This window comes from Leuciscus leuciscus, assembly GCF_965113295.1.
Source record: "Leuciscus leuciscus genome assembly, chromosome: 1".
In the NCBI taxonomy this organism is placed as follows: Eukaryota; Metazoa; Chordata; class Actinopteri; order Cypriniformes; family Leuciscidae; genus Leuciscus; species Leuciscus leuciscus.
Genome location: NC_138725.1, coordinates 71,124,702 through 71,252,166, shown reverse-complemented (window position 1 = coordinate 71,252,166; position 127,465 = coordinate 71,124,702). Strand labels below are relative to the sequence as shown.

Genomic DNA, 127,465 nt, shown 5'->3' with positions numbered 1-127,465 from the left:
AATGAACTCCTTGCGGGCGGGTAGCGGATGAAAAATGTGTGCAATATTTGTATGTCTAAATTGCCATTACACACTCGCAAGTATGTGTTTTGGGCATCCTTAAAAATATTCTTGTTTGCCGTTACCCGACCGATCCTGTCAATTTAGGACCGACCCAATTCATTTTTTTCCCCTTTTAGTCCGACCGACTGGCCGGTTGTAAACTTGCGTTAAGATCGACCGTTTTTTTTTTTTTTACTCTTCAAACTACTAATACAAATGCAATAAAATAATATTAATTATATTTTAGTAGGCCTAAGTATTGTGTAGGCTACGCTTTTTCTTTGAAATAAAAACCCGTCAATCAAGCAAAATAATATTCAGTGATTGTAGGGCAGGCTAATAAGCCTATGTGTTGTAGCCCAGTCATTAAAAAACTATTTAGTTTCATATTCATGTTTAAATAAAATAATATATATATTTGTTTAAAATTGCATGTTGATTATATGAAAAGTGAAAAAAGCATGAATAAGATGATCCCGAATATCGGGAGACAAATGGAGTGGGCAGACATGATTTTGACCACTTTATTAAGTTTGTTTTTGTAGAAAGACTTTCTTTAAAGTGAATTTCGTTTTGTATTAATTGTATCTTAATTTTAACCAATGTTTAATCAACCATTTTCCTTCGATTTAATAAATAAGAGCTAAATATAGCAGGCAATAATCAGGATACGGAGAGGCGCCCGCGCGTGAACTGGAGGTAGCCTAGGCTACTTGAATGGCCCAAAACAAAGCACACTTTAGCGCTCATTAGCCCATTCATGAGGCTATTGTGATGTTGAGAGAGGTGCGAGATAAAAAATAAAGCACTTTAAATGGAATGATTTTAGCTTGTGTGCGATTTATCGCGGGCACGGGTCAGATCTGGTGCTGAACTTTGCGGGTACGGGTGGGGGCGGGTCTCCAAAAATGGACCCGTGCAGGACTCTGCACTATTACAACTTGTGCAATATTGAACATTTGTTGGTAGATGGGGCGATCCATTTTGTCTAGCAAAACTTTGTTCGCAAATGTTTGCTTGAATGTTGTGCGATTCAGTGCGAAAATGAATGGAAACACCTTAAAATGTCTCAAATCAATTCGATATACCAATTTGATCGCAAAACAGCATGTGACGTCATTACGCACAGGTTTTTATTCGCTTTAAAGCCGTTTGATGGAAACACACTTTCACGAGCTTTATTCGCATGATTTTTTTTACCGAACTTCAGATAATTCGATTGACAAGTTGATGGAAACATAGCTTGTGTTAAATAACTGTCGAAAAGTTCGATTAATGTGTCATTTGAACTGCGCATGTATATGATTTGTTACTGAAATGTTGAATCAAAAATGAATTATTGTACGTTTGCCTTGTGTTTTCCAAGGCTGCGTTTTCTTGTTCTGTTTTTTTTCCTATGTGAACGTGGTCGGCAAGTGTATCCTGTTTTGTGCCATAAATAATCCTGTGGAGGTGAATCGCCTGCCTATTGAATACAATTAAATGTGCACAAATGGCTAGCTGACCAGTGCCCATGGACCGGTTTCCACTTTGAACCATAATTTGAAACCATCAACTGGTAAGATAATTACAATTTTCTTTAGTTTTTCGAACTCACAGGACTTTGATTTGTGAAATTGATTTATTTATTTTTTTACATCTGAAATGGAGACTTGAACTGATCGAGAGAAGTCTGAACAACTCTTTAAACTGAATCATTTGATTCACGAACTCTGGTCAGCTGCGTCGTTATTCATATTGTTGAACATACTATTTTACTATACAAAGATAAGGTGGTTAATTGGAAGGAATGATGAATCACATTGTCTTTTGAGTCAGATCTGATAACTAGTATTTCTTTCGTCAACAAAAATATAACTAAATATTGTCGTCAACGAACCACGTGACGAAAACGAGACGCAACGTAAATGCTGGTCATGTGACGATAACTATAATTAAATGTATAATGCCATATTGTTGACGAATAAAAACGAGACTAAATGTGGTTTACAAAATAAAAACTATGCTAAAATGTCTCTTCATTTTCGTTGACCAAAACGAGATGAAATGTTATGACGCTATTTCGTCTTGTTTAGTCACATTATTATTATTATTTTGCAGGATTTCTGTTTCCCATGTCTCACTTCAGGGGCTGCATCAGGGCGCACTGCGCAGACGACGTCACTTCCTCAAGCCCCACTCGCGGCATTATTTAGAAGATGCAGCTGCGGTGAGTTAACGTAAACGACAACAAACAAAGTTAAGTCTGATGCCCGATTCACACATAGGGCCCTATTTTAACGATCTGAAACGCAAGTATCAAGCGCGAAACGCAAGTAACTTTGTGGGCGGGTCTCGGGCGCTGTTGCTATTATACCGGCGGGATAAATGACTCTTGCGCTCGATGCAAATCTAAAATGGGTTGGTCTTCATTATAAGTAGCTTCATTATTCATAGGTGTGGTTTGGGCGTAATGTGAAATAAACCAATCAGAGTGTCATCTCACATTCCCTTTAAGAGCAGACGTGCGTATTCTATAGCGGATTCCTATTATAACGGTGGATTTGCCAGGCGCGCGCCAGCAGCGGTTCACAGCCGAGGAGACCGACGTTCTTGTCACGGCCGTAAAACACAGAAGTGACATTGGGGATGGGAGAAACACACCCAAATTAACTTCGGTTAAACAGGCGTATGATAATTTGGGTAAATGTGTAAGCTAGATGTATGCTTTTATAATTATCTATCTATCTATCTATTGTAATAATGTATGATTTGCAAAAATGAAATGGCTGCTTCTGTGTGAGAATCAAAGTGGATGCGCGTTGTGCACACGCTACATTGATTATGGCCAAGCATGCACCCTTAAAATAGCATATGAATAACATGCGCAACGCGCCACTGACTTTAAACTAGATTTTTCCGGTTAGTGGCGGAATTGTTTTCTAAACGTGCAAAATCGCATGAGGGAACGTTTGCGCCGGAACACGCCGTCTCTTTGCGCTGAACCGCCCCTGGGAGCGCAAGTGTATTTCTTAGTTAACCGACGTGCGTCTGTGGAGGGAAAAGTCTGCTGTGCGCGGGTGCAAAATAGGAATGATACATGCGTCGCTGTACAAAGTCAATTGCGCTGGATGCAAGATAGGGCCCATACTCTGTGTGCAGTGCATATGCGGTGCAGGAGCAGCACGCGCTATAGTGCTTTCACATATGCTGCGTTTGCAGTGCGTAACTGATCCACGGCTGAACCACAAACACATACTCACTATTTTTTATTTCAAATCCAATTTGTGGAGATGGTGGTCTAGTGGGTTAAACCACTGAACTGGTAAATCGAAGGTTGCTGGTTCGATCCCAGCAGTCACCACCAGTGTGTCCTTGAGCAAGACACTTTACTCCACGTTGCTCCAGGGGATTGTCCCTGTAATAAGTGCACTGTAAGTCGCTTTGGATAAATGTAAATGTGAATCCAGAAGTTATCAAATACTTTTATTTAAAAAAAGTTGTCAGCATTACGATTCTCTTTGTACACACACTCTTTAATGGTCGTAATTCACTTTTAAGCACAATTTAAACAATGTATTCAATGCACCACTTCTATCTAGATTTATTAGCAAGTGGTAAAATATTTAGCCATATAGTTATATTAAAATAGCAAACATTTTAAATTAAAACTTAAAATTGACAAAAACAGCCGACTCTCATGCCTTTTCTTTTGCATTTAAATTAATACAGTAAATCTTGGATGTCAGAAAGAACTTATTTTCAACCTCTACGAATGAGACGAGTGTTACTTTTCTGTTCACTATTTTCGCTATTTTTTATTTATTTTTTTCATAGTGATACACTATATTGACTGGGTTAAATAGAATTGCATTTCTAAAAAGAGACTAAAATACAATTTATTGACTAAAACTAGACTAAGGGCGCTTGGTTCGATTGCCTGTTCCTAACCCGAGTTCGATTGCTCCCCCCCTGCCCCCGATGGACTGTGTTCACATATTATTTGTATCCGAACCGCGGTACGCTTGTGTCATCAAGTTGCAGCTGGTGCGTAATCGTGTTGCTTGGTAACCGCTATGAATGAAAAGGCGTCAAAATGGATAGAATTGCTCGCTTCACATTTGTTCTTTTTTTTAACCTTTGGTTTTGTTTTCAAAGAAAAGATCCAGAAAGAGAAACAAATTTGTGTTTGTCTGCCGCAAAAGTACTAAAATCGTTCCAAAGACAGCGGGCTGTCCGCCGAAGAAATTTTTTGCGGAGGCAGCCAGAAATCATCTCTCTGCTTGCAGTGCGTCAATCCCACTTTTCATCAAGTTAAGTGTATACATGACGAGAATAATTCCTGTTAGTGATCCAGAGCGCGATCCATTTAGACGCCGACAAACTTTATTGCTGCGGATAAAACAATAAACCGCCGCAGAAGCATTCCAGAGGTACTCCGCGAGGAACTCTCAATGCCTCCCGACAGCCGCCATCTTTTTGTGAGACGCACTTCATCCAGATAAACGTAAAGGGGCTAGACTAAAGACGTCGCCATCTTAATTCGGCACTTAATCTTATGATGACTGTGTAGATTAATATAATGAACAACAATGTTTTATATATGAGTGGATAATGATCTCAAATTTATTTTACACATGAATGACTGATAAATGCAGAACAAATAAACACTTCATTTCAATGTATTTACTTATTTCTTGATGACATCACAACACGCACGCACGCACGACATTATACGTCATCAATAGCGGTTCACTTCCGCGATTGCGTTCATATCAGCAGTGAACCGTACTGGAGTTCACATGAACCGTACCCCAGACCCCCCTTTTTAAGCGGACTCGAGCACGGTTTGCGGGTGCGCACCCGAGTTCAAAAGACAGCGTTCACATCATTCAAACGAACCGAACTCTGACGTCATTCAAACCCTGGTCCGCACCAAAAGTGCTTGTGTGAAAGCGCCCTAAATGTCATCAGTTTTGATTGACTAAAACTAGACGAAAATAGTCATGGATAATTCTGACTAAAATAAGACTAAAATGCTCAGACTTTTAATCGACTGAAACTTGACCAGACTAAAAACAGTATGAACGTGACTAAAACTAATAAAAACTAAAATGACAGCTTGACATATCCAGACTACTGATTACATTTCTTTTTGTACATTTGGGTTATATAATGTAGAGCTGTCTCGTGAAGGAATTTCCCATGCGGTAATTTTGAGTGGCTCAATAGCGCGACTTGCAGTATTATCACCATTTATATATTTGGACTTATTTATATTTATGTGTTGCTATATAAATAAGTGTTACGATGTGTTTAGCGTGCACAAAAATCAAGGACATTTTCTATAACGAATGTAACCGAAACTAAACAGCGTTTAGTTATTTAGTTTACTAAACGTAGCGTCTAAAATAGCGTTTAGTTTACTAAACAGCTATTCATATAGCAACACATAAATATAAATAAGTCCAAATATATAAATGGTGATAATACTGCATGTCGCGCTATTGAGCCACTCAAAATTACTCTGCGCATTGAAAGGTTGTCACTCACTGCACAGTTACATTGTTACAGCAACGGATTGTCTTTGAGTCATTAAACCGTACATGTACAAACACGTTCAAAAACAGATTCATTAAAAGATAGATGTAATGAAACTAGGTGTTAATTATTTTTAACTTTAAGCTCAGCTGACCAGCAATGCGGCGCATGGGTAACGCTGAAGCTGATGCTTCACGTAATAGAGACCAAAACTTAACAACTTTTGATGCTTTTGTGCTTAAAGGCCTTAACTGCTTGAACCCCGATAAATGCTGCTTGCAGCTTTAATTCTTTTTATTATTAATGTTGAGAGGATTTGTGCTGCTTCATATTTCTGTTGAAATACACTCTGGGGACATCAAAGACTTCTTTTACATCTTGTGAAAAGGGCATTATAACACCCCTTTAACTAATGTTAACTAATAAACCTTATTGTAAAGTGTTACCAGCAAGGGAAGTTATTAACGGTGTTCTGTGGTGATAGACCTACTGTTACGAACTGCTCCGAGACGCGGGTTGAGATCCAAACGCAGCTTTATTTGAGGGCAATCCAGAGGTGTAATCCAGTGTACAGGCAAGGGTCATATACAGATAGGCAGTCCAAACAAAGAAACAAACGAAACAGGCAGGGACCAGAGGCAAAAGAGTAATCCAGGGAACAGGGCAAGAAATCCAAAAACCAAAATACATGAAACCAGGGAAAACACTCAGAGATGCAGTGTAACACTTAAACAAGACTTCACAGTGAGTGAATGAATGAACATGGTATAAATAGACTGAGACTAACAGGATGATGAGACACAGGTGAATGCAATCAGTGAATGAGGTACAGGTGAATGTGATCAGTGATAAGTGATGATGAGTCCGGGCAGTGAGTTATGGGAAATGTAGTTTGTGAGTGATAATAGTCTTATGTGGAGTGCCCTCTGGTGGCTCTCAAGGGCACTCCAGCTGGTGACCTTTACACCTACAGTGTAGTGGAGGTACCATGGTTCTGTATACACTTCTAGTTCACAGTAACAGTTAGTAGTTTTTGTAAGTTTCCTCCTGTCTCTTACCTTGTCGCTGAGCGCCGTGTTGGAGGAGCCCATGAGCTCGGAGGCGGTGGAAAGAGCCTTCAGTGCCAGCAGCTGCTCCTCCAAATCCCGCACTCTCTGCTCCAGCGCCCCATTCGGGCTCGACGCCTCCGGCAGGGAAGCTTTGCTCTGTGCTGGGCTGTCAAGGTCCTTGACCGCCTCTTTCGATTCAGTTTTGACCCTCTCGGTCTTCAGGTGTTCCAGGATGGCGTGTAGCAAACTGTGCAGTGCGCTGAAATTGACCGCTCCGACATCAGACGTCCCGATGGAGAGCTCCAGCAGCCTATACTGGCTGTCTGTCGACATGGTCTAAGCAAATACGATGCTGTCAAAATCGACAATCACAGATATGCTCGTTTGAATGACTTCTCTCTGAACAAGTTCGCAAGGCCCGATTTAGTCTGTTTTCGAACTTAATCACTTGATTATATCGGTTTAAACTGTTTTCTCGTGTTTGTGAGGAAGGTAACGTTAGAGTTATACTATATCAGTTTCTTGTGGTGCCTCCGGCAAGGAAGCTTTGCTCTGTGCTGGGCTGTCAAGGTCCTTGACCACCTCTTTCGATTCAGTTTTGACCCTCTCGGTCTTCAGGTGTTCCAGGATGGCGTGTAGCAAAGTGTGCAGTGCGCTGAAATTGACCGCTCCGACATCAGACGTCCCGATGGAGAGCTCCAGCAGCCTATACTGGCTGTCTGTCGACATGGTCTAAGCAAATACGATGCTGTCAAAATCGACAATCACAGATATGCTCGTTTGAATGACTTCTCTCTGAACAAGTTCGCAAGGCCCGATTTAGTCTGTTTTCGAACTTAATCACTTGATTATATCGGTTTAAACTGTTTTCTCGTGTTTGTGAGGAAGGTAACGTTAGAGTTATACTATATCAGTTTCTTGTGGTGCCTCCGGCAAGGAAGCTTTGCTCTGTGCTGGGCTGTCAAGGTCCTTGACCGCCTCTTTCGATTCAGTTTTGACCCTCTCGGTCTTCAGGTGTTCCAGGATGGCGTGTAGCAAAGTGTGCAGTGCGCTGAAATTGACCGCTCCGACATCAGACGTCCCGATGGAGAGCTCCAGCAGCCTATATAGGCTGTCTGTCGACATGGTCTAAGCAAATACGATGCTGTCAAAATCGACAATCACAGATATGCTCGTTTGAATGACTTCTCTCTGAACAAGTTCGCAAGGCCCGATTTAGTCTGTTTTCGAACTTAATCACTTGATTATATCGGTTTAAACTGTTTTCTCGTGTTTGTGAGGAAGGTAACGTTAGAGTTATACTATATCAGTTTCTTGTGGTGCCTCCGGCAGGGAAGCTTTGCTCTGTGCTGGGCTGTCAAGGTCCTTGACCGCCTCTTTCGATTCAGTTTTGACCCTCTCGGTCTTCAGGTGTTCCAGGATGGCGTGTAGCAAAGTGTGCAGTGCGCTGAAATTGACCGCTCCGACATCAGACGTCCCGATGGAGAGCTCCAGCAGCCTATACAGGCTGTCTGTCGACATGGTCTAAGCAAATACGATGCTGTCAAAATCGACAATCACAGATATGCTCGTTTGAATGACTTCTCTCTGAACAAGTTCGCAAGGCCCGATTTAGTCTGTTTTCGAACTTAATCACTTGATTATATCGGTTTAAACTGTTTTCTCGTGTTTGTGAGGAAGGTAACGTTAGAGTTATACTATATCAGTTTCTTGTGGTGCCTCCGGCAGGGAAGCTTTGCTCTGTGCTGGGCTGTCAAGGTCCTTGACCGCCTCTTTCGATTCAGTTTTGACCCTCTCGGTCTTCAGGTGTTCCAGGATGGCGTGTAGCAAAGTGTGCAGTGCGCTGAAATTGACCGCTCCGACATCAGACGTCCCGATGGAGAGCTCCAGCAGCCTATACAGGCTGTCTGTCGACATTGTCGATTTTGACAGCATCGTATTTGCTTAGACCATCACAGATATGCTCGTTTGAATGACTTCTCTCTGAACAAGTTCGCAAGGCCCGATTTAGTCTGTTTTCGAACTTAATCACTTGATTATATCGGTTTAAACTGTTTTCTCGTGTTTGTGAGGAAGGTAACGTTAGAGTTATACTATATCAGTTTCCTGTGGTGCCTCCGGCAAGGAAGCTTTGCTCTGTGCTGGGCTGTCAAGGTCCTTGACCGCCTCTTTCGATTCAGTTTTGACCCTCTCGGTCTTCAGGTGTTCCAGGATGGCGTGTAGCAAAGTGTGCAGTGCGCTGAAATTGACCGCTCCGACATCAGACGTCCCGATGGAGAGCTCCAGCAGCCTATACAGGCTGTCTGTCGACATGGTCTAAGCAAATACGATGCTGTCAAAATCGACAATCACAGATATGCTCGTTTGAATGACTTCTCTCTGAACAAGTTCGCAAGGCCCGATTTAGTCTGTTTTCGAACTTAATCACTTGATTATATCGGTTTAAACTGTTTTCTCGTGTTTGTGAGGAAGGTAACGTTAGAGTTATACTATATCAGTTTCTTGTGGTGCCTCCGGCAGGGAAGCTTTGCTCTGTGCTGGGCTGTCAAGGTCCTTGACCGCCTCTTTCGATTCAGTTTTGACCCTCTCGGTCTTCAGGTGTTCCAGGATGGCGTGTAGCAAAGTGTGCAGTGCGCTGAAATTGACCGCTCCGACATCAGACGTCCCAATGGAGAGCTCCAGCAGCCTATACAGGCTGTCTGTCGACATTGTCGATTTTGACAGCATCGTATTTGCTTAGACCATCACAGATATGCTCGTTTGAATGACTTCTCTCTGAACAAGTTCGCAAGGCCCGATTTAGTCTGTTTTCGAACTTAATCACTTGATTATATCGGTTTAAACTGTTTTCTCGTGTTTGTGAGGAAGGTAACGTTAGAGTTATACTATATCAGTTTCTTGTGGTGCCTCCGGCAAGGAAGCTTTGCTCTGTGCTGGGCTGTCAAGGTCCTTGACCGCCTCTTTCGATTCAGTTTTGACCCTCTCGGTCTTCAGGTGTTCCAGGATGGCGTGTAGCAAAGTGTGCAGTGCGCTGAAATTGACCGCTCCGACATCAGACGTCCCGATGGAGAGCTCCAGCAGCCTATACAGGCTGTCTGTCGACATGGTCTAAGCAAATACGATGCTGTCAAAATCGACAATCACAGATATGCTCGTTTGAATGACTTCTCTCTGAACAAGTTCGCAAGGCCCGATTTAGTCTGTTTTCGAACTTAATCACTTGATTATATCGGTTTAAACTGTTTTCTCGTGTTTGTGAGGAAGGTAACGTTAGAGTTATACTATATCAGTTTCTTGTGGTGCCTCCGGCAGGGAAGCTTTGCTCTGTGCTGGGCTGTCAAGGTCCTTGACCGCCTCTTTCGATTCAGTTTTGACCCTCTCGGTCTTCAGGTGTTCCAGGATGGCGTGTAGCAAAGTGTGCAGTGCGCTGAAATTGACCGCTCCGACATCAGACGTCCCGATGGAGAGCTCCAGCAGCCTATACAGGCTGTCTGTCGACATGGTCTAAGCAAATACGATGCTGTCAAAATCGACAATCACAGATATGCTCGTTTGAATGACTTCTCTCTGAACAAGTTCGCAAGGCCCGATTTAGTCTGTTTTCGAACTTAATCACTTGATTATATCGGTTTAAACTGTTTTCTCGTGTTTGTGAGGAAGGTAACGTTAGAGTTATACTATATCAGTTTCTTGTGGTGCCTCCGGCAGGGAAGCTTTGCTCTGTGCTGGGCTGTCAAGGTCCTTGACCGCCTCTTTCGATTCAGTTTTGACCCTCTCGGTCTTCAGGTGTTCCAGGATGGCGTGTAGCAAAGTGTGCAGTGCGCTGAAATTGACCGCTCCGACATCAGACGTCCCGATGGAGAGCTCCAGCAGCCTATACAGGCTGTCTGTCGACATTGTCGATTTTGACAGCATCGTATTTGCTTAGACCATCACAGATATGCTCGTTTGAATGACTTCTCTCTGAACAAGTTCGCAAGGCCCGATTTAGTCTGTTTTCGAACTTAATCACTTGATTATATCGGTTTAAACTGTTTTCTCGTGTTTGTGAGGAAGGTAACGTTAGAGTTATACTATATCAGTTTCCTGTGGTGCCTCCGGCAAGGAAGCTTTGCTCTGTGCTGGGCTGTCAAGGTCCTTGACCGCCTCTTTCGATTCAGTTTTGACCCTCTCGGTCTTCAGGTGTTCCAGGATGGCGTGTAGCAAAGTGTGCAGTGCGCTGAAATTGACCGCTCCGACATCAGACGTCCCGATGGAGAGCTCCAGCAGCCTATACTGGCTGTCTGTCGACATGGTCTAAGCAAATACGATGCTGTCAAAATCGACCATCACAGATATGCTCGTTTGAATGACTTCTCTCTGAACAAGTTCGCAAGGCCCGATTTAGTCTGTTTTCGAACTTAATCACTTGATTATATCGGTTTAAACTGTTTTCTCGTGTTTGTGAGGAAGGTAACGTTAGAGTTATACTATATCAGTTTCTTGTGGTGCCTCCGGCAGGGAAGCTTTGCTCTGTGCTGGGCTGTCAAGGTCCTTGACCGCCTCTTTCGATTCAGTTTTGACCCTCTCGGTCTTCAGGTGTTCCAGGATGGCGTGTAGCAAAGTGTGCAGTGCGCTGAAATTGACCGCTCCGACATCAGACGTCCCGATGGAGAGCTCCAGCAGCCTATACAGGCTGTCTGTCGACATGGTCTAAGCAAATACGATGCTGTCAAAATCGACAATCACAGATATGCTCGTTTGAATGACTTCTCTCTGAACAAGTTCGCAAGGCCCGATTTAGTCTGTTTTCGAACTTAATCACTTGATTATATCGGTTTAAACTGTTTTCTCGTGTTTGTGAGGAAGGTAACGTTAGAGTTATACTATATCAGTTTCTTGTGGTGCCTCCGGCAGGGAAGCTTTGCTCTGTGCTGGGCTGTCAAGGTCCTTGACCGCCTCTTTCGATTCAGTTTTGACCCTCTCGGTCTTCAGGTGTTCCAGGATGGCGTGTAGCAAAGTGTGCAGTGCGCTGAAATTGACCGCTCCGACATCAGACGTCCCGATGGAGAGCTCCAGCAGCCTATACAGGCTGTCTGTCGACATTGTCGATTTTGACAGCATCGTATTTGCTTAGACCATCACAGATATGCTCGTTTGAATGACTTCTCTCTGAACAAGTTCGCAAGGCCCGATTTAGTCTGTTTTCGAACTTAATCACTTGATTATATCGGTTTAAACTGTTTTCTCGTGTTTGTGAGGAAGGTAACGTTAGAGTTATACTATATCAGTTTCTTGTGGTGCCTCCGGCAAGGAAGCTTTGCTCTGTGCTGGGCTGTCAAGGTCCTTGACCGCCTCTTTCGATTCAGTTTTGACCCTCTCGGTCTTCAGGTGTTCCAGGATGGCGTGTAGCAAAGTGTGCAGTGCGCTGAAATTGACCGCTCCGACATCAGACGTCCCGATGGAGAGCTCCAGCAGCCTATACAGGCTGTCTGTCGACATGGTCTAAGCAAATACGATGCTGTCAAAATCGACAATCACAGATATGCTCGTTTGAATGACTTCTCTCTGAACAAGTTCGCAAGGCCCGATTTAGTCTGTTTTCGAACTTAATCACTTGATTATATCGGTTTAAACTGTTTTCTCGTGTTTGTGAGGAAGGTAACGTTAGAGTTATACTATATCAGTTTCTTGTGGTGCCTCCGGCAGGGAAGCTTTGCAAAAGGTTGTTGTAGTCGTGTTCAGCATGTAGAACTGTGAACAGACAGTAGTTTGTTGGATGGAAAAGAAGCAGATAAAAGAGAACAGAGTCGATACAGAAGGAACTGGCATGTAGGGAAGAGAGAATGTTTTTCCTGATGGAAATTACAAACAGTGAATTGTTGGATTGAACAGATACAGAAGGAACTGGCATGTAGGGGAAGGAACTGGCATGTAGGGGAAGATAAAATTCATATTTATGAACGCCTGATTAAGTCAAATTAAGTTGAAATGGTATGAAAAGTGAGTTTTAGATAAAAATAAGGCATTGAGTATGATTAACAGGGATTAACATGATATAAAGATAAGGAATGTTTCATTAAGCAGAACGGGAAAAATTCAATATTTTAGAGATAAAATAATTATTGAAATGATGTTTATTTTGACAACCATTGTCTTTTGAACCTAAAGGGTCCAGCTATGCTGGGAGTATAGCAACAGCGCTTGCTTGTTCAACCCAGCTTCTGGATGTTAAATGTATATTTGTGTATATTTGTTTTTGTAATCAGTGTTGTTGATGATAATACCAAATTAGAAATATCCAAAGATTGTATATTTTGTGGATATTAAGCCATTTAAGGAAAATATATTGTTTTATAAAGAAAATTATGGGTTGGAGATAATTTCCCTAGACACGTGTGACTAAAGTTAATCAGAAACTTTGTGAAACCCGCTTAGAATATTTAGATTTTCCGTGTTGCTTATGAAAATGAATGTTCTGCCAATAATAATGATGTGAATGTGCTTTATTGTATTAATGTTATGAAAACAAGAGTATTGAAGAATAGATTGCCATATTTTTGTAACAAGAGTTGAAGGTGCAAGCGGTTAGGATAGCTGTCTGTGTAATTTAGAGACTGAGAACAAGATTTGAGGAATTTTGTGATTTCTGTGGAACAGTAGAGATAAGTGGGACTGAGGAATAATGAAAATATTAAGTTGAATCTGCAACCTAACCGTTTGATAGAAGAATAAGCTATCAAACCAGTGTTAATGAAATTGATGACATGCTGAATTTCTTTATACTGTATGAAGAGTAACTGAATAGTCCTGATACAAAAGAGAGCAAATGCTGTAAGCAGCTCTGCTCTGAAGCTCTCAGTTTAAAGAGATTTGCAGATTATGTTTTTGTAAAAGTTTGATTCTGATTGGAAAGATAAACAGTAACTTGACTGGCTCCAAACAAAGAAAGTGCCAAAATAACACAAATTTTAAAGAAAAGTCTGTGTTAATATGGGTTAGAAAGTAGATCAGTGTTAATATGATGAAGATTATGATTCGGCTATTGTAATTGAATTTGCAGCTGGGACAGTGGGGGAAAATGCAGAGAACTTATCAGTGGCTCTGTTTGCATTTCCTGAATAAAACACACTGTCTCAGGGGTGTGAAGTAGGGTGGAGATGTTAGAAAGATCACAGTGATAAGACTGTAGGCAGAATAACAGAGAGTGTTTTATTGCGGTCAGTGGGGTCAATGACTATAAATGCCCACTGTATGACTGTAAAAGTAAATGAGGGAGAAAAGAAAGTTGATAGATGGAACTTTTGAAAGTTGTAAAGAAGATTGAAAGATATTAAGTGTAAGGAATTCCTTTTGAAAGGAAAGAACTATAAAAAGTACCGGTTGACGTAAAGTTACAGATAAGACTAAATGAGTTGCAAAATATTTTAAAAGTACCGGTCACTAAAAGGATGATTGTGTTTTGAATGAAACGCTTTGATAAGGTTTTAGATGATATAGAGAGACAAATCTAACGAATGATTTATAGTGATAATCATAAAATGTATGACAAGCAGAGAGCGCAGCCTCAAAAGTTAGTATGAACCATAGAAGCAGACTGATAAACTCCTAGAGAAAACATTGAAGTCGGGGATTAAATTATGGTAATTGAAAACCTGACAACTAAAATTGAAATGAAATTTGAAACATTATTAAGAACTAGAATAATTATTATTATTTCTTTAAGATAAAATAAGCAGAAGCAGTGTTACAGGATTAACAGTTGCAAAATGTAAAATGTGTAAAAGGCATTTGATTAAACAAAAGCTTGTTGTTGACTATGAAAAGAGCTAACAGCTGATGTTTTGGGTTCAAAAGAAGATTGTGATTTGGCCAAAACAGGTTTGCTTATCTGAATCTGGCATGTGCTGTGACTGAAACTGCCACAGTTTCAGTGCAACAGAGACTCATTCTGAGTGGAAATTTGTAATGTCTAAATTACAATACATGTAATTTATGGAAAAGATGCCTTAAGATGGGCTAGAGTAGATAAAAGATGGTAGATAAAGTCTGAAGTTAAAAGTTTATGAGAATGCAGTGTATCAGTCCTGAATGCCTCAAGAGTCTCTCTCTCATTCAATGTCAGCTGAAAGCTGTTGTCTGAGCCTGTGTAAAGCACAGTGTTTCAGTTGTCAGGAAATCATTGCCATTCAAAGGGCAATTTGTACTTAAAATGTTTTAAAAGTAAAACTGAATGACTTTAAAGAAGTCATTAAAATAATACTGTTTGGAACTTGTTTATGTTAGGACCAGTGACTTCGTCTCATTTTAGCCTCCACCATGAAACAGGGCCGATGGCTCCGGCTACAGAAGTAACAGTACACTGAATGTCAATATTGAATGTTCCAAGTGGATATGATGGTTCTTGGTTACCTCGTATAAAAAAATAAAATAAAATAAATACATTTCATTATCACAAACTATGATAATTTTGCTCAAGTGAAGTAGAGCCATAACTCAGTGTGCAGGAGGCGTAGATCCCGAAGACGGGTAAGATTCTCTGATGGCCATAGATGGGAACAACCTAAGCCAGGGCTACGCCGCCACTGGGGCACCATGCCCACCAGGTTTCGGGAGGTGTTATCTACGAAAAGGGAGTGGTTGTGATGCTACTTGGGGCCAAGAGCATCAAAGAGGGGTCTATAAGCGGTTCCCTACAACTTCCACTCCAATATATATATATCAAAATGTTCCTTCACTTAAAAGAGCTTAATTATCATATAGAGACAATTACATCCAATCTCAGTAATATGTAAATAGTATCACAGAGCGCAACCAACAACCATCTTGATTACAGGGACTTCGAATAGCTTGTCACCTTAAACATTTGACCGTTCTGTTTTAACAGAAGATCAAAGATGTGACATAAGGAACAATGATGTTGGTTGCCTTATGGGCAAGGAACATTTTTTGATATTGAACTAGTTTTAACTCCTGAAGGTCGTTAGACATGGTGGTGGCTAAAAGATGAGAACAGCTTGTGATGAGTCAAGAGAAATTTCTGTAAAAAGAAGGTTAAGTGAATTGAGTATTTAAACTAAAGATAACCTTAGAAAAGATCATAGCATAATGTATTTTAGATTGTTGTAATGGTTCTAATTTGAGTCAAACATTTGTATTTTGACATTTGTGAACCATTAAGGGTTGACTATGTCTATGATTATTTTAGTTACAGTCCTAGGAGGCTGTTGAAAAGATTATTTGCTTATAGTGAGAGAGAAAGAGAATGTTTGAGTGGAGGAAGGGCTGGTACTCTATCTGTCTTTCTGTTATCAGTCAGCCAAAGAAAGCTGAAGCAAAGTAAGATAATGAACCAAAACAATCCAGCTGACTTTTCTAAAATCAAATGAATAATGAACAGACATGCTTTGAAACTGGTTAAGAGGCCATAAATAAAAACATTAGATAAAAGATACAGGAAAATGTAAGGTTAAAATGTCATTTAAAAATTTAAATCTTTTTAGAGAAAGGATATGAATAAGAAATATGAGCGGTTCATAGTCGGGGGTGAGTGTTAATTCATGTTTTGTACGGTATGTGTTAGTTAAGGACAACTATCCTGTCTGAATAGTGTGTATAAATGTGTCATTAACCTCTGGAAAGAGTGTTTTAGCATTATAGATGGGTTAAGGCAAATGACAAATTTGAAAGTAAGCTGAGGATTGTGAGTCAATCTGATGAGAAGACAACACAGAATATAGGACGAGCTTTAAGTTGATTGATCATCGAGCTCTGTCTGTTAATTATTATTTTGGTCATTTATGATGTGCAGTTGATTTGAATTACTTTCTGGACAGGTTTAAGTATTGATGTGTAAATTAGAATTGTGAAGTCGTAGATAGCCATCAGTCATGTGTTGAGAAAATGTTATAGATTTGACAGCAACAAACACGTAGGCTAAGTAAATATCAGACTATCCAGAGAGCCCTTAACAGTTATGTATTGTAAAAAGGGGGAGATTGTTATTCGACTGACGTTGACAAAGTGTGGAAACCACAACCTGACCAATTGATGACCTGGAGAATGTTTGTAGATGACTGAATTGCGAGACCAACGACAGGCCTGAAAAGCAGGATACGCTGTGAGACTCGGGGCCGCTGCCCTTTTAAAACAATTTGATAAGATGATGAAATTGTGGCTTTAAGTAATATTTTTGTTTCAGAGGCAGAGAAAGATGTCTAAAGGAAATTTGGCTGAAGGACAATGTTTGGGTTAGCAAACTTTATCCAAACAAATGTTACCAAATAAATATTAACAAATATTGCAGATTTCCTGTAGCTCAAACATTAGAGTTTGACACCTGTAACGCCAAGGTCATGGGTTTGATTTCCGAGGGAAAGCAAGAACTGATAAGAATGTAAATATGTATCTTGAAATGTAAGTCGCTTTGGATAAAAGCGTCTGATAAATGTAAGAGAATCTTATTATGTTAAATTGATGCACAAGATGAGATCTCATGCATCAAGAGGAGGATGATAACAGTTGCCAAATATGGTTTACTAAGGGGTTCACATTTGCTGAAAGCCATCGCACAGGTGGGAAGATAAATGTTGGAAGGACACTGGGTTTAATTGGGTAAAAGCCCTGCAAGAAGCCATTCTTCCCCCTAACAAAATTGCTGTGTGCATTGTTTGTATTTTTAAGTGTGCTAATAACAAGAATTGTTTCGACAGGAAACGCCAGGGCAGATGCGGCAGCACAGCAGACAAAAGAAAACTATGTGACAATAACCTCAACATTTGTTTTTCTTTACAGAAGATGCAGACTTTTGCGCACATGGCATGAGCAAAGACACACACACACACACATGAACAAATGGTCAGATAAGAGCCTTTCAACTCTTCAGAGGGGTCAGAAGGACAGGAAAGCCCAGGGGGTCAAAAGGACCATTTGCATTTAGGAAAGCCCCAGGGGGTTAGAAGGACCTTTTGTCTAAAACCAGCTGATCTTGTCATACAGGAGTGAACGGGCAGGGCAGACTGTGCCCAGTGAAAACTATGGCTATAGATGAATTTGACTAGTAATCCTGGCCTGGGTCATTATTGTGGCAGAAAGATGCCACACCTTGCGCAGCGCATAACTTAACATTTTTATTTTTCAGGATGTCAGAACGGATTGCATCAAACAGAACTGATTCTGTTCCAAACGTATACATATTGTCTGGCTAACATGAGCAAAGTGAAGAAAGAGTGCCTAACACTGTGCAATGCCTAACTTAAAATTTTCATTTTGCAGGATGTCAGGATGTTTTGAACCAAACAGAACTGATTCTGTATTGTTTTGTTAACATGAGCAACGTGGTTTGAGTGTTTTTCAGGGGAAAAGGACCCTGAGTGCTATTCAGTGAGAAAGAAATTATCCAGTGATATGTTTCAGGTTGAAAATTCCACAGGTCAGACCAAAAGGGACGACAAGACAAGCGGTCACTAACAAAATCACTTAAGGTCTGCATTCACAGGTGACAGCAGACAGTAAAAGACTCATTCCAGTGGGGGTGCGATCATGATCTAAGGGGAAACCTTGTAAGGATTTGAAAATCAACCAACCAACATCAGCAACCCCACACGCCAACGCGAAAAATAAAGCGAGAGATCAAGGATATGTGCTAGAAACATTCCTCTCTTGCCCACGCTGGAAAGACCATTTCAACGATGCGCAAAGTGTCAAAATGGTGAAGATGGAACGTCCATGGGGCAACGAGATGATCAACACATCTGGAGAAAGATGTGGACCAACTGATGGTTTAAGTTTAGCAGAAGAATATGTTTCGTGATGATTTTGATGATTGTATTTGATTGAATCAAACTAGGTATTGATTTGTTTGGTGCAAATGTAGAAAATCTATTAAATTATTTCAATTTAATTTTATAACTTAATTTATACAGAATCTTGTATGAAAATGTCAATTCAAAAAGACATACATAAGAATACATATGTTTTACAACACCCACGGGCAGAAATTAAGAAAAAAGTGTACCTATTCTAAGCTAGGCTTCAAAAAACCGCCCTTTTCCAGAGAACGCGTCATATGACGTAACGACAGGCAAACAAAGGCGGGGGCGCTGCTGCCCTGGTTCTCAGTGTGGGTTTACGTAGTCTGAGAGGTGGTAACAGAAAAGAGAGCTTGTCGTTATCGTTATTATATAGTACGTTTGAGTTGTCACAATGGTGAATTCTTGTGTTTGTTTTGGATGCAACAACTCCAACTTGTCTGGCCATCGGGTCCACCGATTTCCAAACAAGAAACACAAAGATTTCCGTGCTTGGATACGTTTCGTCCAGGCAAAGAGAAGCAATTTCGCTGCCTCCTCGGTGACAAGACACACAGTGGTATGTGAAAAACACTTCACACCGGACAACTACAACCAAGGAGATCTTATGGAATTTCGCATGGGATTTCGACGAAGAGAGTGGGTTAAGCTGGCAAATGGAGCTGTCCCATCGGTGCATGCAAGTCCACCAGCAAAATCTGGCGGGAGTGAAGAGTCCGTTAGCGAAAACGGGAGCTTTGCACAGTAAGTCTTATAATACTTTATACAAATTGTTGCATCGAAATGTAATTTCTGCAAATGTATTTTTCTTGATGTTATAATGGATTAGTCTTGGCATGACTTAGTTTGAAAAGTTAACGTTAGCACCATGAAGGAGGCAAGGCACAAAAGCCCGCCTAGCTGCTAACGTTAGCTGCCGTCAGCTTACTCTTGTTACACCCCGTGAGGCTGCACATGAGCCTCCTGACACTTATTTTATTGAACTAATAAGAGAGGGTTCCAGACTGCGACCATTTTCTGCATTTGTGCGAGTGCATGCAGGTTCATGTAACGTTAGCCTACTACTCGGTTAAATTGACGCATGAATTTTCCTGCATTGAACTTGGTTTAGCGCCCGCCAAAGTGAATTTTTGTCCCGCCAAAGCTTTATTTGATCGGTGAGTAACGTTAATAGATGAACTGCTGCGCTTGTGACACTGTGCATGTGTAACGAACAGAGAGAGAGAGAGAGCCCCTGTCGCGCGCGCGCACTCTCTTTCTTCGGAGCAAAAAGTGTAAAGATTTCACCATCTCCAAAACGCATCCAAGTAATGTTTTACACTTTCGCCTGGCATCCGAAGAGAGAGAGTGCGCACGCGCGACCGGGGCTCTCTCTCTCTGTGAAGCTGGTATCAACAGGGCACATGCGAGGGAATGCAGCTCGGGACTACTTTGAAAAGATTTTGAAAAGATCAGCAGTCTTTTAAATAATGCATGAATGGGGGATTTTCATGAAAGGACTACATTTTTTAAAGTTCAAAGTTGTGATTTTGTTTTCAGATTTTGGGAGAGAGTGCTGCCAGCAAAGACGGGGCGGGGGCAACTGCCACTTCAGATCCTGAAGATGATGGAGATGGAGACATCTCTACAACGGACCCTGAGCCAGTAGTGGTCCATCGTGGATCACAGTGCAACATAAGATGTTTACATCATTCATTAGGTAGTTAGCTTATATCTAGCATTCACCATACATGCCATATACAATCACAAATAAGGATTACATGTCAAAAATGTTCATGATCTCCATGGTTACTATTTTGTAATTTACACTTTTCAGACAGTAAACATAAATGATTAACTTCATAATGTTAGAAAAATATATTTTGTACTGGGATGCATTAGTGCATGTGTTGTTGCCAATGAATGTACAATGGTGAACAATTATTAAGATGAATCTCTTTCATCTAAGCTGTACAGGTAAAGCCTCAGATGGTGGATGTGGGGACTCAAACTGAAAGGTTTGAGCATCACAGATCAACTCCACTGGCCAGTCCTGAACAAAGTGATGATGAATGGTCATTTTCTGATATCATCAACCATTCTGGTGATATGTCATGGAGTCCAGGGGAGGAGATGTTGAGCGAGTCCTCTGAGGAGGAACCAGAAGAGCTGGAATCTCTGTGACCCAAAGTAAAAACCTTTTTTATTAATGGAAACTCTTTCTGATTGTGTATCAAAAAATGTCATAGTCAGAATTAATGTGTTTTTTCCTTTTCTTGTTTTCAGTACTGTTGACAAGTTCATTGTTTGCCAGAGGCAGTTGCTGTCTTTGTTCACGGTTTGTCCTGCATGCTGTGGGGAAACCCAGGGACACATAATGCACCCGGAAGGAACCTTCATAAAAGTCAAGCAGGTAATGTCTTATTTGTCAACTGTCTGTGAGGAGCTGAATTATAGTCTGTGAATGTACAGTATGTATATTAATTATTTGTGTCTTAACTATACAGGTATTTCACTGCCTCATCTTAAAGCTGCTTGAGTCTTGAATCTTCTCTCATCTTTCAGGCCAGCGGAACTTGTGGTTATGAGCGTTACTGGCAAAACCAAGAGAAGGTGCATCGAAACATGCCTGCCTGCAACCTTTTACTCAGCGGTGCCATCCACTTCTCAGGTTGCATGGCTACTCAGACAATCAGGATGCTGAAGCTGTTTGGACTGCAGTGCATAAGTCCCGGCACTTTTTTCCGCCATCAGCGCTATTACACACTATCCCTACCATCGTGCAGGCCTGGAGGAATGAGCAGACTCATGGATGAGGAGACTGGGGGTGGATTGATCCTGGGGGTGGGGGTGGACTGGGGGTGGATTGATCCTGTCTGGTGACTGCAGGTAGAATGGTCCAGCTCACGTCACTGATGTAGAACAGGTCAGTGTGTTTTTGCATTAACCTCTAAATGTAACTGTTTTTGACGTTCTTAGATCAGATTCTCCTGGACACTGTGCCAAATATGGTAGCTACTCCTTGATTGAGGATCGAATTAACAAAGTTTTGGATGTTCAACTTGTCCAAGTAAGTTGATGTCACATAGAAATCCTGCGTCTGATTTAGTTACTGATATTACTGTTACTGTTCAGTAATAATCCGTTGGTTTTACAGAGCTCAGAAGTCCCAAGCAGCTCTTGGTGGGAGCTAGAGGGTCTAAAGCGGAGTATGCAGTTCCTGATGGACCAAGACATGCAAGTGTCTGCTCTGATAACAGACAGAAATCGGCAGGTAATGATGCTAGGAGAGATCTAAAGCTGAACAGCATTGACATGCACAGTATCACTCAAAATAAGTTCTAAATTCTATAAAATCAATTTGTGTCTTCTTTGTTTTAGGTGGCCAAGTGGGTACGTGAGAAAATGTGTTCAGAAGGAACAAGGCATTTCTTTGATGTCTGGCATATTGGGAAAAGTATGTATTGTGATGTTGGTAGTTCTATATAATAGGCTTGTTTTTTGTAGTTAAATTCACTTTCCTAATAATTAGTTTGCTCTGTTTGTCTGCTCTGGAACAGGTGTACAGAAAGCACTGGATGCTGCTGCAAAAGAGAGGGACTGTGAGGATCTGAAACTGTGGAGGCCAGCCATTATCAACCATCTGTACTGGACCGTAGCTTCCACTCCTACAGGAGATCCTGATGAGATGCAGGCAAAATGGCAGAGTATGATAAATCATGTACAGGACATACATGAACACAGCACTCCTGCATTTACCAGCTGCGCACATCCACCGTTGGAAGGAGAGGCAAGAAACAAGGAGTGGCTGGAACCAGGTACAACATAGACTACTATGTTAAAAGATGTGAAATGTTTTGAGGCTAAACTTTTTTCAGTGCTTGTCAAGTTTAGTTTGGTTTTATCAATGCGTAACCCCATGTGTACTAATAATTACTTGTGTTATGAAATATGACAGACTATATGACAGAATATGTTTTATTCAGGATCACCAGCAGCCACTAAACTGGAGAGTGTAGCTGCCAGGAAAGCACTGGTAAAGGATATTCGACAATTGTCACCTCAGCATCAGGCATTTTCCCTGGAGGCCTACCATTCCCTCATTCTGCACTTTGCTCCCAAACACACTGGCTTTTCTTTTCTTGGGATGTACAGCAGGTAGTGTTATCACTTAAAAGTATCAATACTAATAAAATTAGGCATTTATTTTCATTGCAATACTTTTGTAGCAGGTAAATGATGACAGAATAAATATGGCTAAAAACTAATGCAGTCTTGTTGTATAGCAGACCAAAATATTATTGATTGATAACAGCATTACATATTGTTTGCAAAAAAAAAAATTGCAAAGATGAGTCATTGTCTTAGACCCATTTGAACTGAAAACATTAATGTCATGTATTTGTGTTGCATTTCACTGCATTGGGTTAGCTTTGGAGGCCTAATGTTCTATCTTCTATCTACTTATCTCCTACAGACTTCTCTTGGCGGCCCTACATTACAATAGTAATGGCAACAGAGATGTAGCTTGAACCAGTGAGGGTGAGGCACGCTACGCCGTTCGCTACCCGCGGTTTCGGAAAGGTGGCTGGGTAGTCCACCCCATCAAGGAGAAACCATCTTACGGTTAGTAGATTCACTTAGTTTTTCAATATCTTTTTTATGTGGGTCAACCATGTTACTAAATGTGTTCTAAACATTTCTCTCCTCAAGGATACGCAGCAAATCTTATGGTCTCTCTGGTAGAGGAATACTCTAAGTCACCACAGGCCCTACAAGAAAGCAGTGCTGTCTTGTCCTCTGCTGCCCCGCCCCCCCTCACCACTTTCCTCCAGAAGGTTGCCATGGATGAGGCAGTCAGCCTCCATCTCACACGACACTCACGCTTTAACATCTAATAAAAGATCAATTTTACCAGTACAGTTTGTTTCACTATGGATTTATTAATCGTCTTCCAAGCGGGGCCACTGGAAACCTTTGTATGTTTGTCCCTCCTCTGCAAACTGCCTCCTTATTGCTGACACAACACACGAAGGTATGGCTTTCCTAATGTCCCTGCCTAGTATTCCGTACGGCCAGCGGACAACCTGCCTGTATGCTGTGTATCGGAACTGCCTGTGGTGGAGATTGGGACATAATTACATTTTGATCATACCATGTTTTCATAGTAAACAATTCCAATAGTAAATATTGCATGTCCTGTTGGCTGATATTCTACTGTACTACACAAAATTGTTTTTATAGTAAGTATATGGAAACCACTGAGTTTAAAAACCTGCTTAACAGGATTTACTATTTTGGTGTAGAAAAGCTGGTTCTTTAAATTGCAGTGTGAAATAATTTTTGTTCAAAACATACTCTGCTCTGCTGGCTTGGAGAGGGCCATGCTCCTGTCTGAAGTTCATGTATGCTATCTGCAGCACAAAAGGATTCAGACAGGATGCTTCAAACCCTGGATGGAGTGTGAGGCAGGTAATGTCTTCTGGGGGATCTAGGGTTTGGACAAGGGACCAATAGGCGTCGACCTCCCTACAGCACACACTCTCCACTGCTGATGGCATAGCCTCACATCTACCACACAAGCACCTGTTAAACAAAATGTGCTAAGATAAACTCACTCTCCTTCCCTCCTTGTAGCTCTAGTGGTTGGTGTAAGACCTTGTAAGAAACGACATGTAGACTACCTACTTACTTCCTAAAGCTTATGTAAATATGCACTGTAAAAAGACGACCCCCCCTTACATTTATGCACAGTATAGGCTGTCAATTAGATGCATTTATCTGCATGCCTTACACCCAGTATCCCTCCACGTGACAATAAAATAAACTTGTAACAATGACTATATGTACATGAACAGCATATTCCCGTCCTAACCGGAACACTAACTGCTTTCATACACGTACTACGCAGTACATGCGAGCTCATTTACATAATGTCCGTCAGAAATACTAGGAGGGGAGTAGTATAACAGCCGGCTAAGTTCGGAATTCCAGCTGGCCGGTTATGTTGTTCAGATATACGGCCCAAACGCTTGACATCTGCAGAAGCAGAACATGCGGACACCTAGGTCTGAAAGCAGCTACTGATTAAAAATCAGCTAGCAATTTCTACAAAAATTTCACGGTAAACTATGTTGTGCAGAAATGCACAGCTTTTCCATCCCTGTCCAGACTAGCTGACCGTCACAGATGTAAGCTTACGTTATAGCCTACAGCATTCATTTAGAATCTGGGATCTAAATTCAATATTTTAAGGCACGTTGCATATGGTGACAATCTACATGGATGCTTGAAAAACAACAAAGTCGACAGCAATATTGCTAAATATGATTTATTAAAGATACTGCAATGTGATAAACAGAGACAACGTTAGCCACAATTAGCTATAGCCAGGGCTGGACTGGGACAAAAAATCGGCCCGGGCATTTTGGCCCAGACCGGCCCACTATATGATCATAAACACCACCCATCTTTGCACGCCCCTTAATTATATGCATACCAACTCCTATTCGTTAAAACCACTAATGCCATGTAATGAGTGAGTGAGAGTTAACAGATGAAATAAGTAAAAAATTGACATTTATTAATACAGTTGAACTATACTCCACAGTGGTGAATCTTAAAATAAGCTATAAGCTGCATTGGCATAGCAATACAAGTGTTTCTTACAGGATTTTTAGTAAAACTGTGGTGGGTGGACCTCGGTCCTTCTAGGGGGACGATTGACAAAATGAGAAAATTTTGTGCATTTTAATGTTAAATTCATCAATCTGGTGCACTTTGAGAGTTCAAAATTAAAAGCTCCAACCCATATTCAGTGTGCAAATTAAACAAAGAAAAATTCAAACCTCTTTTAGTTACAGTGTCTATTTACATTACACCTACTACATAATAATAGTTATAATATTAATCCAATGACAGTAATAGCCATATTTTGTAAAACAAATGCACAAAAAAATAAAGGAAACTTTCATAATTAGTTCTGTACCTATTTATAAGCACATGATCTTTTATTTTGACGCAAACTGCATCAAGCTTTTATTTTGGCGGAAAACATGGTTTACAAACGCCTCTCATTAAATTTCTAGTGAATTGCGTAATCGTCAACTATGCAGATGTGGAAATAATCTGTAACTGGGTTATGGATTCCTACACTCATGACATAGCCTAAAGGCCAATTTATACTTCTGCGTCGAGTGTACGCCGTAGTGTACGTCGTAGGGTACGCACGTAGGCGACGCCGTCGTGAGCATTTATACTTCTGCGAATGTCTGTGTTGCTCTGCAGTTACACCGCCGAAACGCTAGTTGGCGCGGGTGGGTTTTAATGTTCCAGTTCCACTGTGTTTACATTCCTCGCGGCTATTTTGAGTTTAGGTTTCTACGAGCAATGGCGACTGAAGGAGTCATACAGATGGCTGTATTTCCGCACTTCTTCAAGCAATCTCTCGGTCACTTGGTCTATTTCCATGGCTCTTCACTGATCTTTGGAATTTAAAAATGGCGGGCGAGTGGTGCAGAGTGCAGAAGATCATTCCGGAAATGCGTAGGAGGAAACGCGATGCTATCCAGCCGACCAATCACAGATCTTGCGGTCCGCGTCGCCGCGACGCGTAGTTACATTTTTGAGGAGGTGCGCGTCAGGGTACGGCGAAGGGTACGACGTATGGTACACGTCAATGCGTATGCTACGCCGTACCTTCTACGCGCACCCGACGCAGAAGTATAAATTGGCCTTAAGTGTTTTGAAAGTAGTTCTGCTTACCGTAGGCTCTACACTTTCTCATCTCTCTCCCCTGATCCTCCTCACTATCATCATCTGCCACAGGAGCTGATGAAGGGCAGAAAACATATATTTTGACACATAAAGCGTCTGCTTTAAGGGCCTGGTTCTATTTTTTCACGCTATTTCTCTGCACATTCCTTGCATTTCTTCTCCATCTCGCTGACTATTTTGACAGATACACACTGACATTGCTGCACTCTCGCTCACTCGTTTAAAGTTGTTATTGGGCCAGCCCAGTGTCAATCAAGAAAAGAACCAATGGGCCGCTGATCTACGTGTTTCATGGGCTGGTCTGTCAGAAAAAAAATAACTAACACGGACTTTTTTTGACCAATGCATTACACCGGCACAAACCCAGCGCCGCCAATTAAGCAAAACAAAACAAAACGAATGGGCCGCCGATGTACAAATTTTATGGGCCGTTAAAAAAAAATATATATATAATAATAATAATAATAAAAATTATGTATGAGTATGAGATTTATCGGCCCAAAAAGCACGTCGGCCCACCGGGAAAATGCCCGGTATGCCCAATGGCCAGTCCCGCCATGGCTATAGCCTGTGGTCACTCACCAAGACACCTGCCCAATTCTCCACCGATTCTCCTCACACCACAACTCTATCTCTCTCCTCTGTCCATTTACCCTTCCCCTTAACTCTGCCTGACCCCTCTCTTGCCTAGGCGGCTCATAATTATATGGCAATGGCCCATCGTAAGAGTTGACATTAGCCCCTACTGCAACCTCTTCACTGTCTGACTCCATTACGAAGAGATGAGATTTACCGGCCGTTGCGTCACTTCCGATCAGAGCGTTTTTGACAGCGGAAGTAATTTTACTCACACTTTCTTTTAAAAAACTTTTTTAATGCACATTTATGATTAATTTCTTCACGCAAATCGAGTTCCTACACTATTTATCTACACGTTCATTCACAGCGATCTTCAACTTGAAAGATGGGCTTTAACTGATGTGTAATAAGCTATGAAAGACAGTCCATAATGGAAGTATTAGAGTTAATTTTGAACAACTACATTGGTTAGAAGGATGCAGGGTTTGAAATGAGGGATTTTTATTCTACTTTTAATCTTTGAATTTTAGTGGTAAACATTTTTATTCAAATCAACCAGGGGTGTTAAATTGATATGGTTTTCTTAGTATGACAATCTATACTATTTCTTGTTTATACTGGAGTGACTGAGGGTCCGATTTATCGGGAAATACGGTAACAGTGCTTATCCATTTAGCCCGGCTTCAGATAAAATGTTTACTTGCTTGCTCCAAAGTTTTTATTTTTATTTAATTTTTCTTATTTCTTTCAAGGTTCAAGTAGAGTGATCAGGTATATGAAAATCAGATATGAAAGGTAACATGTGATGTAAAGACTTGAAACAACTCATCATTTATGGGTTTGATATAGAATTAGAAACAAGCGTGTTTTTAAGTTGTTATAATCAAAACTAATGTTAATGAAACCAAATCGTTTATCAGAGAATGATAAAGAGGAGGACTTGTTATGGAAATATTTATATTTTATTTGTATTTTATTTTCAATGATTTAACAAATGAAATGCCATACATTTACTTGGCTGTATTTTGAGTTTCTTTTATGATATTGGTACAGCTGCAAGGGTGTGTGTGTGACTCAGAGGTGAGAAGATTAGGGGGTTAGGGGAGCCACAGGGGTTCCTCTGTGTCTTTTGTTTAGTGGGGGCTGTAAGAGATAGCTTTTGAAAAAGAACACTATAAAGAAGCTGGCCCACCTCTGCTCTGAGTCTCACTCCGCCTGCAGCTGGTCTGTGGATGGATTGGGAACATTTCTTGCAAGAAATAAATATCTTTTAAAGGGATACTCCACTTTTTTTGGAAATAGGCTCATTTTACAACTCCCCCAGAGTTAAACAGTTGAGTTTTACCGTTTTCGAATCCATTCAGCCGATCTCCGGGTCTGGGGGTCTCACTTTTAGCATAGCTTAGCATAATGAATTGAACCGGACAAGACCATTAGCATCTCTCTCAAAAAAATTTACAAAGAGTTTCGATATTTTTCCTATTTAAAACTTGACTCTTCTGTAGTTGCATCGTGTACTAAGACCGACGGAAAATGAAAAATTGCGATTTTCTAGGCTGATATGGCTAGGAACTATACTCTCATTCCTGCGTAATAATCAAGAAACTTTGCTTCAGTACCATGAGTCCAGCAGGTGTAATGATATGACGCAGCACCTGATAATAGTCCCCAGTTTAGTAGCCTATTATCAGGCGGCATGCGCTGCGTCATATCATTACGCCTGCTGGACTCATGGTACGGCAGCAAAGTTTCTTGATTATTACGCAGGAATGAGAGTATAGTTCCTAGCCATATCAGCCTAGAAAATCGCAACTTTTCATTTTCCGTCGGTCTTAGTACACGATGCAACTACAGAAGAGTCAAGTTTTAAATAGGAAAAATATCGAAACTCTTTGTTAATTTTTTTTAAAAGAGATGCTAATGGTCTTGTCCGGTTCAATTCATTATGCTAAGCTATGCTAAAAGTGAGACCCCCAGACCCGGAGATCGGCTGAATGGATTCGAAAACGGTAAAACTCAACTGTTTAACTCTGGGGGAGTTGTAAAATGAGCCTATTTCCAAAAAAAGTGGAGTATCCCTTTAAGGACAATTTGATCCTGATGTCTCTTATGCTGTGATGCTGTTATTGTTAATTATTGTTTTGCTTTTACAATACCGAATAACAATGGAGCTTTGTGTGATCTCAGAGTAATAGGCCTATGCATTTGTAAGGAAAAACTATAGGATCTCCAACATTATTGGGTATTACAGATAATAGTAGGCTAATAAGAATAAAGATAAGCATGTATCAGACAATGATAATATTTTATACAAAACGAAACCATCAACACAGTCCAGCATCAGACAACAGCAGCGCAGAAGAATGTTGACATGGGTGTCGACGCTTGATAAGGCAGAACATTCTGCCAGACCCAGGCGGTCCAACATCGTACTGGTTCTATCACCTGCAGGCATGTAATAATCTTCGGAAATACTACCATTTCTCTGTCCACGCTTCACTTCATCTGCAAGTGAATGTAACGCTCGTATCAGCGCGCCACCGCCGTGTTTCCTTCCAACACCTCAAAATACGCACCAAAGCCTATACAGGTCCTTCTCAATAAATTAGCATATTGTGATAAAGTTCATTATTTTCCATAATGTAATGATACAAATTAAACTTTCATATATTTTAGATTCATTGCACACCAACTGAAATATTTCAGGTCTTTTATTGTTTTAATACTGATGATTTTGGCATACAGCTCATGAAAACCCAAAATTCCTGTCTCAATAAATTAGCATATCATGAAAAGGTTCTCTAAAGGAGCTATTAACCTAATCATCTGAATTCACGAATGAACTCTAAACACCTGCAAAAGATTCCTGAGGCTTTTAAAAACTCCCAGCCTGGTTCATTACTCAAAACCGCAATCATGGGTAAGACTGCTGACCAGAAGGCCATCATTGACACCCTCAAGCAAGAGGGTAAGACACAGAAAGAAATTTCTGAACGAATAGGCTGTTCCCAGAGTGCTGTATCAAGGCACCTCAGTGGGAAGTCTGTGGGAAGGAAAAAGTGTGGCAAAAAACGCTGCACAACGAGAAGAGGTGACCGGACCATGAGGAAGATTGTGGAGAAGGACCGATTCCAGACCTTGGGGGACCTGCGGAAGCAGTGGACTGAGTCTGGAGTAGAAACATCCAGAGCCACCGTGCACAGGCGTGTGCAGGAAATGGGCTACAGGTGCCGCATTCCCAAGGTCAAGCCACTTTTGAACCAGAAACAGCGGCAGAAGCGCCTGACCTGGGCTACAGAGAAGCAGCACTGGACTGTTGCTCAGTGGTTGCTCAAATTTTGCATGTCATTCGGAAATTAAGGTGCCAGAGTCTGGAGGAAGACTGGGTAGAAGGAAATGCCAAAATGCCTGAAGTCCAGTGTCAAGTACCCACAGTCAGTGATGGTCTGGGGTGCCATGTCAGCTGCTGGTGTTGGTCCACTGTGTTTTATCAAGGGCAGGGTCAATGCAGCTAGCTATCAGGAGATTTTGGAGCACTCCATGCTTCCATCTGCTGAAAAGCTTTATGGAGATGAAGATTTCATTCTTCAGCATGACCTGGCACCTGCTCACAGTGCCAAAACCACTGGTAAATGGTTTACTGACCATGGTATTACTGTGCTCAATTGGCCTGCCAACTCTTCTGACCTGAACCCCATAGAGAATCTGTGGGATATTGTGAAGAGAAAGTTGAGAGACGCAAGACCCAACACTCTGGATGAGCTTAAGGCCGCTATCGAAGCATCCTGGGCCTCCATAACACCTCAGCAGTGCCACAGGCTGATTGCCTCCATGCCACGCCGCATTGAAGCAGTCATTTCTGCAAAAAGGATTCCCGACCAAGTATTGAGTGCATAACTGAACATAATTATTTGAAGGTTGACTTTTTTTGTATTAAAAACACTTTTCTTTTATTGGTCGGATGAAATATGCTAATTTATTGAGACAGGAATTTTGGGTTTTCATGAGCTGTATGCCAAAATCATCAGTATTAAAACAATAAAAGACCTGAAATATTTCAGTTGGTGTGCAATGAATCTAAAATATATGAAAGTTTAATTTTTATCATTACATTAGGGAAAATAATGAACTTTATCACAATATGCTAATTTATTGAGAAGGACCTGTAGCTGTGTCCCAATGTGAAGTCTGCATCCTCCGACGAAGGCCGTATTTGAAGGCCGATTGCGTCACAGCGGCGCGTCGAAACGTCACAGCGGAGCGACGAAGGATGTCCCAATTCAAAGGCTGCACACTTCGGAGGTCGCATTTGAAGGCCGATTGCGTCACCGCGGCGCGATGAAGGCTGTCCCAATTCAATTCTGCATCCTCCGAAGTCCGTATTCGAAGGCCGGTTGCGTCATCGCGGCGCGACGAAGGCTAAAGCGACGCCAAATGCACCCTTCGTTTCCAGGGGGGCAGGGTTTCATATTATTTTGAAGTAGCCCCGGGCGCCGCCATTGGCTAGCGGACCATCACCTGCTGTTAGCATCCCATTGACTCCCATTCATTTTGGCGTCACTTTGACAGCGAATAACTTTACATCTGAGGCGTTTAAAGACTCCATTTGTCCATTATTTATTTCTAAAGAAACACGAAAATGTATAAAAGGCTCCATTACCTTGTATCTTACGTTATGGCCCCGTAGAAGCAGTTTTTGTAAAAATAGGCTAACGATTGCGTCATAACCACTCGACTCTCTGTCGCACAGTAGAGAGATTACCGTATGGACAGGAGGAGAAGCTCGCGCGCAATCGGGGGGACGTGGAGGCAAAATGACAAAGTAATTAATCAGAATACTTGGCAAAAGTTTCTCCTGCTTCTAGCTCATGGACACCTCCTACTCACACTCTCCGTCTCTGCAAGTTTCGGAAGGGAATTATTCAGATTTCTCTCGGCACAGCTACTAGTAGATAGACGGGTTGCTCACGTCACATCTATGTCGTCAAGCTCAGTTTGAGTCTGCGCAGTACGCTCGACCATCAGGAAGTTGGTGCTTCTATTTGACTTCACTTGTCTCCGTTGAATCCAATGGGGTCGCTGTGTCCAGTTTATATACTGTCTATGTTCGTTTCCCCGTGAAAGGAAGGATACATAGGCTGCGTTCCAGTCCAAAATTGTCATGCCCTTCACTCGCTAACTTCCCTCCGTCTCGTTCACTCGGATGTACGTCATTGCGAGTGCTCACTACTGGCGGAAACTGCAATGGGCTGAAATGGAACGTCCTAAGCCCTTGATCACTTGGAATCAGCTGTGGAGTTGATTTATTATTTACATTTTGTTTCCCTTTAAGAATTTGTTTAATGCAGCATCCAAATGTATATAGGTGTGTTTGGGTTGTTTTAAATTAAAAATATATATTATTAATATATCATAGAGTTGTCTGTTGTGGTGGTGATTAGACGAGATATGTGGTGACGTCACAATCGTACTGCATTGTGGGACATATAGGTGCCTGAAGTGTACATTGAAGCAGACTCGCTCCCTCGGTCAAAATCGAGGGAACGAGGGTCTGTCCATATAAACTTCCCTCGTCCACTTCACGAAGTGGAACGCACTTCAAAATGGCGGCAGGGATTCCCCCAAGGGGAAGTGCTTAGGGAAGTTCGCAAGTGCGTGTCTAAAAGTGGACTGGAACGCAGCCATAAATGGACACTTATGCTGCGTTCCAGTCCACTTTTAGACATGCACTTGCGAACTTCCCTAAGCACTTCCCCTCGGGGGAATCCCTGCCTATTTATTTATTAACACACATATAAACATTTGGATGCTGCATTAAACAAAATCTTAAAGGGAAAAAAATGTAAATAATAAATCAACTACATAGCTGATTCCAAGTGATCAAGGGCTTAGGACGTTCCAATTCAGCCCATTGCAGTTTCCGCCAGTAGTGGGCACTCGCAATGACGTACATCTGAGTGAACGAGACGGAGGGAAGTTAGCAAGTGAAGGGCATGACAACTTTGGACTGGAACGCAGCCTTAGCAGACTATCCTACCCCATAAGTCATCGCGCGTCGGTGACGACAGCATTTTTATTTAAAAAAAAAATTGACGGCCGAGAGTTCGCTGGTGGACGGCAAATTCACATTTAAATGTAAGTATTATGTTTTCATTTACTCAAATAGCTAGTGAAACCACAGTTAAAAGCCACAAGTTTTTCTTTCTTATGAACTTCATCTTAACTCCATCACCATTGCGTGGCTTCATTTGTCAGGTGGTCTGAGGCAAAACTTGTGCTAATATTAGTTTAATAATTGTTTCAGGGAGCAAGGAGCAGACAGCTCAATTTATTAAACTGCAATTAAAAAAAAAAAAAAACGAAATAAATTAAATAAAATTTTATTGTAATATATGCACTAGTCTGTCTAACTTGTGTAAATAAGAAATATCACTCACCCTATAAAGCCCACAACAATAAGAAAAGCAGTAGATAAGGCAATGGGGTTTCACTTTTATGTGTTTTTGTAGTGCTGTCATGCAAGCTATGTCTACAAAGGTTTTAACCAAATTTGAGTATTCATGAATATGATTTTAAAAATACAAAGTAAGAAAGTTGAGATCACATCTTTGCTGAAATGTATTGTGCTGTTGTTATTAACAAGCCATGGTTAATTTGCTCTGCCTTAGGATTGCACGTGTCCTGGGACAGGAGAGGGTGTGAGTGGGAAACCCACTGCTGAAACTTGGCCCTGGTTTGTCCTCATGGATGAGATGTTGGGACAGAGGCATTGCACCCTCATTGCCTCAATCCCTGAGGACACACCAGGGCCGAGTTCAGCAGTGTGTGACCAAGAAGAGGAGCATCAGCATCAGCACCAGCACCAGCAGCACCAGCACCACGATGAAGGCAAGACAGAGAGGACGAGTTTTTGGACTTGATTAGAGAAGACATGGGACTGCAGAGGCGAGGAGAGCACAAGAGAGAATGGACAGACTGTTTTCTCCTCTTGAAAGAATCATTGAGAAATATGTATATATATATATATATTCTTGTTTAACTTTTTTTCACTTATATTTTTTAAAAGGAAAAAAAAATTATGCAACTTTAAATGTGTAAATAAAAGAGAATTCATTGCTCGGGACATTGTTTATTTTTGTAATGACAGTCATAATTTCTACATGAAACAAATTGTTCTATAACTTTTTTCCCCCAACTATTTACAACATATTTTAAACATATCAAAATCAACATAAACATTTAAATTTACAGTACATAAAATAAGAAAAAATGATGTAGACTTTTATTCAGCTGAGTGGGAGACCCTGGTTTGCTGCTGGACCGGGATGGGCTCCACAATAGAGACCCTGGTAAGGCCTCCTGCTGGTGGGACATCATCTGGGATATTCTCCAGAGTGTTTGACTGCATATTTACACTATCCACGTCTACCAACAGGTTTGCAGGGCTGACTCATGGAATAAATATTGAGATACTTTATTACACTGAAGTACTTTTAATAACCACTAATACCGCTTTGGGGAAAAACTACTAGTCATATATTTCAAACCTTAGTTAAGCAAACTTATCTTGCATACTCTAATGTACTTAAGGTATCAAGAGTAAAAGTAAAGGAATTCTGGAGGAAAAAAAAACTTGTCAGGGTTTTTATGATGGTTCTGCTTTTATATTACTGCATATGTTGCATTTTACTTCTTAATATTTTCAAGGTTGATACATTTAAACTATATACTTTTGTGTAGTTTATTGTAAAACAATGCATCATATTGTAAAATAATTTTGTAGTGTTGTGTCCTGTGTGGGAAAATTACTTCGAGTATTAACGATGTAGTTCCTTACATACCACCACTGGTTATTTTGAAAATTAAACTAACAAAATGTAGGCCTATTGTCACAATATTAACAAATTGTTGCTAACTACAGCACCGTCCCATTTCAAAGGGCGCATCTGAAGCGCTCGGACCGGTCTAGCGGCGGAGGATTGTTCTTGTCGCCTAGCAACAGTGACTGACAGCTGCCGATGACGAGTGGGAGTAACATTCGCACTGGACTTTTTATATTCAACTGAGTTTTATATTCAAATAGGGTTGAAAACCTGTGTAAATATATTTACCATGGTCCATTTATGTGCATAATAAAAAGAATACACTAGCCTACAAAATCGCATCAGGTAATATATAAATGAACATTTGAATCTTCGGCTAAGCCGAAAGTAGGCCTACATGACCTGGTCCTCCAGTAAAATATAAAACATAAAAATTACAATAGCCAATTCTGGCTCCATAGCTGTTTACTTAATTATATCAAATGAATTGTCAGGATGGCAGCATACTCTTGCACCGTTGCTTGGCGCCTGGAGAGGTAATCCGGAACACCTGGCTGCACAATTAGGAAATCCTACGAAGGCTACATGGTGTGTCGTTCGGAGGACGCATAGGCTGCATCGTTTGAAGTCCGCAGCCTTCGAAGGATGCAGTCTTCACATTGGGACACAGCTTACCTGTTGCCGAGCCACGCCTTCACGCAGTGATTGACAGGGTGGGGCGGGCACGTGATCGGCTCAGAATACATTTTCAAATTGCACATTGAATTTCGCTACATTCATTGCGGACACTTAATGGAAATGCAATCGCAAGTGTCTTAATTGTGAGTGTAAATGCAATTAAGAAAAAATTACATTTAAATTACAATTTTGCCACAGTTTTTGCTTGAACGTTTTAAACATATCTAATCATTTCTGTAATACATTTTAATTTTGCAACTTATAAAGCGTTAAAATATGTATTCAATTTACATATTACAACTAGTGTATGAAATGGCAAATGTAAATTATATAAATGAATTTTCATTTTGCACCAAACGTTGCACTAACAGTTATAGTTATGTGTGTTAACCAATTACATAATGCAATGAATAAATATTAAATAACATGTTCAATTGCTTAAATATTTTTGTTTACCCAAAGTAGTCCTGACTGAAAACATTTGAAAAAATTGTATTCAAACACACACATTTGTTTTACTTAAACTTTTACGTCACTTCACTAAACGAAAATATAGTAAAGTAAAAAGTACTTGACAAAACAATCAGTTAAAGGGCTTATGATAATATAAGAACAACTTAAACCAAGAGAGGATCAACAACAGCAAAATTTTGAAGAGGTGAAATTGAAATATTACTCTAACCACGAGGAATTAGTTACAACTTTTATGTATAATCCCAGTGGTATTCCATTCACAATTAGAAAGATAATAGAAATAAAACAGTGCACTGTACAGTAAACTTTTGCCTTGCTGTTCATTATCTGTCAGATTTGCTGCACCAATGCGTACAGGTTCAGTCACTACTGTTAATAATAATGTAGCCCCTATTAATGTACTACAACCTTAAACAAAACAAAAATACAGTATTATATTATTATGTAAAACAGTAGTATTAGGTATTGTCAAAATGTCACGTGTAGTAAGTCAGTCTGGTCACTAGGAAAGCACTACAGCCTTAGGAACATGAAAAAATACTTTAGGGGAATAACAGTAATTTTTTTCATAAACATTTGATTATTGTACGTACAGTAAGGGAGGTATTGTCAAAATGTCACGTGTAGTAAGTCAGTCTGGTCACTAGGAAAGTACTACAACCTTCTGATAGTAAAAAAATCCCTTTGGTGAATTAATGTAATTTTATTCTAAAAATATTTATGTACATTATGTACAGTGAGGCAGGTTTCCTAAATACAATCATTATAATGCACTTTTTATTGTTGCTAAAGTACAATCAATAGCATTAGAACACATAATGTGAGAGAGATTTGCTGGTACATCTGTACTTTGCAAAAATGTAGTTGTCTGTTTGCACACAATGGAAAAAAATTGAACTTTTTAGACGGTCCCTATCTTCTGTACCACACACATTGGACATTCAGTGAACATTCGCAACTTTGTATGCCATTAAAACAATATTTGCCCATTTTGATCGATTGTGGAGAGTGTTGTAGTTCACCATCTTTGTCCTAAAGATCATGTAGCTGCTTTTATTTTGCAAAAAGGTGCTTTATTGCGCTTGTTATTGAGACAGTTTTTAAGCAAAAAAGTGCGAATGTGCGAATATAAAACCAACTTTACCTAAGTTTTCTACGGCACCGAAGCATACCGCTATCGATTTTTAACAAAACAAGTCTACTCAAATATCTAATCTAACCTAACTATTTTCACTCGTTATTGTCTAAAAAACAGAGAGTTATCCAAAGATAGGCTTACTTTGCGCCAGTAGACAGCAGCTTTTTTCTCCCATAAATAAAACCTTGCTACTTGGGGTATTTTACATGCACAGTGCCAACAATAATTTAATGCTGCTATCCAAAATATTTAATTCAATTCAAGTATTATATTAGATACATTTTAATACTTAAATGTACACCGTACACGTATAAGTTAGGGATGGCTGACGCGAAACTGACGTTCCAAAGCTTTTCGAGATCCCGAAGCGCAGATGTTTCGAAACACTGATCCGAAAGCGTGATTCAAAACACCCATGTCACGTGACTACGGCTAAATAAAGCTTCGGGTGGTTCACAAGTGTTTCGACCATAGACAGTATAAGTTTCGACGGGTGGTATGGTCCGCCGAATCAGCGTTTGATTGACAGGGTCGGGAACAGACCACACAATCGCATATCTGTATACAAGTGAAGTCAACAACGCATCTTGACCTCGTGGGTTTTTGTGAGAGGAGTTTGATTTTGAGATAGCGGATTTTTGGTGATATGGTGACATTTATAGTGCGATTTGTTTAGTTATATTTAGGCTTACATTTAAATGTACACATTGACTGATAGGCTAGAGACAGACAGAGTACAGTGACACATTAATAGATGCATAGACAGAAAGATAGAGTGAGACATTGTGGCTTGATTTCTTTTATTAATATTCATTTTTCATGACCAAAATAACATTATGAGCCTACAGGTTACAAGCTTCACATATTAGAAAAACACAATAATAATAAAAACAATGTTTTGAATGGCTCGTTGTCAAGGTTGTTTCAGATCAACACCTGCAAGTGACCACTAGGTGTCACCGTTGAGACGGGTGTCGGATTGTTTCGAAGCCTCGACACAATATGGCACATTTGCTTCAACTGTTTCATTGTTTCACGAAGCCTCGATCTGCCCACCACTAGTATAAGTCTAGTAATAATAATCCTAGTAATAAGTAGACATTTAAAATACATCAATAACTGATATCATAGTTCAACACAGATAAAATCAGAGTTAAGTCTTGCTTTACGTGTTGCTCAATGAGGATTCTTCTTCTTCTTCTTCTTCTTCTTCTTCTTCTTCTTCTTTTTTTTTTATGGCGGTTGGGGAACAACTTTTAAGTGTGCATTACCGCCACCTCCTGATATGGAGTGTGGATCACAATAGCCTTTACTCACTAATCTTTAAATAAATACATAAATAAAATCAATAAATAACTACATAAATATCTAATAACATTATTAATATTAACACATTATCATTCACATCATTACTAAATAACTTTCTAAGACAACTAAACTCATATCCTTCTAATAAGCCCTGTTTTATTTAAAAACACAAATATTGCTCTATACCCTACATGCCCTGAATTCATTTGTAATATTTCCTTCATTTCAAATCTATCAGCTTCATCCTTTCCTCCTTATACCTATGACAATTAATGATTACATGTTCTACTGTTTCATTAATATTACAGACCTCACACATCCCAGTTTCATGTTTCCCTATTATTTTAAGCGTACTATTTAATCCAGTATGCCCAAATCTCATTCTCGAAATAATGTCCTCTTCCTTTTTATTCCTATTATTTTCTCTCATTCCTACTACCCTCTTTTGGATACTGTGTAGTACATTCTTGCTTTTGTTTCCATATTCCACTCCTCTTGCCACTTCTTTCTCATTTCTGCTTTGATTATGCTTTTAACTTCCGCCTTACTATAACTTACTACCATATCCATCTATGTTTTTTTTGGTTGCATTTCTTGCATATTTGTCTGCCAATTAATTTCCATCTCTATTATGGGCTGGATGAATCCAGATGAATTTTACTACAACTCCTACTCTATTAATTCTGAAAACAGTTTGGACTATTTCCAACATAATATCCTGTCTTGCTTCTGATTGCATGTTCTTAATACTGGTTAACGCACTGCTTGAATCTGACCCTATTGACACTTCCATTGGCTTACTATTTTCTACCCACTCGAGAATGACCAACATTTCTCCTGCAAACACTGACAATTTATAATTTACTCTCTTATTTAACATAACATTCATTTCTGGTATAATGAATGCAGCTCCTACTCTATTATCATCTGTTTTTGATGCATCTGTATATATCTTAGTAAACATAGAATAATTCTCCTCTAGGTATCTACTAACCTGACTCCTGTCAATACTATTCTCTTTTTTCCACTCTAAAAGGTGCAAATCTACCTCTAATTCCCCTAATAGCCAAGGTGGAACATTGGATAATGGCACAGTGGGGTCGACGTGGACTTTCTCAATCCTGAGGAGACAAAATGCGAGATGGGTCTGTCTGCGGACATAGACAGTATATACTGTAAACTGGACACAGCGACCCCATAGGTTTCAACGGAGAAAAGTGAAGCAAATTAGAAGCACTCACTTCCTGATGGCTGAGCGTACTGTGCAGACTCAAACTGAGCTTGACGACGTGGATGTGACGTGAGCAGCCTGTCTGACAGTTGTAAGTCTTCTAGTAGCTGTGCCAAGAGAAATCTGAATCATTAGGCTTGTTTGAGATGAGCAAAATCTGCGCAGAACCGATCACCGGTGATCAGCGCGAGATGCATGCCGGTTAGAAATGTGTCCGAGTGCGGTCCGCCTTGCTCCGATGTCATGCTGACGTATGTCAAAAATCTCTCGCGAGCGCAAGGCGGATGTGTCGGATTCTGCAGTCGAGCGCAGTTGCTCTCCACCGACTGCGCTGATCAAAAGCATGATGGGAAACGACTTGCTGACGACACAGCTTAATGCTCATTGGTTTAAACAACCGTGATGTATTGTTCTCTTTTTAAATGTTTGATTTTAAAACTCTAATATCATGTTTTATGTGTATACATTATGTGTGAATATTCCCAAACTATCTGAGAGCGCGATTTCTATGGGTTATGCAATGTAATATATATATATATATAACACATATGTCTGTATTAAAGAAAACTGTCCGTCTTGCCTGCGCTTTTTTCACTCCTCCCCTCACTGCAGCCGCCCACTCTCGCCTACATTTCAGGCGAGGCAAGGTGCATCTCAAACAAGCCTATTCCCTTCCGAATCTTGCAGAGACGGAGCAACTTTATGACTCTCTATGGGCTTCTCCCTTGACTTTATCAGACTTTATGCCTCCACGTCTCCCCGATTGACTGCGAGCTTCTCCTCCTGTCTATACGGTAATTTCCAGAGAGTCGCATGGTGATGACGCAATCGTTAGCCTACTTTTACAAAAACTGCTTCTAAGGGGCCATAACGTAAGATACAAGGTAATGGAGCCTTTTATACATTGTCGTGTTTCTTTAGAAATAAACAATGGACAAATGGAGTCTTTAGACGCCTCAGATGTAAAGTTATTCGCTGTCAAAGTGACGCCAAAATGAATGGGAGTCAATGGGATGCTAACAGCAGGTGAAGGCTTGTTAGCCAATGGCGGCTCCCGGGGGTGGTACGGAATTCAAGCGCTGGATTGACCCCCTGTCTGCGGACTGCAAGAGAGGGGCGTAACAGGAAGTGGGCGTAACTTGAAGTTGTCCAAATCACACAGAACCACGCGACGCGATATGTCAAACTCAAAACGAGATGTTGTCGGCAAGATACCAGCTCGTATAGAGACAACGGTAAGAATATTTTCACGAGATAACCGTGTAAATCGAAGTGTAGGGGAGACCCCGGGGATGGTTGTAACAATTTTGACCTTTCTGTCTGTAGCTTGTAGTACTTTGAAGTCAGTGTGTTCAAAAAGTGATCCAAACTAGTTACAAGTGTCTGCTATTAAATGACATAGCTATTATCTTTGCACCACAAACAGAAAATGCATGGTTTAGTTTCAAACACGAGGAGTGAAATGTTACAATTCACCCCATAGTCTGGGTTAGTTGTAACATACCCTGGGGTGAGATGTAACATTATGATATCCACCGGGGTGATATGTAACATCATGAAATAAGGATTTTGACAAAAAAAATATTTTGAAAGGTTTTTATTCAACACTGACTTTTCAATATAACTAGTCATAGTAATTACCATTATAAATTGAACTTGAACTCAAAAAATTGTTTGTTTGTAAGTGTTAGTATTGGCCATAATAAAATTGAACACTTGAACATTGTGTGTGTGTGTGTGTCTGTTAAAGTAATTGACCATAAGAACTAAATTAATGAACTAAATTAAAGAATTAAACGTTTGTGTGTTACTCTCAGTCATAGTAATTGACCATAATTAAACTTGAACACTTGAACATTGTGTATGTGTAAGTGTAAGCACTTTTCTTGGGGTAGGTTATAACGTTTCATTGTTGTTACAACTAACCCAGAGTCTTGTTGTTACAACTAACCCAGAGTCATGTAGCCATGAACTAGCTCACCTTACAGCTAACAGGCAAAACATTAGCACTAACAACTTGCATGGAAAATATCTACACAGACACACAATAAACATAATAAAAGTTTGAGGAGTTTAACTACAAAGCAGAAATTCCCATAACAAAAACAAAAAAAGTTAAAAAAAGTTACTTTCATACCTCAAATTTGTTTTTTCCACTCTAACATGTGCTGTGTCTCCAACAGGGCTCTACTTTTTCACATGTGGAATAAGAACTAAACTGAGCATGTGCGAAGTGAATCAGGTGATTTGTAACTAGTTCCTGATTGGACATATTGGAGTTGTTACAACTGACCCGTGTTACAACCATCCCCGGTCTCCCCCTATAAGTCATATTGCCGCTTTTTACATTGCAGCAAGGGCAGAGCAAAGCGTTTGGAACTTTGAGCTCGTCAATCTGTCTCGCTGAGTGTCACACAGATGCCAGGTCATTCTACAGAAACGTCCACTTTTGTATGGAAAGATGTTAGATTAACCTTTGACTTTATGAGTACACATAAATTACAGTTAATGATTTTTATTTTTATTTTTTTTGTGCATTTATTTAATATTAATATTGTGCAATATTAAAGGTTTTTATGAAATATTATTTCCATTTTTTTCAGCACATGTAGTCAGTTACAGAAAAATAATAATAATAATGCAACAAATAAGGAGATTGTTATATTTATTTTAATCAGGTTTGTTAAAAGTGTGCTTGAAAGTTAATTTGCGCAACCACGTATTTGCTATAATGATGAAAATATTTGAAAACCAGTTAAAATCAAGTAATGATGCAATCCTTTAAATCTTAACATTTGAGTGTAAGCAGAATTAAATGGATGTAAAATTATCATCATGTCACATGTGATATTTTATTTAATGTGACATGTACTGTATGTCATTGGTGATTCATTGTGTCACTGGTGTTACTGTCTTTTTTTTTCAAAGACCAAAGATCATTATTCTTCAACTATAATTAAGTAGATGAGACTAAATTGTTACATCTGGCATACAATCTAAATTAATAGCTTTGAATAAAGTTCATCTATACTGGAGATCGCGCTGAAGAAGTCTCGTTCCGAACACATCGCGATATTACTCCTCGATCCTCGACTCCTCGCGGTGCAATTAGAGAATTGAGATGTCCTTCAAGATGGCTGTGCTCGATCGGTTTCCGGGTCATAGGACGGAGGAGAGAGGAGACGAGGAGGGATATTGAGAAGTTTTTTTAATTTTTTTTAATTTTTTTTTATTGAAGTGTCAAATTTACAACAATAACTGGCTTAGTCATAATTTACAAAAATATCATTGCAAACAGGGAACGGAGCACGTATAATGAAAAAAAAATATATATAAACAAAAATAATAAATGACAAATAATAAAATAAGACAGTAGTTAAGGGGCTTCAGTTAATTTTAAAGCATCAATAAAATTAAGCAATTTACTTGCTGTTTTCTTCTTCATAAACAACAGGGACTTATAGTACAATGCAAATTATCTCTTGAAGACAGAAAAAAGAGGCTGTGTCTTTATCCATTTACATTTGTGGATGAAAAATTTACCAGAAATAATTAAAGTGTTTAAAAGCAGATCATGGTTTTTGTCCTTCATTATAATTCCAAATGTAATGTTATCTCTGGTGAAACTAGAGAGAGACTGGAGATAAGGCTCCAACCAATCATACATGTCACACCAGAATGTGTTACTGTAAGGGCAGAAGAAAAACAAATGATCCGTGGTCTCTATTTCTTCATCACAGAATATACAGTTGGTTAGATCAAATTTAAATCTACGTGAGAGGAGGTCACTTGAAGGATAAATGTCATTCATGACTTTGAAGTGAAGCTCTTTAGCTTTTGGTGATATAGGTAATTTAAAAAAGTCTGTGCGCAGTTTTTTCAGAGAAGAATGATTGAAGATAAGATGCATTTCGGCTATATTGCATTGGGTATAAGGTCAAAGTAAAGAGATCACGGAACACTTTGTTTTGCAGAGTCCTACTACAGAACTGGTGACCAGCAATCATCAGTGAAGGCAGAAGAGGAGGGTTGAGCAAATGAGGTAGTGCATTTTTTGCCATCAAAAGGAAGGCAGAAGGGATGCTTTGGATAACCATATCATAATGTTTACGATTGCACTGAAAATTTAATTTTGTACCAAAATCTTCAAAAGATACAATATTGCCATAACTGTCCAGTAAATGTGTGAGAGACCAAATGTTGTTTTCCATCCATTCATTAAAATACAGGGACTTATTTCTAAAGAGAATAAATCTGCAATTCCAGATGGGAACATGAGTGAAATTGTGTTTGTACAATAGTTTCCAATATAACAAAACTTGTGAATGAAATGCAGACAGTTTTACAGGAAGTTTTGGAACATCAAAATCACAGCGCAAAAACAAATCAATGCCTCCCATTTTTTTAAACAATTCCCTGGAGACACAATACCAGAAGCTGGGATATTGAGAAGTACCCCCCGTCTCTCTCTTGAAACCAACACGGAAGTGAGTTAAACTGCAATTCATTAACTGGCCGCTTGGCCTGGCTGCAGAAGTGAGTCAAATCTGTATCTCCCTCATGTTAAAATTACCAACTTTACAGCAGAAAAAAACATGTTTACAGCCTGGATCTCTATGTGGCTTTGGTCTATACAGCTAATTTTGCCCTTCATAACAACTGTGAGGGGGGTGAATTTTTTTATAACTCATCCGTTTAGTTGATTAATATTTAAATGTAAGGGTGTGGCCACTTGAGTGACAGATGGATTGCCGCTGTCAATGCTAGGCCGTTTGTCTGCTGTTACTAGCCGTCACTTCACCTCAGCAAATGTTAGCTGCTGAACTTGCCTTCTCTGCAGTGTTTGTGCTTTTTTTCGGGATTATTTCCTAAAATGTAATACTTGGGTACAAAGCCCACGTCTTTGGATTCCGTCGTTATCGTTTGAGAGAACAACCAGCGCTGTATTTCAGTTGTTTTCCTCTGTGAACATGGATGGATGTCAGACAATTTCTTTGCTTTTTGGGGTTTTCAAATTTAAAACGTCAATAAAGTCTCGTTCGTTCTGCTATCATGGAACAGATGGATTATAATATGCTTATGTACTGTCAGATGAAATCATGCAGGCGTCGGCGCTTTCTCCGTCCGTGCATTAAATGCACTTGAATGAGCGCGGATTTTCTAGCGCATTTACTTGCACTTCAAAGGCAATATATCTATGGTTTAACGGTTTGACCAATTTGAGAGGGGGCCAAAATCAGAATTTAAAATGTGTTGGAAAAAATTCACTCTTACTAGAATGATTATTGACTTTTGTGTATTTCAGTTAACGCTGTCTCTAATGTGAATTTCTTTTTTGGGGTTTTGATGGTGTGACCACTGGGGGAGCTCTAGACATATTTTTGTATTCTGTTAGCTAGCATTGAAGAAGAGCTGTATACGTTTGTCTGAACACGCAGTAAAGGAGGACGCACTTTTTGTTCTGTGCGTTTGACTAAACAATGAGTAGGCTACTCTGAGTCTTTACTAAAAACCAACAGGTTATGGGCCCAGAACTAGAACGCTACAGTGACCCTGCTGAAAGGCTTGTTGAAGAAATTGACCGACTGTGAGTAAAAATGAGCTCGGATTCCAAGACGGTGACAAATGTTTCATTAAACGGAGCAAACTACCCCACGTGGAAAGTGCAATGTCGGATGGCATTGATGAGAGATGGACTATGGGACTTGGTAAATGGTACAGAGACTGCCTGTACAGGACTTCGCAGACCGAAGCGCCCGCGCCCTCAGATCACTTGGACGTGGCTGTGGTTACAAGAGGTAAAAACGATATAAATACTGTTCGTTTTCTCACTCAAACCGCTCGTTTCGTGTCTTAGGCCATCAATGTGTACTTATGATGGGGAATTGTTTTAATTTGGACTCTGTGCTTGTGTTTTGAGACAGTGACCATAGACCTGCATTATATGACTGACAGACAAGAACGGTTTGACCTAAAAATATAAAAATTGAAACTACTGCGGAAACAAAGACACCTACATCTTGGATGCCCTTGAGGTAAGCTAAAACATATCAAAAATTAATTTCAAAGTGAACTATCCCTTTAAGATATTTGTAATGAAAAACGAGACAAAAATCTCTGTTTTACTTTTGGCAGAAGCACGGCAATGTGTTGCCTCCTGTTTTCTGGTGCATGATTAATCCAGTGGAGGACGGCTTCAAACACCACCTCCTCCTGTCTGACATTCAGCTCATCCTCAATGATCTCCAGCTGCTCCAGGGAGAGCTCCAGGAACTCCTCAGATTCGTCCAGAACCTCCTCAAAGTGCTGCAGGATAAAGTGCTGTGCTTTACCTCGGAGCTTTGAGCAGAAGTAAAAGTCCTCTGTAAACTTGTAGATGCAGTTCTCTGGGCATAAGTGTGTCTCCAGGAACTGACAGCAGGCGTCTACAAGATCTGAGATTAAAGTCATGTCAGCCGCCACTAGTGTTGTCAAAAGACCCGGTACTTCGGTACTAATTTTTTTTTAAACGTCACGGTACCAGGTTTTCTCAAACCCGGTACTTGATGCGCGTGCAGTTGTGTCCTCTTCATAAAATCGCTAATGGCGATCGGCGGTGCTGCTGCTGATGTGGTGCTGATGTTTTTGCGCGTGCAGATTCGTTATTTAAAATGGCGCGCGGCAAGCGCGCTCATAATAGAAGCGGCGCGCTCGCTTTTCCATGTGCGTTCATGGATGCATAGCAACGACAGACGCCACGGGAGTACAAACGCTTGTGCGAACTGCGCTCTCCATGACGACGAGGAAGTGTGACATAGGCCTATTAATTGATTTCTAGCCCTTGCATTAGCTTTACTACTAGATATATTTATGGAGATGAGAAATAAAAAGCCGTCATTAATATCAGTCCGTCAGAAAAGCAGTTCTAGTCTTATTCTTGGCTGGATAACTCTTAGCAGGTTTAAAAAGCCCTTTTAAAGTTAAATATGAATACAGTTTTGGATTAAATAAAAGTATAGTCAAGTCAAATAAAACATATTTTATCTCCTGTATAGTTTGGTAATGCTACAATAAGATACCATTCATTAACATCACTTAATGCGTTATCTAACATAACACATTGAGTGAACAATATATTTTTATAACATTAATTAATGTTTGTGAATGTTATTTAATACAAAACACTTGATTGGTCATGTTTGTTCACTTCATTCATTGTGCATTAAATAATGTTAACAGAAATAATGTTAACTTTTGATTTTAAAAATGTATTTTTAAATTAACCCCTAAAGGAGAATAATTGCGACAGTATATAACTATTGTTTTTTTTGTTAGGTCATTTTATCTAATGTTATCTAACAAATGGAATCTTATTGTAAAGTGTTTTTAATACTACAGTTTCCATCTTTGTGATATACACTTTAATATAATTATGTACATTTAATCTAAATTAAGCTTTGGTACCGAAATTGGTACCGAGAACCGTGGATTTTCACTGGTATCGGTACCGAATACTGAAATTTTGGTACCGTGACAACACTAGCCGCCACCAAGAGCTCCAGCACATTCTCCTGAGTAATGAGCACAGATCTTGTGTACGCATACTGGATAATAAGAGGCATGATGTCTCTGGATATTCCTTGAATTTCACACACATGTTGTGCTGGGCTGCTCCAGTTGTTGGAGAAAAGAGCCCTGTGAACAAATTTGACAATGAAATACAGACATTAATAATGAGCATAAATAAAATAACTTTTCGTTATTTACATTTTAATTTCAGCCAAATTTACTTAGAGAAACAGATTAACGTTAGTTTCCTATATTAAATTTGAAATGCTGGGTAAAACTTCATTCATAGCCACTTCTAGAATCAAATTTCAAGAATGGTTTTTCCTAGATATTATAGTTACATTCATTTTTCTGGCAATACACTCATTCATTTTCATGCATTTATATATTTGGACTTAGGCAGTTTCAACAGTATAATGTTGGCAGTGGAAATTATTTATAATTATAATCATTTCTTGGTAATTTGCGCACAATTGCAGTTCAAATGCTTCTTCTCACCTAGAGTAGGAGCTGCAGCCACACATGATGATCTTGTGCACTTGAAATTCTCTGTCATCTGATATGATAATCATGTCAGTGTGTTCACCCAGTAAACGTGCTTCATCAAACACGGCCAAAGCTGTTCTTATGTTCTCCATGTTCTCTCAGGACTGTAAATGTATTCAGTCTTCTCTCCTCAAACTCTCTTCAGTTTGTGTCTTGGCCACATAATTATTATAGAGTTTTGTTTTATCGATTCCTTTTGACTGAAACATCTTCACAGTAACAAAGATATTAAAATTGATTAAAAAAATTAACAACGATCACGTGTGTTTCGTGTTTATTCGAACACCTTTAGTTACTCTTAAAGCTCACAAATCAGTTTTTTATAACAGTAAACACTCTTTTCATGTCGTATGTTATATTGTGTCATGTTTATCAAATTAAAACTGATTAAAAAACGTATAGACTCCACTTCATTAATAGTAGCAATTATGTTGAACTTTATTCTTGTTCAAACAGACGCTGTATGAAGCAGTACATAAAGTAGGCCTATTGAATGAAAATGTCTCTGAAACATCTGTGTATTATTTGGCCAATATTCATAGGTGTCATTTACACTGGGGACGCTGGGGACATGTCCCCACCACTTTTTGAAATGGCTGATTTTGTCCCCACCACTTTTTGAAAGCATTTGGTTAAAATGTTCTGAAAAATCAAGCGAACCAAGAAATGTTAAAGGTTTATTTGCACAAAATAAAACATGCAATGCAGTTTAGATACAGAAAGAAACAATGTACATTGTCCAAAAAAAGTAACTTAAACAAAATAAACTATTACTGATTCTAAAATGACCCAAAAACATGCATGCGCCGATCAGTAACTTGAACAAATTCTTGACACAGTTTCTTCTTGTCCAAGTTATAAATTCTCTCTCTGTGAACATGACAAACAGCCACACTGTTGAGTCGGGTTTGTGACATTGAAGAGCGCAGCCAGGTCTTCAGGTCTTCGTCATGCATTGACCGTTCTAATCACACAAGTGTGATCGTACGCTCCAGGGACCAGCCTAGACTGATCACACCGGTGTGATCGTACGCTCCAGGGACCAGCCTAGACTGATCACACCGGTGTGATCGTACGTGCGAAAGGGTTAAATGTTTAGCTAGCTAAGTTACTGCATTTTTCTACAATTGATTATCCTGTGCAGTGTTGCCATATTGGGCGTCCAATTGACCCTTCGCAAAACCACGCCCCGAACACGTAGATTGGCTACTGACCAATGTCAGTCTTATACACTCAAAAAAATGAACTAGGAAGGTTGTGCACTTTACATGATATATTTATATTTAGTTTACTTATAATAATTGTGTTTGTTGACTTGAAATGTTTTTTTTTCTATTAAGGTCCACATAATTATGTCTCAACTTAACAGTACAAAATCCTAACGTGTCGTCTAAACACAAACCATTTATGTTAAGTAAATAATTCTTACATCCAGCGGGTGGCAGTATAGTGCGACGCCAACTGCCATTTTGCCCTAACTTAATTTGATTGTGTTCAATCTGCTTAATATGTAAAATTTAAGTTTACTTAATCCGTTTGTGTTGGATTACATGAATGATTTGTGTTGCATTAACTGAAACTGGGCAGTGCTTGTTAGTTCCCAGCATGCTTTGCATATGGTTGAATTAAGAGAGAATAAATGTTCAAATTAAGTGTTATTTTATGTTTTTTTGAGAAAATGAGAAAAGGGGAAGACTTGATAGTGTGTAATTGTGTTTAATGTTCAATTACATTGGAATGATTAGAACCATTTAAATTACAGTGGGTTATCCTTGTGGAGAAGTGTGGAGCATTTTGTTTGGCTGTGGACTGATTTAGTTACTTTTAACTGCTTTGGTTGAAGGAACATGTAAATCTTAGCATTTAAGATGCTAATATGTGCTACTGCTAACAAATAGCTAGCTATAGTCTATCAATTTAATTATGTGTCACTAAAATAAATGAAATATTAATGGATGAATGAAAATAACAAACACATAAGTTGGATGCAAATTAAGTAAATTAGTTGGGTTGACACTATTAAATTAAGCTGTGTCCAACCATAGTAAATAAGTTGAATCAACCTTAATAAATTAAGTTGACCCAACGTAAGTACATTAAATTGGAATAACAGAATTGCATAATGCTGAAATAAAGCAAGTTAATCATGTGGAAATCATTTCCATGATTTTTTTATGTTCATTCAAAGAGTTATTTTTTTGAGTGTATTGAACTCTACGTTTAGCTAGCTACACAGAGGCTGCGTGGTCTGTAAACAACATAAGCCGGTTCTCGGCTTTTTTTTTAAACGTCACGGTACCAGGTTTTCTCAAACCCGGTACTTGATGCGCGTGCAGTTGTGTCCTCTTCATAAAATCGCTAATGGCGATCGGCGGTGCTGCTGCTGATGTGGTGCTGATGTTTTTGCGCGTGCAGATACGTTATTTAAAATGGCGCGCGGCAAGCGCGCTCATAATAGAAGCGGCGCGCTCGCTTTTCCATGTGCGTTCATGGATGCATAGCAACGACAGACGCCACGGGAGTACAAACGCTTGTGCGAACTGCGCTCTCCATGACGACGAGGAAGTGTGACATAGGCCTATTAATTGATTTCTAGCCCTTGCATTAGCTTTACTACTAGATATATTTATGGAGATGAGAAATAAAAAGCCGTCATTAATATCAGTCCGTCAGAAAAGCAGTTCTAGTCTTATTCTTGGCTGGATAACTCTTAGCAGGTTTAAAAAGCCCTTTTAAAGTTAAATATGAATACAGTTTTGGATTAAATAAAAGTATAGTCAAGTCAAATAAAACATATTTTATCTCCTGTATAGTTTGGTAATGCTACAATAAGATACCATTCATTAACATCACTTAATGCGTTACCTAACATAACACATTGAGTGAACAATATATTTTTATAACATTAATTAATGTTTGTGAATGTTATTTAATACAAAACACTTGATTGGTCATGTTTGTTCACTTCATTCATTGTGCATTAAATAATGTTAACAGAAATAATGTTAACTTTTGATTTTAAAAATTTAAATTAACCCCTAAAGGAGAATAATTGCGACAGTATATAACTATTGTTTTTTTTGTTAGGTCATTTTATCTAATGTTATCTAACAAATGGAATCTTATTGTAAAGTGTTTTTAATACTACAGTTTCCATCTTTGTGATATACACTTTAATATAATTATGTACATTTAATCTAAATTAAGCTTTGGTACCGAAATTGGTACCGAGAACCGTGGATTTTCACTGGTATCGGTACCGAATACTGAAATTTTGGTACCGTGACAACACTAGCCGCCACCAAGAGCTCCAGCACATTCTCCTGAGTAATGAGCACAGATCTTGTGTACGCATACTGGATAATAAGAGGCATGATGTCTCTGGATATTCCTTGAATTTCACACACATGTTGTGCTGGGCTGCTCCAGTTGTTGGAGAAAAGAGCCCTGTGAACAAATTTGACAATGAAATACAGACATTAATAATGAGCATAAATAAAATAACTTTTCGTTATTTACATTTTAATTTCAGCCAAATTTACTTAGAGAAACAGATTAACGTTAGTTTCCTATATTAAATTTGAAATGCTGGGTAAAACTTCATTCATAGCCACTTCTAGAATCAAATTTCAAGAATGGTTTTTCCTAGATATTATAGTTACATTCATTTTTCTGGCAATACACTCATTCATTTTCATGCATTTATATATTTGGACTTAGGCAGTTTCAACAGTATAATGTTGGCAGTGGAAATTATTTATAATTATAATCATTTCTTGGTAATTTGCGCACAATTGCAGTTCAAATGCTTCTTCTCACCTAGAGTAGGAGCTGCAGCCACACATGATGATCTTGTGCACTTGAAATTCTCTGTCATCTGATATGATAATCATGTCAGTGTGTTCACCCAGTAAACGTGCTTCATCAAACACGGCCAAAGCTGTTCTTATGTTCTCCATGTTCTCTCAGGACTGTAAATGTATTCAGTCTTCTCTCCTCAAACTCTCTTCAGTTTGTGTCTTGGCCACATAATTATTATAGAGTTTTGTTTTATCGATTCCTTTTGACTGAAACATCTTCACAGTAACAAAGATATTAAAATTGATTAAAAAAATTAACAACGATCACGTGTGTTTCGTGTTTATTCGAACACCTTTAGTTACTCTTAAAGCTCACAAATCAGTTTTTTATAACAGTAAACACTCTTTTCATGTCGTATGTTATATTGTGTCATGTTTATCAAATTAAAACTGATTAAAAAACGTATAGACTCCACTTCATTAATAGTAGCAATTATGTTGAACTTTATTCTTGTTCAAACAGACGCTGTATGAAGCAGTACATAAAGTAGGCCTATTGAATGAAAATGTCTCTGAAACATCTGTGTATTATTTGGCCAATATTCATAGGTGTCATTTACACTGGGGACGCTGGGGACATGTCCCCACCACTTTTTGAAATGGCTGATTTTGTCCCCACCACTTTTTGAAAGCATTTGGTTAAAATGTTCTGAAAAATCAAGCGAACCAAGAAATGTTAAAGGTTTATTTGCACAAAATAAAACATGCAATGCAGTTTAGATACAGAAAGAAACAATGTACATTGTCCAAAAAAAGTAACTTAAACAAAATAAACTATTACTGATTCTAAAATGACCCAAAAACATGCATGCGCCGATCAGTAACTTGAACAAATTCTTGACACAGTTTCTTCTTGTCCAAGTTATAAATTCTCTCTCTGTGAACATGACAAACAGCCACACTGTTGAGTCGGGTTTGTGACATTGAAGAGCGCAGCCAGGTCTTCAGGTCTTCGTCATGCATTGACCGTTCTAATCACACAAGTGTGATCGTACGCTCCAGGGACCAGCCTAGACTGATCACACCGGTGTGATCGTACGCTCCAGGGACCAGCCTAGACTGATCACACCGGTGTGATCGTACGCTCCAGGGACCAGCCTAGACTGATCACACCGGTGTGATCGTACGCTCCAGGGACCAGCCTAGACTGATCACACCGGTGTGATCGTACGTGCGAAAGGGTTAAATGTTTAGCTAGCTAAGTTACTGCATTTTTCTACAATTGATTATCCTGTGCAGTGTTGCCATATTGGGCGTCCAATTGACCCTTCGCAAAACCACGCCCCGAACACGTAGATTGGCTACTGACCAATGTCAGTCTTATACACTCAAAAAAATGAACTAGGAAGGTTGTGCACTTTACATGATATATTTATATTTAGTTTACTTATAATAATTGTGTTTGTTGACTTGAAATGTTTTTTTTCTATTAAGGTCCACATAATTATGTCTCAACTTAACAGTACAAAATCCTAACGTTTCGTCAAAACACAAACCATTTATGTTAAGTAAATAATTCTTACATCCAGCGGGTGGCAGTATAGTGCGACGCCAACTGGCATTTTGCCCTAACTTAATTTGATTGTGTTCAATCTGCTTAATATGTAAAATTTAAGTTTACTTAATCCGTTTGTGTTGCATTAACTGAAACTGGGCAGTGCTTGTTAGTTCCCAGCATGCTTTGCATATGGTTGAATTAAGAGAGAATAAATGTTCAAATTAAGTGTTATTTTATGTTTTTTTGAGAAAATGAGAAAAGGGGAAGACTTGATAGTGTGTAATTGTGTTTAATGTTCAATTACATTGGAATGATTAGAACCATTTAAATTACAGTGGGTTATCCTTGTGGAGAAGTGTGGAGCATTTTGTTTGGCTGTGGACTGATTTAGTTACTTTTAACTGCTTTGGTTGAAGGAACATGTAAATCTTAGCATTTAAGATGCTAATATGTGCTACTGCTAACAAATAGCTAGCTATAGTCTATCAATTTAATTATGTGTCACTAAAATAAATGAAATATTAATGGATGAATGAAAATAACAAACACATAAGTTGGATGCAAATTAAGTAAATTAGTTGGGTTGACACTATTAAATTAAGCTGTGTCCAACCATAGTAAATAAGTTGAATCAACCTTAATAAATTAAGTTGACCCAACGTAAGTACATTAAATTGGAATAACAGAATTGCATAATGCTGAAATAAAGCAAGTTAATCATGTGGAAATCATTTCCATGATTTTTTTATGTTCATTCAAAGAGTTATTTTTTTGAGTGTATTGAACTCTACGTTTAGCTAGCTACACAGAGGCTGCGTGGTCTGTAAACAACATAAGCCGGTTCTCGGCCCTCAAGCTGGAAGTTAGCTAACGTTAGTTCGAAATTCCATGGGACTACCGCTCCTTTCCAGCTTCATGGATTTGCGCTCTGGCCTGAGCAGGAATAGATGGACATGATGCACTATGTTCAAACCTCGAAGTGTTGGGGAGGAGGTTTCATTTATCCATGTATTAGCCCGGCTAACATCGTTAGTTCTTCTTGAAGTTTTAACATTTTTCAACTTTAAGAGAAGATGTTGATCAACAGTACAGGTAGGGGAGTTTTTATATAGCATATATGTGTGATTGATTTTGTTAATTGTAGCCGATTAAGTAATTTACAGATCAATGAAAAAAACTGGCTTTGTGTGTGTGTGTGCGTGCGAGAGAGAGAGGGCCTGTGTGCCATCTTATAGTTTTAAAATAGTTTGAATTTTAGTGTGGGTTTTTTTGTGGCATACATAATGACAGTATTTATCACGGCACTTTATATTGTTTACGCTGCGATGTGCGATGGCAGAGGAGGATTTCACATTTTGTGGATTTGATTCTCTAACTGCACTGCATTCTATGTTGGTTGCAAATCCCACATTGTTTTAATTTTATCAGGTGTTATTTGATGCAGATATGTTGCGTTGTATGCTTGGTGTGTTTTCTTTTACATATGTAATGAATTTCATTGTAATCATTGACTTAACGCGCTGCTGTTTTCTACAGTATGGTGCTTTGGCACTGTTCGGTTGAGCTGGTGTTGCAGGGACTGTTACATGTGCAGTCGACATTGTTGAGGGTTTTATGCTGAGTATTTTCCTGTTGTTGACTGGCCTACGCTATGCCCATTTTTGATGCGCCGTTATTCAATATTTTTCCCGTCCTGCTGTAATGTTTTTATATATATATATATATAATGCACGTGTGTGTTTCTGGGTGTGTGATTGCACCTGACAAATGTATTGTGACACTGTGTACTTTCTCTCTATGGCTCTGCTTTTACCTCAAGGTCATCAAATGATTAGTTCCAAACAAAACTTAAAACAACTGCATTGTAATTCAACACAAGACCTCAATTATGTTTCTGATGAATGTTTAATGAATAGCTTTTTTTATATATATACACGTGTGCAATAATTCACTGCATATAGAAACATGCTTTCAACACTGGTACAACAGTGGGACAGCTTATCACCATAAGCCACTTAAACTGACTTACAGAAGCGCTGGTTTATTACGTTTCAAGAGGTAGATCAGTGCTGAAACAGACATCAATCTATTCCAGATACTTCAAACTGGTTTGAACTGACTGAAAGCACTGGGTCTGATTCAGATCAACACTGCGAGATGGTTAAGAATGGAAAAGCGAGTTACTAATCACATATTATGTATTTGATATAACTTGACGCGTATGCATAAAAAGGTTTATTAAATCTTATTTAGATTGACGTTACAGATGAACACTCTGTACACGAACAGAGCTTGTGTCTCGCCCTGCTGTAAACATTTCATTCAAACAATGGAGCGGCTCCTATTGGAGGAGCTCTACAGTGATGTCACCGGTTCATCTTCTGATTGGTTGAGGTCTTTGTTGCGCTCTGTGGTGTCATGGAATGAGGACTGGAGCGGGACGTCCTGCGACAGGCAGTCCATGGAGGACAGGGGCTGATCCCTCACTGAAATACTGGAAGCTGTGGTAGTGGAGGGCAGAGGTGAAAGGTTAAAGATCACTCAACTGCTTATAAATATAAATAAATAAATTAAATGTACTTTTGTGCAGTAAAGTCACCACCATGACACTATAATGTTTATATTAGAAATTACATTAAAGCACATGTTAGTTTAGTTGACCATAAATGCTTGTCAGTTCATTCAGCAGTAACTTTAACCATATTTCAAAGACAGTAGATGTAATTTTTAAATGACATATAAAGACGTACTTAAGTCAACTAAAGTTTAGATAATTGCATGTAATATATGTAAACTGTAATCCATTTTTATATTGGAATAGACATGCAGTTAAGTGTCCCAAATCACATTCACATTCAGTTCACACTATCATATTATTACTATTATATATATTATTTCCATAATAAATACTCTTTTTAAAAGTATGCTGAATTGTACTTTTTTTTTTTTCGCAAGGGAATAATCATTAACAGTGTGGGTCGAGTCACACAGTGAAGTTTAATTCTCTCTAACTTTAAAAATAAAAAAAACAGTGACAGTGATACTTGCCTTAACAAACACCACTGATCATTTCTAGAATATGTTTTCATGCTTGATTGTTCAAAAAATGCATTATTTTTCACATATTTTACATTATTACAGCACCTCACTCCCCAGTCTGGTTTAACGTGTCGTTTTCGTTGAAGTCCCTCTTTCTGAAATGTGATGTGATTGGTTAACTGGAACAGTGTGTTGTGATTGGCATAGCTTAGCGTGTGTTCGGGAAATGTCACGCCCCGCCATAACCGCGAGCTCTATTCAGATGTAAATATTAACAATGGCGTCAATTTCAAACCATTTCAAGCCCGATTCAGACCCTGACAATGTTAACGAACAAGAGGATCGTGCAGAACGGATTTCAAGCAAGGACTTTCCGAGTACGGATATCACAGGGCGTTTCAGAGTGGTATGTTTTTTTTGTATTTTTCTTATAGATATGATGTTATCCACCATTTAATCATATTTGTTGGAAAACTATAGTAATACAGACAGTAATCGATCAGAAAATCATGGATAATTTTCCTAATGCCGGGGACACTAAAGACTAGCTGAAACATTCTAAGACTGAACTGAACACACTTACAGACTGTTTCCAACGACTGGAGCAGATTCTGAACACCGACTGTGAACGCAACTATTTGTCTCTGACTCGTCGCGTTTGGGCATTATCAGTCGTAAGTATCAAATTACATTCATAATCGGCCTTACAGTTGTTAAGTGTGTCCCCTGCTTAAGGGGTGGTGAACAATCTTACAAAAGCAAGAGCTTACAAAAGCTAAAGTAAACACTACATCAATACTGTAATGTTAGCAAAGATATTGAATAAAACTAGAATAACACAAGATGCGTCACTCGTATTGTTTTGAATGGGAGAAAGTGCAATGCTCAATATGGCGAATAAGTCCCGCCTTCTAAATAAGAGCCAATCGGAGATTGGTAAAGTTATCGTGTCCCTGCAGCTGCTGTTAGAAGCTCCGGTTCCAATAGAAACAATCAGACATTGAAACATCAGACACAGCTTCCACTGTGCATGTACATTAGCTTGATCCAGCCTGAAAAATTTTGTTTTCTGTCATGATTCGAGCGTTTAGAAATAAAATTGTTATAAGAAATAAAATTGAGACAGTTGTTGTTAAAATGTATTGATGTTAGTTAACAGGCTAGCAGAGGCAAAGCTTTGCCCTTCGTTTACATCATAGCTATTATAGCAACTACATAAAACGTATAATTGGAACTGTTAATAGAAAACACAACTACAAATAATAATACAAGTTGTGATCCATAAACAACAGATTGTCCCGACAAAATGGGAACGGCTACTTCTTTCAGGAGAAGCTTTTGTGCGTATAGCCTGCATTGTACTCTCTACTGGAAGCTTTTCTCCGTAAAACGTTCAGCGCACAGACAAACGTTGAGGTTATAATGTTCAGGAACAGTGTTAAAAATACATTTTAACCTCTCTAAGGGCCCTTTCACACCTGAAAGTCCGCACCAAGGTCCGAACCAGAGTTCATGTTTTGATACATTGTATACATTTGGTTAGTTTTGGTTTGGTTTCACATTGCAATTATGCGAGCGCACTAAATAACTTTTCATGACGTACTTGAGTCCTGTCGTCATCATCTATATGGGCTGCATCTTAACATTGATTGGTTTGTAAACGGACGTGTGTCTGACGTCAGCGTGTTGTCAATTCGGCAGGTAACTTTGACAAGGATGAATGAACAGACGCATATCGTTGCCACTATACTGTTATTATTACGGCATTACGACCTGCAGCACCAACTATACTCGAGGCTAGTTCAAATTCGCCAAATGAACGTCCTCATTGTGCAAACATTTTATCATCGCCGGCAAGACAAATGTGTGTGTGTGTGTGTGTGTGTGTGTGTGTGTGTGTGTGTGTGTGTGGAAGAAACGCAGGACTGACAGATCTGCACATAAATATTCTTCTTCAGTTGTTTAGACTACGCGGGAACCACCGGAACTTCCTGTAAATGGTCCGAAAAGTCCGAACCACACAGAAAATGCTTTCACACTAGAAACGAACCAAATCTTTGTTCAGTTTGATCCGGACCGAGACTACCTCTTTTCGTCGGACCAAATTTCGTCTGTTTGGTCCGGGGGAGGTTTCACACCTGTAATTTTGATTCGGACCAAACTGAAAAGTCCGAAAGTCCGGACCAAACAAGGTAGGTGTGAAAGGGCCCTAAGTTTGTCAGTCTTAAGACAAACTTTTACCAGGGTGGAAAAAACAGTGACTCTTCATCTTCTCTAGCACAGCTTAGCCAGGCCTCGCCAACTTTTTTTGCGTATTCCGTGGGCGTAGATTATTATAAAAGTGGATTCTGTTAAATAAAATATCACCCTTTTGGAGTGGACTTTGAGTTTTGTCACCTTGTAGATCTTTTTTATGCTCAAATAGCAACATTACACACTAACTAAAGTTGAAAAAGTGGAAAAGCACAACAGGACCCCTTTAAAGCCGGCTCCTCATAACACACCTGAGTGGCTGCGCTGAGTCTTGGCACTTCCACGGCCAGTATCCACTACACTGGACCTCTGGGACTGCGAGCGGCTCTCCTTGTCTTTGCTCTTCCAGTTTCCTGAAACACCATCAACGATCCACATGTCAGGCATGAGGGCAGTGACAGAAACACTGACCTTTATCAGTCAGCTTTGTTCCTGAAGTCAGTCAGCGGTGTTTCGAAATCTATTAATCTATTAATAGATCTATTAATTCATCCAGAAATACATTACAAATGCAATTCATACATGCAATGACTAAGATACACCTCTTTTATGATGATCATGTTTCAAATTTCTAAATTAAAATTGATTTTAATATTTTTTTTTCTCTTGAACAAACCCAGCAGGTTCCAGATGAATCACATTCCAAACTTGCATCCATTCAGAAAAAAATAAAAGACTTGTGCCCGGTTTCACAGGCAAGGCTTAAAGGGGTTAGTTCACCCAAAAATAAAAATTCTGCCATCATTTACTCACCATCATGTCGTTCCAAACCCGTAAGACTTTCATTCATCTTCTAATTACAAATTAAGAGCTTTTTGATGAAGTCTGAGAGCTTTCTCCTCCATTGACAGCTATGCAACTAACACTTTGATGCTTCAAAAAGTTCATAAAGAGATCGTAAAACTAATCCAAATGAATTGAGCGGTTTAGTCCAAATTTTCTGAAGAGACTATCGCTTTAAATCGCTTTTATTCACAAGTTGCTCATCAACTCCCACATCAGATGTGCTAAACGGAAGCTCAAGCATGTTCACTTGACGTGTGAAAACCAATGAGGTTTGATACTTGCCTTGACAAACACCACTGATCATTTCACACATGCTGCTGCTGGGACTCGGGAGCCGCCCAGAAAAAAACAGTCTGACTTTGTTTACCATTGACTAATTTGACGTCTCCGTTAGTTCAGGCATGGATAAGATATACACACAGCACAGGACATAACCTTGTGAGCCTCAACTTGGGCAGAGACAGGGTATTTAAAGTTCAAAGGTCAAGAACAGCACCTCAGTGTTACCAGCCCTTCAACACCGTTAGCCCTGTAACTAAAATAGCTTGTGCAGTGTTCATTTACAGCCAACTTAAACATCTTCGTTCTTCACTGCTGTGCGTGTGTTTAAAGGGGTCCTATTATCAGGGCCGGCGCTAGCCATTTGGGTGCCCTAAGCACAAATGCTTGGCGGTGCCCCTCCAACCCCCCACCAACCACCCACCAAAGAAATAACAACCATTCAGAATTTCTTAGTTAGGTTCTCTTTACTTCCAAAATAACTGCTGCAAATAAATAATTTTACATTAACAATGGCACCAAACATGAAAAGAAATAAATAATATAAAGGTTAAAATTATAAATACCAAATACCACCACAATTACTAAAAACACAGATTTGGAACTGAACAATGTAAACACAGAAAGTTAAAAGTGCAAAAAAAGTTTAAAGTGCAAATAACAGTATAAGCATGAATTTTAAAGTGCACATTTTAAACTGCAAATAACCATACATAACTGCACAGTAGAATTTACTCAACAGAGGGACTACATCTCTATAAAGAGACATTCTGCTATTCTATAGAACTATATTAAACATTTTCACTACCATCAGTTGTCAGAGGCCCTACAGAGGCACACGCCTACATTTCCTAGCTGCAAAATCATCTATCAGGTCATCATATGACAGTTTCTGAGCCACGTCCCCATTGATGCTGATGAAAGCCAGGCCACTTAAACGTTCCTGCCCCACTGATGAACGCAGGTACGTTTTGATGAGTTTGAGCTAAAGTTCTAAAGTTCACCTTACCAAGAGGCAGATAGACATTGTATTGAAGCGAAGAAATTACAATAGGGAACGTTTTGCACTAATAGCCTATGCACACATCTGTAACGTAATAGCCTACCTAGGGGGAAAATTTGCTTTATTTGTCATTCAAATATGACGATGAGGACCCCAACGATTGGCCTTCCTTTCCTTCTCAAACAAACTAACTGCATCTTTAACAGCCCAAGTTTCAAAATTTCCCGGGGGAGAAACCCCCTGGACCCCCGTTAAAATAAAAGACTCAACATAAAGCCCCGGATCTTTTGCACTACTAGCGACGCCGCGACATGCATACACGCAAGGGCTACAAAACTAACATTTTTATTTAAAACATTGTCTTACCGGCAAGCGACGCGCGAGCATCATCCCGCTGTCTCTTCTTTTTTCTTTTTCGCGCCCCCGACTCTTGGTGCCTTTTCGAAGCCATGTCTGAGGTCGGTGTCTGCCAAATTTGACATTGATTGAGGCATAATCGAACAGACCACTGGGAGGTGGGGAAGGGGGGCACCAGAGGGTGACTGGCACAGGAGATTCACCTTTTTCTCGACTAATTTGGTCTAGGCCTATATTACTTTTGTATTGCTTTTGTATATTAACATGCTTTAGACATATTTTATTTGTTATTTATACTAGTAGCCTATTGTGATGATTTTTCACGACCCAGATTTTTTGGTGCCCCCCCAAGCACTTGGTGCCCTACGCGCAGTGCGTGATGTGCGTGTGCGGAGCGCCGGCCCTGCCTATTATATCCTTTTACGAAGTCTTGATTTTGTTTTTGGGGTGTACTAGAATATGTTTTCATGCTTGATTGTTCAAAAACACATTATTTTTCACATATTTTACATTATTGCAGCTCCTCTCTACCCAGTCTGGTTGAACGTGTCCTTTTCGTTGAAGTCCCTCCTTCCTACATGCGAAATGTGCTGCGATTGGTTAGCTGGAACAGTGCGTGTTGTGATTCGCATAGCTTAGCGTGTGTTCAGGAATTGTCCCGCCCCTCCATAACCGCAAGCTCTACTCAGATGCAAATATTAACGATGGCATCAATTTCAAACCATTTCAAACCCGATTCAGACCCTGACAATGTTAACGAACAAGAAGATCGTGCAGAACGGATTTCAAGCTAGGACTTTCCGAGTACGGATTTCACAGGGTGTTTCAGAGTGGTCTGTTTTTTTGTATTTTTCTTATAGATATGATGTTATCCACCATTTAATCATATTTTTGGGAAAATGTTCTCATGCCAACGAATGGAGCAATTCCAAAATCGATCAAAAAATCATGGATGATTTTCCTAATGCCGGGGACACTTAACGACTGAACGGATGTGCAGAACGGATTTCAAGCACGGACTTTGCAAGCTCAGATTTCACAGGGCGTTTCAGAGTGGTCTGTTTTTTTATTTTCTTATAGAAATCAATGACGTTCATTCTTGTGTTACGCAGCACATCGGTTCGCTGATGTATGTTTAAATGTGAATAAAAGTCTAAATTAAATCTGTTCATCATATAAAGCGATCGAGTCTCTTCAGAAAATTTGGACTAAGCCGCTCAATTCATATGGATTAGTTATGGTTTAACTTTTTGAAGTGTCAAAGTTGTAGTTGCGTAGCTGTCAATGGAGGAACAGAAATCTCTCCAATTTTATCATTTGTGTTCTGAAGATAAACGAAAATCTTACGCGTTTGGAACAACACAAGGGTGAGTAATTAATGACAGAACTTTCATTTTTGGGTGAACTAACCCTTTAAGTCTAGTCCCAGTCTAAACTGAATGTTTGAGCTGTTTTAACTGAAAGCAACTTGCACAAATGAAACTTTGCTCGAAGTATCACCAGGGGCTCTACACATGAACTCGAGCATTGAGAACATTGTTTCATTGTTTGTGTACACAGAGTTTACTAAAAAGAACGATTTTGAACAACTCACTGTAGCTGTTGTTGTTTCCGTCCGCCGGCATTTTGACAGTCAAAAATAGTCGATCTCTGAATGCAACTTAACAGGGAGGAGAGTAAAGATGGAAAGCTCCTCCTAAAGCTTAGTTCCATACAAATTCACAGATAATTTGTTGTTTTGTCGTTAGTGAAAAATCAATATTGACCTTGTATTTGAAATAGGATCCTCATATAAGAAGCAATACTAAAATTCAGAGTCAGTTCATTCACATTTGGAGATCGACTATTTTTGACTGTCAAAATGCCGGCGGACAGAAACAACAACAGCTACAGTGAGTCGTTCAAAACCTTTCTTTTTAGTAAACTCTGCATACACAAACAATGTTCTCAATGCTGGAGTTCATGTGTAGAGCCCCTGGTGATACTTTGAGCAAAGTTTCATGTTGTGTCGAGCCTTCTTAGTGTTTTAAAAATATCCTGCCCCAAGCACTCCCATTCACAAGGCAATGTCACCGAAAACGAAACTACGGTCAAATCATTCCAATTATGCTTTTAAACGAAAGTTCGCCTCGGGTAGATTAACAAAAAGACCCTAGGTTGCATTTTGGCGAGAGTTACCCTTTAAAATGTCCGTGCCATTGTTTTGTCTCAAGATGCACACCAGTAATGTTTTTTTTCTTCCAAGGCACATTTATAAAAGCTATTTAAATGTCCTAATTTAACTAAGGCCTAATCCTGGATTAATCTAAGCCCTGTTTGTGAAACCAGGCCTTGAGGTAGAATAATCTTTTATGAGGAAATGAAATGCTTATCAAATCAAGCACTGATAATCATGTAATTGAATCAGAAACAACGAAACCGAAAAAAAAACCAGAAACCGTTTTTTTTAACCAAAAAAAAAAAAAAACGTTATCAAAAGAAAAGGCGACGGTCAAAGAAGTGGAGACAACGCGAGCATGGACTATACTTTTGTTTTGTTTCCCGGTGCTTCCTCGCCGCCTCGTCACCTCGCTTTCTGATTGGCTACACGCCACAGCCCACAGGCTGCGTGCTCGTTTGTCCCCGGGGGACACCACACACACGAGGAGAAATCGGGCCAAAACAATCCAACATGTTGGATATCCCCGATTTGAGATCGGAGCGGTCCCGACGTCCTTCCGAGCAGACGAGAGCAGCCTTAACACACCACACACGGCAGGAATATCTGATCAGATTATTTTACGATACTCTGAGCATCCTTAAGATTGTCGGAAGGGGTGAATCGGGGCTAAAATCTGCCTAATTATCCTGCCGTGTGAACCAGGCTTTATATATGATTATTCCTCTATGAATCTTCAAGAAAAAGACTTCTGCTTTGTTGGGAAACAGACTTCTGACCTTAAAAACTGGACTCATCTTCTCATAAATCATCTTTACTGCGTGACATGGACAAGCTGCCAAACTTTTGCTCGGTCAAGCATGACATGGCTCATCTGCCAAGCAGGTGTATTTCGTATGACTTTCAACCATCTTTCCTTGATTCAGTGACACAATGAAGAGCAAAGATCTGAGGCTAATTTTCCTCCAGGTCTGTTGTCACTTCCCAATGGTTTCTCATTGCAGCTCTGTATATTAAAACATGATTGCGTATAAGATATACGCAATCTTCTGTATATTTCTGTCTGTTCCCGGGGTGCTCTTCCTCTCCCCCGCATTCTAGACAGTCTTCCATTGCAAGACGAGAATAAAGTGGGCCAAGCGTAGAGATGGGTTCATGTTAAGATGTGTGACGTAACAAGTCGTGAGGTGCAGCATGATCAGGGCCCCCGTATTGAGTCTGCACATTGTCCCGAACACAACAGAAGCTTCTACCATCAATGAACAGTTTCCAACACAAGAATCAATCATTCATGTGCTCAACTGTTCTCATGTCAGTTCCAGATCTAGAAAGCTGGCATAAATGGCCATGGCGATGGGGAAAGAATGAGATGCGAGGAAAACGTAGATTTGTATTAAGTAATAAACTTTAAACTTTACAAAACAAAGTGTTACCCTTTTTGTTTGTAGATTTTTGTAGATGTAATTTGCCTTTTTGCCTAATAATTTGGCAGTTCAAAACCTTCACCAAATGTAGTGTTGTCTTTACCCCTATATAACATATTCCTTATATTTTGATGTTTTAATCGAACTTGAAGGGTCATTAAAAGCAAATATAGTGTAAATATCCCCTCTGGCCACTAGTGTATGTTAAGGCTAGATGTTGCTGTGATTTTGACATGTGATCTTGCCTTCTCGAGGAGAGATGGTGGGTAATCTTGTCTCGGAGAGCCTCACTGCTCTGCTGTTCATTCGGCCCTTATAGACCTGTCCGTTCAAACCCATGATGTTCGCTTCTTCAGCCTGAAGGAACAGAGGTCACGGTTCATACATGCACACAGTTCAGAATGATTGTGTGAGCGTGACGTCTCAGACCTGTGTGGGTAGTCCAGAGGACATGGGCCGACTCTCCTCGTCACTCTGGATCAGATGTGTGATGTGCTGAATGCGGGTGTAGCGGCGGCTGGGATAGGTGAGGGTGTGACTGCCCCCGCAGCTACGGGCCAAGTAACTGTAATCCGCCATTTCTGGGATCCTCTCACTGAATACAACATTCAACTCTTAGACTGTCACACTGTCAGTCCAAATCTGATTAATTGCGTATCCGATCTGAATTATTGACTGTCCACACTGTGTATCACAACATTTCAGATCTGATTTGCTCACGCCACAAGCACTGTGCACGGATTCTAGGTTACGCGTAAAAAAAAAAAATATATATATATATATATATATATATATATCATTTGGGCCTAATGAAGCAAAGGCAGAAATGTAGGAGACTGACATGTGCGGCTTTACTCCGTGCTGCCGTTTCTGCTGAAATAGATTTACAGAAATGTGATTTGAATAGGATATCAAACCACATAAATCTAATTCAGTCATGAAACTCTAGAGGGCGCCGTCTGATCGGTCCTTTACATGCAATCTGCAAGCGATCACATCATTACCGCATGGCACAAGCTGATTGGCCTCTGCTGATCCTGCAGCCAATGAGATTACTTGCTCAACATTCAAATATTCAGGTTCAGTGTTTGCTGTAGTTCCTCTGAACCCCTCCACCTCCCCTTACTTGCTCTGGAGTAGCAGCATGGATATCAGATCTAGTCCACCAAGACCAAATACACGAACATCTCCATTTTCATCAAGATGCTAAAACTATTTCGAGAGTTGTCATATTTCATTTGATTTTTTTTTGTCATTCACACTTGCTAAAAATATGATAATTCCATTCAGATATGCACAAAAATCAGATTTGGACTGACAGCATGAACAAGGCTTTAAAGATAAAGATTCTGAAAAGGGGTTTTCGCAGCAATGCCATAAAATAACCATTTTAAATCTCACAAACAAATCTCACAAACAATCTTTTAGTGAACCATTCTTAAAAAAAATCTTACGAGTAAAGAACATTTTAATTATCTAAAGAATCTTTTTCCACTATAAAGAGTATTTTGTGCAATGGAAGGATTCCATGGCTGTTAAAGGTTCTTCATGGAACCATAGATGCCAATAAAGAACCCTTATTTTCAAGAGTGAAGATACACAGAACATGTACCAGAGTAACTACAGTATCAGCACCTAGTCTGTAAACTGACGTCTACCTATGGAAACTTGTCTCTATGTGTCATGAGTCAGTTAGACTGCTTGCTCAGGGTCTGGCTGCTCCTCTTTCCTGGGCCCGGGGTGGGCCGGAAGCGGGTCCGAGAAAGTTCTGGCAAACCCTGGCTAACCCAGCTTGGGTGTCATTGCTGTAGGAAACTGACTGGGCTCTTGATATATCTGCCTGCACATTAAAACATGTCTGCGCTCATCCTCTCTCAAAACAAGCTGTTCTAAAGTTATCCTGGTTAGTACCTGGTTTCAGGCTGAGACAAATAAACAGCCAGAGTTCTCAATGATCAACTTATTAAGACTTCATCAGTAATCGCAACTGGTCATGTGGCCAGTATTTCATTGCTTAATTTCAATTTTATTTTACACTGGCATGGCAAATACTGGGAGACGTACACTGCACTTAAATATGTCGTTTCATTCAATAACTACAAAATATACCCCTAATAAAAAAAAAAAGTACCCTTCAAGGATATTTTGCTATTATACTTCATATAGTGTGCATACTAATATAAATGTGCTAGTAGTGTACTATTTTAATACTTCTTGAGGAAAAATAGTCTAAGTTTCGTCATTTTTAAACTTGAAATAATAGGTTTGTACTTTTAGTATTTTTTTTTATACTCTACCAGTGGATTGATGCTAATGATTTAGGTATATAAAGAGACTTGATCCTTTTGCTTTCGCTATTTTCCCTAGTGAAAAATAAATATCCTAAAATGTATTTTGAAATACATTTATTTTATGCTAAGTAATATAGTGCAAATATATTTACATATTTATCTACTTAATATAAATACCCTGCAATTGTACTTTTAGTTTACTAAATTGATATACTTAAAGTCTGCTAAATTGGAACATATCATTTTGTGCTTAATGCACTTTAGTTATCCAGAAATAGTTCAACGAAAGATATACTTAAGTATATTTGATCGTGCTTAAGTGGAACTATTGCAAGTATACTTCAGGTACACTTTAAATATCTTTCATTTAAAGACTGATATTATACAGAGATCACACTATCCTTACTAATAGTGATATTAAAACACATTTTAGGCTTAATATTAAGTAATGTGCATTGTGCAATAAAGAAGTGCTCCACATAAAGTTGAATTATAATTACATCAGTAAGTCTCAAGCGATATGTCAGTAAATATGTTAATGGATTTGTAGTATACTTAGTATGACTATGAAGTAAATATATTTTAAATGCATTTTGGTATAGTTTTTTTTTTTTTTTTCACTTGATTCAAAAATATGCTTTTCTTAAATATATCTTGAGCAAAAGATTAAGTACAAGTACAGGCCAAATATACTTAGACTAGTCAAAATAAGTATACTTAAGTACATTTTGTTAAGTACATCTCTGATAAGTACATAAAAAGACTAAAAGTATACTCTTATTTTAAGTTTAAAAAAGTATACTAATAGCACACTCGAATACTTATTGGTTGGGGAAGCTCTGACTAATTTAAAACCTAAGTTTCTGTGAAATGTTTTGCTATAGGAAAGTGTACTTTTGATATTTGATATTTGTTATATTACAGAAACACTTCTAAGTGTGTCCAAATGCTTTCTGTCGTTTCCACAAATAGCGTCCTCTAGAGTACAGGAGGTTGCTCTACAGATCAATGGGGTTCATGCCAGGTTTAGTGTGTGGAATCTGCAGAACACAGTGAAGTTGAGTCCCTCTTGTGGACAGGCAGTGGTAAATGTGTGTGTGTGTGTGTGTGTGTGTGTGTGTGTGTGTGTGTGTGTGTGTGTGTGTGTGTGTGTGTGTGTGTGTGTGTGTGTGTGTGTGTGTGTGTGTGTGTGTGTGTGTTCGAGCGGTCTCACCTCCTGCAGTGCTGGCGCATCTGCTCCAGCTCGTACACAGAGTAGGGCCGGCTGGACCTGTGAGAGGGCAGTCCCGGGGCCAAGGGCAGGGTGGACATGAGCCTGCAAACATTCACAGACACAAAGCAACGACGTCTTGAGAATATGACAAGCAGAAACTTCTTAAATATCTATTTAAAATAACAAGTGACAAGGTCTTAGAAAAGTAAATACTGAATCTCAATCCCAATATCGATTGAATTACTCTAAAAATGTCAATTGATGCAACCATAAAGTAACATCTTGAATATACTTAAATCTTTTTTTTAAGATAATTAAGATAAAATACTTAACACATAGACATATTAATTCTTAATCATGATAATCATTCAGTCTATCATGGGGTTACTTCACTTGACATTGTCAGAATTGTGTCACTTCGGTCTGTTTATTCTTGGTGGGGTGACAGAGCTCTGACACTGCTTGTGTCTTGTCTTGTTGTGAGTGAACATGTGCTATTACTATTTAGGTGTGTTTTGTCTGTTTGGTGCAAGCACATGGCTTCCTGCATGTTTCCCTGTGCCATGTGCTCGGCTGTTTATTGTGTTACACCCATCTTGTTATTGGTTAGTTTTTCCCACCTGCTCTCCCTTGTTACCTGCCTCATTTGCTTCTGGTCAAGTCAAGTCAAGTCATTCCATCTCGGGGTTTTTGTTGTGTTTGTTTTATTTTTTATTATTTAATGAAGAAATTAAACCCTGACCTTCATTTGAGTCCTCGCTCCTACCACCGTACCGTGACAGACATAAATTAAACTTGCAGCTGTATTAAAATATATATATATATACTGAACTTGATAAAGCAACAAATCGTAACCCATGTAGACCCTCAATACTGTTTATGTTGTTGTCACAGTGTTGAGTGTAAGGTATTTTACTGAGTAATTACTGTAATTTATTTACTTTTCCCTTGAAAAAGTAAAGTAAGGGATTACTCCTAATTTTTCTGTAATTTGATTACAGTTACTTCGATGTAATTGCATTAAAAACTGTATAGACTATACAACAACTGTATATAAGACAATAGTAAAATGAACATGTAACGTCTAATGTTAAAATGTATGTTTAATGTAAGCTTCTCCCTTTACACACTTTGGTCAGTGCAAGAATAATTTATGCAATTTTAAATTATTTATTTGAAAGAATGAAAACAGTCTATCCTTTTTTTGTTCAACAGGTTGAGGTTGAAATGGGATTTAGAAAGTAATTAGTTATGCAATACTTTCTAGAAAGAGAGTAATTAGTACAGTAATCTTATTGAAGATGTATCTAGTAATTTATTACTTTAAGTTTACGAGTAACTTACCAACATTGATGTCATAACAACAAAATCCCTGTATTGATTTGATTAATAACTATTTAATAATAACTTTATTCAAGACAATATTAGTTTTATTTATTGATTTATACTTTTATTTGAATACTTTTATTTATTATGACATACTATTTTTAAAATTTATTATGACATATTTTAATTCAGAAAATGAAACAATGTCATTGTAGAAGAAGTGTATTCAAGTCATTGTCCATATGAACAGTTTAATATATATTTTTTAAATAACTAATTCTTAATGAATGAATTTTGACAAAACAAGGTGTGTCATGCGTGTCATGTCAGTTGTCCTGTGTAATAAGTACGTACTGTCCTGGTGTCATCATGTCCACTGGACGATCACAGGAGATGCAGTGAAACCGGGCCACTAATTGTCTATGACGAAGTGAGAAAGACACAAAGACAGTGAGGTTTGTTTCATACAACCATCATCATGTTAGTCATATGACGGTTATTCAGATAGTGACTGACTGAACATTTCAGAAACATACACAAGGATGCAAATGCTTGGTAAATTAATTCCCAGCATGTGGTCCTTTCCTTGCGTTGCATTCCGGTTTGTATTTCCACAGCATGAAGGTAAGATCTTACAGATTTATGAATGAAAACGCTCGTTTTTAAAACTACTGACATTTTCAGTAGACAAAACTGTAAAGATGGCTACGGCGCATAAGGTCTATACGTCTGAGAAAAAGTGAATCTGGTCGCTCACTTCCTGAGTCCAGCGGCGTCGTCCTGCTCGGGGAGCGACTGTGTCTGCAGATTCTTGTGGATGTTCCTCCAGCGATCATCCAGCTGTTTCTTCAGAGGATCCAGCTCAATCCGGTTCAACTAAAGCCCAAATCATACATATTACAGAAAATACTTGTTTCTATCCTACCACTTATGATGGAAGTTCAGGGGGGGGGGGTCTTTAAGATTGGAGAGAACGGAAATGCTAGATTAACCCTCTGGTGACCTTCGCTAATTTGCCATCCTTTTAAAAAAAAAATGTATACGAAACTTGGAGAGGTTTTGGCACTTTGCTGTGCAAACACACAAAGAATTGTGGACATGATTCGAAAAAGTTAAATGGTCCTAAAAAAATAGTCACACTTGTGCTCCTCATGATCAAAGTGACACATTGGAAATGAATGGGAGACGAATTTCATCTAGTGGAAACTTTTGGTACTGCGGCCAAACAAAATCTGACTGAAAGCTCATGTTTGGTAATATCAACCTCAAATTTGGAACACAACTTGTATAGATTTTTGCAGTTTAACAGTTTTTTTTTGTTTTTTGGAGTAAAACACGTTTTATCAAATATACAAATATTTCATATAAATATAAAAAATAGTATTTTTGTCCATTTTCCTAACAATAAACTTAAACTTTTATAACTTTTTAAGTTCGTTTTTTTTTTTTTTTACTTTACAATAATAATCTGCCAAGTGTCGTCTTTGAATAGAGATCAAACTCAAGTCTGTGCTCCAAAGCATTCAAGATTTATCACAGTTTAAGTTAAATATATAAACTTGCCTAAAAATACAAAATATAAAATAAAAACTTTATTGAATAAAAATATAGCATAAAATGGGTAAGACACGTTTTTGACTGCCACACAACGAACCCCAGCGGGTAAAAATTTAAAAATGAATAAATAATGTGCAATTGGTTGAATCTTTCAAAATAAAATAACACAAATTATTTTAAATTATTCATTTACAATATTATTAAAATAGTAGTTAAAGTACATTTCCACCAAATTCTCATTACCTGTTAAAAATCTCATTCTCATTACTGTAATGGGAAAAATTACCATAATAGCACACTTAACTCTGAACTTATAGAAAAAAGCTGTTATATTAATGTAAAATTTAGAACAATCCTATCAGTGAGTAATTTAAAGGAACACGTCGACTTTTGGGGACTTTAGCTTATTCACCATATCCCCCGGAGTTAGATGAGTCCATACATACCCTTCTCATCTCTGTGCGTGACGTAACTCTGTCTGACGCACCCACCGCTAGCCTAGCTTAGCACAAAGACTGGAGGTAAACGGCTCCAGCTAGCATACTGCTCCCAATAAGTGACAAAATAACGCCAACATTTTCCTATTTACATTTTGTGATTTGTATAGTCACAGCGTGTATGAATAACAAGGTCACATGAGACAGCCATCTTCTGACCGTATACATACTGGGAACTATATTCTCAGAAGGCGAAGCACTGCTACTTGGGCGGAGTGATTTGCTCGCAGCGCCTGAGAAGCCCCGTGGTGAGGAGCAGAGAGTTCGCTCAGAGTTGGAGTAAATCACTCCGCAGAAGTAGCAGTGCTTCGCCTTCTGAGAATATAGTTCCCAGTATGTATACGGTTAGAAGATGGCTGTGTCTCATGTACCCTTGTTATTTGTACACGCTGTGACTATACAAATCACAACATTTAAATGTTTTAAATATTTTGTCACTTATTGGGATTAGTATGCTAGCTGGAGCCGTTTACCTCCAGTCTTTGTGCTAAGCTAGGCTAGCGTTGGGTGCGTCAGACAGAGTTACTGCGCGCACAGTGATGAAAAGGGTATGTATGGACTTATCTAACTCTGGGTGATACGGTGAATAAGCTAAAGTTCAAAAAAGTCTGCGTGTTCCTCAAGACGTACAGGTTCCTAACAGTGAAAAAATATTTCTTACACCATAGAGATGTTAAATGACTTTAAGGAAGAATTGTACCAACAGCACTGCTTCTGTCCATCCTTCTCTCACCTTGCAGTCCATCTCAGTGGAGATCTTCTCGATGAGCTTGTTCCAGTCCTTCTCCTGCCCGCTGATCTTCCCGAGCAGCTCCTGTAACATGTTATTGAGCTGCTCGATCATGCTGTCGAACTGCATGCGGCTCACCTTGCTCTCCAGAGCCTGTTTGTCTGCTTTCTGAGGAGAAAAGAGACGACGTCCACTGACTGAGAGTGTCCCATGGGGACCACACAGGGTTGATGGACTTGAAATATTTACGAACGGTATAAAGAAACAACTCACAATTTCAATCTTCATCTCCACCAGTTCCTTGTCCGCTTTCTTTTCATCCAGTTCCTCCAAAACCTTGTACAGACGCTGGAAAAGCCACAACTTAAGTCAATGTGCTTCGTACAGCATCTCACATATATAACTGCTAAAGGTTTCTGTAAGGGGTTGAGTTGGGCAAGGGTGTTATAATTATAACTAGCTTAATTTAAGTACAAATTAAGTCAGCAGGAAGTCCCTGCCATGGCATGTGTCTCAGTGCAAGTAAATTTGACTAGGGATGCACTGATATGAAAACTTTGGCCGATAACCGATAACTCTTTAAATTTGAAAGTTGATAACAGATATATAGGCTGATGAATCTAAGTTCAAATTTGTATACCATTTTTTGAGAGCCTGATTACAAAAACAAAAGTCTCACCATTAAAATCCATGTCCCAAGCACACAATTATAATGATGTTCTCATTACAATTTTATGTAGCCTATATGACAGACTTGCACTGCACATGTTGAACTGAACTGTATTTTCCTTTTTGAAGTGATTTCAATCATATTTCAAGCAATTCAAAACCATCATGGCGAACAAAGCGCATCTGAAGAGTCTCAGGACAGAGGCCTCAACAGCTGATTGAGTGAAAAGGTCCGTAACTGCTGGTCTAGGATCAGTTTTCTCCGTAATAACAGCATATTGGCGAAACAGATTTGGTGTTTGTACTCTTGAGAGCGTCAAAGGTTTCTAATTACAACGTGTTTTTGCAGCGTTGAGCAATGCAGCCAATCACAAACATATCTGTTGATTTCTTGAATGCAGTGGCCAATCAGAGGTGTTTGAGTTAGAATCCACTCACAACTCTAAACACCAGAGTGTTTGTCCAGTGCTGAGTTCTGCTCGCTCGCAAATCCCCTCGTTATAAGTTCATTTACAATAAACAAAGTGTAGACATTATGTAGGCTCAATACGAGATTCATTGTGCAGTCACTTTCATTGATTATAATGGAACTTTGTAACCCAGACAGCAACATAGTGTCGGCCCACATCTGGGCCGTGTGGAATCCATGTGTACCAGATAATTTAATATTACTGAGTACTAGAATCTGTACTGTAAATGCCCCTGTTTCTCGATGAACACAAGCTGTGCTGCTCTCACTCACGTCGATGTGGATCTGTTTCTCGCTGTGTTCCTCCATCAGGCGTCTGGATGTGCTGTGGAGTCTCTCGTTGTCGGCCTGCAGCTGCAGTAAGACTCCCTTCACATCACTCGCCACATCAGTGTTCTGCAGCAAAACACACATTTCACAACATCACATACACACAGAGGACATTTTCACCGATCTGTCGGAGCTCGGGATACTCGGCTTCATTTCAGTTTCAACATAGTGTCGGCCCAGATCCGGCCCACACCCGGGCCGTGTGGAATCCACGAGTACCAGATGTGGGCCGGATCTGGGCTGACATTATGTTGCTGTCTGGGTTGCAACTTTGTCTCAAATGTTTCTTAAAATGTCTTAAGAAGAATAAATATAGACTCTTTTCATCTCTGTTTAATCTCTGTCCCTCTCTGTCATGTACCTTAATCCTGTCCCGGTGTTCCTGGTTCTTGATGTGAGGGGTCTTGTCCTCTGGTGGTTTGTAGTCACTCTTGGGCAACTGACTGATCTCCTGGTTTAGATCGAGACCTTCTTTCTGCTGTTGACCCTGATCCTGACGTGAACTCTCAGGTGAACCTGACCTACTCTGAACCTGACCTGAACTCTGAACCTGATCCTGGCCTGAGCTTTGGACACGTGCCGCTGCTTTGCTGAACTCTACTGCCTCCTGCTGTTGACTTTTCGAGAGTGGAGAGGATGAGGAGGACGTCACATCCTCAATCTCAGAGCTGTTTAACTACAGGTGAACCGTAAAGAAAAAATTATAAAATAATGTTAAGGAAAAATAATAACCCAATGCAAGGGTATTAAATCAACAGGGCTGGGCGATATATCGGTTATTGTGATTTATTAGTTATTTTATAATATTAACTTTTGGTGTTTGAGTTTGATATATGGCCCAGCCCTTTGGAGGGAGGAGTTCTGTCTGTCTGACCTGCTCTTGATTGTGTCTGTCTTGGCTGCTTCTCTCTTCCACTCTGTCACTCTTCTCTCTCATCAGATCCTGCACTTTCTCATCCAGCTTCAGCACTGCAGTCCTGTATGAGTGTGACTGATGTACAAAGGGCTCAAAATGTCAACCAGTGAAAGGAAATTGCACTTGCTTTTCTAATTTAATCAGGTCCAGATTCATGCACTTCTGCAGTGCAAAAAACAAGTGGGATGTGTTTCTCCAGAAAATTGAGGAGAAAATGTATTCTGATATAGCATTATGTCCAGATTCTGCCAGCTATGAGAATGTCCTCACAAAGTGAGAAAGTAAGAAAACATCTAAAAAATTTATAATTGTACAGTGGATATAAAGGGCCCTATTTTAACGATCTGAAACGCAAGAATCAAAAGCGAAACGCAAGTAACTTTGTGGGCGGGTCTTGGGCACTGTTGCTATTATACCGGCGGGATAAATTACTCTTGTGCCCAACGCAAATCTAAAATGGGTTGGTCTGAAGTAGCTTCATTATTCATAGGTGTGGTTTGGGCATAATGTGAAATAAACCAATCAGAGCGTCATCTCACATTCCCTTTAAGAGCAGGCGCGCTTGTTCTATGGCAGATTGCTATTATAACGGCGGATTTGCCAGGCGCATGCCAGGAGCGGTTCAGAGCCGAGGAGACCGACGTTCTCGTCAGGGACGTAAAACACAGAGAAGTGACATTGGGGATGGAGAAACCCACCCAAATTAGCTTCGGTTAAACAGGCGTATGATAATTTGGGTAAATGTGTAAGCTAGATTTATGCTTATTTTTTCACATCTTCATGAACACAACAATGATTTCGTGAGTTAATATTTTTCCTTGTAATAATGTAGCCTATGATTTGCAAAAATGAAAACTGCTGCTTCTGTGTAGATGAGAGAATCAAAGTGTATGCGCGTTGTGCACACGCTACATTATGGCCAAGCATGCGCCCTCAAAATAGCATATGAATAACATGCACAACGCTCCACTGACTTTAGACTAGGTTTTTCCTGGTCAGTGGCGGAATTGTTTTCTAAACCTGCAAAATAGCACCAGGGAACGTTTGCGCCGGAACACGCCTCCTCTTTTCGCTGAAACGCCCCCCGGAGCGCAAGTTAATTCCCTAATTTACCGACGTGCATCTGTGGAGGGAAAAGTCCGCTGTGTGCGGGTGCAAAATAGGAATGATACATGCGTCGCTGTACAAAGTCAATTGCGCTGGGTGCAAGATAGGGCCCAAAAAGTCAACAACAAAAGAATTGGACCTTTAATGTAAAAATAACCTAAGCAATGACATATTTCAGAAAAAATAATAAAAATAATAAACATAAAAAACTAACTAAATGCATAAGTGTACACACCCCTGAACTAATACTTAAGCACCCTTTGATTTGATTTTAGAACCTAGCTGAGCTTATTGCGAGTTTATCAGAGTAACTTCAGGAGAAGACAGATGTGTACCATTTCACATGACCTTGATGATTAGTTCATTCTGAACACAGCCATTTACCCAATTAGAAAAAGGGTGTGCACACTTATGCAGTTAGGTTATTTTAAAGTGCCCCTATTATGCTTTTTCAGAAATATTATATTTCATGTAGTGTGAAATAAAGCTGTTTGTGAATGTAAATGGTCTGCAAAGTTTCAAGGATAAAAGTGCAGATAAATGGAGTTATGGACTCCTAAAAGAAGGAATCGATCCTGAAATGCCTGAAACGAGTTGTCAGTAATTCAGTCACAGCAGACTGGGCCATCTGACCAATCAGAGCAGAGTAGACCAATCACAACAGACTGGGCCATCTGACCAATCAGAGCAGAGTAGACCAATCACAACAGACTGTGCCATCTGACCAATCAGAGCAGAGTAGACTTTGAAACTGCATTTTCAGGCACCCAAAACGTAAACGAACGGCCAAAACGCATAAAAAGTTTTACGTTTTTAGTTGAAAATGGTGGCGTGCAAACAGCTCCTGAGTTTGACCTACATATAATTGATGAAAAATACTTTGCCAGAAGTAAGATAAATCCGACAAAACCATGGGCTGTGTGTCATTCAGAATTGAATTGAGTGAACCATTTAATGAGGTGGAAAACAACAATTCGGAACAGAACTTAAAATTGTCCAAATCATATTTGGAAATGCCATCTATAAAATTTGTTTTCCATTTCCACAACTGAACAAAAGTTTGGGGTTTGGAAATGTTTAAAATTAAATTTCCCACGGAAAAACATTGTGACGGGTCTAAAATATAAACACTTATAATATGTTTCCCAGACAGCAACATAGTGTCGGCCCAGATCCGGCCCACATCTAGTACACATGTATCAGATGTGGCCTGGATCTGGGCCGACACTATGTTGGTGTCAGGGTTACCATAGTGAATCACGGTAAGACAAAAACATGTTTTGGAGGAAGGATTGATGATGTATTGACTCATTATTTAAATGTTGTTACATAGTGTACCTCAAATATATTCTCCTATCCCAGTTAGATTGATTGCGCTGAAAAGTGTACAGTGTGTCATTGTGGCTCAATCAATACATTGCTCTGTTTGTTTGAGCATCTCAACATTGGTTGCTCAGTCACCGGCATTAGTTTAGGCTGGACTATGTTTGACTGACACAAATGACACACTTCACCTTTTACAACAATAGAAGTCTAGGGGAAGTTCTGTTTAGATAATTACATAAACTGTACCGATGAAAACAGCCTTTAGAGGAACTTGACTATCATATAATCTGATAACCCTAAACTGTGTTTTTAAAGAGAGGGTTAGAGGAAAGGTTAGGTTGGATTATTTTCTCTCATACCTTCTCTTTATCTTCTAGAAGACTGTCCACAAGAGTCCTCAGATGATTGAGCTGCTCCGACACATGGTCAGGAATCTGCCGCTCTCCTGCAGACGTCACAAACAAAATGTCAGAAACATACTTACACAAGCATATTAACAAAAAGTAACTTGCCTGTGAATAAAAATTGGGACCCACTTCATATTAAGTGTATTTAACTAGTACTTACTATGCACTTATTGTGTACATTTTTACATTGACCTTGAATTTTTATAAAAATACCTGCATGTAATTACAGCTGTAGTTAATTTCTGTAATCACATCTATAATTACACTGTTAACCTTCTAGCCTGGCTCCGCCCTCCTACGTACTTCCGCTCAATTTTCATTTTCCTTCAGTACTCCGTCTGGGTTTGCGGTATATTTGTGGGTTTTCTCCAGCCAAATTTTTACCGGTCCAATCAGCGAACAGAGGGAGTGGCTGAGAACGATGACGTTAAGGTCGTGCGCTAGTTTGAGTTGTAGGGTTACGTCACGACCAAAGGTTAGCGATTGGTTATGACAGATCCAGAGTGGCTCTGGGCAGATCCAATAGTTTTAAACTTCAACAGAGTACCCGCCTTCAAGGAAGTTAATAGAGAGTTAATGGAGAGTGGCCAGACTCTCTGTACAAATTAAATGTACCTAACAAATATTTTTTGATGCAATTACATAGTAATTAATATAAATGGATGTATTTGATTGATTTGCAGGTGTAAAATGCAGATGAAGGCCCCTGTAATGCCCATTTTATATTAAAGGGGCTTTATATAGAGTTCAGAAACCCTTGTTTCACAGTGACACCGGTGGCTTTTAAGTAAAGTCAATTTTTTTTAAGTTGTTAAAACCACAGATATGACAAAATTATTTTCGTAATTTCTAGCTAGCGAGTCGCCATTTTGAAGTGACGTCACAGCCTACGTAACGGGGTTGGTTGGTTCCGCTGGTGAGCGAAGAGAGTGAAGCGTTACTGGACCGGACTGAAAACTTGTTTTAACATCGGCATCTTTTCAAGCAATAAGCCTCTTTGTGTGGTCACCATGAAATATAAATGTGATTAGAATTATGAATGAATAATAGAAATAACGCAGGATGTTGTCGGTTGAGACCCTGCTGTGTATGTCGTACCCATTGCAGTGAGGAGATCCTGCAGATGTTGAAGCTGGGTCCGATCAGCCTTGTTTGCTTCCAGCTGTCCCACACTGGTCTCCAGACTCTCGTGCCTGTCTCTCAGTCTGCCCACCTCCTTCAGAGCCTCTACGGTCTCCGGGTAGCGCTCGGCACCAACGCTGACCCGGCCCGTCGCAGCGCACAGAGCCTCGTCAGACTGGGACTGATGTGGAGAAGAGAGATCTACACCAGGTGTCCCACCTGTACCTGCTCTGTCATCCTTGATCGGACTACCAAGGTTCAAAGGGAGGACGGGTACGGTGCCTTCAGCGGCGGAGACTGTGCCCTGCAACCCCTGAGAATGCAAGAGGGAATGTCATTTACAAAAGCACAGTTCATGCCACCTGAGGCTGAGATGAATGTCTTCGTTTTTGGCCTCAGTTTCTGTTTGTAGATGTTGGTTATGCATTTACATTTAGCAAATCATTCATTCAGGTCAATGTTTGCCTCAACTGCAGCTGCCGCCTGCTCTGACAAAACAATGACTGCGATAAGAACCTGTGAGATTTAGGATGGTTGTGAAAGGTTACTGGCTTCTGAAAGCTACACGACACACTAAATTGACTTTGAGTGATTACGTCTGGACGTGCCTCCTGGATCTTCTGCCTCTCGCTGATGAGCGCCGCCTGCATCTCGTCCCATGTGACACACTGTGTGAGCTCCTCTGGAACAGGGTACTGGGCCATCTTGTCCTTCAGCTCTTTCTGAGAGAGAAGAAACATGTAATTCGGCGTTTTCTAAATAAACATGACACAATAATTCTCTGATGACATAAAGTCCTTGTTATTGTTTCAGCACAAATCTTGATCATTTTAGATGAACTAAATACTCATAATTTACTCATCCAGACCCATGATGCTTGTTATTGTAGTGCATTGTGGGATTGAATGAGTGCACTCGATAATGTCCACTATGGTTTTGGACAACACTACAAATGGCCGTTCCCTCAAATAGTGCCTTATTTAAAGGGATGGTTCGGAGTAACATCAACCTAGGGTCCTTTGCACCATGACCTCGAGCCAAACACCCACCAGAAGCTGTTTTTCCTTTGGTCGAACATTATTAAAGTTAGAGCTTATTTAGAGATATCAGCCGAATGGCTTAGTGCAGGCGCTAATGGATCCAAGGATGTATCTCGTAAATTACCCCACTAATAATGCCCAGAATGGTACCAAACTTCTACAGTAGTACAAATAGGTTCTGTACTCATAAAAAAAGGTATTGGAAAGTTTGTAAGTACATCAGGAGTTTGTTTAAATAACACTTGCCTGACGGCTCATGCTACCGCTAACCCGGACATCGACGTCACTTCCGTGATTTGGGAAAAGCCCGTAAAAGTCCTGGCAGAAAGCGATGCATTAGGATGTAGTGTAACGACGCCCAGTTCCAGAAATGCACTAATATTGTGTTGGTAGTACCAGTTTGCAACAATTATTAGTTATCACTAAGTTGTCAACACTTCGTAAAAAATTAAATAACAAATGTTGATATACTGGCTTTCTGCCAGGACTTTTACGTGCTTTTCCCTAATCACTGCATGAAGTGACCTCGATGTCCGGGTTAGCGGTAGCATTAGCCATCAGGCAAGTGTTATTTAAATAAACTCCTGATGTACTTACAAACTTTCCAATGCCTCGTTTTATGAGTACAGAACCTATTTGTACTACTGTAGAAGTTTGGTACCATTCTGGGCATTATTAGTGGGGTAATTTACGGGATACAACCTTGGATCCATTAGCGCCTGCACTAAACCATCCGGCTGATATCTCTAAATAAGCTCTAACTTTAATAATGTTCGACCAAAGGAAACACAGCTTCTGGGGGGGGGTGTGTTTGGCTCGAGGTCATGGTGCAAAGGACCCTAGGTTGATTTTACTCCGAACCATCCCCTTAAAGGTATAGGGAACGATTTCGGACACAGCCTAGGTCAGGGAACACATGACAGGGAAACAGAACGAACAAACATATCCTGACAGCACTATTATAATGCAAAATTATGAATTCTTCATGCTTTAGTTATTCATTGTCTGTGTTTTAGTGAGTTGGAAAAGGTATATTCACAACGTGACTTCCACAATCTGACTAGCATGTACACTACTGTTCAAAAGTTTAGGGTCAGTACAATTTTTGAATTAAATTAAAGGGGTGTTTGATTATGATTTCACTTTTTAAACTTTAATGTGTGTAATGTTGCTGTTTGAGCATAAACAACATCTGTAAAGTTACAACCCTCAAAGTTCAAAGCAAAGGGAGATATTTTCTTTTACAGAAATCGCTTTTTATGGCCTACAACAAACGGCTGGTAGGGACTACAATGAGCTTCTTCATGGGTTAGTGACATCACTAACCCTAAAATGTACATAAACCCCGCCCCCGGGAACGCGATTTATAGATTATCAAGACAGAATATGCTAATCAATGACTAGTAGATAGTTAACTCCACATCAGCAACATAAATTCATCAACTAACCATTCAGAAACGTCCTGTTGCATTCTACATGTTGTCACTTCTCCTTGAGTCTCTCCATCTTTGTCTGACTGCGGTTTGAACATAAAAGGCTAAACGTTTTAGAAATGTTCAGTGCGTGTCTGTGTGAGGTAATCGAAGATGCTTACACGGCGGGCTTTTGCTCACCCTCAAAAAGTGACCATTTTAACATGCTATAAAAAATATCTGTGGGGTATTTTGTGCACTCTGGGGACATCAGAGACTTATTTTACATCTTGTGAAAAGGGCATTATAACACCCCTTTAATACTTTTATTTCAAATCGATGTGATCTGGAGATCGTGTGAGGGATGTGAAGTGACTTCTGTGTACAAGAGGCTTCATACATTGGCACACTTTTGACAGGGGACTTTCTTTGTTTGTGAAATTTCATGAGAGTGAATTTGAAAAGTAATTTTTGGTTGAACTATTCCTCACTCACCGTGGTGTTGTCCAGTTCTTGCACTCGGCTGCAATACTGCTCCATAGCCACAATACGATCAGCCAACTCATTCATGTTCAGCTGAGGATGACAACATGTTATCAAGTGCTGAATATATACAGTATGAGCAGAAATGTGAATGATACTGGTGTGTGTGTGTGTGTGTGTGTGTGTGTGTGTGTGTGTGTTCACCTGGCTGAGCTGACCATTCAGCGCATCAACTTCCTGTCTCAGATCATCTCTGGACTCTTTGAGGACCTGGACTTCCTTCAGCAGGTCTTGGATTAAGTCCATACACTGAGGAGGAAACAGTCTTTGAAGATTTACTTGGTTTCATTTCATACCTCATACTGTAACTGGGAAACCAACACACTCTTCAGAGAAAAAGCGCATAATGCCCTTTTGCCTGAACTTTGAAGAGGGATCAAACTCTATAAGAGCACTGCTGAATCAGTTACGCACATCCTCTGTGTCTCTTTCTTTGAAAAGGCAAGTAATATATTTCCCAAGTAATATATATACTTTAACCCCACCAGAGGTTGCCATGACGGCACACAGCCCTGGGAATCAGCCTTGAATCAAACAGGATGTGGCATCGCTGTCCGCCCACTTTCTGAAATGTTTGTGTAACTCCTGATGTCTAACCTGTGTTACTCTTAGTGCTGTTTGCTTCCCTGTGAGGCTGTTTGATGGACAAATTTATCTTGTTTGTAACTTTATTAAACTGAAGGGATGACTAGTGTATAGAGTATGGAAGCTTGATTCCACCACAGAATAAGAAATAAAAAAAAAGGTAATTGTGACACAATTGAGAGTTTAAATCTTGCAACTGCATGATCCAAACTTGCAATTGCGAGTTATAAAGTCAGAATTAAGATTTAACTTTTGCAATTCTAAGAAAAAACATTTTCCATCAGAATTTGACTTTATAACTCACGATTGTGAGTTTATATGCAAGAAAATTGCGAGATAAAAAGTCAAAATTGTGAGAAAAAAAAGTCAGTATTGCGAGTGTAACGAAGATGGCTGAAGTAGATGCAGGATCCAAGTGCAGCAGGTTGTCTTAAAGAAACACAAAAGATAGCAAACTCAGACAGGAACAGGAACAGGAACATACAATGCCAAGAACTCACCAAGACTGAAACAAGACACAGGGCTTAAATACACAGACAGACAAGCTAAACAAGATAACAAGGGTGCGTGGCTAATGAAAAACACCTGGGGAGACTAATCAACATAACGTGGAACTGCTAAACATAGGATGAGACAGGGGAACACAGACATGAATCGTGACAGCGAGATATAAACCCGCATTAGCGAGAATACTGACTTTATATCTCGCTATTCTGACTTTATAACTTGCAATTGCGAGTTTATTTCTCACAATTGTGAGGGGAAAAAAGTCAGAATTGTGAGATAAAAAGTCGCAAAATATCTCCTGAATTGTTTTATTCTGTGGAGGAAGTGTAGATGTGTAGATGACAAACATGAATTAGATTATTATACTGACTATCAAGACAGTTACTGACTGTTCAATCCTTCCTTGTCAATGAAAATAAAACTCTAGCAAAAAGAACAAGCTATTAACATGTTTTTGGACAAAGACAAAGAGTTATACAGTGTTTGTGGACACATAGCATGAAAATATGATGTTTTAGATGGTTATATCATGTTTTTGAGCATGTGCCATGGTAATATATACATAATATTGTTATATGGGAATTTTTTTAGACGTGCTTTAAGGTAATACCCTTTTTATTTATTTATTGATCTATGTTGGTTGTGTTGGGACATATAACAATGGAAATACTATGGCTGTTACCTTGTAGTACCTTATAAATACTATGGTATATGAATATAGTAATTAGTCAGTTCTATTTCCATATTATGTGATGGCACACCAAATAGTACACCTACAAAACAATATTGAAAACTACCATGGTAACATTATAGCTTTTGGGAGTAACATGTAAAATACTATTTATAATTCTATTACTGTGATATACAGTCATGTGAAAAAGAAAGGATACCCTACTGAATTATATGGTTTTACGTATTAGGACATAATAAAAAATCATCTGGACCTTGGCAGGTCTTAAAATGAGGTAAATACAACCTCAGATGAATAACAACACATGACATATTACACCATGTCATTATTTATTTAACAAAAACCAGGCCAAAATGGAAAAGCTGTGTGTGACAAACTAAGTACAGCCTTACTGTTTCCATAGGAATTAAGAGAGTAAGAATCAATCAGTCTCTGCTAATCAAACGTCTTTGATGAATTGATCATCAGCAAGTGTGATCTCCTCTATAAAAGCAGGAGTTTTGTCAGTTTACTGGTCTGGATTATTCAGGTGTGTGTGTGTGTGTGTGTGTGTGTGTGTGTTCACACAATAATGAGGAAAGACATCAGCAATGATCTTAGAGAAGCAGTTGTTGCTGCCATCAATCTGAGAAGGGTTATACCAAACCATCTGAAGTCCATTATTCTACTGTGAGGAAGATTATTCACAAGAAAACATTCAAGACAGCAGCCAATCTTCCCAGTAGTGGACATCCCAGCAGTGGACGTCCCAGCAGATTCACCCCAGGTCAGAGAGATCACTAAACACCCAAGAGCTTCATCTCAGACTCTACAGGCCTCAGTTAACATGTGAAATCTTCAAGTTCATGACAGTACAATTAGAAAAAGACGGGACAAGTATGGCATGTTTGGAAGGGTTGCCAGGAGAAATAATCTTCTCTCTAAAAAGAAGCACACCTTAGACACAAGTCATTGAGTCGATCATGAACTCCTCTGTAAACCAAAGTACTCTAGAGTGACTATCTGTCCGACAGCTAAAGCTTGGCCGAAACTGGGTCGTGTAACAGGACAATGATCCCAGGAACACCAGCAAATCTACAACAGAAGGGCTGGAAAAGACAAGAATCAAAGTGTTTCAGTGAAGTCCAGACCTCAGAAGAGACCTTAAGAAAGCTGTGCATTAACAGATGCCCACAAACCTCAATGAACCGAAGCAACGTTGTAAAGAAGAGCGGGACAAAATTCCTCCACATCAATGCGGAGAACAGAGAACGATTCCTTAACAAGCTATTGAATCATAGGGTGTACTTAGTTTGTCACACATGGCTTCTCCATTTTAGCTTTAATTTTGTTAAATAAATAATGACACGGTGTAATATGTCATGTGTTGTTGTTCAGATGATTTTTTATAATGTTCTGATACGTAAAAGCACAACATTCTAAAGGGTGTGCTTTCTTTTTCACATGACTGTATATTGAAGTGATATAAGATGTTGAAGAAGTACTGTGATATTACCATTAGATAACAGATATGCATACACTACGGTTCAAAAGTTTGAAGTCAGTACGACTTTTATTCAGTAAGGGTGCATTAAATGAATCAAAAGTGTCAGTAAAGACATTTAGAATGTTATAGAAAAATTTCTATTTCAAAGAAATGCTGTTGTTTTTAAAAAAAACATTTATTAATGAAAGAATCGTGGGGAGAAAAGGTATCACGGTTTCCATAAAAAAAATATTACGCTGTCAGAAATGTTTCTTGAGCATCAAATCAGCAAATTAGAATGATTTCTGATGGATCTGAAGTAATCAGAAAGAATAAATTACATTTTAAATTATATTCAAATAGGTCATAAATCATAATAATACTTCGCAATATGACAGTGTTACTGTATTTTTGGATGCAGAATTAGCATTAGAGTCTTTGTTAAACCCCAACCTTTTGAACCGCAGTGTATCAGAGAACACCTCAGGTACTATAGTCCTGCCGCGGTCCGTTTCGCATGGGACGATTTGTCATTATGAACCTGACAGCCCATTTGTTTATGGTAATTAGGTATGATAAGAATTTAGTCCAGCTGTTCACAGCAAATATAAACGACACACACAAGCTGTTTAACAAGTCAGTCATCGTTTGTTCTTTAACGACGTGAGTCATCGCCACAGGAGAGTTCAAACTGTCCCGGCTCGTCATTTTTGTCACCATGACACCCGTATCAGGGCACAGGGCTCGACTACTCCACACCCCGGTTCAGTCAAAACACCAGAAGTGAATATGATAGGGAACACCCTAACCTCATCAGACCTGGGAAAGAGCATGTGATGAGCGACCTGACTCCGTCGGTTTATGCAACCACACATCCACCCGGGAATCATTACCATCCAGACCCCCCTTGACGTTCCTCACTGAAGGCATCACTCCAATGAGCCGGTGTTTTTTTTCTGCGGGTCACATGTTTGACGCCAGCATTGCCGTGGGTCACCAGTGCTTCTCATTCCTGTCCGGCCTCCCCGGATTCGGCTGGCGGGGGTCATCTGAGGGCACTGGCGGATAACCATGGGTGACTCCAAACATGTCCAAACCAAACATTAATGATTAAGAAGATGAGCAGGACCTCCCCGTGCACCGGCGGCTCTGCGGGAGGCTCATTACTGTGGATGGATGAAGACGTGATCGCAGCTAAAGCCAGACTCAGCGTCACGTGAGACGTATCAGTGCTACAATACTAATGTCTTCCACCTTCTTATTACAGTTAAGATAGATGGGGGGAGTTGTGTGTAAACCTGAAGACTTGGTGTGAATCACTCACAACCAACCAAACGCTTGGCTACACCTGACTGAATGCATGTTTCTGATGAACCCTGTGTGATTATAATGCCACTGGGTACAAAAAAAGATGTTAGGACTGTTTCTTTTTTTTATTAAGTTGCCAGTCACCACCAGCGTTTGTCATGAATGTTTTGTTATTTATAACCAATATTCAAGCATTCAGGCGAATGTTTAAGCTAGATTTCCCCATGGTTTGTGTTGGATAGGTATCGGATCATATTTTTTTCTCCCCTTCTGCGTTCTGGGCCAGTATCGGCACGATACCGATGACGTGGATCGGATCGGGACATCCCTAGTTTGTAGTGGAAACAATTTGACCATTTACTGTATAAAGTTTTACAGCTTTACCGTTTACAACCATTTACAGTTAATTCTTCAAGCTATTTACCTATAGTAGCTAGTGAATCGGGAGTCTGACACTTCACAGAAAATAGATTTCTTCCGCATTGAATTTTATTTTTATTTTTTAGGATTTTTGGTCATGACATCACATTATCATGCGATATTTCATTTGACTAAATGTGGATCATAGTAATAATGAAGAACTAGTAGATGTTTCCAAACTTTTGACTGACACCTATGAGTCATTTACACCTCATCGATTTGAACTAAAAACGTAAAACTTTTTACACATCAACAGTGTTTTAGGGGCCTGAAAACACAAACTTTTGAAATTGTGTTTCAAAGGGCAAGTTTTTGAACACTATACTGTTATCTTCAAAAACATGAACGGTGACATCATGCATATTACGTGTTCAGTCTATATGTAGTGTTTCTTTACAAAGTGACATCGCCACCTACTGGCCTGGCATGAATAATACGGATCCGTGTGAACGGGATCGTTTTGACAACGTTACGAGAAAAACGCAACGGAAAAACTTTTCAGTTTTTATTGAATCGTTGTTGTGTAAACGAACCCTTCATTTCAAAAGTACAAACTCTGTTGTTTGCCAATCAACATGCAGCAAAAAGTGTTTACCCTCCACACAGACTTGATCCGTTTCATGATGCCTCATTTTAGTTAACAGGCTGTGCTGAGCAGAACTGTGTTTGGACTAAAACACTTGTGAAATGTGTCCATGTGGTGAATAGGAAGTGTTATTTGACGTCCATCACTGATATTTAAGTATCTGAGAAACAGGGGTTTGGGGAGTGTGACGAACATGTAGTTTGAGGAACACGAGACACAGATGGTGTTATTTGAGAATGGAGCTCAGTGTCATTGGGTCATTGTTCTGTGGTCTTTCATCAGTCATCTAGAGCTGATGAAACATTCAGCCTCCTGCAGACCCCCAACAGAGGAGCCGCTCGCTCGCCGGCCCGGGCCTCGACACATCACAGCTCAACTCGCAATGCCTTTCACAGTCATAAACTCTAACTTTTGTTTGCTTTTAACAACAACAACCAAAAATTTTTTTTTTTAGAAATACTCTTCTATACAATTAATAAATCAATATAAAAAAAAAAAAGTCAGATCATGTTGGAAGAACTCTTAATTTCCCAGATTTCAGTATAATAATTACACAATAGAATTAGCCTACACAACCAATTTTCAAATTTTAAGTTCAATATTAATTTTATTTGTTCAATATTCGTGGAGAAAAATGTAATTTACATCTCAGGGAACAAATATAATATTCACAATTATTGTTTAATTATTCATGTTGTCTAAAAAAAAAAACTTTTTCCACTCAAATTCCGAAATAAGATCCATTGGTTTTTTAATTCCCACTGGTGAACCAATGAAGTGCAACAGTCGGATTCTGGAAGTAAAAACTTTTCGTTTTCTCCATAGGGAAATTTATTTTTAATGATAACTTATAAACTTATACACACTGAGAGCTAAAAGGTTGTTTACCAAAGGTATTTGCTTCTGTTAAAGCCGTCAACCCGCTTTATTTCAACTTAGTTTTAAAATAATCACGTTGAATAGAGGAATTATTTTGCGGTGGGATTAATGAACCTGTTTTATTAAGATGAACTAATTAACTAATTTAATTTACAATACTTATTAACGGTAACCAGCCCTGATTAATGAGGGTTTAAAAGAGAAAGAGTGTAAGGATGTGACCAATCAGTGACGAGAATGAGGAATATAATGAGGATTAGATGTACATTCGTTCACAACCTTCTTACCATTATTTGTGTTTTCGAGTGTCAAACAAATGAGGCCTATTTGATTACATAGTATGTTAATGTAATACTACATAGTTTTCAAACATAATCACTGAAATATAACACTTTTTGATTATGATTATCAAATTATGATTATAACATATACACTCATAATAATAAAGGATCTTTACGGGCACATATAGTTCCATGAAAGAACCTTTCCACTCCACAAAAGGTTCTTTACACTGGAAAAAAGGTTCTTTAGATTATCAAAATGTCCTTCACACTTGGGGAACGTATCCGTGAAAACGACTAAATGCTGTATTATTCATGTCAGGCCAGTAGATGGCGATGTCACTTTGTAAAGAAACACTACATAAAGACTGAACACGACGTCACCGTTTTCACAAATTCACGTTTTTGTAGTTTAGACGATAACGTTGTTTTCATTGTTGTGTAAATGAATGGCCAAATTGCATTAAAAAAAATCGTTTTTAGTTGAGGGGCCGTTTACACAACACAAACCTCTTATATGTTTTGGCCGTTCATTTTTTTGAACTTTCAAACTTTTAAAAACGAGTTTCAAAGTGCAAGTTTTTGAAAACGGCACCGTTATCGTCTCCGTGTGTAAGCTGTAAACACGTGAATTTGTGAAAACGGTGACGTCATGCACATGCGCATTACGTGTTCAGTCTATATGTAGTGTTTCTTTACAAAGTGACATCGCCATCTACTGGCCTGGCATGATTAATACAGCGATTTTACTCGTTTTCATGGATCCGTGTGAAGGGGCCGTTTACACGATGTCGTTTTCAACTAAAAACGTAAAACTTTTTATGCGTTTTGGCCGTTCATTTACACGACAACGGCGTTTTGGGGGCCTGAAAACGCAAACTTTTGAAAACGGGGTTTAAAGTGCACGTTTTTGAAAACGATCTCCGTGTAAACATCAAAAACATGAATCTGTGAAGACGATGACGTCATGCACATGGGTATTACGTGTTCAATCTATAGTGTGTCATCGCCCTCTACTGGCCTGGCAGCAGAATACAGCGTTTTTAGTCGTTTACTCGGATCCGTGTGAATGGGAATCGCTTTGACAATGGTGCCACGTCTGTACGCGGAAAACTCAAAGGAAAAACTTTTCCGTTCTTAGCCGTTTTAAGCATATCGTTGTTGTGTAAAACATATCTTAAAAATCAAAGGAAAAACCTTTCCGTCATTAGTACATCATTGTCGTGTAAACACACCCTGAGAAAATAATGTTTTTTTAAAGAGCTGTTCACTTAATTTTTACATAATTTACATAAACCCCGCCCCCGGAAATGCGATTTTATAGATTATCAAGACAGAATATGCTAATCAATGACTAGATTAGAAGATAACTACACATAAGCTACATAAATTCATCAACTAAACATTCAGAAATGTTGTCTACATGTTGTCACTTCTTCTTGAGTCTCTCCATCTTTGTCTAACAGCGGTTTGAACATAAAAGGCTAAACGTTTTTGAGATTTCCAGTGCTTGTCGAAGAAGCTGCTAACACACAGGAGCTTGTGGAGCTCCGCCCTCTGTGCCGGGAGCAGCAGCTCATTTGCATTTAAAGGGACTGACACAAAAACGGTGCATTTTTGCTCACCCTCAAAAGGGGACAATTTTAACATGCTATAAAAAAATCTTTGGGGTATTTTGAGCTCAAACTTCACATATACACACTCTGGGGACATCAAAGACTTATTTTACATCTTGTGGAAAGGGCATTATAACACCCCTTTAACTAATGTTAACTAATGAACCTTATTGTAAAGTGTTACCACCAGCAAGGTAAGTTATTAACTGTGTTCCGTGGTGATAGACCTACAGTGTAGTGGAGGTACCATGGTCCTGTAAGGCATATACTTCTAGTTCACACAGTAGTAGTTTCCTCCTGTCTCTTACCTTGGACACCCCGTCCTCGTTCCCCTGGGTCTTCCTGCGGAGCTGCATGAGGGTCCACATGTCGCTGATCGCCGTGTCAGAGGAGCCCATGAGCTCGGAGGCGGTGGGAAGAGCCTCCAGTGCCCGCAGCTGCTCCTCCATAACCCGCACCCTCTCCTCCATCACCCGATGCGGGCTCGACGACTCCAGCAGGGAAGCTTTGCTCTGAGCTGGGTTGTCATGGTCGTTGTCCGCCTCTTTCCATGGAGTTTTGACCCTTTCGATCTTCAGGTGTCCCAGGATGGCGTGTAGCAAAGTGTGCAGTGCGTTGAAATTGACCGCTCCGACATCAGGCGTCCCGATGGAGAGATCCAGCAGCTCATGCAGGCTTATGTCTGTCGACATGGTCTAAGCAAATACGATGCTGTCAAAATCGACAATCACAGATATGCTCGTTTGAATGACTTCTCTCTAAACAAGTACGCAAGACCCGATTTAGTCTGTTTTCGAACATAATCACTTGATTATATCGGTTTAAACTGTTTTCTCATGTTTGTGAGGAAGGTAGAATTATACAAAATCAGTTTCTTGTGGCGATTAAAATGCGTCGCGTCTAGTTCATCATTTAAGTCGCACGTTACCGGCTGCCTGCTTTGCTTTGGTCGAGTTTGCTCTCAGTTTACGCTCTCCCCGCCTTCCGATGATGCTGATTGGTTTAAATGCCTTGCGTCACTCGCGCTCTCTATCCTCATTGGATGAAGTCTCTGTTTGTCAACAGAAATTACCTTAGTATTGTGAGCGGCGGCGTCTTTGGGTGCTTAGCAACTGATTCAGTGGCAGCATCGGCAGTGCACGTGAGCGGAGAGCGATATACATGTAGTTTTACATGTTACATGATAATGTAATGATAAAAATAACAAACTTTGAAAAAAAATTTAAAAAGCCCAAAAAGATTTATTTTCATAGGCCTACTAGCTACAATCATATTGGCCTAAACAAATAGCCGAAGTGTATAACGCATTATATACTGTATATATACACACACACACACACACACCCAGTATATGGCAGTTTGTCTGTCAAAATGTGCATTACACACATATACAAACATCAAATAAAATAATAAAGCAATACATTTAGCCAATAATGTATTGGCTATGTAATGTAGTGGATAATAAAAGTGTCAATCTTCAAGGTGTTGTAACTATCATGAGATCTTAAAGAACTCGTACATCTACTTCTACATGTATTTTAAACAAGCTTTTTAAAAGATATTTCTTTTTCATCCGGATTTGTCCCCTTATTTGTCCTGTAAATATATCATGTGTCATGAGCATTGGAAAAAAGACACAAGCAAGAATGAAAAGCTCTTTAATCCCATATGTACACACATATTTATAAAAGAAAACCAGGTGCCATTACCATTTTTACAGTAAGATACATTCAAGTAAATGACCAGATATTCATCTCATTTTCCCTCAACATCCTATTGATTTTCCCTCAACATCCTATTGATTGCATTGGCTTGAACCAAATAACACATGTAGCTTCTGCTCTCATGCAAATGAGCTTGTAGCGTAAGTGCTGTGAATGTATTAAAAAAGCTCTTTCTGAACCCTTTCTCAGCACATTCATATTTACTGGTACTTATGACTTGTTGACTTTAAGCTCAGCTTGATATTAGTACAGTTGCGCTTTATAATGATTCTCAAATTGTTTTCTATTGATTATATCAGTAATCCGATTCATTTAAATATTTGTATACTCAACACAAATAAACGAGACAAACTTAAAAAAATACAGCAAATTTCTAGAAAGAGTGCTTCAAACTTTGGCAAAATGGTTCCCTTAAAAAAAAAAAAAGAGAGAAAAGGAAAAGAAAAGAAAGGCAACTGGCAAAAAGAGTTAAAACTGACTGTGGCTGTGCATTGAGTGTTTCACGTTTTGTCGTTGTGAAAGATAAAAATTGAGTCTATAGTCATATTTCTCCTTTACAGTCTCACAGCGTAGTGTATATACATGATGTTTCATTGCTCAGTGATTTATTGCATTTGCATTAAGACTTATAGAAGCTTGTTTCCGCCAAAGAATAATAAAAAAATAATTTCCCCCTCGCAATTCCAAGTTTATTTCTAGCAATTTTGACTTTTTTTCTCAGAACTGTGATATAAACTTGCAATTGCGAGTTATAAAGTCAGAATTGAGCTGACTTTTCCCCCCTCCGTTTATATCTTGCAATTTTACAGAACTCCACACATATCACGCGGTAAAAATATATGTATATCGTGGCCACGAATTACCAATTTGTTTCCACAACTTAATAATACGTCGGCACATTTAACTAATCCGTTCCCTCGTTTTACTAAATCGTGGCCATGAATAATCATTAATTCCCTTGTTTTAGTTCAATCAAAACGAGGGAACGAATTAGTACTTTTAAACGGGAAAACAAATTACTATTATATTACAGTTGTGAAAAATCACACAATTCTGACTTTTATCTCACAATTCTGATAATTGTGAATCTCTCAATTTTGACCGTGTGTCTCAGATTTGCGACGTTACATCTCGCAATTGTGACTTTTTTTTTCTCAGAAATTTGATATAAACTTAATTTGTGTCATATTTGCCCACGTCGACTCAAATAGAGTTTATATCTCTCAATTCTGAGAATTTTGACATTTTTCTCACAATTTTATTTCTCATAATTGAGAGTTTATGTCTCTCAATTCTTACCGCATTTCTTGAAATCCCTCGCAATTTTGACTTTATTCTCAGAATTGTGATATAAACTCTCAATTGCGAGTTATAAAGTCAGAACTGCGCGATATAAAAAAAGAAAAGAAAAAAGTAAGTCAGAATTGTGAGATAAAAAGTCGCGATTACCTTTCTTATTTTTATTCCCTGGCGGAAACAAGCTTCCATATAGACTTCTCGACAATAACTGAATTTAAGTAGTACAATAGCAACTTAAAGGAGCAGTTCGCCTAAAATAAAACTTCGGTCTTCGTTCACATATCCTCATTTTAGTTTTTCAGGGTAAAGCTGAATTTCAGAAAAATCTTTCCCAACACAATTCATAGTGACCAAAAAGCACAGTGTATAATACGCTATGACTTTTGATGTCATATGATTGTTTTCTGTGAGGATCAGGCTGAAATTTAGGGCAGTTTAGGTTGCGGCTCACAAATCTCATTCCCTGTATTCAAACTGGTGAGTTGCGTTCGCTTACCAAACGAAAACCGATAGCGTTTGGGCGAACCTCGTGCAAAGAAAGCGGCATATTTGAATGCAAAATTATATTTTTAGATGAATAACAGCATGAATTTCAATCTTTTCCTAAGACGAAGCAAACGCGTGGCCTCAGAAAGCTTGAAATATAGTGCATGAGTTGTATGGGGAAACTTGTTTTGGAGCTTGTCATCTTTGGTCACTATCTTTGTGGTGAAATGAGCTGCATGAAGATTCTTCTTGAGTTCCACGAAACATTACTATCATACGAGTTTGGAAATCACGACAGAAGTTTCATTTCAGGGTGAATTATGTCTATAGTCATTTGCTCGTCTTGTTCAATGTTCAAGAAAAAGTCGGAAAAGACGACGTGAGACCGTAGTTCGCAGATGGTCGTTGGCATTGCGTGGCATAATGCTAGTTGAAAACCATTTATTATTGCATTACAGCACTTGATCCCATCAGGGGAGTAAACGTGTTTTAAGTGCAAGTAAAGAAAGGAGTCTATGCAGCCGATCGGCTTGAAAAGGAGAATGGATACATGGTGTTCCCGCAGATTGAAGTCTAGGGAAATGGTTTGCAGAAGTGCTCAATGAGGCTGATGGCTGGAGATATCCTGTCAGATACTGTCATAGTCCGAGTCCCGTCGGGTGCTGATGGCGGCCCACTCCACCAGAAAGAAGGTCCCGGTGCCCATGAAGCCCACCAGCACCATGATGAGCAGCTGCCAGTGCAGGAGAAGGTAGTTGCTGTAGAAGAAGGCCACCGCAGCGGTGATGGACTGCAGAGACGCCACGAAGAAAAAAACACAACTTCACATACCACACCATACACAATCACACACTCAATAAAGATTCTGTCTGAACTAGGCCGTTCGATGGATGCTTGGTTAAACCCAATCCAGTCCAAAATCCACTGCAAGTCCCTTTGGATAATTGCATCTGCTAAAATCATGAATGTAAAATGCTGCTCCACAAAGATGTATTTAAAGTATCAAGTGGCGGATAATATAGACATTTTTCAATTGTAGTCTTTTAAGTGAAAAATATTGATTTTTTTATACATATAAAACCACCTGAAACGCCTCCAATACTAATTTCCCACAGAATAGATATACGATACCAGCTGTGCTTTCTCTCTCATCTCTCCGACAGCGAGCGACACACAAACCCGCCTCTCCTCACTCACTCGTTAATGAATATTGTTGGTGTTACTAGGCTTGAATTTTGCGTATTGCACATAATTTGACTCATTACCGCAAGTTTTGTGCACACACCTCTCAGAACTAAACTGAGGTCTTTTTCGCTGCTTATTGACATTAAACCGTCAAATACACACAAAATAATGTCAAAATGGCAGTTTTGGTGAGTATTCACGTAAACACAGTCAGTTATGTTTTATGTGAACGTAAACCGTTGAGAAAGAAAACGCATGTGTGCCAGTATAATGGATCCTTGTGTCAGGTCTTAAAGTGACAGCAGCCTAATAATCCTGCTGCCAAATTATGAGATAATATTAAAAATATCTATATGGTAGTTTTTCCAAATGGTATCAGATGTCAAAATTTATGTCAAAATTCTAAATGCTGAGTGTCTCATAACTTTGGAAACAACTAACCACAGCGGCTGGTGAGCAAAAAAAAAAAAAAAAAAAAAAGTTAATCTCAAGCCCTGGTCACATCACACAAAATGTCATTTTCAGTGAGGACATAAAAAAATTCTCGACGCTCAATACGCCGCAAGAACTTAGGACGAGGCGTAACAGGCAAATTAAAATATTATATAAAATATACTTTATATTATATAAAATATTCCTGCTATGCATATATTAATTTACTAATCTATAATGATAAAAAATAACCAATACATATTTGTTTCAAGTAAATGGGTGAATCTCATTATATATATATATATATATATATATCCTGTAAATAAATTATATTTTATACTGCCTTTAATTTATTCTGAATGAAATAATATAACCAAAAAAAAAAATCATTGTATTACTGATTAATTGAATTAAGTCATTATGGTCATAAATATAGGTTATTTTCATAGAGGAAAATATACAATTCTTCTTTTGATTTTGGGACTCCTTAGGACGAGGTGAAACTGGAAATCGCAAATATATTCCTTCAATGAATATGCATTTTCTATAATTATTATAATTATAATTTTTTCAAAACAATACATATTTCTTAAATGTTTTCAACTAAATGGGTGAGTCTCATAAAATCTCAAGAACAGGAACATACATCACCCCCAAAATATAATTTTTTATATAATTTAAGGAGCCAATAATCTCTATAATGTTCTTTTTAGGACCATTATTTTCATGCCACAACATTTCTAGTGGTAAAAAAAATAAAATAATAATTGGACAACAAAACACACAGTGAAATGACTGTTCAGAACCTAAATAAAACTAATGGGAATGAAAATAAAAATTGGCTTCATGTTTTTAAGCAAGATATAATTGTATTATTTACGTTGTTTTTTTAATATATTTTGGGGTGAAATATGACCCGGCCATTATGTTTTCACCCAAACATTGTTACAGCCTTATTCCAAATAATTGGCACAGTCTTTTAATAACAATTTAATGAGTTTAAATGCTACCAATTGTAACACAAAAAAAAAAGAAAAAAAAAAGGAAGGTTCAAACCTGTACAAATTTAAAGACTGCAAACGCTGGTGCGCTGTCGTCCCGGAACAAGACCCCCACAATGCTGATGAGCTGAGTGTTGAAGCAACTATCACCCAGACCCAGCAAGAAACTGCATATCAGCGCCACCGACACACTGACACAACACATGAAAAGCAAGAAAAGTGTTAATAAACATGTCTGGCTCCATTCTCAATGCCCATGCCTGCTGACTCTTACCTGGGTTGGATAAAAGCTTGCATATGTGTGCCTTCCTCTGGGGCCACGGGAGCATCACTGGCTATGTTGAGGAAGATGAGGTAGAACGCCACAACATGGGTAACCAGACCCAAAAACACTACCGGGTTTCTGCCATAACGGTTACACTTATCCATGATCCCAAATACTCCCCCTCCTGGTTAAACAGAGAAATCGGCTTATTACGTTTGCTTTGGCATGTTCACTGAGAACAGAAGCACAATACTTGTGATGCACTGACTCACCAAGTATTTCACCAACACCGATCAAAATTCCAGAGAGGCCGATGAGACCCTTGGCGCCTTCTCCAAATTGAGTCATGGCCCCTAAACACGTCCCATACACCCCACTGTAAAAGGTGAGCTCGAGACCTGTACAGATAGGCAGCCACATTGTCTCAACATCACAGTTCAGCTAGTCTTCTATATCCATCACAGACAGATCTTCAAAGAATAGTCCGTAGGGTGGACAATATGTCCGATTTCCTACATTACATGATGAATATTTTTATATCACTGTGATCAGTATCGTCCGGTTACTTTTTAATGTTATTGTTACTGGCCCGATAAGAACATGTGCCCGATATATTAAAGTAAAGATAAATAGTGGATTATTTCCTTCAGATGTGCACTGTTCGCCATGATGGTTTTGAATATGCTTGAAATATAATTGAAATCACTTCAAAAAGGGAAATACTGTTCAGTGCAACATCTGTCATATAGGCTACATAACATTATAATGAGAATATTATAATTGTGTGCTTAGGACATGGTTTTTAATGGTGAGACTTGTTTTTGTAATCGGGCTGGAAATGGATTTAGATTTATCTGCCAATATATAGGTTATCGGCTTTCAAATATAAAGAATTATCGGTTATCGGTATCAGCCAAAGTTTTCATATCAGTGCAAATATATCAAAATATTTTCTTTTAAGTGAACGGGCATACTGTCCACCTCACTGACTATCCTTTGGAGAGCTGTCTCTGATATATATATATATATATTAGGGCTGTTAAAAGATTATGCGATTAATCTTTTGACAGCCCTAATATATATATATATATATATATATATATATATATATATATATATATATATATATATATATATATATATATATTAGGGCTGTCAAAAGATTAATCGCATAATCTTTTAACAGCCCTAATATATATATATATATATATATATATATATATTAGGGCTGTCAAAAGATTAATCGCATAATCTTTTAACAGCCCTAATATATATATATATATATATATATATATATATATATCAGAGACAGCTCTCCAAAGGATAGTCAGTGAGGTGGACAGTATGTCCGAAATCCTACATCACATTATGAATACTTTTATATTACTGTAATGGTATATATATATATATATATATATATATATATATATATATATATATATATATAGTTATTTGCATCCATGTGGCAATGCCTACTTTTGAATAATCCAGTGAATTAAATACTTTACAAAAGACAAAGGTATTTATTATGTTGTCTTTTTATTTGGAACTTGATGGACACACAGCCCAAAAGATAAGATTATTAATAGTTAATAAAAATAACACTTTTTGTTAATAACCATTCTTGTTCAAATATGTTCAAAACAGTACAATATTACATATAAATATTATATAGTATATAGTATTATTATTATAAAACCATTATTAGTATCCAAAAGAACAAATCCTCCCTGCTACTAAAGGGGTCCCCCAGGGCTCTGTTTTAGGCCCTCTTCTTTTCATAATCTGCTTGCTTTATCTGTCATAATGGTGTGAACTACCACTGCTACCACACAGATTTCCTTTTAGAGGACTGAACTTACCAGAGTATGCAAAGGGTATGCTCAATAAAAGCATCTCTTTGGTCATAGCCAGCTGTATGGATTTCTCTGTTGATGAGATGAGAGAGATAATGAGATAAGACATCTTAGCATGTTACACAGAGCAAAACTTTAAATCTTTGCATACGTTCTTAAATATTTTAGTGCCACTTACTGAATGCCTCCAATGCCTGAGAGCCCCGAGTCTGGGATGGCCTTAAAAGAGTAACAAGAATAGGAAGCAAGGCAAAGGAAAAAAAGACACAACATGATTAAACGGGTCCAGATTAATGTCTTGATTTGCAGAAGTGCGTAAAAATACGTTTGTACTCACACCACATCACTGCTATCAGAGATTTCTGTTGGTAGAAGTGACTCAGAGGCATCAGAAGGTGCAGGTTCTGGGTCCGGTCGCTGGATCAGGAAAAAGAGGAAGTTTCCCACCAGACTGATGACCGTGAGTGTGATGAAAACTGTCTGGCGGTCCTTATCTGACACCAGCAAAAGACGTTTTTCAGCTTTATTCGACTAGAGACCTCAATTACAATTCTGTGTAACCCTTCAGACATTATTTTGTATAGCTGTTTCTATCACAGTACGTTTATGTTACATGAACTAAGCCAAAATTATTGTTACTTTAACTTGTACACACATTACATTTCCATCAAAGTAGTCATATCTGAACAATATATATATCTGTACTCACCTGTTATGTGACTCTTGTTATGCCAGGCAAGATATATGTAGAGATTACCAAAGAATAAGCTGCAAAAGAGAATAAATAAATCATAGTACCTTATGTATTAGGGGTGTAACAATATATCGTGTCACGATATATCGCAACACAAAAATGCAACGATATGTATCGTGGATAGTTCACCCAAAATAAAAATTACTGTGTGAAAAAGTTCAAGTTTTCAGGGTTTTAGTGTCAGTACGACATTGAACTACTATATATAATGTTGAATATAATGTATAATAATGCAATGGGGGAATATTTGTGGGTCCTAACGCCAAATGTCTTATGTTACCAGTAAAAAGTGGCCTACATTCTTTAAAATATATCTAGTGAGTGACAAGAGTGCAAGCATATTCGTCTTAACTATTTATGTTTTCAGCTTCAGAATCATGAATATTTTTATTCTTGTGTCACTACTGTCCTGTACATTGGGTTTCCAGCACCAAGTCCAAGTGTATTCATTTACACTCCCAATGTAAAACCAAATTTAGCATTTTAATCATCAGTATATTTTTTGTTAACCTTTTACCATGTGTCTTGGAGTATCGGAATAATATCGTATTGTGAGTTCAGTATCGTGATATGTGACATGAGGGTATCGTTACACCCCTATTATGTACCATTTTTCCTTCTATTAACGCTCAATGTCAACAGGAAGGATGTACCTAAACTGCATCAACGCCCAGAATATACCACTGTTTCTCCCAATAGTGGAATCTTTGGAGTTGATGGTGAGCAGATTCCCCTGAGCCGTCCAGAGCACTGCAAAAAAAAAAAAAAGAAATATTAGAGAATGTGTGGCGCTACATTTTATGATTTCATAACCGGCCCGGTTATGATATCTCACCTGCAGCGCCAATTCCAAGCAACACAGATAAAGTGTAGAATGACCAGGTGTACGGATGAATGAAAACAGCAATATAAGCACTAAAAGAGAGCAGAGACCAAAACCATGTAATCATAAATCCTGAGAAAACGACTAAGTTATGACAGAAAGCCCTTCAGGCACTTACCTGTAAAGAAGTCCACTAAAAAACAAGGACAGCTGAGGTCCAACGACAGCTATCACTGAGGGCGCTATGAGGTTAGAGGCAGAAAACACCGCGTAGATAATCGCCATGCTAGAAGAGAGGTATGAAAAGAATGTGTTAAGGGTGGGATTTACTGGTTTGGAGGATGATTACAGAATGATAACATGGAGAACACCAATATAATAAGCATGGATTTCATATTTAATTAAAACAACTCGATGCCAAAATTGTTATGATGCACTTGCTTTGATGATCATTATTAATCATAACTATTTCAATGTGTTTTATAGAAAGGGCAGAGTGAAACATAATTTTATTGGGGAGAATTTTATAGAAGGGGATACAAGGTTTAATTGAATGCAAGACGAGAGAATGTTACAATGGTTGGAGACTATTGAAACACTTAAAATAATAATAAGAAGAAATGTTTCTTGAGCATCAAATCATCATATCAGAATGATTTCTGAAAGATCATGTGACACTGAAGACTGGAGTAATGATGCTGAAAATTCAGCTTTGATCACACGAATAAATTACATTTGAACAAATATTACAATAGAAAGCAGTCATTTTAATTTGTAATAATATTTTACAGTATTACTGTTTTTACTGTAAAAAAAATTTTTTTTACCAACCCCAAGCTTTTGAATGGTAGTGTAAACTTATGAACATATAAATTCAACTAATATATGCTACATGTTTATACAGTATGAAAATATGAATTAAAAAATGTAAAAAAATTGGAAATCTCATTATTTACAGTAAACAATATATTTACACTACAATGCTGACGAGTCTGTTTAGTAATAGAATAATAAAGTTCATATAAATAAATAAATAAAAATATATATATATATATATATATAAATAAATAAATATTTATTTATTTGGAAGAAAAAAAAATATATATATATATATAAATGCATATAAAAAGTTTTGTTGTCTAATGTTTTCTTCCACCACAAGAAACATAGACCATTTTTGCCCAAGGAAAAGAGCCTGTGCTGAATGAGTGTCGTGACATTGGGTCACATGACAACACTGCATTCATTTCTCTGTTTCAAAGTTCTGTTTTCTTTGAGAACATACAGTGCTTCTTTGTTACATAATCAAGGTCAATGTGATTACTGAGGTCGAGAGAGAGAGGTTCGACTACAGCACAACATCAGATGACCCGGTTTTCATCTTTGAATCAGCTGTAATAAATCACATTCAGAACGGGTGCAGAGGCCATGTCACATGACTTTAAGCAGAAAAAGAGCACAACCATGGGATTCAGGAGGTAAAAGTCCCATTCATTATCTCTTTATGTATGGGTTTTTACAATAAACTAAATGTAATATATTTCTAAAGCCACTTTGTATATGGCGTGTGCAATGTTTAATGTGATGAGCAGTTCCACGCCTCATTAAAAAGATTGCAGTCTTGTCAATTCTTGATTTCATACATCTTTATTTGCTTCAGATCAACTTTTTAATGTTGTGCTTCATCTATGATCCAGATCTGGCTGGCTCTTTATTTAGCCAAGGCAAGTTTATTTACATAGCACATTTCATACACTATGGCAGTTCAAAGTGCTTTACATAGAAAGCAATTTAAAGTCACCTTGAAATCAAAATGGATGATTCAATTTTTTTATGGAATATTGCAGTGATTTATCCGTGCACATCATTATTTTTTTCTTAATTCATGTGCCTTATAATCTTTAATCAAAATAACTTCCTCTCCCTCTTGCAGCTCTTCTCTTCTCTGATGATGCGTTTACTGGCGTGAGGGCGGAGCAACCTGTCACTCACACAAGATCAGCCAATAGCAAACCACAACCATCCAATCAAATCCCCATGGACAAAATCAAGCCCCGCCCTACATCTGTTCTTGTTCCAGAAGTGTTTCACTCGGATATACATCACAATACAGGGAAGAAATTAATATCGCAACTTCGGTTTCGTGCCGATTTTTTTTTATTTTTTTTTATTTTTTATGTCTAATGAAATAGCAAATGAGAAAAATACTTCCGGCACCAAGGTCACTATTGTGCTCTATGAAGAAAGTCGCTCTGATAACAGAAGAAAGAAATGAAGAAAATGAATACCTTGTGTAGCCACTTCCATGAAACTCTGTACTGTTGAAACTCTTGATCACAGTTTGCTGGGGAAGAAAAGTAAAGATGTGGGTTTGATTGTCATACAGGATGTTATTGCTGCATCTGATATTAAAATATTTATCAGATCGACACGCATTTCACTGCGGTCACGCCCTCTACGCTTTAAAAATACATTGCGAATGCATCTTAATGAGCGTGCGTGGTAGGCTAAAGGTGTGTGTGCTTGGTGTCGGTACACACATTTTTTTAAATCATAAAAAATAAAATAAAATGGTTTTCTGCCATTTTATTGTTGTTTAACGGTTTCATTCTTCAATAATTGATATGCCAAAGTCATATATTATTTACCTTGCTATACAGACATATTTAAAAAAAATATATAAAAAGATCAAATCAAATAGTTTTCTGCCAACTCCACCAGATTCTTGTTCTACGTCTCCCTGAGGTCCACTGTGGTGATTTATATGTTGATTTTTATGTTAACAAACTCACCACGCTGGTACTTGGGGACATGATGTAGAACAAGAATCTGGTGGAGTTTGCAGAAAACTTTTGTTTTAATGGATTTTTTTAAATGTGTGTACCGACACCTAGCGCCCACACCTTTAGTCTACCACGCACGCTCATATAGACGCGCAATGTCTTTTTAGTTAGTCGCGTACCCAAAGTGTCAAAAACCTACTTCAATATTGCCGCAGGTGCCAAAGGCTGTAAACATCACCATGAAGCCCAAGCCCAGGACGATGATGTTGAGCAGGGTCTTTCCTTCGGGACTCATGTTGGCTTCAAGTCTTTAGCTCGGTGACAACCTGAGACTAGTGAACACACACAAAAGCATCCGAGTCAAGTGACACCTGACACGACTGGTTAAAAACACTGACCATGCTATTTCCCCCATATGATCACTGCTTCCTCGTGACGAGATCAAACAGCTCCGAGTCCAAGGAGTCTTCAGTTAGACCAAAGAAGTCCCTGGACATGTGTCATGCGAACACATCTGAATAATGAGCTATTAAAAATGATTACTGACATAATTTAAGCTTGTAAATGGAGACCGGTTGCAGTGATAATCGTGCAAAGTACACTTACCGAATACTTGTGTGCGCTGATGTAAACAGCTAATTCATAGTGTAAAAGACCTGTGGATCACGACGATTTCGATATAGGTGGAGACATTCTGTAAGCTGGAAAACGTGAATAAATGTTCTTTTCCTGCTTCTCGATCAGGATCTCCCTGTATGTCTGAAATCGAAAATGTCTGTCATGTGACTTCTATCAGCTGACGGTGACGTCATAACCATCCTCCGCGAACGGGTTTGTGGGTAGTGTGGTCTTTTCATTGAATCCGTGAAATCAGTGAGAGATGTGCTGTTGATGGATATTCATTGTTCATTAAATATATTTGTTATCAAATAGATAGTTTATATTGATTTCAGTTAGATATCATTTATATTCAGTATTTATTGCTGAATTTGTCTTGTTTTGCTGAATTTTATAGTCAGTAGAGCAACATAAATTGCTATTTTAAAGACTACATTGAGGACTTTTTGATTTCACATACTAACGGGAACTATATTCGTTATTTAACAACTTATTGGCCTATATATATCTATAGAAAGGGATTCGAACGACACATTTTATGCTTAGAACAAAAACTTAATCTCTTTATTACCACAGAGGTTTCATATTAGAAATTAAGTAATAGAAATCTCTTATAAACGTATATACTAATTTTATTCTACAAATCATTATTTTATTTAAATATATCTTTCTGTAAAAACTATCATTAAACGACTTTGCATTTATTTTGTCAGAGTACTTATTCAGTTATATTGTGGGATGCAAAAATTGAAGACCTCTGTAATTTTTGAGAATTTTTTGCTTCATTAAATATTGTGAGGAGGATGAGGGCTTTTATCTAATTAATTTACCTTTTTTAACCAAATTTCACATTCATAATGCAAGTTTACTGTTTAAGGTTTTGTTGAGTGAAGTAAAGTTGGACAGATGCTTTGGCTTTGAGCTTACAAATATTTATTTTATATTTGTATGATATTGTATACCTGACTGTAGCCGTATTTCGATTTATAATGTAATTTTAGCCATTTTTAACGGTTTATTTAGGCCTATTTAGTAAGTTTTTCTCTCTCTTTTTTCTTTTGGTTTTATTTTTGTAATAACTGTATACTGTTCAATATCTGCATTTGAATGAAAGTACATGTATAATGTGATCATGTAAATGACATCGCTGAAAAATGCTAATTCACTTCCGGTTTTTAGTACTCGCCATTTTGAGAGCGAGTGCGCGCGCGCTCATTGTTGTGCTCGCGGAGCTCAACGGCAACTAGTGTTCGTTACATTACTGGAATAGGCGAGTTGACTCCCTTTGAGGACACAAAGCGAAGTGAATTCTGATAGTTTGTTGGGTACGTTGATTAAAATGAGTTACGGCAGGCCTCCACCCGACGTAGAAGGCATGACATCGTTAAAAGTGGATAATTTAACGTACCGCACGTCGCCGGAGACGCTGCGGCGCGTCTTTGAAAAGTACGGCCGAGTTGGGGACGTTTATATTCCCCGTGATCGATACACGAAAGAGAGCCGGGGGTTCGCCTTCGTGCGCTTTCACGACAAGCGGGATGCCGAGGACGCGATGGACGCGATGGATGGGGCGATTCTGGACGGGCGAGAGCTCCGGGTTCAGATGGCCCGTTACGGCAGGCCGCCGGACTCCTACTACGGCGGGCGTCGCGGCGGCGGGGGAGCCGCTAGAAGACACGGAGGTCACGGCCGCCGCAGCCGAAGGTAAACAACACCACAGATCAGATCAGACAGAGGTTATCTGAGGTCTTTATCTGCGTATAGGGCTTTTCTATGCGTTTTTACAATCTGTTTTGTTTTTCTTGCGAGGAACGTTAGTTCAGTCTGCTTTCCATGACGTCACATGCTCGCAGATGACTGATGCTGTTCCGTTCAAAACCATATGTTTTTGTTTTTATTATATGGACTTTGGCGCATTTCATTTGTGCTTTTATTTACCTAACAGCGAGTGTCTGTGTTCGGCATAGCTCTTAACTGCTTATGTTCGCAGAATAAAGTATGTAACGTTAGCTTACGGTGCATATATATATATATATATATATATATATATATATATATATATAATATATACACAGCCTTCCGTTTCAAAGTGACTAATAAACCGTTTACAAACCTTATTAAATAATAGGCATTATCGAGCAGATATTGCAGTATTTTGCTTTAAGCTGTATACGTTTGTGACTTTTATAAACCGTATAGGCTCGTTCACATCAAGATTATTACATTATAATGTTAATCGTTACCGTTCTGTTTACCATAAGCGCGTGCTTTAATTATGTAGTCTGTCGCTTTAAAGAGTGCAACAGTCGGAATCCAGAAGTAAAACCTCTATTTATTTTCTCCATAGGGAAATTGATTTTTTTAAATAAATTATTTATACACCTTTAAAAACTCACAGACATACTATGTATCTATGCATACATATATGTATGTTTTTTGTAAAAGGACAGTGTTTTTGTCCGATTTTTTTTTCTCTTCCAAATCAAAGTTTGTAATGTTGTGATTCACCTCATATCTAGTTGGTTTGGTTCATGGCTTGTAATGCTTTAAAATCGAATAATATCGTTTCTCTGTGTTGTTATCTTCACTGGAATTAGAACCATTATTATTATAACTTTATATTTATATAATGAAAACAATATCGTTCTGTTTATTATAAGCACATGCTGCAGTTTTGTCGTCTGCCGCTTTAAATGCATGAGCTCTTTACAGCAGGATGGATTCTGATTGGCCGATATTAATGTTTTTATCGTTCATCAGCTGGGAAAAAAATCAGAAAGGGATTCCAGCTACACTGTTCCTCTGTGCCGTTATAGTTCTGGTGTGGATTTCTATATTCTCACAGAACTAAAAAAGCATTATTAAAACTTTATTGTTATAGGTCTTGCTGTGAATGTTCCTTATATCTTACCAAGTTGAGTGAAAGTGCAGGTCTGTGTACAGACTCTATTGAAATAATCCATCATTTTTCTTCATCTCCACCCACAGTCCGAGGCGTCGGAGACGCAGCCGCTCCCGAAGCAGGAGCCGCTCTCGTTCCCGCAGCCGTTCCCGTTACAGCAGGTCGAGGTCCCGCTCCTATTCCCGCTCTCGCTCCAAGTCACACACTCCCCGCAAAAGGAAGTCCAAGTCTCCTTCCAGGTCTAGGTCACGTTCTCGATCCAAATCCAGGTCCCGTTCCAGAAGCCGCACTCCTGCATCGAACAGAGGGTCCAAGTCCAGGTCCAGGTCTAAAAGCCAGCCAAAGTCTGCAGGGGAAGAAGGACCGGCATCATCCTAAAACGCTTCAGTGGTAAGAAAACGTGACCCCGGGTAAAACGATGTGCTGGAATGCATTTGCTTATTCTTTGCAGATGCATCGCATTGGTAAAAATGTGACTTGCAGAGCAGGTTTTGGTTCTGCTTTGACAATGCTGTTGAACTCAATGTGGGATTGTTTCCTCCAAGCTGCTGAATCCAGTATGGCAATGTAAAAGCAGAGCTGTGTTGAGCTGTTAGAGGTGTACCTGCTCCTGTTGGGGTTGCTTTGAAGCAGATGGGTGTTTTGGTGGTGCTGAGGTACGTCTACGAGACAACGGACAGACTGCGTCCTGCCTTAGAAAAAAGTCAAACACAAACTCGCTGCCAGTTGCTTGCTTTAACCTGGAAATGGGAATAAACGTAGTACTTGAGTTTATAACTAGCAGGCTGGCATGACCAAAGTCTTATCTAACCCGTGTGCAAAACGAAATGAGATTATTTATAGCAGATGATTAGGGCTGGGTATCGAGTTCGATACTGCGGAGATGACGAGTCGGCAACGTCAGCTTCATCTTTGCAGCCAACACTGACTCAGAAAACACTAGTTTATTAACAATTAAAATGTCTCCTTGCTATTTCCCCCCCGACACATTCACAATCATTAGGCTACTTTTGCCAGTGCTTTGCGGCAAGCTTTATGTGTGTGCTTGAGCGTGATGAGTATATTTCGCCTACGAGTCTTTGAGTGCAAAAAAAGTCAACAAACTAAACAAATAAAACCTTTTTTTTTTAGGTAATATGTAATGTAATCTTGTTAAAACAGATTTCATTAAATTTGTATTGAAAAAAGTATTGTTCAGGAACCGGTATCGGACATTTTTTAACGTTACCCAACCCTACAGATGAATTAGTCTGGCAATCAGTGCAAAAAAAACATCAGTTTAAAACAAAAGTAAACAAACTAACATTATAAGACTAATACTGTCATTCTGATTGGATGAGACACAAGTCAAATTTCCATTATGAACACATGAGACCGGACGTCATACTGCCAGAAATCTAGTCTTTTTAATGGGATGTCATAAATACATCACACATTTTATCCTTTAAAAAAAAAATGTGTATAGAGATGTGTATATATTTGTATAATAAGTGTAGTTTGTTTTTGTGCTATGGTTAACTGTCCATGTCATCTTGATCCCCAGAGACTGTGTCGTCTCCCCCCCCCCCCCATTATTTCCCCACCTTTCATTTCCATGTTGTTCACGCCATGTCGTAATTACGAGATTCCGACTTGTAAAAAGCGTTGGCGTCCTGGTAGAACTCGTAATTACAGCTGAGCTTTTGAAAGCGTCACGTGTTGCGATCTGGTAATTACGACATGGCCTTTTCTCATGCTTCGTCACATCATGCCTGACCGCTGTTTTGTGTTCTCTCAGGTCCGTGGGCGACTGTAAACGCGTGACCTCGGTTGGAGCCTGAGGAACCCCGGATTGAAAACCCTGAAATCTACACCAAGGCTACATGGGCCTAAAGGTCATTATGACTGATTGGCATATTCACACTGTTAAAGAGTTATACAGCCCTTTGCTCTTTGTATACATTGTTCCTGTTTTCAGTGAGGTTGTTTTAAACGTTTATGTCCTTTTTAATTCGTTGAGTAGGACGAGCATCACAATTCTATTGGGCTTTAAGGTAACCCTGTTTCGGTGATGGTTCTGAGAGTGCTAGCTGCACCTCACATGTGTCACTTTTGTAAGACGCTGTTTAGAAATTAATCTAGATTTGGCTTTTTTGTTGTTGTTGTTGTTAAAAATCTGCTTTAATCTGCAAATGCGTGAAATTACTTCTCTGCTTTGTTTTGAAATCATTTGGAAAGTATGAATAGCTTGTGTTCTGATTACTGTATATTACAGTCCTGATGTATTTTGCTTTTATTACATAATATATATAGTTAATTTGGCTTTTCGTGAGTGATTATTTGGATTCTAACCCAATGTCTTGTGTATTTTTTGTGCACTAGGCGCAGTTGTCTAGCTGTTGAGTTTTGCTGGTTAGCTGTTAAGATCCGGTGTTGCAGTGCTGAGTGCTTGGCTGTTTCCGGTTTTCTCCAGTTTGCTGCTGTTGCAGGTGTGGTCGAGGTCAAGCAGCATCTGCGCAATAAAAAAAATCGGTGGCCAAAGCGCTGTCGTCTGTCAAATTGTGTTACACAGTTTGGAAAGTTGGGAGTATCTTAAACTGTACCTATCAACTTTGGTCTGTCTTTTCTTTTTTTGATCTTCAATAAATCAATTATTAAATGCTTTTGTCTTGGTGTCATGGCAAAATGTGTTCTTGACAGGGTTATTATTATTAAACTCACTTCACTTGACATAAAAAAGTAAAAAAAAAAAAAAAACTTAAAGTCTCCCTGTGGTAAAAAAAAATCTAGTTTTTAATGTTGTTTATATGTCTTTGATGTTTTTAATGTGCTTTAACACAAACCATGTGTAAATTCATAAGTCGACAGCATTGCTGAGTATTTTCTCCTTAAAACTGCAGTGAACCAAAGACAGTCTCAAAAACACGGTTTGAAATCGCTGGTGTTTCTGACGTCACAAACTACCTTGTAACCAATCAGATCAACGTGTGATCGTCAACCAGTGGATCTCTGAGCTGGTGTGAGTGGAGGTTAAATATATGAACCCTCATCCTTCTCTCGCACTTTGTAGCACATATTTCATTTGCGGGTCAAAATGACCCGAAGCCCTAAAACTACTTTTTTTTTTTTTTAGAAAAGCTTATTTTATTCAATTTTGATAATATTTTTTTCTATTTTTTAATGCTTTTTTTTTTATTACCTGTAAATTATTGGATTTAATCAATAAATAAATAGTAATTTAAGCACATTCTCACATTCTTTCAAATTAAATTCAAAATAACACAATTTCATGCATAACCCTTTTAATTCAGCTCAAAGTATCTTACATTGGGTGTCTTTGCCAATCTCTTGTGGAAAAAGAAATATATATAACATGATATTTCATGACTATAGCCACTAGATGGCCTTATAGCTCTATTTGGAGCAAATGAGCAGTTCCGCTGGGTCCTAAAGTCAGTTACTTCAGTACGCATTCAGATACACATGTAGACATTATACAGTCAGTTTTTGGTAAAGTTTTAGTATTTTTAGTTCGAATTTTGAGCATGTTTAGGTTTATCTATGATAACTTAAGCATTCCTCACATTCCATTCATTCACTAAGGGTGTCAAATTGACCCGCGAGGGAAGGATTTGTTACTTTTTTAAATTTCAACCACAAAACTACTCAAATCCATTTTTGTGTGTGTGTGTGTATTCGTGGTTCATGTGCGACAAAAGTGCGACTCTGATGAACACTCATTTTAAACAAAAAATTTAAAAATGAGTTTTGTGTCAAAATGACCCTGGGGAAGGATGAGGGTAAACTTTAAATATGTCATTTTGGGGATCAACTTATTTTATTTCAGCTAGTTGCCAAGCCAACATTTCTTATTAATTTATTTATTTTAAGTTGTAATAAAAACACACTGAAATAATGAATAAAAAACTAATACAAATGACAAACGCACAACAAAATTACTAAAACTTTAACAAATTAAAATAAATTTTTTTTAATTTAAAATATTGATAAATATAATAGTATAGAAATGAAACTTAAATAAAACTAGTTCTTGATCTATAGTGTATATTGGCATAATCTGTCATCATAAACCCGTTTTATTTCTATAATCTGACATTTTCAAGTGAAGGACTAAAATGTAGAACATAAATTTATCAGGAGTTTCTCATTAAAACACCTTTCTTGTTATAATCATCATTTGTACAGTATGATTCCCAGGAAGTGTTGATCCAGCAAGATGGTTTTTGTTTGCTTCAAATGTTTCTAGAGGGACATTAATGCACTTCAGATCCCACTTGTGTAACAAAGCATCTATGGACCAGTCCGCACTGCAATAAAAAGAAATAAAAAGTGTATTCATTTTTAAATAAGCATCTTGGATGGTGAATAATTATGAATGCAGAACCCTATTAATATTACATTTCAATTTGACAAGATTGCTTTCTGCAGGGTTCCTACAGTTATGGAAATAACAGAGAATTTCAAACTGTGATTTCCAAGAATTGAAACGTAATGGAAATGAATCAAATCTTAAAGTTATGGGATTTTCTATAATATATATTTTTCTTATGTTCATTTTTGAGCTGCAAATTGCTCTTTGTCAGTGTAATCTCTATAAAACTAATGTTTAAAATCAAACGTATGGAAGCTTGTTTCTGCCACAGAATAAAAAATGAAAAAAGGTAATTAAGATAATTTTTTCTCACAATTCTGACGTTATAACACAAAATTATGAGATTATATCTCACAATTCTGAAAAAAAAATATATATATTTTATAATAAGTGGCATAAAAGTTGGATAAAAAGTCGCAATTACCTTTTTAAATTTACTCTAAATTTATAACTGGCAATTCTGACGTTTTTATTAGAATTGCGAGATACTTGCAATTGAGAGAAAAAAAAACTTTTTTTAATTACAAGTTTATATCTTTCAAATCTTCTCGCAATTGCGAGTTTATGATTCGCAACTCTGACATTATTTCTCACAATTACGAGTTTATAACTCGCAATTCGGACTTTTTTTCTAAGAATCGTCAAATATATACTTGCAATTGCGAGAAAAAAAGTCAGAATCGCAAGATGATTCGCAATTACCTTTTCTTAATTACAAGTTTATATCTTTCAACTTCATTTCTCAGAAATTGCAAGTACATATCTATGGTGGCCCAGTAGTGCACAACACATCAAAATCAAATCACCTTCTCTCCTGGTATGTAGTCCAGAATTGAGCATGAGGGTTTCTCCTTACGAGAAAGGAGATGGTCACAAGCACGTCTTCAAAATCTGTCCAAAGCAAATGTTTTGTTTAATATTTAGAAACCTGTGTAACATTTGAGCAGAAGAAAAAAAAACTCACCTTCAGGTTCATAGAATACATCTGACCCCAGGATGATATCTAGCGGTGTCAGAGAGAGGAGCTCCGGCGACACCCGTCCCCAGGTGAGTCCGATCACAGGCACGCTGGGGAGGTTATTGACGTCACAGGAGCGCCTGCAGTTCCTCAGGCAGAGGGGGAGTTCAGCACTGTCTGACAACACAACATGAGCTCCACACTTGGCAGCCACCACACCAGGCAAACTCACCCCGGCGCCAAGCTGCAACACAAAAGGACACTGTTTATTACACTCCTGTTGTGTTGCGGGTTCATTTGACCCAAATTCCATTTGTTCGAAACACCGTGTAAACGCCTTCAACCGTGACTTATTCACGATACAGCACTGGCCTCTCTTACCTTATTGCTTTTATAAAACGGTTGCCACACAATACAAAAGTTAAAGTCAAAAAATATGTATTAATGCAACTTTAATTTAGTAAAATCACTAAAATCCTTCCACTTTAAAAAAATATTCCCTGACCGTGAACAGCAACAGTAGTTACATTATTTCACCATTAGATGGTGGAAAAGACTGTCTTTACTGACTTTTGTTTTTTGTAACTTTAGTTCAATGATTAAATAAAGCCCCCCCTGCATGTAAGTTATTAAAACAAAATTACCCAAATTATTAGAAAAAACGATGAGATAATAAATTATCTGTATGATAATTGGCAACAGTTTTCCCCATGGTATCGAATATCAATTTTTTTTAAGGTATCGTATCGAAGTTGGAAAGAAGTTTGACGTTTTCTCCAGAAGGTTCAGTTATGACATTTTGATTAACCATTATGAGGTCCAAAAAATAAATAAAAATAAACGTATGCATTGCTCACAATAAGATCTATAATAAGCATTTAGAAAATAGACGTCAACACAGCAGGACTTGTTGTTTTGCATAACTAATAGAGGGGTTTTGACTCCGATTTAATTCCTAAATGTGAACATGAACTGAACATGAATTGTCAAGGCATCAGATATGTATGAGTAGGATGTAGTACCTCAAGAACTGTCTTGTTCTGTAGTTCCTCTCTTGCCATCCACACATACTGTGACAGTACCACCGCACAGGGCCACACATACATGCCATATTGTGAATCAAGAACCTGAAATAAATCAGAATATTTATTGTCAAATTATTGACATATTAATTACATAAAGTATAACAAACGTTGTTGTACCTCAGGGATAGACACAGTTAAAGACTGAGAGTCTTCACAGTCCTGAAATGTGAACGATTTCTCTATTAACGTGTGAGAAGATTCGTTCATGGCCTTGCCGATGTTTTACCTTCCAGTACTTGTAGTTGACATCACATTTTCAGCTTTCCAAAAAAAATATTAAATCCATTTCGCATAATACTAGTACGTTTAGGCGGTCTCGTTCTCTGGTGATGTTCTATTGGATCTTTAGTCTGCGCGGACAGTGACTCGCACACTCGACAGCCAATCGGCGTTCAAATCCGAAAGTACAATGTGAAACAGCCAGCCAATCAGATTCTTAGAAACGTATGCTGGGCGGGACATAAGCTACAGGTTAGATTGCGCCATACGGCGTGAAAGAAGCTTGCTGTCGCCAGGTTATCTAACTTTAGTTTATTACCGAACCCTTCAGTGTATCAACCTCCCGTCTCTCTGAAATAAACATAACCTGATTCCTGTATCGCGCACAGTACTGTCGGCAGCAAAAGAACTGCACACACATCTACAAGGCCTCCAATGACTGACTAGGCTAGCCACTCTCCGTATACTTTCATTGCATTGGACTTAGCAATAGCACGCGGGCTAAAAGCGTCACTCAAAGACAAGACGTGTCGAAACGCTGAAGAATGAACCATAAGAGTAAGAAACGGATCAAAGAAGCGAAGCGGAGCGCCAGACCCGAGCTGAAGGACTCGAGCGACTGGATCAAACACGATTACTGCGAGAGCTTCGACGTGTCGCACAGGACCGTGAAGGTAACGTTACTGTTCATGTAACGGAGTAGCGTTACACACAGGCGTTACACGGTGTTGTAGTTTGTTGTTAATGTTACACACACACACACACACGCATGTGTCTGTGACAGCCAGTGTGTACGTTGCTCGCCGCACGTACACACTTCCTCGTTTACAAGACACTTGAAAAGTTTGTGCTTGCTAGAACAGTGTGACAGTAACGAGCACTTTTTGATTTTAAGTAGGCTAAATAATTACGTAAGCAAATAAATAATGGTCAAACGTTTGGAGACATTACTATTTTTAAGGTTTTTGAAAAAAAGTATGTTATGCTCATCTGGCCTGCATTCATTTGAGTAAAAATACAGGGGGGAAAACAGTAATATTATTAGAATTTAAAATAGCTGTTTTCTGTGTGATTATATGTTAAAATGTAATGTATTCCTGTGATCAAAGCTGAATTTTCAGCATCATTACTCCAGTCTTCAGTGTCACGTGATCCTTCAGAAATCATTCTAAAATTATGATGATTTATTATCAATAATGGAGTGCTGCTTGATATTATTTTGCAACCTGTGATACTTTTTTTCAGGATTCTTTGATGAATAAAAAGTTAAAAAGAACCGCATTTATTCAAAATATAAACATTTTCTAGCAATACAAATCTTTACTATCACTGTTTAACCATTTAACACATCCTTGCTGAATAAATGTATTAATTTCTTTGAAAAAAATTAACGTTACTGACTTTTGAACGGTAGTGTATTATTGTTTCAAAAGATTCCCGTTTTAAATAAACACTGTTATTTTCAAACTTTTTATTCATCAAAGAATCCTGGAAAAAAGGGTCGCAGGTTATAAAATATATACAGGTGCTGGTCATAAAATTAGAATATCATCAAAAAGTTGATTTATTTCAAGAATTCAACTTAACAGGTGAAACTAATATATTATATAGACTCATTACATGCAAAGTGAGATATTTCAAGCCTTTATTTGTTATAATTTTGATGATTATGGCTTACAGCTTATGAAACCCACGAAATCAAAATCCCAGAAAATTAGAATATTACACAGTAATTATACCATGGTCATTGAACCAGGTTTTGGTTATTTTGGCAGTGTTGGCAGGTGCAAATCCTGCTGGAAAATGAAGGAAGCATGAAGTGCTCTGAGAATGTCCTGGTAGACGGCTGCGTTGACTCTGGATTTAATAAAGCACAGTGGACCAAAGTCCTCTTTTCTGATGAGAGCAAATTTTGCATCTCATTTGGAAACCAAGGTCCCAGAGTCTGGAGGAAGAATGGAGAGGCACACAATCCAAGATGCTTGAAGTCCAGTGTGAAGTTTCCACAGTCTGTGTTGGTTTGGGGAGCCATGTCATCGGCTGGTGTTGGTCCACTGTGCCGTCCACTCAACGCAGCCGTCTCTACCAGGACATTTCCAGAGCACTTTATGCTTCCTTCAGCAGACAAGCTTTATGGAGATGCTGATTTGAAACCTGGTTCAATGACCATGGTATTACTGTGTGATTTCATGTAATATTCAAATTTTCTGGGATTTTGATTTCGTGGGATTCATAAGCTGTAAGCCATAATCATCAAAATTACAACAAATAAAGGCTTGAAATATCTCACTTTGCATGTAATGAGTCTATATAATATATTAGTTTCACCTGTTAAGTTGAATTCTTGAAATAAATCAACTTTTTGATGATATATTCTAATTGTATGACCGGCACCTGTATATAAGCAGCACAACTGTTTCCAACATTGCTAATATAAATCAGCATATTATAATGATTTCTGAAGGATCATGAAGACCATAATGTATCATGTGAACAGTAGTTCAAGTGACTATGTCTGTATCTGAAATCGCATACTTTCCTTCTATATAGTTGGCGAAAACAGAATATGAGAATAGAATAGTATGTCCGAATTCACAGTAAATCTATCCCATGAGGCCACGGGAGAGGATTTATTAATGACAGTGACGCTGGTAGGTAACACGATAATGACAACATGGCGAATGTAGTACGTCTGGATTACATTCACACTTTTTTAGCGCTCACAAAGTACGTACCTATGCAAATAAGTGCCTACTCATGAGAGTATATGTGATTTGGGACGCAGCCACTGTCTACCTCTAAAGTTATCTAAATTCATCAGCTAGAGTGGAAACCCTGAAGAGCTTTTTGGTCTTAAAAACTTCTGAAATGTTATTGTTTTCATTTTAATTACTGTTGTTTTAGTTACTTTAGTAAATTAACAAAAAAATCAATGATAATGCAAATTAAGGTCACATCAGCTCTGATAGGTGTCGTCAAATCTCATTGAAGCTCGTATGTACAGTAATTGAATCATTTCATATGAGGTTTCATATGAGTGTTTGCTTCTGAAAATAATTGTATTGCTAAAAATAATCTGAGCAGCAGCGAGACCTGAGCCATCATAGAGGCAAACTGCGCACTGTTGCTCTTTTACAGACCCGGCCTTGTGTTTTCTGTGATGAGTTTTCTCAGTGGACCTTTGAAAGGTTTTGGCTTGATCCTGAGTAGGGAAAAAAACATTTCTGTGTAATTGATTTGACCTTCAACTTCACTTTTCAACGCTCTGACATTAAAGGGATAGTTCACCCAAAAATGAAAATTAGCCCATGATTTACTCACCCTCAAGTCATCCTAAGTGTATATGACATTCTTCTTTCAGACGAATACAATTGGAGTAATATTAAAAAATGTCCTGGCTCTTCCTATAGCTTTATGATGGCAGTGAATGGCCGTTTCTGTTTTGAAGTCCATAAAAGTGCATCTATCCATGATAAAAGTGCTCCACACTTTTATTTTTGCCCCATGTGGAGCATTTTTATGATGGATAGATGATGGATAGATCAGTAGTTCCCAAACCTGTCCTGCCGGCACCCCAACACTGCACATTTTCTTTGTCTCCCTAATCAAACACACCTGATTCAACTCATCAGCTCATTAACCCATGTGATAATGAGCTGATGAGTTGAATCAGGTGTGTTTGATTAGGGAGACAAAGAAAACGTGCAGTGCTGGGGTGCCGGCAGGACAGGTTTGGGAACCACTGGGATAGATGATGGATAGATGCACTTTTATGATGGATAGATGATGGATAGATGATGGATAGATGCACTTTTATGATGGATAGATGCACTTTTATGATGGATAGATGCACTTTTATGATGGATAGATGCACTTTTATGATGGATAGATGATGATGGATAGATGCACTTTTATGATGGATAGATGCACTTTTATGATGGAGAGATGAACTTTTAGGATGGAGAGATGCACTTTTATGATGGAGAGAGAGATGCACTTTTATGATGGAGAGATGCACTTTTATGATGGATAGATGCACTTATGATGGATAGATGCACTTATGATGGAGTGATGCACTTTTATCATGGATGGATGCACTTATGATGGATGGATGCACTTTTATCTTGGATGGATGCACTTTTATGATGGATAGATGCACTTATGATGGATAGATGCACTTTTATCATGGATGGATGCACTTATGATGGATGGATGCACTTTTATCATGGATAGATGCACTTTTATCATGGATAGATGCACTTATGATGGATAGATGCACTTTTATCATGGATAGATGCACTTTTATCATGGATAGATGCACTTTTATCATGGATGGATGCACTTATGATGGATGGATGCACTTTTATCTTGGATGGATGCACTTTTATCTTGGATGGATGCACTTTTATGATGGATAGATGCACTTATGATGGAGTGATGCACTTTTATCTTGGATGGATGCACTTTTATCTTGGATGGATGCACTTTTATGATGGATAGATGCACTTTTATCATGGATGGATGCACTTATGATGGATGGATGCACTTTTATCTTGGATGGATGCACTTTTATGATGGATAGATGCACTTATGATGGAGTGATGCACTTTTATCATGGATAGATGCACTTTTATGATGGATAGATGCACTTATGATGGAGTGATGCACTTTTATCATGGATAGATGCACTTTTATCATGGATGGATGCACTTATGATGGATGGATGCACTTTTATGATGGATAGATGCACTTATGATGGAGTGATGCACTTTTATCATGGATAGATGCACTTTTATCATGGATGGATGCACTTATGATGGATAGATGCACTTATGATGGATAGATGCACTTTTATCATGGATAGATGCACTTTTATCATGGATAGATGCACTTTTATCATGGATGGATGCACTTATGATGGATGGATGCACTTTTATCTTGGATGGATGCACTTTTATCTTGGATGGATGCACTTTTATCATGGATAGATGCACTTTTATCATGGATAGATGCACTTTTATGATGGATAGATGCACTTTTATCATGGATAGATGCACTTTTATCATGGATAGATGCACTTTTATCATGGATGGATGCACTTTTATCATGGATGGATGCACTTTTATCATGGATGGATGCACTTTTATCATGGATAGATGCACTTTTATCATGGATAGATGCAGTTTTTTGAGTTTCATACTGATGGTTGCAATTCACTGCCATTATAAAGCTCAGAAGTGTCAGGGTGTTTTTTAATATTACTCCGATTGTATTCGTCTGAAAGAAGAATGTCATATACACCTAGGATAACTTCAGGATGAGTAAATCATGGGATCAGGGATCATTTAAATTTTTGGGTGAACTATCCCTTTAAAGTACGGTGTTCTGTAAAGCTGCTTTGAAACGACATTTGAAAGGCTCTATAGAAAATGAAACCAACTCTACGGTCTTTGTCCAGGACAACGTGGAGCGAGTGGACACCCTGCGCATCAGTCCAGAGGAGTTCATCCAGCGCTTTGAGAAGCCGTACAAGCCCGTGGTTCTGCTCAACTGCCAGGAGTCGTGGCCCGGGCGGGACAAATGGACCTTGGAGCGACTCAAGCGCAAATACCGCAACCAGAAGTTCAAATGCGGCGAGGACAACGACGGCTACTCTGTCAAGATGAAAATGAAGTACTACGTGGAGTATTTGGAGTCGACCCGTGACGACAGCCCCCTCTACATCTTTGATAGCAGTTTCGGCGAGCACGCCAAGCGCCGCAAGCTTCTGGAGGACTACCAGGTGCCCGTTTTCTTCAGGGACGACCTCTTTCAGTTTGCGGGGGAGAAGCGACGCCCGCCGTACAGGTAACGCATTGTTTTTGCCCATCACTTTTCAGTTTCGTCTTCACTAATTAGCTGCTAATGCCACTTACTTGCCACAAATTAGGTACACTTTGGTGTCCCATTACTTTAAAAAGCATTAGAGGCATAAATCCCATGTTGTTTGGTGGTTTGGGGGCTTTTTTGTAGTGAGAAATGTTAGAAATTAAATTATTCCTTAATTTCTTATACTTCTCACTACAAAAAAGACCCCTAACCACCAGAACAGTATAACATGGCATGAAAAGTTTGTAAAGTTTATTTCTAGAAAATATAGCGTCACAATTAATATAGTTTTTAGACCTATTCTTATAATATAATATAATTAGATCAACTTTATTGATCCCCAAAGTGGAAATTCAATATAATATAATTTGTATTGTATTATTTATAATTAAATTAGTAGAAAAGGGGTAAATAATACAATTTAATATAATTTTTTTTAATATTTATTTCACTTGTTGAAAAGTTAAAAACAATATATCATATAGAGGTCGAGCAATATTGGATTTTACCGATAACGATAACTGATAACGATAACTAATTTGGACAGAACCTGCCGATAACCGATTCATTAACTGATGGTTTTTAAAACTGATCCTGAATCAAAACCAAACACTCAAAGTAGTGCTGAACTTTATTACACAAATAAACAGCATTAGAGCTGAAACAATTAGTCGACATTATCAACAACGATAAAAACAATAACAATAAAAAATTGTTGACAAATAATTTTGTCGTCAACACCAGAAACGCATAAGAATAGCAGTGGACAGTGAGAGATTTACAAGATTATTTACAAGTCATTACTTTTACATTTAATTGGAACAGCATTTCAAAAATTTGAATAAAATATTATGTAATACAATATAATTTAATTTTTTTTGCTATTTATTAGATTTGTTGAATAAAATCAATTTGATAAAATATTATATAATAACGTATATTATATACGTTATCCCCCCCCCCCCCCCCCCAAAAAGAGAAAATTTATTAATTATAGTGTAATGTAATATAATATAATATAAAAAAAATTTTTTTTATTTAATTGGTCATACATTTATTGAAAGGGACAAAGATAATAGAATAGAAAATTTGATTGATCCCCCCAAATATGAAATTCTCAACGATGTGATATAATATAATTATTTTTGCTATTACATTCGTTGAAAAGGGAGGGAAAGTTATTTGTTTGTGTTTTATAAGCGTTTCAGAGCCTAATTGTATCCCACCGGTGGACAGTAGCTAACGGTCAATGTGTTTTCAGTCCATTTAGGCTGTTTTTCACTGTTCACCCAGGTGGTTTGTGATGGGTCCTGCCCGCTCTGGAACAGGCATCCACATCGACCCGCTCGGCACGAGTGCGTGGAACGCCCTGGTTCAGGGCCACAAGCGCTGGTGCCTGTTCCCCACACACACGCCCCGTGAGCTCATCAAGGTGACGCGAGAGGACGGGGGAAACCAGCAGGACGAGGCCATCACCTGGTTCAACGTCATCTACCCCCGCACACAGCAGCCCACCTGGCCAGCCGAATTCAGACCCCTGGAGGTGCTGCAGCACCCGGGCGAGACTGTGTTTGTGCCCGGTCAGTTACTGCACACACACACACACACACACACACAGGTTTGCTGAGAGCGATGGCTAGTATTAGGGCTGGGTATCGATTCAGATGTTTCAATTTGATATCGATTCTCGATTCGACTCAATGCATATGGATCTAATACAAATTCTATATAAAAAAGAACAGTGAACATAAGTTTACAAGTGTGGTAAATTAATAAAAAGAAATTAACAGCCAAAAAACCTGTATTTTAAACGTAATCCATTTTTTAAGTTACACTTGGGTACATTAAAACAAAACCCAACTCTATATTTCAAATGCACACAATTAATTGACAGGATTTTGATGCAAGATGAAAAATTGTTGCTGAAAATTGGAGAAGTCAGAACAGTCGCATGCCTTGATCGGGTTATTTTATGTTTAATATATACAGTACCAGTCAGAAGTTTGGAAACATTACTATTTTTAATGTTTTTGAAAGAAGTCTCTTATGCTCATCAAGCCTGCAGTTAAAAAAAAAAACTGTAATATTATGAAATATTATTACAATTTAAAATAATGGTTCTCTTTTTTAATATATTTTTAAATGTAATTTATTTTTGTGATGCAAAGCTGAATTTTCATCAGCAAGTACTCCAGTCTTTGGTGTCTTATGATCCTTCATTTCTAACAATATAAATCGTTACCATCACCTTTTAGCAATTTAACGCATCATCCTTGTTGAATTAAAGTACTAATTTCTTTAAAAAAAAAAAGTTATTGTTCCCAAACTTTTGAACGGTAGTGTATATTGTTACAAAAGATTTATATTCTAAATAAATACAGTTCTTTTTGACTTTTTATTCATCAAATAATCCTGAAAAAAGTATCTCAGGTTATAAAAAAAATATTAAGCAGCACAACTGTTTCCAACATTGATCATAAATCATCATATTAGAATGATTTCTGAAGGATCATAAGAAACCAAAGACTGGAGTACTTGCTGATGAAAATTCAGCTTTAAAAATAAATTACATTTTAAAGTATATTAAAAAAGAGAACCATTATTTTAAATTGTAATAATATTTCATAATATTACTGTTTTTTTTTTGTTTTGTTTTTTTTAACTGCAGGCTTGATGAGCATAAGAGACTTCTTTCAAAAACATTAAAAATAGTAACGTTTCCAAACTTTTGACTGGTACTGTACATCTGTGAGTGTATTTATATATACAAAATAATTATACACAGCACACACACATTTATATTATGTAAACACAAACCTTAATTTTGAATCCGATTAATGGTTTCACAGCCCTATTGTCTTCTAAACAATGCCTCTCTACATATCTTCAAACCACATGGTATTTATGAGACTGGAGCGGCTGTTCAGGCTTTGCAAGACTTGTTTATTGATGTTAAATAGATGTAGGCGTTTCACAGACTTCATCCGAGTACAGTTTATCTGCTCAGTTTAGTGTTAAACTAGGTATTAGTATGAAAGCGGGTGAAGTGCAGAAGCCTTCGACTCTTAAGCGTCTATATTCATAAAAAGAGATGGATGAAAATTCCAGAGGAAGCAAAGCAAAAAGGACTCGCACGATTGACTGTGACGTCACATCTGAACAAAACGGACCCGAACCCCAAAACCATCTGACTTAATACAGACTTGACTTTCAAACGCGCTTTCAAATGTTCACATGCATTTATTTACATTTAGCAGATGCTTTTATCTAAAGGTAGCAATTTTAGAGTCCTAAATTACTTTGTAAAACAGGTTATCAGTACAAACTATGCAAGTTGTAATTACAGTGCTTATTATATTATAAAATGATAGCATTTTATAAAAAGAAATGTTAATTATACTCTATTACAGAGATGTAAAAGGATAATAATGCGGTTCAAATCCACAGTTTCCACCACAATTTGGTCAAAATGATCACAGTATTGTGTTGTGTACCCAATCATTTCTTCAGGTATGTGTAGCACAACGAATATACTCTTGTGAAGACGACCCCAAAGGTGCATTTAACAGGGGTCGTACAAGGTGTTTAAAGTGCTTGAAATTGAAGTCCTGGAAAACCCTTGAAAACAGCCATATTTATGAAAAGGTTTTGAAAAGTGCTTGAATTATTGAAAGAAAATGTCAAATTAGTGTTTAATTTTATTGATCAAACGATCTTTTCATGCAAAGTTAACGCTGCAGCCCATCTAATATAGATATAGAGCCATGTCACATGGCTATGAGCGTGATATTGCTCATATAAATATCCAAGTTTATGAAACCGCTTTCATTCTTCAGGGCAATCGTATATTCATGAGAAGAAAAATCTTTTAATAAGAAAGCGATATCTTTGTCATAGTATCCTTTCACACAGTCATTGCATGTGCTGCACTTTATTTGTACCATCTTGTTTTATTAGCAATTTTTATTTATCCATCTTTGAATTTGAAAGATAATAAAGATATTGTTTAACATTGTTAACAAAATCCTTGAAACTCCTGGAATTTTATTTTACGGTATTTGTACGAACCCTGATTTAAAATAAAGCAACACGAGTAGTTAACAATACATATGCTAAAATACAATAGTTAAATTAATATGAGATCAAATAGTTTATAAATATGAGTAATTAGCATAACAATACTATAATAAATGCAATATACAAGCCAAGGAAACTGAATCATCACACAAAATGCACGTAATTATTGAACAGTGACATGAACATGATGCGGCCCTCATGTGTGTGTTGTGTTTTTCACAGGCGGATGGTGGCATGTCGTCCTGAACTTGGACACGACTATTGCTGTGACCCAGAATTTCGCCAGCACCACGAACTTCCCCATCGTGTGGCACAAGACGGTGCGAGGTCGGCCCAAGCTCTCCAGGAAGTGGTACCGGTGAGAGATCTGTTCACTGACCACTTCAGCTTCATTCACTACTTTTAACTGTAGATGTCATTGTAATTAGCCTCGCTCTAGACATTATTAGCTGCTTTTCCACCGCCGGGCCAAACCGTTCTCTTCTGCGTCACCGTTTCGTTCCATGATAATGAAGCTCTTTTGAATGTATTACAAATACATCTGTCGTTTCAATATATAAGAGTTTACAGACGATATGAGATGTAAATAGAGGCCGTGTTATGGAGGATGATCCGATATTTCTGCTCATTTTATTATTAACTTGTGTTTACTTTGCTCAAATCGCACGCTTGACCAGCGACAGAGAAACCGGCAGCCAGGCAACAGACATGTGACCAATCCTGAGTGGCGACGTCACGTATTTTACCAGCACGGTTAGACAACAGTCACGGTGATGTGGAAATGCTTCTAGAACCGTTCGGCCCAACGACGGAAGAGCAGCGATAGTTAAATTAAGCTACAACTCAAAACATTTCTGTTGTTTTAAATCAAATAAACATTAACTGAAAAAATATGTAATATCTTGAAATTCGTTGATTTCATCTAGTTGCCAAGGCAACATTTCTCATTTTCATTTAGTTACATTTTTTTAGTTTGACTAACTTGATGTACTAAAATAACTTAAACTAACACTGAAATAAAAATGACCTTTGTGGACATATTTATAAAAACCTATAAAAATGTAAAAACAAAAAGAATTACTAGAACTTTAAAATGATCATATAAAAATAGAGATGAATTCAAAATGTTCAAAACTATTATAGTATATAATAGTATAAAATTAAAATATAAAATAACTCATAACTATAATAGTATAATTCTCTCCGCAACAAAGACCTAATAAAGTTTAGTTTTTTTAAAGTAGAGCTGCATGATTCTGGATAAATTTGATAATCACAATTTTTTGTTGTTTAAAGCAGAGATTGTGATTCTCCTGCGATTAAAATAACACGTAAACGCCTCTCTCTGGCCCAGCGGCAGCGCCAACGCAGATCTGAGTGTTCGCAGTGGTCGTACCTCTCAAAGGTTTAACAGACATATGGGGAATCGTTGTAGATCGCGAGGTGTTTGAATCGAGATTTAAGGATTAATCGTGCAGCTAAAGTCAGAAGTTTGTGTATTTAGTTGCCAATAAAAGTGTCAGTGTGACACAAATTAGACGTGTGAAGAAAAGAAAGTAAAAAATCTTGTTTTTATTTCCAGTCAAGCTGTAAGTGTGAAAGCATGATTGTTTCTTGTGACGATTTGAACCTCAGGATCCTGAAGCAGGAAAGGCCAGATATTGCTGCTCTGGCGGATAAAGTGGATCTGCAGGAATCGACGGGCATCGCCTCGGACAGCTCCAGTGACTCCTCGTCCTCTTCCTCCTCCAGCTCCTCCGACTCGGGTTCAGAGGTACAGCATCTTCCTCTAGATCCACACACACACACACACACACCTCCATCAGATACACCTGCTCACAGACAGACCCATGTGACCAAGCTCCACATCTAACTAAGCCTGGGCAATATAGATAAAAAAATTATGACATTGTTATCATCAACATTAATAATTTAATTGATTAAAGCACTTTTGCGTTCGTACTGCGGTCCGTCTCCTGCGTTCAGTAACCATGCCTGCAGATTTTGAACTCAAATCACATTGTTTACTGTTATTATTCAGCAAATTCATGGTCAGAAATGTAAGATATTATTCACAGTCCTCAAAGTAAAGTTTTAATGATGCTGTATCTGTGTTTTCTATACACATTGTTAATAATAGTAATATTTTAATACTTATCAAACAGCCTAAGAGTACACTAACGTTCAAAAGTTTGGAGGTTTTTTAATAAATTAATACTTTTATTCAGCAAGGACTCATTAAAAGCAGATTTCAACATTGATAATGATCAGAAATTTTCTTTTGAGCATCAAATCATCATATTAGAATGATTTCTGAAGGATCATGTGACACTGAAGACTGGAGTAATGATGCTGAAAATTCAGCTTTGATCACAGGAATAAATTACAGTTTACAATATATTTACTTAGAGAACCGGTATATTAAATGGTAATAATGTTTCTCAATATTACTGTTTTTACTGTATTTTTGATCAAATAAATGGAGTCTTGGTGAGCAGAAGAGACTTCTTTCAAAAACATAAATCTTTCGGAGCCCAAACCTTTGAACAACAGTGTATTCAAATTGGAAATGGATTGGATTGGAAATGTATATTAATAGTAATTTACCAGTGCTTGTTATTTCTGGACTATATTTACAGGTAGGCTACAAGTTCTCCACTTGTGATTTGTGCGGTTAACACTAACGGTTAATCGATTAATTGATCTCTGATTTAAATGACAATGGATTACCATACCATAACCACGAGTTTCAGTGCTCTAATAACTCACTCAACCAGGCCCCGCCCCCTTTATTTTGCATATGAATTATTTAAATTAGGATTATTGTGACTTGTTGGTTCCCGGGAAGAAAACTCCAGACTACAATGGAGGCGTTTCAGGGAGTTGAGAAACACTTGCAGATACAGAGAATAACTCCCGCTGGAGGGACTTTGTAACTTTACACACTAAAGACAGTTGAACGTGTAAAAAAGCAGAATAGGTTAATGCAAGAAATAAGATAAAAATAATCAAGGTATGTTTTCAGCAGTGAAATTGTTAAACTTTTTCGATTGTATGCATTTTATGAATAAAAAAAATAAAAATTACAATGAGGATATTTTCATGTTTTCATGAGATTTTGTCATTGTTTGTCTTCCCTCCTGAAGGCTGACTCGGGCTCCGAGGCTGACGCCATGACCCATCGCAGAAAGAAGAGGAAAACCTGTGGCCTGATGGGAAACGGTGACATCACAAGCCAGGACGACTGCGTGAGCAAAGAGCGCAGTTCGTCCCGGTGACATCTTCCCGTCACCCTCGCGATAACAAACTCAGCCTTAGTGCGCCTTTTCAGATCAACGAGAACAAGTCACCCAAATATGTGCGGGGAGAGGAGGAGAACCCTTCTCGCGTTGCCTTTGCTGATGTCACACTCTGGACGTCCCAGTGCCAAGGTCACTCATCTGCCGTTTTTATATTTCCTATATCACGCCCCATCTGAGGTAGTACGTCCGGACCCGATGCGTGTGATGCTGCCTTCAGCTCTGTGAACCTAGAAAATCGATTATCTTATTAATGATTCTGATGTTATTCTTGAGCTGTTTCTCTCTCTCAGTTAGCAGAAAACTTGCCCATTGTACTTAAAACTGTTAAACGGCTGCGATCTGTGCTGCTTTTTTCCCCACTAAATCATTAAGTGTCACAATTTTAGAGAAGAATTGATTCTAAAAGGCTTAAGGTTTAATTAGAAGCCCTCTAGTCGTAACTACTATGAATGCAGCGTCCGGTCCGGTTTGATCTGGTCCTGGTTTAACACCTCACACTCGAGTTCGGTGGTTAAATGAGCACGTTTGTGGGATTTGACTGAAACAGGAGGTGTTGTTCTGTTATAAACCACCTGTGTAAGTGAACACTAGAGGGCGCTAATGCTTATTTATTATACAGTGCACTATGAGCCACACAGAAGAGGAAGGGGGGAGAAGTGACTAACCTGTAATGTCTTAAAGTTTTGAATTCGTTTTTTTTAACAGAAGGTAATGGCGTTAATCCAAAACTTGGTAACCTGTGATGACCTAAATGTGTTTCAGGGCTACAATAATGGACTTTTATGTTGTGATTGGACGTGAGGCGTTGGTCAGAGTGAGTGCTGTTGAAATGTTTGTGACTGTAACCACGTGTAACGCATCAAAGAAGAAAGATGTGGTTAAAAAGTGCCTATTTTTACCTGATGTTTGTTGCTTTGAGCTCTCGTATTTCTCATATCTCATTTCTCAGCTGCAGATTTGAATGGCAAATATTAAGATTTAAAACGATGGACTGAAGCCTGCCGTTCTTGTTGCTTCAGATCTGTGTTTTCTCTCATTTGATGCCCTGTCTTCTTCAATGGCTCGGTCATGTGACACACCGGAGATCAAAACAAAATGAATGATGATGATTGTTTAATAAAAGTTTCTATGTATTTGTCTTGGTGCACTCATTATCTTTGCATATCGCATATTGTCTAGGTGGTGTGATGATGTTACATCCAATTCATCATGGCTGATTGATTACTTTTGACCCTTACATAACCATAATTCCTCTTAATGCGTCATTGTGGTTATTTATGACAAGGTAAATTAAAAAGGGTTGACGCACCAACCACGTAAACCAGTGGAATATCTACTCTCTTTTACCCCAGAACTTTTAAAGAGCTAATATATTTTTCAATAATTATGTTTTGAAATTATTAATATATTTGTTTTAGGTTACTTTCTGGACACCACACATGAAAGAGTGTATTTTAATTCCATTTAACTCGACTTACAAAATTACACGATGCAACTTCCATAAGGATATATTTAAAGTCATCATGAAATCAAAATGTTTGTTTTCAATGGAGTATTTCTGTGTATTATAAATGATTTATCAGTGCGCATCATTATTCGTTTAAAATCTTGTCCTCGTAATCTTTAATCACAATAACCTCCTCTCTTCCCTGATGATGTGTTTACTGGCGCAAGGGCGGGGCAACTTGTCACTCACACGAGATCAGCCAATATCAAACCACAACCATCCAATCAAATCCACATGGACAAAATCACGCCCCGCCCCCACTATAGAAAAAAAAAAACACTATCGCAACTTCCATTTCATGCGAAATTTAATTATTAAACATGATTTTAAACCTTGTGAATCTAAACTTCTGTTGAAAAAAAATGCAGTAGGGGAGCATTTAGCTGGAATAACATCCTTTTGTTAAGAAAATATAAAATTGTTTCTTTTAAGATACGGTTTAAAAAAAAAAAATTATTCATGCTTGTTGAAGAGAGTGATGATTTAACTGGAGGAAAAACTACTGCCCTCTAATACGTC

At 38.5% G+C, this 127,465-nt stretch overlaps 6 protein-coding genes and 1 long non-coding RNA gene across 17 annotated transcripts; 4 read left to right on the top strand and 3 right to left on the bottom strand.

Annotated features, from left to right (window-relative positions):
• Positions 1-6,611: 6,611 nt before the first annotated feature.
• Positions 6,612-78,648, top strand: LOC309512654. The gene is made up of 3 exons (XR_014211126.1): positions 6,612-6,785; positions 78,090-78,215; positions 78,354-78,648. It is a non-coding gene; the product is annotated as an uncharacterized lncRNA (long non-coding RNA).
• Positions 21,239-22,541, top strand: LOC309476825 (uncharacterized protein; the record flags this gene model as incomplete). Its single annotated transcript, XM_082139965.1, has 6 exons — positions 21,239-21,268; positions 21,359-21,449; positions 21,537-21,653; positions 21,761-21,836; positions 21,940-22,197; positions 22,366-22,541. Exons 3-6 carry the CDS (start codon positions 21,591-21,593, stop codon positions 22,539-22,541), a joined length of 573 nt encoding a protein of 190 aa, XP_081996091.1. The 5' UTR covers positions 21,239-21,268; positions 21,359-21,449; positions 21,537-21,590.
• On the bottom strand, positions 54,751-90,941 carry LOC309510551 (uncharacterized protein). Of its 6 annotated transcripts, none has more exons than XM_082185381.1 (16): positions 89,739-90,941; positions 81,237-81,341; positions 81,045-81,125; positions 78,694-78,819; positions 78,074-78,410; positions 76,928-77,013; positions 73,163-73,285; positions 72,025-72,099; positions 71,755-71,919; positions 69,725-69,843; positions 69,322-69,387; positions 67,642-67,743; positions 64,567-64,732; positions 64,383-64,494; positions 58,382-58,483; positions 54,751-55,339 (listed from the first exon to the last, which is right to left on the bottom strand). In XM_082185381.1, the coding sequence occupies exons 1-16, from the start codon at positions 90,120-90,122 to the stop codon at positions 55,194-55,196; spliced, it is 2,295 nt and encodes a 764-aa protein (XP_082041507.1). In that variant the 5' UTR covers positions 90,123-90,941; the 3' UTR covers positions 54,751-55,193. The 6 variants fall into 6 exon arrangements, with proteins under 6 accessions (XP_082041507.1, XP_082041508.1, XP_082041509.1 ...); XM_082185382.1 differs by having other exon boundaries at positions 78,706-78,819; XM_082185383.1 differs by lacking the exon at positions 58,382-58,483.
• A 131-nt stretch (positions 90,942-91,072) lies between these two features.
• mfsd11 (major facilitator superfamily domain containing 11) lies at positions 91,073-102,830 on the bottom strand. Its single transcript, XM_082186126.1, has 14 exons — positions 102,645-102,830; positions 102,238-102,370; positions 101,544-101,599; positions 99,434-99,541; positions 99,268-99,347; positions 99,086-99,182; positions 98,388-98,446; positions 98,016-98,172; positions 97,857-97,897; positions 97,685-97,750; positions 96,095-96,220; positions 95,832-96,006; positions 95,613-95,748; positions 91,073-93,729 (listed from the first exon to the last, which is right to left on the bottom strand). The coding sequence occupies exons 2-14, from the start codon at positions 102,331-102,333 to the stop codon at positions 93,568-93,570; spliced, it is 1,359 nt and encodes a 452-aa protein (XP_082042252.1). The 5' UTR covers positions 102,334-102,370; positions 102,645-102,830; the 3' UTR covers positions 91,073-93,567.
• Positions 102,831-103,840: 1,010 nt separating this feature from the next.
• Positions 103,841-108,200, top strand: srsf2b (serine and arginine rich splicing factor 2b). 6 transcript variants are annotated; one of them, XR_014210843.1, is made up of 5 exons: positions 103,841-104,360; positions 105,645-105,948; positions 106,104-106,214; positions 107,336-107,432; positions 107,920-108,200. XR_014210843.1 is itself a non-coding variant. In XM_082187365.1 (3 exons), exons 1-2 carry the CDS (start codon positions 103,996-103,998, stop codon positions 105,934-105,936), a joined length of 657 nt encoding a protein of 218 aa, XP_082043491.1. In that variant the 5' UTR covers positions 103,841-103,995; the 3' UTR covers positions 105,937-105,948; positions 107,336-108,200. The 6 variants fall into 6 exon arrangements, 1 of the variants encoding a protein (XP_082043491.1); XR_014210842.1 differs by lacking the exon at positions 106,104-106,214; XR_014210844.1 differs by having other exon boundaries at positions 106,104-107,432.
• Positions 108,201-109,401: 1,201 nt separating this feature from the next.
• Positions 109,402-112,230, bottom strand: mettl23 (methyltransferase 23, arginine). Its single transcript, XM_082187323.1, has 5 exons — positions 112,091-112,230; positions 111,911-112,015; positions 110,895-111,132; positions 110,737-110,821; positions 109,402-109,865 (listed from the first exon to the last, which is right to left on the bottom strand). The coding sequence occupies exons 1-5, from the start codon at positions 112,178-112,180 to the stop codon at positions 109,706-109,708; spliced, it is 678 nt and encodes a 225-aa protein (XP_082043449.1). The 5' UTR covers positions 112,181-112,230; the 3' UTR covers positions 109,402-109,705.
• Positions 112,204-126,572, top strand: jmjd6 (jumonji domain containing 6, arginine demethylase and lysine hydroxylase). Its single transcript, XM_082186672.1, has 6 exons — positions 112,204-112,866; positions 117,651-118,039; positions 119,354-119,640; positions 122,360-122,495; positions 123,773-123,911; positions 125,284-126,572. Exons 1-6 carry the CDS (start codon positions 112,738-112,740, stop codon positions 125,413-125,415), a joined length of 1,212 nt encoding a protein of 403 aa, XP_082042798.1. The 5' UTR covers positions 112,204-112,737; the 3' UTR covers positions 125,416-126,572.
• The last annotated feature ends 893 nt before the right edge of the window (positions 126,573-127,465 follow it).

Coding starts and splice junctions, on each gene's coding strand:
- LOC309510551 (XM_082185381.1), bottom strand. CDS start 90,122: ATGTCGACAGACATAAGCCTGCATGAGCTGCTGGATCTCTCCATCGGG. Junction 78,411..78,693: donor TCCAGGAGGCACGTCCAGAC/GTAATCACTCAA, acceptor TTGCATTCTCAG/GGGTTGCAGGGCACAGTCTC. Junction 67,744..69,321: donor GACATGATGACACCAGGACA/GTACGTACTTAT, acceptor GAATGTTTGCAG/GCTCATGTCCACCCTGCCCT.
- mfsd11 (XM_082186126.1), bottom strand. CDS start 102,333: ATGAGTCCCGAAGGAAAGACCCTGCTCAACATCATCGTCCTGGGCTTG. Junction 99,348..99,433: donor TTTAGTGGACTTCTTTACAG/GTAAGTGCCTGA, acceptor GCTCTCTTTTAG/TGCTTATATTGCTGTTTTCA. Junction 95,749..95,831: donor CAAGCTTTTATCCAACCCAG/GTAAGAGTCAGC, acceptor GTGTTGTGTCAG/TGTGTCGGTGGCGCTGATAT.
- srsf2b (XM_082187365.1), top strand. CDS start 103,996: ATGAGTTACGGCAGGCCTCCACCCGACGTAGAAGGCATGACATCGTTA. Junction 104,361..105,644: donor CACGGCCGCCGCAGCCGAAG/GTAAACAACACC, acceptor CTCCACCCACAG/TCCGAGGCGTCGGAGACGCA.
- mettl23 (XM_082187323.1), bottom strand. CDS start 112,180: ATGAACGAATCTTCTCACACGTTAATAGAGAAATCGTTCACATTTCAG. Junction 111,133..111,910: donor AGAACAAGACAGTTCTTGAG/GTACTACATCCT, acceptor TTTGTGTTGCAG/CTTGGCGCCGGGGTGAGTTT. Junction 110,822..110,894: donor TGTATTCTATGAACCTGAAG/GTGAGTTTTTTT, acceptor TGCTTTGGACAG/ATTTTGAAGACGTGCTTGTG.
- jmjd6 (XM_082186672.1), top strand. CDS start 112,738: ATGAACCATAAGAGTAAGAAACGGATCAAAGAAGCGAAGCGGAGCGCC. Junction 119,641..122,359: donor CGAGACTGTGTTTGTGCCCG/GTCAGTTACTGC, acceptor TGTTTTTCACAG/GCGGATGGTGGCATGTCGTC. Junction 122,496..123,772: donor CTCTCCAGGAAGTGGTACCG/GTGAGAGATCTG, acceptor TTTGAACCTCAG/GATCCTGAAGCAGGAAAGGC.